At 37.6% G+C, this 144,179-nt stretch overlaps 1 protein-coding gene across 2 annotated transcripts; it reads left to right on the top strand.

Moving 5' to 3' along the window:
• Positions 1-27,762: 27,762 nt before the first annotated feature.
• On the top strand, positions 27,763-84,121 carry KITLG (KIT ligand). Of its 2 annotated transcripts, none has more exons than XM_027666924.1 (10): positions 27,763-28,039; positions 53,082-53,195; positions 61,849-61,911; positions 66,418-66,597; positions 68,500-68,662; positions 69,546-69,641; positions 76,356-76,465; positions 77,077-77,153; positions 78,662-78,746; positions 79,897-84,121. In XM_027666924.1, the coding sequence occupies exons 1-9, from the start codon at positions 28,025-28,027 to the stop codon at positions 78,699-78,701; spliced, it is 858 nt and encodes a 285-aa protein (XP_027522725.1). In that variant the 5' UTR covers positions 27,763-28,024; the 3' UTR covers positions 78,702-78,746; positions 79,897-84,121. The 2 variants fall into 2 exon arrangements, with proteins under 2 accessions (XP_027522725.1, XP_027522736.1); XM_027666935.1 differs by having other exon boundaries at positions 79,900-84,121.
• Positions 84,122-144,179: the final 60,058 nt, after the last annotated feature.

Raw genomic sequence — 144,179 nt, forward strand, 5'->3', positions numbered from 1 at the left:
AGAAAATGTAGAAATTGGCAAAAATGACAGTTTTATTAAGTAGGTGAGAAAAATCATAACTGAAGGCAAGGTAGTTTCGAATTCTCACTTAGTCTTCTCTTCTTTTTGTAAAAAAATATAGCTCTTTACCCTTCAAAATATAATTTTCTACCAGTCACTACGAAAAATCAGGGGTTTTTTGTAGTTTCAGGTTCTCTTTCTTTGTAGTGGCTGCCATTAAGGATGGGGAGATGGTGTCTTGGAATATGACAGTAAACAATTTCAAATGTTCTACTAATGTCCCTAATGTCATAAAGATCTAGTTAACAGAGAAGTCAAAGTCTTTATATGTTGGATATATAGCTTCAGAAACTTCTTTTGCTGTTTCCTCCTCTGACCTTACTACCAGTTCCCATTATTTTCTATCTCCATGGTGATCTGGGAGCCAACTCAGCATAAAATTAATTGCTCTAAATTAAAAAAAAAAAAAAAAAAAGAGTTTTTGAACTAACTTTCATCTTTTTTTTTCTATAGAGTCAGATGACTGTAAGGGCTGACATGAAATGTGTTCAGTATGGCGAGGACAAATTAACTTAAAAATTATCTTGCTGCCTTATACTCCTGCTTGAAGTCCTCTGAATGAAATGTTTAAAACAGTAACTTAGACTAAACCCTCTATCATTTGTCGATTCCTGGGGCTATACAGGGTTATCTAAGCAAGGACTCCAACTGGGCTGAAGAAGACTCGCTAAAAATATGCAGTCATAGTTCAGTTAGCTGAAGAAGAAACTTCTTGTAGCAATAGGACTAGGAAAGTACTAACATACCTACATGGATTTATTTTGCTGTGTTATGCACTTGGAACATATTTGGGGAAAAAATGAAGCTGTGCAGTTTATTTTTTAAATAAAAATAATAGAGGTTATTAATGCTGTAAGAAACAACAAGCAAAATAAGCTGATGTATGTTCAATCACCAGTGAATCACATCCCATACTAATAAAAATAGCCAGAGGTGACCAGCACTACTAACGCAATTGATTTTGGGTTAATTAAAGATAATGGTGAAAATTGCTATTATGGGGGATATCACAGTGCTTACTAGAGTAAATTCAACTGGTTATTTCACCAAATCAATTATTGGAGATAAGAGAAGATTTAAAAAGAGAGAGTAAAGGTAGATATAGTCAATCCATTCGAAAAATGTTCATTCTATTTTACATACTCTGAATATATGTTGCTAATTATATTAAAATAATATTATTGAGATTGAATTCAGTGAGAGCAAAGGCCTGTAACTGTGTTTTAAAGAGTCTTATGAAAATTGTTCCAGGTTTGGTGAATCCCTAGGGTCTGAGCAGCCTGTTTTATTCTGCTCTTCTGACATTTATTAGTATATGACTGTGCCAAGACAGGCAGGATGCTTCAGCAATAGAGTCTAACCAGATATACTAAAATATTTTAAAAATAATTGCCTTATGCTCTTAAACAGATAGACACTGATGCAGTAGATTGCACTACACAAAATTGCTTAGCCTGTTTCCAGCCTGTATTTTAAAGGGAGGTTTGAGTCCAAAATGAAGAATTCTAGGAAAACTTTCAGGAGAAATAACTGTACTTAAGAAACCAGACAAAAATTTGGTGTGTTTTTACCTTCAAAAGATATGTTCTGTTTCAATTCAACTCAGCTCTATTCATGATTTACTGACAAAGAACAACTCTATGAAAGTGACCACAATATGCTTAAAACATTGGCAACAGCAACAAAACAAAACAAAATAAAAAGTAATAATTGCAGTCAACTCCAAAAAGAATTATCTAAGAATATCGAAGCCTGTTAAAAATATGCTAAAGAGGGTAGCTAAAAGATGATAAAAAGCTGACTAAATGAGTTAAATCCCTGACAGCAGCAGGAGCACAGTTTAGAGACTACACTGAAGGTGAAAAGGATATGCATGCTTCCTGTCATGAAAGATTTGAGAAAAGCTAAAGGAAACCAGCATGGCTAAACAGTACAAGAAAGATTAGCAAATACAAGAAGGTAAGTTTAAAAATGTTGCAGTAGTGTCCAAATATGGAAACTAGAGAGGATGAAAATTTGGCAGATTAAACATAAAAACAGAGTAAGACAAACCAGAAGACCACTTAAAGAAAGTTTGCAAAAAAACAACAATAAATATTTTTTCAAATATATCAGGCAAAGGAAGTCAGTCAGGGAGTCCAAAGACCCAGTCGATATTCAGAAGATAAAAGAAGCACTCGGGGAAGACAGGGTCATAAAAAAAAGAAACAAAATTAAACTTGTGTTTTTTGTTCCCTGCGGATGCAAATGAAAAGGCTTTCCGGCCAGAAACCTTCTTTACTTAAAACTCATTACAGGAGCTGACTCAAATTTAAGTTACGGAAGAAATAGACAAAAAGAATGATAACAGCCAGGACCAGATGTCATTCACCAAGGAACTCAAGGATAAAATAGCTTAGCCAGTAAGCGTGACGTACAACCTTTGAATTAGAAGTGCCTGAGTGCCCATGGACTGGAAGGGGACAGATGTGATGCCATTTTTTAAAATGGGTTCCAGCCCAGCCAACGAGCTAAGGACTAGTAAGCTTATTGTCTGCACTGGACAAATTGGACTAGTGTGGTTGACACACCTGAAGGATGGGATGCCATCCAGAGGGACATGGACAAGCTCGAGAAGTAGGTCCATGGGAATCTCATGAGGCTTAACAAAACCAAGAGCAAGGTGCTGCACCTGGGTTGGGGCAAACCCTGGTACCAGTACAGGCTGGGAGATGAATACATGGAGATTTGGGGGTGCTGGTGGATGAGAGGCTGGACGTGAACCAGCAATGTGCACTTGCAGCCAGGAAAGCCAATTGTGTCCTGGGCTGCATAAAAAGCAGTGTGGCCAGCAGGGTGAGGGAGGTGATTTTGTTCCTCTGCTCTGCTCTGGTGAGATCCCACCTGGAGTGCTGCATTCTGGAATGCTGGGGTCTCCAGCACAGGAAGGACATTGAACTGTCAGAATAAGTCCAGAGGAGGGCCAACAAGTTGATTAGAGGGATGGAGCACCTCTCCTACAAAGAAAGGCTGAGAGAATTATAACTGTTCAGCCTGGAAAAGAGAAGGTTTCTGAGTGACCTAACTACGGCCTTTCAGGACCTGAAAGGAGCCTACAAGAAAGGTGGAGAGAGACTGTTTACAAGGGCATGTAGTGACAAGACAAGGGGAATGGCTTAAAATTGAAAGAGAGTAGGTTTAGATTAGATATTAGGAAGAAATTCTTTGCTGTGTGGATGGTGAGACACTGGAACATGTTGCATAGAGAAGCTGTGGATGCACCATCCCTGGAAGTATCAAGGCCAGGTTGGATGGGGCTCTGAGAACCCTGGTCTAGTGAAAGGTGTCCCTGCCTATGGTAGGGAAGTTGGAAATAGCTGATCTTTGCGGTTCTTTTCAACCTAAGCCGTTCTATGAAACTGGTGGTAAATACAGCAGTGAACCCACCAGCAAGGAGGCTGGAGGGATTGCAAGGCAGGGGCTACACAGCTGAGACAATGGGCCACATCGACCAGAGGGATATTCCATACCATATTGCATCATGCTCAGCATATAGAACTGAGGGAAGGCTGGTCAAGAGGCTCCTGCTCAGGGAATGAATGGGTATTGGTTGTTTGGTGGTGAGCAATTGTTTTCATTTGTATCTCTTGTGTGTCTTGGGGTTTACTTCTCTCTGTTATTTTCCTATCGTTGCTGTTATTATTATTATTATTATTATTATTTTCTTATCCTGACCCATGAGTTTTCTTACTTTTACCCTTCCAGTTCTCTTCCCCCCCATCCTGCTGGGGGTGGGGAGTGAGTGAGTGGTTTCATGGTGCTTAACTGCCAGTTGGGGTTAAATCACGACACAGCTGCTGCAGTCTACCTGAATTTCCAAAAAGCATTGAATAAGGTGCTTCATTTAAAGTTTTTGTAGGGACTTAGAATAAGAGAGAACATTTACCCATGAATTAAAGATATAATAAGGATAGACAACACAGTGTGGGATTAATTTGATCCCTGGGAGAAGGTCTGCACACATGCATACTGAGTGCTGCTGAAAATTTTGGAAAATAGCCAGAGTACAGTGTTTCCTATGACTACTACATTATTGAAGGATAGTGAAGATAAGCATTATCAATGAAGTGTAGAAGGAAAGCATGAGACATAGTGACTGGATGTTAAAATGGCAGATAAAATTCAGTGAAGCACTGCACAAGAGAAAACAAAAAGTGCTAATGGATCAGTGCCCCATAGGAATGAGTTCAAGGATAGTAGATGTTTCTGTGCTCAGTACTCACTAACTGTCAGGGAAAACAAACAATGTCTAAAAGTATTAAGAAGAAAACAGAGAACATTAAAATGTCACTGAATAGACTGTACCCTTCTTCTTTCGATTAAAGGAGTCAACAAATACAACTAGTAATTGGTTGGATCAGAAACAAGATAATGAATCTGAGCCGAGAAGCTTTATGCCAAAAAATTTCAAAGAGCTAATAAAGACAAAATAATCAAGGGCAATTAAAAAATATCCTCCCTGACACAAAAAAATTTAGTCACCAAGCTACAAATTCTTGAAAGTCCAGGGAGTGTTCCAGGGAAGTAATACCGTAGGCTCTCTTTACTTTTGTATTTGTTGTCCTGGAGACAAGAAGACTTAGGACAGACCTAGTAACAGTCTTCCAATACCTAAGAAAAGGCTACTGAGAAGACAGAGGTTGGACTAGAGGTCTCCTGATGTTCTCTTCAATCAAAATGATTTTGTATTTCTATGATGTATTAAGTTTCAGCAATGCTGGAAATATGCTAGTAGGCTATCTGGACTTTGGTCCAACCCGGTGTACCAAATTTCATACACATGTATGCGTCAGACACACTGTTAAAAACCCATGGTCACACTCAAGCTCAGTAGCAGCTCATAATCTCTGCAAGCTGAATGCATCACTTATATTTTCAGCTTCAAGAAATAAGACTCACCATCTGGGTTTTACCTTTATGCTTTTAAGAAGAAATAATATTTAAGTCCTCACAAATAACATAGATTGAAATATCCTATTTGAGTCCTTTGAGAAAATCAGTGTTAGAGATAAACTCATCAACTGAATATTTACCATTTTTTTGGTAAATAGTGAAGATAGAGGTTTAATTGGCAATTTAAAAGCCAGTCACAGGATTGACATATTGCTGCCAAAAATGTGACATGTTCAGGAAGACCAAGCAAGGAAATGTGGCAGAAGGCACTCTACTGTAAATTTAGACTGCTATATGTTTTGTAGAAATACAACATGTATAGATGTATAAAATACATTACCTGGTATACAGGAAGAGCTGAAAAGCTGAATAAAAGAATGTGCACAAATGAAAATAAAAGAGAAAAAAGAATATGTGTATTATCAGTTCATGAAACTCCTATAGCTACTTTTATTTGAAAGAAGGTTTTTTCTCCAGACTCTTCAACAAGATATTGAAAAACACTCTGGCTCACTTTTTTATCTTGGAGGTAGAGGAAACTATTAGGGGGCTACTACCTTAGAGAAGACTATTAGATAAATGAAATAGTTGAGAATATGAAAATGGACAATAATTTGCATGCAACTGAACAGAAAATACTGCAGTACCGCTCTAAAAAGAGCAAGGAAGGGAAGGACTGAAAGCAACAAAATAAGGACAACAAAACAGATGTTATAAAATCTAACTCAGGAATGTGTGGGCTTGATCTCCTGGGAAGGTACAGGAAGGGGAAAGCAAAGCATAGAAGCAAGTAGTTACTGAAAAAAACCTTATCAAACACACAATTAATCTGATACACAAAGAAGAGAGGAGGAATGGCTTTTGCTTCATTAGGCTCAACTGAAGCAGAAATGAATCATACTGGAGGTAAAACACAACAAAATGCACATCAGAAAGAATCGGTATAAAGGAACAGCAAGAAGTGCATGGAGTAAATCAAGTGCTATTGTTAAGTCATTGAGAAGTAGCAGATGAAGAGAACTGGATAAGAACAGAAAGAAATTAGCAGGGGTGCTAAAAGACAAAGCAGCATGGTGTTAGGAAGGCCAACAGAGGAACACCCTAGCTCACATTTCTTAGCACCCAATCCTTCAGAAAATTGACTAAGCAGATATATGAGCTGGAATGGGAAATACTGAGGAGCTGTGTAGAAACTGCAGTCCTGGACCATATTAAAGATATGCCATTTTTCTACCATTTCAGGATTTCTGATATTTTGTGCAGTAAACTAAATAATCTGGTCCAAGTTTTCCTGACTCTGCTGAAAGTAGCTTGGGTTGGTGAATGCCTAGAGTTCGTCATGGAAATTACAGCGCTGATGAGCCTTTTGGGCCTTTCCTGACTGAAAGTTGGAGCCACCAGGAATTACAATAGCATAGGTCGGTACTCTGTGGATAGGGGTGATGATGTGATTTGCACTCATATCTTGAGGAACGTACATACTGTCACATCACAGCAGAAAGCAGACATTTCTGTGCACATATATACCTTCTACAGGAAGGCCACGCAACAGATTTACACGGCAGTATTTCATCCAGAGTTACTTCAGCCCAATGCAAGACTGACTCATCAAAATCAAACAGTTTTTATTTCGTTTTTACTTTCAGTACTCTTAATTATGAGACTTTTTTTGTAGACTGTTAGTCATATCCATGAATATGATTTAGTGATATGTGGTTTATTTCATGGGCATATAGAAGTCTTTCATTCACACTTGTTTTATGGAAGTTGAGGATTTTCTGAATACCTCCTTGACACATACGAAACTTGCTATTAAGATGTGTCATAGTGCAAAATCATAACATATTCTGGAAAGTCATTACTCTACCTTACAGGTCTCATTCAAATATAAAATATGTAGTACTGTAAACAGCAGTATTGTATACACTTGTTTAGGAAAAGAAAGGCTTCTGGACTTGTTAGCGTCAGGCAAAACCAGCACTCTTACTCCTTGTTCTTTCTAAGCTCTTTAATGATATTTTAAAAAGCAAGAATCAGTGCCTTGTCAAAAATTTAGGTCAACATTTATGTCCCAAGTTTGTAGATATTTCTCCTTTTTCTCTATGCTAATTATGAGTAACTATCTCGGTTGAATGTTTTTCTAAAAGGATGAAGTTTTTGCAAAATCTATCAAATCTGAAGTTATGTAACAAACAATCCTATACAAAAGAACATTAAAGTATTAAGCTGTTCTACTTAGAATTTAGAAGTAAAGTTATATAGTTTTTTTCCTATAATGTAATTTCTCTGTAGTTTTTCTATTAGTTTACTAATAATTTTTAAATTTACTAGAATTCTATTGAGAATTAAATTCTACAAGTAGGACACCAGCAGTTTCACTCAGCTTCCTAACATAGCCCTCATGACTCTGTATCCTGTTCTGGCAGATACTGGTACCACTCTTGCTAAAATAGGCATGCCATCAACACTTTATACACAAGGAGTTTATATGGAGATTCACGCTTGCACTGAGTGGACAAGTGATGAAGAATGTTACCAGTAAATTCATCAGCTTCTTTATAAACTCAGAAATTACATTATTTTAAATAAATCTGCACAGTTTAGGCTCAGAGAGCAAAAGAATTCATCTCTCTTGTTTCCAGTGAGTTAGATGTTCATAGATAGCATTCATATTCTCTTATTAATTTTACAAAAAACACAGGATGCTAAGATCAAACGCTATGAAGAATTTGGAAGAGAAATATCCCTTTTCCCCAAATGACTAACTGTTCTAGTGACAAATTATGATTTTTCCATTACCAAATAGATTGCCAAAGGCTTGTGATTCTTTGATTGTCAAATCACTATGAAGTTGTCATCAAAAAGATCCATTTAGAAGAAACACAAGTTGCTGGGCTATAGTAATGTTACCAGTTAAAATTTTATGCTACATGTGATATATGATATTACAGCATGTGATTCTCTTATCTGTGTGTAGACTGCAATGACGAAACTTAAATAAAATATTATATCTATAGAATGTATATGTGCATCTGGATCCCTTTCCCCACCCACGACGTGGGGCGGCCCAGTTCTAGTTCCATCTCCATCTGAGGAACCATTCCGACACCTTGAAGGAAGGGGAAAGGGAACTCCAGGGGTTTCTTCAGGGGTCTCTTCTGGCCCTGAGCCTGTAGGGGAGAGGTGCTCCCCCCTCCCTCCCCGCACGTGGCCCCATGACCGGCACGGAGACAGGACACTGGGTGTGGAGAGGAGGCAAGAGAGCGTTTATTGTTGGGGATGTTACATTTATAGGGTTCAGAAGGATTCACAGAGTAACCAATTAGAAGTCTCAAGAGGCTTACAGGAACACCCAATCACAGGAAGGGGTTAACGAGGACCAACGAAAAACACCTCAGGACACCTTCCCAGGACATTCCTGAGATAACACTACCGTGGGGGGTGTTGGGAAGAAGCATGTGCTTGCAAAGAGACCACAAAAAGCCATTTTAAGACATGTTTAAACAACAGTTTTCCCATATAATGCAGGTTTAGTGCCACATATCCCCCTTTTTTATTCCTTAAAGATGAATATGTCTTTATTGATATATGGATTTTTAAATTTACCCCATTCTCATAGTGTTTGAGGGTGTCCCTATAAAACAAAATTTAAAAAGGTTTTTATTGATGTAATTATAAACAGGTGCAGGTAGTTTGTTGTTTCTGATCTTACATGTTTTACACAACTCTTTTGACACACTTTATTTATAATTTTTCTTTCCCTTGTTTCCAACCATGCTTCACTACTTATGAACTATTTCATTTGTACCACCTTTAGTGCTCAGCACCAAGTTTTTCACTTACACAGACTCTCAATTTACTGCTGAAACAAACAAACAAACTATTTACTGCTGTTAATTTAGTTTTATTTGAGTCCAAATTGTTCTTTTCTTCTGTTTCTCGGAGGCAGTCCTGGCGTCCGGAGGGTGGAGCGGCGGCGGCTGTCCTGGGCCGCATGGTGGGACGGGGGGGGGGGAAGTGTGTGCTATGTGCGGCAGGAGCAGGGCAGAGGAGAGATCGGCCGGGGTGCCACATGTGCATATATAGCATATAATATGTAATATTTAAAATGCAATTTAATATATATTAATATAATCATATGAATTCTATAAAACAGATTCAAAAGGGAAAAACTTTCAAACACAGCAAACAATGTCTAATTAAATACATAGTATAGCATGAGAAATAAATGGAAAGACTATGAAACATCTGGAATTCACTCTCTGGATAGAATAGAAAATCAAAACAAACAAGCAAAAAAAAAGGAATGTAAGAGTAAGTTTGTTCTTCCCCATCTGAGTTTCTTCTTTTTTTTTTTTTTAATTTTTTTTTAATATGGGTTATGCAATAAGAATTTTATTAAGCAATTATAACAGAAATAATGTAAGCAAAAATTATATTTGTTCTGATACATTTAAACATTGGTATGGTACTAAATATAATTACTTTCTAGATAAGAATAAAAAAATGGCATTATTCATATAGCTATTCAGGAGTGAAGCATCACAGCCAATCAGGAACCAAGCAGAAGTCAATAAAAATATTGTCTTAGAACTTATTGTATTTTATATTCTTTTATATAACTTTTATATCACTTTCGAAAAACGAGATTCCAAAGGTATGTACAGTCTATGCCTCTGAGCTTTTTTTTGCCCACTGGAAAGTTCAAGAACTGATCAAAGTTAGAGCTTCCAATGTGGAATGAAAGAAGGGCATCTAAAAAGGCATCTATTTTGCTTCCCAGGAAATGAAGGCACAAAGTATGAATTCCCACCAAACAACTCTATAAAACATAAGCCTCTAAGTGTTCCCATAGACATCATCTACCACAGGCTATTTAGCCCTTTCTCCTTCTAGCTCTGGGCTGGTTCCATAGAAAATCTGAAGAGCCCACAAATCTCTCCTCAGGCATCTAAGCCTACATCTACATTAACTTGTAATTTAGCAAACAAAAGCAGATTGGCAGACTGAAGCTACTGATGCCCCTACATCCACACTATGTGTGTTTCAGGGCTTGTCCTTCAGACTAGATCTGGTCTTGATGCCTTGAACTGAACATCTCCATCATGTGTATGATTCATAGCTGCTGCAAGGACGGGTCAATGGTTCGGACCTACACTAGGGGTTAGAGCACATCTGTAAGTTCCTGGAGAAAATCTTCCAGTTTAATTTTGCACAGATAAAAACTAGTGCGATGCGCAAAAGCTGCTCTATAAATCAAGTCAATATGCATTAAGTGGGGATGACTGAGAGTTAATTTCAAAACTACACTACTGCACTGAATCAACACATTCAGGCACATGAAGCCTATATGCAATATTGGAGTGTTGACAGTCTGTGGATTTGACTGCACATGAAGTAAAATTTATACTGGTAAAAAACTAGCTCCAAACTTCATCTGTGCAAGTGAAACCAAGTTCTAACTCCATCTTCAGAGCAGCAAAATTTACCTCCATTTGAGAAATGGACATACTCCATTGACACCGTCCTTCTGGAGGGTGTAGGCAAAACCCTGTTGGAAGGGCTGGTGTGGCTGCAATGCAGACATCTGCAGGGAAGAATCAGAGAGGGTTTATGGCCAGCAAACACCTGATTTTCCATGCTTCGTGTTCCTCCACCCACTGCTTGAGCTCTCTACTATTTGCACAGCCTCCCCTCCAGCATAGATGGGACAGGGTAAAAGTGAGTGATCAGACAAGTGAAGGATCACCCCTGCAAGCAGCAGGGTTATGGCTGACTGTTCCTGGAACAAGAAAAACCACTTGGTCCTGTCTAAGGAGGACAAAGTCTGGAGAATCACCCCACTGTAGCAAGACATGATACTTCCACTTCTCTTAGCTTCAGGTACCTAGCGCTAAAACAACTGTAAGGGTGTTGCCTGTTATCCTTAACTTACTGTGTGATATAACTGTGCACTTTTTTTGTCACCCTGTATAGAGATGACTGTGCTGTGAAAAGAAGGCATAGGTAGAATTAATCTGGGTTACTACTGATGCTGGCCAAACAGGGCTGATCTAGAAACTAAGAGGACAATTTAAATGCTGTACAAGTTAATGAAGTGAAAGCACCAAACCTCCAAGTCAGGCAACTCAGTTTGTGTTAATGGGCAATAAAAATTGTCAGACATGTACCACTGCCACTGTCAAGGAAGAATGGTGGGTACTAAAGGCCAGATATATGATAAAATGATTGTAACTGGAAAAACTGATGGAATGAAAGCTAGGGAAAGACAGCATGTTTATTGAGCAGTTTTGTTTCTCAGACTGAGCACCATGATTAGAAAAACTTACAATTTATCTGTGAATTTTTTTCTGGGTCAACTACTCTAATCTTTTATTCACTCACTGCCTTATTTAGAGACAAACAGCAAAATGCCTTCCTTGGTATATGACTTCCTCTACTCCCCAGAGCAAAGTTAGCTTAGCACTTGCAGGTCTAATCTTGGCTAAAATGAAATTGGAGGTGTCAGAAAACAAAAAGAGAAAAAATGAGAATGTTGTTAGCCCCACTAATGTGCTTAACGTTGGCCTTGACTATTTTTAAAGCACTTGTTTAAATTTTAAAGCAGTAAGGGATTAAGAACAAACACGTGTTTCTCTTGTCTTGCTAGTGTGTGAGTAATTGTAAAGACTGAGCACAGTTCTTTTGGTCCCTGAAAGAACCCTCTGCATTTTGAAAGTTAAAAAACATAGGCCAGATTATCAGCAAATGTAAATTAGCAGCGTTCATCATAGTCAATACAGCTGGCCAATTTACACTGGTTGATATTCTGGCTGCTGTTTTGTAACATTCCAGGAGAAAAAGACTACAGTGTTTTTAAAGAAATATGACCTGAAAGAGGAGAAGCAGATTTCCATGTTTGAGTCTCTGCCAGGGGGAATGAACTCATAAGTAACATAAATCAAGACAATGAAAACAGGCAGTTAAAGTCCAGTTCTGGTGATGACAGCTATATTGTTTCTTTAGGTTTTCAGTAGAAAGATGGTTTGTGCATGCAGGAGCTTTCTACTGAGGTAAAAGGAGCACCATAGCTTGAGGATTCCATTCCAATAATTCCAGTAAGCGTATTGACTTAACAGTCATTAGAAAAGAATCACACATGCCTCTAACATAGTAGTTTTCTTAAAATATTTTACAAGCCTTATTGGGGTCCCTGGGACAGAAAAAACAAGTCAGCAGCCTGGAGCTCCCAATAACTAAATCAGGTGTTTCCGAAAGCTGACTTTAGTATGTGGCACTAATTACACTATTTTCATCATAACGTATACAAGGTGTTTCTTCCGAGATATCAGAGAGGAGCTTTGTCAGTTTTTTTAAAAAACCATCATAATTAATTTCTGAGGTGCTTTTTTGCTGATTCCTCCTGTGATGATGAAAAAAAAGCAGAGTGGTATCCCAGAGTTCTCCTTCCAAATATGGCACTAATGCAGATCTGAAAGATGCTTAGAACCTAATCCAAAAGCCAATCAAATCAATGATCAATAGAGCAAACAAAATCAATATTACTAACCTTATACTGCTTCCATGGAAGTCAAGGAAGTAAATTTTCGATGGTAACAACATCAAATAGTACTATTAAATTTAAAGTTCTGCATGAATAAAGCACAGAATCATAGACTCCCAGAATCATAGAATCATTGAATGGTTTGGATTGGAACAGACCTTGAAGATCATGAAGTTCCAACCCCCTGCCATGGGCAGGGATGCCTTCCACTAGATCAGATTGCTCAAAGCCCCATCCGACCTAGCATCTTGAAAGATTGTATGAAAAAAATAAGTAGCTCCTTATTAAAAAATTTTGCTAATAAAATCAGGCTTTTAATCATTTTCCCAGTGCTTCACAAGGAGACATTTGCAGCTCTAGGAGAAGGATTTTTGAATCTATCTTTTCTTCTCTGGTCCTATGCTGTAATCACTGCAGAATTTAAAGAGTATATTCATGTAAGAATACTTTGTTTTCTAAATATGGACAACTGGTATGTTCAGGTGATTATTTTTCTGAGTGAATTTCTGAAAAGACTTGATCCTTCTCAGAAGGTATTATAGACTTAGGTCAAAAGAAATGTTTTCTTTCACTGTTTGTTTCCTATTTCAATGTATGTAAATAATAGCTAGGTTGCAGTAAGTTTTGAACTTATTTCTACACCAGAACTGACTTGTAATCACAATTCAAGGATCTAATACAATAAACAATTATGTGATTACTCTTAACAGAAGCTTAATAGTAATAGAATAGTTAGGTAAGGATTGCTCCCAATTAATAAAAATTGAAAATTATAGAGAAAACTACCCATTGTAGTTGTAGCCTGGTTGTTTGAGAGGTTTCTAATGCCAAATTTAACAGCAAGCGGGGCCAAATATTAAGCTGGTCTTTACTCCACCTATAACAACTCTTTCCTAGTATAAGCATGCGGTTGAGTACTGGGATTTAGGCCACCTGAATATAAACACTCAATAGAATTCTTTAAAATGTCAAGTTTTAGTATTTTGAATTTTAAAAGTTGACAGAATTTCTACATGAGGATCAAAGTGTAGGATTCAAAACCAAATATATGAATATCAATATACAAGCAAGACTTAAAATACATTGATTGAATAATCTTTTGCAAAAGATCCATGCTCAGGAACCATTTCAAACTTCATTTGGCACACAAGGAAATGAATTCCCTTTGGTGCCTTTATGTTATCATATTTTGCTCTTTGACATCCAGCATGGTATAAATTCTACTTGTGTAAAAATTTGTAAAATGATGGGGTCTAGCTTTGCTTCCGGGGGATATTTATTCTAAGGTGACTCTTTTCCCATTCTCCTCTGTTTTAACTCTGTTCAAAATCACTAATATATTTCTGTGATAACTAATACACTTTAATCTTTTCATTTGTAGAGAGTGATACATACTTAGAGACTGGATTAAATATTATAAATACACACATACGGAGTGAAACTATGTTCTGGATGAAGCATCTTTGTTACCTCTGCTCTCTCAAGAAATAGAATTCTAAAGTGTCACTATATACGGAACCTCCAGAATCACAAAGCTTGAGTTATCTTTTTAAACCATATGCAGAGATTACAGCTGTTCTGGCATGCATTTTCCAGCCTATGAAATACTAAAACCAATGCCATCCTGCTCATATTAAAATATTTTTAGAAAGCAAAAGGACTAAGAATCTGAGGAAATGCCAAATCAATATTTAGTTTTGCATTGGTTAGTCAGGACATTTTATTTCTTTATGCATCTGTCCCACACATTAAATGAAAGGAAAGCAGAAGGTAGACACATAATTAGACATTTAGCGCAAATAATTTGCCAAAGACACATAAGTATGGTTTCGACAGACACAGTATATGTACAATTTATTAAATTAAATTCTGGAACATTCATAACATATGGTCTAATAGTTACACTTTCTGTAAAGAGTTTCTTATCTTTTATTTAAAAGGTGGGAGTGGGTGAGGAATTTTCTGATTTGCAAATTCAGTGATGTGACCAGGGAAAACCCCTAAACTCAATGCTTCAGCATGCAAGCAGACCTGAGCTTGAGTTACCAGTCTCATTTGAATATCTAACAGCCAAGGCAGCTTCTACTCCACAGCAGAAAACGAGCCGCCATCACCACCACCATTCCAGAAAGCCAAGTCCATCCTGTTGCCTTTTCTTTCCCATCATTAGAACCTTGTGATTTGTTGAGTCTGGAAAGCACAGACAGTATACCCATCTTTCTCCTTCACCTTTCACTTCTATTATCATGGCCCTGAAAGCTTTAGGGCAATTGCAGTTTTCATGTACCTCTACAGAGCAGAACAGGTTCACTCTCAAGTTGCTCATGTTCAGCTAGCATTTTGGCAGATTGCTAAAGTTTTCCTGGGGAATACCAGTCCCAACTGCATTTTTTGCAGTTTCTAATATAAACAAACTTAAAGAGAGTTTCATGAGACAAAGGAAAACATATTTTTCTGGGCTAAATTTCTGATTTGCAGCAGCCTTAGAGGAGGTATTAGAACATTTAACAGATACAAGAAAAATGTAAAATGAAAATGGAACATATTAGGCAACGACACTGTTTCCAGCTCCCTGTATAATTATTATAAACCTGTTTCCACTCATCCTGTAGAAGTTCTGTATGTGTGGAGACAGAGTGGAGCCTCCTTCCAATACGAAAGTTCCCCTTGTATATAATTCCTTTTCTGTCAAGTAAGAAACCTAAAGACCGAAAGTGGTTACTGCATGCTCCTGCGGGCCCAGAATTCCAGAACTGAATGCTGTCATTTGTCTTTTCCTAATTACCATAAATTCTTCCTTTGTGCATTTAATGAAGATTGGATTAACACAGCTATTCTGCTTAAAAATCAAACCTCGGAATCATCACTTGCAGTGTTCTAGTAGCTAAATTTATAGTATCTTATCTTGTTGAGGAATCTTTGCTGTGTTCCAGGATCATTTATTAATGTCAGTGCAGCCACTGAAACGGCGCAAGTTCATTATATTGTTATTATACACACAGCGTAACAAAAAACTAAACAGCAGGTCAAATTCTGATCATGTGACTATATATATAAATCAAGACTATTTCCACTGAGTAAAATGAAATTGTTGGAATAGCTGGTCAAAGATCTAATTTGTTATTATGGCTCTCACAGAAATAGCAATTAGAAATAAATACATGAGCACACATAAAGTGACTAGGATATATAACACTATTTCACTGTACGATTAGATTTCTCTGAAAAAGTAAATGGGAAAAGATAAAGAATAAGAAGGAATTTTCCATTAGTTTACAAGAAAATCCAATATGGAGCCTATATTGCTCGAAATAAAAACTTTGTTTGGCTAAAGGAACTTTTCGACAGGATGAATATATTTTGCTGTAAACCACTTAGTTTAATTTTTCAGTCTTTTTTAACTACTCCTGTCAACCCAGGAAAACTGTCAATTATGAAAACAGATTTTTTTAGAATTGAGTGTCGTCCTTTATAATCCTGTGTTTTGGCCAGTGATTAGTGCAGGCTTTGTAAAATTAGCAGAGGTAAGATTCACTGTTAAATCTGTCAATAACATTTCCCTTGGGTCAGAGATAGAATCAGTTTCCAACACCATTCTTAGTTCTTCAGTTTCGAGTACCCTTCCACCCCCGCAGAGTATTGAAATAGGTGGGACTATTTGAGGATACCTGAACGTGTCTGAAACATCCAAAGCTGACATGTCATATCTCCCCTACACAAATGGAAAGCACAGAGAGAAGGGGTTTAGATTGCTGAGGATCTAGCTTATGTCACAGCACTGGCAAACGATCAGTCTCTCTTACTATAAATTATGGACACATTCGTATATTTTTTGGAAGATCACTTCTAGTCACCATTACTGTCTTGTAAAAGACAAGTTTAAGATATTTGCAGCTCCTTCCAACATAATTTGTTTCGCTTCTAGTTTACCTTTACTGTGTAATTAGGTATTTTTCCTGATTCACAGCATAGCAACATATGACTTATGAAGAATTTAGAACACATACTGATCCCTACAGTAACCAAGATATATGCTGTTACCTCATGCAGGCTAGGAAAAATTCTCTTAGACCTTATATTCTTGTATCACTCACTGCATCCCACATAAAATCACATCAGGTGGTTCTATTTCTGGAAGAACAAACACAAGATTATAAAGGACATTGGTGACAACGCTTGACAGGGAAATGCTTTTTGTTGTAGAGAGGCATCACATACCTGTCTACAGGGGTATACTTGGCTATTAATTTTTTTTGAAAACTGGATATTAAAGAATTCAATGCACTAACATTTACCAGAAAGTTATGATTACTATCCCCCTTCTGACAGGACAGCAAGAGATGGCACTGGTTTCCAGCTTTGTGCAACCTGCAATTCTTTCCTACAAACACAACGTATCATCCCCTTCGTAGAATCATAGAATAATTTAGGTTAGAAAAGACCTTTGAGATCATCAAGTCCAACCATTGCTCCAGCAGCATCATGTTCGCCACTAAACCATGACCCTAAGTGCCACATCTATGTGTCTTTCAAGTACCTCCAGGGATGCTTACTCAACTACTTTCCTGGAGAGCCTGCTCCAGTGCTTGAAAACCCTTTTGCTGAAGAAATTTTTTCTAATATCCAATCTAAACCTCCCCTGGCACAGCATGAGGATGTTTTCTCTTGTTCTATCACTTGTTACATGGGAGAAGAGACTAATCTCAACCCGGTTTCAACCTCCTTTCAGGTAGTAGTAGAGACCAATAAGGTTGCCCCAAGCCCCCTTTACTCCACGCTAAAAAGTCCCAGATCCCTCAGATGCTCCTCAAAAGTCTTGTTCTCTACTGCCTTCACCAGCTTCACTGCCCTTCTCTGGACATGGTCCAGCCCACAATGTCTTTTTGTAGTGAGAGGCCCAGAACTGGACACAGCACTCGAGGTGTGGCCGCACCAGTGCTAAGTACAGAGGGACATTCACCTGGTCCTGCTGGCCACACTTTTCCTGATACAAGCCAGGATACCACTGGCCTTCTTGGCCACCTGGGCACACTGCAGGCTCATGTTCAGATGGTGGTTGACCAGCATCCCCAGGTCCTTTTCTACTGGGAAACTTTCCAGTCCTTATTCCACCTGCCTGTAGATCTGCATGGGGTTGTTGTGGCCTAAGTGCAGGACCTGGCACATGGCCTTGTTGAACTACATGCAGTTGGCCTCAGCCCATTGATCCAGCCTGTCCAGATCCTTCTGTAGAACCTTCTGAGCTTCATACGCTGATTAAACTACATGTAGGTATGATTTCTTCCATCTGCTCATTTTGGAAGACCAATCCAGAATATCAGTCCTGTGTGGTTTATGTGTTTCCAGGTTAAGTTGGCTATTAGATAATTTATATTACACATCCTTTTGTGAATATTACCAAGTTACTGTTGCTACTTTACTTCTATTTCCTTTACTTCCACAGAAAAGTATGTCTTAGCTTTTGACCAAGGAAACCAAGGTCTTCTTATACTTTTCCACAAAACAGACTCTCCACTCTCCAAAATAAACCTTCTTTACAGGTGTCCAAGATTAATAATCTTTTCTTAAGGTGGTTTTAACAGAATTCTTCCTCTATTATTAAAGGTGAGAACTTAAGAGAGCCTCATGTCTCAACAGTACTGTATTGCTGCAGGGTGTATGGTGGACCAACTAACATCTACATTTTCTACAGCTACAAGTGTCTCTGAAATATCAAAAAGCACAGCTGATCTTACTTTTTTTCCTTTACAAGAGGGTTTTTCCACTGAAAAACTTTATTTCAAAAACTAAAGAAAACCTCTGCTTTCCAGATTTGTGATTTTTGTCTTTTAGGACTAGACTAAATATTTCATTTTATGTAGAAAATGAATGTGTTGAAAAAATAAACATCTTAGAGAAGACGAAGCTCAAAGCTATTTGTCACTAGCTGCAATACACAGCTGTAGAGCTCCAGGATCACACACTGCCAAGGGAACAGCAACCAATTTCAGGGCCAGGGCTAGGAGACAAGAAGCTGGTAAACATACACTCCTTCTTCTCCTATACAGACAAATGGATATGCAGGGAAGGGGGGCAGCTAGGGCTCAGTCTGAGGATGAGGAATGGCCATTCAAGCACAGAAAGCCAGAGCTACTGAGGAAAGGCTGACATTAGGGGCAGCAGAATTTGTTGATGGCAATTTTTAGCAGCTGGATCTGGTCAGATTTAACTACATCATTTCCAGTACCAACCTGAAGTGTGCTGTCTGCATCACTACATAACCTCATCTCCTGTCTGACAGAACAACCTTCTTATGAACACACCTTCTTTCTTCTTTCATCCTCTTTTTAACAGAGTAAGCTATGATAAAAGGAATTTATCTGTCATTGTATGGTTTTTCTGTAAAAAGGCACTAAAAAGGTTAAATTAATAGTCTAGAGAAAACATAAGCAGATATGTGTTAGATATGTAACAAATAATGATGCATCAAAAGTATACTAAGTGCTCTTCTGTAAATTCGACAATAATTAAAGTACACAACTGAAAGGCAGTTTGTTTAAAATAAATCACTTATATTTTACAAGATGAATAGTCAGCTTATGAAACTGATACCAATACAATAATTGAGGAATAATTTCTGAAATTTTAAGACTAAAATTAAGTGAATAACAAAAATATTTGCATTACATGTCCTCTCTCTCTCTCTTACTTGCTTTTCTAATGCTTTCTGAAATATACATTCACTAAACCTAGGACTGTGGGAGAAAATATGACAAATTATCCCTCTGAAAACAGCTGAGGATGATAACTGTTAGACACTATTGCATGCGGAGAGAAAGAAAGAAAATGAAAATCATTTTGCACGTCTTCCAGAGATGGAAACTCTGGGGAAAGAGTTGTGACATGATTCTGTCCTTCTAAAAACAATACTTTGAATTCAAAATACTACGTAAGTGAAAGCTGACTGAATTACATATCCTTGTTTTTAGCCACTCTTCAAAATTAATGAAAGATTTAACAGATTGAATTTATTAAATAAAAATTACCACTATTAAAAAAATTAAGAAAATTAAACAGGAAAATGCATCACCATTTCACCACAGATGTGTTACTTTTTTATGTCCAGTGGAAGAGCAATATAGTGGTTAACCCCACATGAAATTCATCTGAGGAAGGACTCGGGCTTACGTATCACAGCTCTCCATTTTACATTAATTGCAAAACTGAGAGGTGGGAGAAAATCTCATCTTCACATTTCTTGAGGATGTATCCTGTCAGATCACGTGCATGGATTAGCATTGCCATCTCAATGAAAATCGAAGTAGGATAGCTTAGTTCTGTATTTTCTTATGCAAATAAACACAAAGTAAAACAAACTGAACTGTCAGTTTGGGGATTTAAACTATCACTCAAAACCAATTTCAAACATTTCTTACCATTCCTGAACAGAGTCTCTCTCCACAGCAGCATAGAAGACATGCTAGTGACACTGAGTCCTTGTAAATGAAAAAAAATCATTAACTTTCTACCTTTTCTCTCTCTTTATCCTACAAAAGGTCTGGATTCATCACCTGCTCTCCCCATCCTCCCTTCTTCAGAAGTTTAGAAGCTTTAGCTGAGTGTTTCCCAGCAGTAATACATAAGGATAATAGTTTCTCAGTGCACCATAACCTCTTGTTGGCACAGCAAGATCTCACTCACTTGGAGAGCTCCAGGAGCAGAGGACCTTAGACAGCAAGAGAATACTTCAGCATAAGATCATTTCTGCATTCTCCCCTTTGTTCATGTTAATATAATGCTTTGATTGCATTTCCAAACCTCAAAAGGGATGAAATTTCAGAATTAAGGTTGTCTTTTACTGTACAGGTGCTGTGGTCGGGCATTTCCTGAACACCTGTTTTACCAAACTTTTTTTTCTCAATATAATTTGCAAATACTATTTTTAGTCTGTACACTAGAAGAGGCAGTCCAAACCACAGCTTTAGGCCTGGACTCATTCTCTGGCCCCAGGGTAAGCGGTAGAGGATGGTTTTCGTTCACCCAGCAAAACTCTCTTCCTTCTCCAGAACATGGAGAAATTGCCTGCTAGAAACAGGTCCTGGCTTGTACTCTTCCTCTGGTTAGGTTCGGGCGTGGACATCATCAGCTGGCTGGACCAGAATCGTGCCAAACTGAGTACTAAAAGTTAAGCTCCAGAGATCATTACATGCCAGTACTTGAGCTCAGGGTTTGTTTCTGTTTCGTTTGTTAATGTATTGTCAGTAGGCTGGGCAGGAGGATCAAAAAGCAGTAGGGAAAGGAAAAAGCTATTTGTCGTAAAGGATAACTTCAACTCAAGAACAAATGTATAAATTACCAATGAATATATCAGGCTTCAAATTAAAATATGGATTCCAACTACGAGGTGAGTCAAATTCTAAAACAACATTCCCATAGAAGAGCAGGAGCAAGAAACTTAACTCATTTTATGCTGGAAATGGATAAACTTTCAAAAGAAAGACTGAATGATACAGTTTGTCTTTGTGGCCAGGGGCCTCAGTCTAGAAAGTCCTTCTACTCCTACATACATTTCAGTTCTTGCAACACTCGTAACACAATCAGACTTCATAAAATAAAGAAAGGATGACATAATATGGCTATGAAGTCACCGTCCCTGATGTTCTACCTCTCCCTTTATTCCGAATAAATGTTTTATAAAAAAAAATAATCAGTTTTTCATTGAAGAGGAAGTACCTCAGTTTTTCCTGTAAACAGTGAATATTTATATCCAATACCACTTACACAGGATTTTGTTTTCAAATGAACCCATTTTATTTTGAAATTCCCTAGGGTTGTGACTAGGATGACAAATACTAATGGAGATCAAGATGCATAGGCAACAAATCCAGGAACAGAGATATTTATCTCTCATACATTTATCATCTCCAAATTACTGGAATCAAAATATGAATATAACAAAGGGCTAGTTAAGTATGGTACAAATTATAAACTGTTATTTTCTTTGGAAATAGAATTGTACAAGCAAAGTAACACTTTTTTTTTTTTAGTTTGTATAACTATAATTAACACATTAGGCATGACCTCATGGAAGGCAGAAAAAATGAATTTGTGACATAATAAGCAGGTTGCCTTGTCCTGTAATAAGCATTTAGTTGCATTGTATTTGTTCAAGGGGATGTATCAGCTCTAACCTGCTTACCTCCAACTCTGCCTGGCTTGGTGACCATAGTGTATATCTGTCTTCTTTTCTCCCAAAGCGGAAAATGGGTAAAATAAGAGAAAAGTTAAAAATCATATGAATGTTGGGAAATAATGATTATTTAATACAGTTAGTATAATTCCTTGCAATTGCTGTAAGCAGTGTGTTTTACTCTCTCCTTGGATATGCTCCTTGGAATCACGAGCTCCAGTACTTTTGATTAGTCATGCTTGTGCTTCTGGTATTCCTATTTAAGCAGTAATGACAAACCTCCCTGTTCCTTCATGACCGGAAGCCTGGGGATACTGAAATACCCCCTAGTATAAATGTGAGGATAAATTTCATCCTTAGAAGTCATACCAACTACAGCACCTTGAAAAAATCAATATCTGATAACTGCTCTTTTTTCATTCAAATCTCAGGTGACACTCAACAGATGGCTCGTGGACTTCAGCAAGAGAATATTTTTCAGAGTTAGGACTAATAACTGCATCTGCTGATGAGAGACTTGAGCACTGCTCTCCAATCCTTCAACCAAGCCAAATACAGAAACCTGTGCAAGTAAGAGTAAATTGTCCTTGTGGGTTGGGTATTCCATCATTTCAGAAACAAAACAAAGGTTTGTACTCTGGTAAATTAAGTCGTGCTGAACACTGTTGAACATAACCAGTAGCAACTACCACAGCATGGTGTACACAAACTTGAGGCTTGGAAAACAGCCGATCTGTCCATTCCCATGTATACTCAGGTCTCTTTCTGACTGAATGCCAAGATCAGAGTCGGATGGGCACCATTCATCCCTGCAACCTCCCTCACCATAGAAGGAAACAGAAGCATGCAATCAGAGTAATCACAGCGCAGTCCAGCAGGTCTTCCTGATCCTTCAAAATCACAGCATTTAAGTAATTCCTCAGAAGAAAACATAGTGGTTTTGAGTGTAATCCCAGATGAATCATCACAGACATGAAAAAGAACTGTGAGTTAAGATAAAAAAAATCTTTGAAATGCTGCTGTCCTCTGATCTTCTTGGAATCTTAGTGGCTGAACAATTTTATGAGAGTTTCAAGGAGCCTCACATTTCTACTAACGTCCATTAACATTTGGAGAGTCATCATAAGACAAAGGGGCATCGCTAAGGATCACAAAACTCCATCAGTATCAGCTTTTCCCAGGTTGTGTTCTCCATGAACTACTTCTTTTCTATCTGAGAATTCTCCCATGCCAGTGAGATCTTCAGAGGTTCATTTTAGACCAGCTTAAAACTATAGTATATGGAAAGAACAGTAGAAATAAGCTTTCATGGAAGTCAAATAATGGTCACTGCAGCTGTATTTTTACAGGCTCCGATTGAGTTTTAACAGCATCAGTGCAACTTCCTATTTTTGGCTTCTCCTCCTTGCCAAAATGTTTTCTTAGTAAAATAGAGTATCCTTTGCAGGTTAAATAAATTGGCATTTTACAGCAAAGTAAACCACTAAAGACAGAACAACTTTTAGGCTTTTGGTAAAAATCTATCATTCCTTCACTCCATCAGTATTTCAGATCAGGATGGTACTCAAATGAAATCCATCTTCCCTCTAGAGACACCAAGACTACATTCTAGGTTTTTCTACCTGCTTGTCTCCATAGCTCCTTCTGGACAAATAAAAACTCTAGCCTCCTTCACTGGCACTTCTTGAACAGATTTCTAATAGTTTGAAGCCACCTGGCTCCACTCTTAAGCTGCACTTCTTAGTTCTTCTACTATTGGTTAAATGATTCCCTCACTTCTAATGCTAATTAGTTTGCATGCTCAGTCTTTTCTCTTGAGTTGGTAGGTTTCTTGGCTCAGTGGACCGTGAGTCGGTGATCATGATCTCCTCCTGCTAGAATTACATTTTACTCAATCTGAGCTGATTTCAGCACAGTTGCTGAGTTGGCTTTCTTCATGGCCCATAAATTCTGCATTCTTTTTGTCCATTATCTGTGCTACATTTTTCTTCCTAAGCTTTTTAACCTCCCCCCAGGTCCAAGATAACACACAGGCAATAGTACCACCTTTATCTTATCTCAGGTTCCCACTGTGGTGGCTTAACTTACAGTCCAAGTTCCAGGTATCTATGGAGGCGTATTCAGGGGGGCTTCGGTGGTTTTTGGTGGTCACAGGTGGCGTCTGTGCAATAACTTTGGATGACCTTTGTTTGACCGGTGATATGTGCACGAGCAGTTACTTATTTACACAATTTACCACAGTGGGAATTTTTGTCTGGATGTGTTAACCAGGATGTACTAACCAGATCTTGTCTCTGTCAGGCTTGGAATTAGCATGATCCCATTGCTCCATTCTGTGCCTATCTCATGGTAAAGTCCTTCTGTGGCCCTAACAGTGTTTGAGAGAGACAACTGTGTTCTTTAGGTCCTTAGAGCTGGTCTGCCAATTAGTCTGCCAAATGAACCGGCCAGCTAGTGATTTTATCATATAATAACATCATTATCCCTAAAATGCCAGTCTGTACTAATATATTATGAAGAATCAGTTATGTAGAAACTCCTTTTGCAAATCAAGCTTTAAAGCCAGGTCATGTGAATGAAAAAAATGCACCTGAATCCTGTGCTCTTATGGCAGTCAAATAAATAAAAGTGATACATAGTGGTGTATCATTTACTGATTAGTGATATTGAATAACTGCAGAAGTTCTGTTGTTTGTATAAAGCATAAAGGATGTATGATGCTCAAAAGAAACCAATAGTCACTTTGGTAACCATTAAGCATAAGAAGGCTCAATTAGAAATTCAAAATATGTTCTTTGATTCAATATTAAAGTATTAACACTCAGTTACGGTTGTGCTCTGAGATTAGAATAAAGGAGTTCTCAATCACAGAATAACACTAGAACATTTTATGGTATCAAAGATAGAGAAGATCTCTTAAGGAGATAGTTATCCTTATGTACTTCTTCAACGTCAAATTAACTCATATAATTTTCTGTAGATCTTGCAAATTTGCAAGATTTTTCTTTTCCATGGAGAAGTTATTCCTCTATAATTAAGTACTTTTGTAAATAAAACCTAAAGAAGTTTGAGGGCAACTTTTGAGTTTCTTGGCTCTACATAACTCAATTTTAATGCTTATTTTTTATTTCTATGTGCCTCATGTAGGTTAAGAAAGCTGGTACTTAGTACTCCATGTCCTTAAAAGAGACCAGGGACGGGGAAAATAACTGAGCTAATGCTACAGACTGGGCCTCTGTGACAGCAAAGCCTCCACATGCTCAGAATCTGTAACCACATAGATTGGATTAGTGTGCTATCTTTCTAGTACACACACACTGGTGTTTACCTTCACAGTTTAAATAGTTTCATAGAAGAAATTTTTCAGTTTTCCAAGCTGACACAGAACACTTTTTAATCCAGCAATTTCAGTGGCCGAGGCTGGATGTGATTCTGCATATTCCCATATTCCCAAATTCCAGCTGTTCCAGCCAGCAGCCAAGCTATCAACAGACTGAGCGGGGTCACTCTTTTCAGAGCTAGAGCTATAGAAAGCACTGCAGATATTCCATAAAATTTCAGAATAAACAGCATTTAACAGCCATTTCTTAGCTGGAGAAGATGGTGAGGGTCTTCCATTCATGTTAGACTGGATAGGCTTAATTTTCAGTTGCTGGTATTTCCATATATGCTGAAGAGTATTCCTGGTGAGGACAATCCTGCTGAATGGGTGAAACTAAATCCTATGAAGAGCTGGAATGACAAGATTGTTTTCTGTGAAGGAACAGGTTTTCAGAAAACTATGACATGGGCCTGTACTCACTCTCAAGCATTTAGAAATACAAATGAGGTAGGCCATAAAAGACTGAATGAAGTTTGCAATTGTGCTTTGGAAACCTACCACTCAATGCACTAATGGTCTATGGTTAATCAGTTCTCATATGTTAAGTTAAAAGTTGGTACTATGTTGGAAATGGGTAAGACTAATAAAATTGTGCTTTCTTATGGGTTGTGGGCATAAGTTATTAATGAGTTTAAACTATTAAATTCTGAACTTCATAGAAAAGACTTCCCAAACGAAACCGAGGACAATGTCAGCAGTAATACACTGGCAAATTGCCAGTACAAAGAACAAATGAAAAGAGCGTTATTCCACTATAGCTGGGCTTGGTAAAATGTAAAGGCAGGTTCAAGAAGTTGGATCAGGATAGAGAGAAAAGGTGCATGATGTCAGGGTAGTAAAGAAACTTAATTAGGCCCATTCTCTCAAGGCAGAGAAAGACCAGAACTGTTTTCCATAAGGTAGGTATCTGCTATGACAGACTGCTCTTTCACACTTTCCAGGGCTTCTCCCCAGGAGATTAAACTGGTCATCTGTTCTTAGGAGGAATTATGCCATAACACTTGAATTTCCTGACCCTATTTGCTAAATGTGTAGACTGCGGAAGCTGCTTTGATTGACCACAACTAGGTGATATACAAACTGTCCTTTCAGTGAATGAAGTCCTTGATGTTTTTTGTTGTTACAGGCTTCCTCCCTTTCACTGCTTGTGTATTGCTTTAGAAAAGGAGACTGTTACTATATATGTATAAAACAGTCTGGCAAAGCTCAGAGAGCAACACTAGAACTCCAAGGTGATTCATTACAGTAATAATCAAGAAATGAAAAAAAAAAGAATTATTTAATCAGTACTGTCATACTCTAAAGAAAATTATCGACCTATTTTTCCAGATTGGATGTAAAAGCAAAAAAGAGATTAGTTGTTTATCTGCTCTACTATGAAACCCAAATATATAGTAGAGTTGCGGATGGGTTTAAAATCTTTCTGTACCTGAACCGCTCACCTTTACTTTGGCAGAAATGTAGCCTTTTAAAAATTTATCATTAATTCTAGGTGAAAATTAGACAAACTTTTCTAATGAAATCTCTTACTGTGTACTCCGAGCATACATAATCTCCCTTAGGAAATTGACTTGGACAGACTATTCTTTTTATGAATGTTCTTTTAAATTTTCAGCAAGTATCACTGCCTCAGGAAATACTAGCTCCATAAACTGCTCTACTTTCCATTTAGTGCACGCTTAAGATTTAATCCATGTTAACCTCGGAACCGTTTTCTCTAAAGAGGACTCAAATTCTGTGGCTACTGCTGTGATGGATTTGCCAGAAGACCCGACGTAGTAAAAGTTGTGCGTGTAAAAGTTGTGCGTTGCTTTTCCACACCAACACTAATACATTATTTACACAGGATGCAAACTGTAATAGCATGAGAAAAAAATTGCAAGATCACCTTTAACAGAAGCGTTAGGAGGCACTGCTCAACAATTTTTTCTGTGGCTGGAGCAAGTAAAAGGAGCTTCTAAGCTCCAGCTGAAATGCTCATCCCAGTACCTAACTGCATTCACCGATTATGGGAAGGCAGCGTTGGAATGGCCATGGCAAAGCCGGGGCTGCCTCCCGGCTCTGCGCGCCGCTCCAGTGGCTGCTGCGCTGAAGCACCGGGCAGTGCTGGAAGCTCCGCCAGCCTCCGAGCCCGCTGCCCTCCCGCCCCGGGCCGAGGCGGCACTCGGCGGCGGGTCCTGCCGGGGGCACCCCTCTTCTTACCAGCGTGAGTGGGGGGGACCCAGTCCAAGGGCTCGGCGCCGCCAGCCTGGCTGATCTCGAGTGCCGCGGTGGCTCCTCTGCGAGCTGCCACAGCCAGAGATCCCCGCCCTGCTTCGTCGCGGTCGGCTGCGGTCACCTCTCGCGGGCACCGCCGAGCCCCCAGGGCACCGGGCGGGAGAAGCCCTCTGCACCCATCCCCACGGGGCCCGTACCCGGTGCTCCCCGCCCTGCACCCTCCCCGCCCTCCCCGCATCCCCGCCCGCCGCTACCCGTGGCGGCCCGCCCGCGACCCCACTCCCCTCGGGCGCTGGCAAGGGGCAGGCTCGGCTTGTTCCTGCCTCCAACTTCGCCCAAGTTAACTCGGGTTTCCCCCGCCCCGCAGGGTCTGCCTGGCCTCCCGGCCCTCCGGTAGGGAGAGAGGGAGGGAGGGTGGGGAAAGGCGTGTCCTGCCTGGGCTGCCGCCGCCGCCGCCACCGCTGCTGGAGGCAGATCGGAGATATAAAAGACCTGGCCGGGGTCCGGCTGTGCTTTCAGTCAGCGCAGACGCTCAGGTCGTGGGGAGGGGGCGCAGCGGGGCGCGGAGAGCTGCTTCGGGACAGGCGGAGGCAGCGCGGGGCTCGCAGTGGGCAACCCCAATGCGTGGACTATCGGCTGCTGCATTATGCTGGAGCTACAGTTCCGCTGAAGGGAGTTTGCACACGGCCGGCTGGGCTGGACTGCAGCGCTGCCATTCCTTATGAAGAAGGCACAAGTGAGTGCGGGGCCAGGCTTCGGCGGAGGGGGGAGGCTGGGGACACCCACCTGCCCCGCGGCGGAGAGGGGCCGGGGGCGGCTGGGGCGGAGGGGCTGCGCGACCCGGGACAGCCGACCCGTAGAGAGTGCGCGTCCGCGGGGGTCGGTGGGGGCTGTGGCTCCCGGGCTGCCCGAGAGGTGAGGGGCGCCGAGGTGGGAACCGCTGCAGTGGGTGAGCGGTTTGGGGGAGCGAGCTGGGGGGAAGAAAAGAATTATCACTCGGTCTTGCCCTCGGCGCCCGCAGCCTGTGGAAAAGTTGTAGCAAGCGGCCGAACCGTCTGCCGAGACTTAAAAGACCTCGGAAGGCAGTGGGGAAATTGCCATAATAAATCAGTTGTCTGTGTTACCCGGGCGAGTGCGAGAACACGAAATCGGAGGCAGCAGCGCCGTGGCTGCGGTGTTCGGTGTCTGTCTCCCCGCACGCTGCCCCAGCGTGCGGCCCCGGGTGGGTGTCGTGGGAACCCTGGCATTCCGCCCCTCGCCCTCCCGCATCCCGCCGGAAAGTGCCGCTCAGTGCCTCGGCGTCGGCCCCTGCCATTATTTCTCCAGGTTCTGTATAGATTTCATTTGCTATGCTGTGCGTTTTTTAGAAAGAAGGATAGAGACAGACACGAGTGGAAAATTGTAACAAGAAGCAACTCAGGGAAACTAAAGGGAGAAAGTTTAAGGCTGGTCTTTGCAAGGTGCTGATACCCTCAATCCTGGTAAATTCCAGCGAGAGCCAGGACTGCTCCGGGAGAGAACAATGCATGGACACGCACACCGCTGCCTCCGCGCTGGGGGTTTCTGCCTCCCCCTTTTCTTCTTGGTTAGAAGCAAGATACTTTTTGCTTCCGTCTGTTTCTTGACAACTGCTGGGTCGCCTACACACCAGTAGCCTGAAGACACCTCAGCATGCAGCCATTGGAAAAGACATAAAACATATTTTAAAAGAAAGTGAAAGACCTTACTGAAGTATTTTGGGCAGTTAAATAATTTATCAAGAGGTGACAGGAATTAGAAATAGTCACTTTCTGAAATATTTAAATCTCAGCTGGCCAAAGCACTGGAGAATGTACCCATGTTTAAAGGAGTTATAACCTGAAGACTTAATTTTTGTGATGCTGAAGTACAGTGGGGTTTTATCTTAAATTATCAGCTCTGATTTTTAGCAGTGTATATCCATTGCTATTATTCCCACTAGATTACTAAAGATACCTTGTACCTCAAAACTGTTGTTTCAGACCCTATATACAAGTGTATTTAAATATACTGAATAGATTATTAATTGTGAAGGGCCTCTTAAAGTCTGAGAGCCATGTTTATGTGTGTTTAGTTATGTGCATTCATTTAATATTGGAATAGATAGCAATAAAGTCAGAAGATTGTTATCCTAGCCCATGGAAGCGTAGAAGTAGGGTTATTTCTATCATGAAGAAAAAATATTCAGCAAATGAATGAAGATTTATGAGTGCAAGTGTTTTATTATATGCAAACTGTAAACTTTTAAAAATTAATGGAGTACTTCTGCAAATTTAGAGCAAAGCAGGAACAATCCCTCTCTCCCAATAAACTGAGAAAGAGAGGCACTCTTGGCATTCAGGACCATATGGCTTGACTCAGGGGCTCACAAATCGTAGCCTATGGAACAGTTTCTCATCATGGTGGTGAAGCATCTGTCAGCCTTCAAGCAGTTACACTTCCTGCTTTTTGGATGCAGTGACAGACTCCTACTTCTCCAAAGGGTTATTTCCTATATTTTAAGGATTAGCAAACAAATGTGATACCAAACCACTAATCATTCCTAGAGGATCAGAGCAGGACATACTTCAAGAAGACTTTCCATTAAAATTATGAAGACCCTGTGCAAAGAGAGAGAGCAAGTGAAGCAGGTACAAGAAGGTAGACTTAAGCACATGGGGGCACTCGACACATTAAAGTAAATCTTAATCTATATACTGTCCTGTGGCTACTTGGGTCATTGCCTAGACTCGTAACTGGCATAGTGAAAAGAACAGGACTGGAAAGCCAGGAAAGAAGTTAATATTTCTTATAGTACAATATTCTGCAATAGACATAGTACAGAAAGCAAAAACCACAACATCACTGAGTCTTGAAAAGACTTGGTAATGACTGGATAGTGCTTAAAATAACTCAGAGATTCTGATGTTTAAGGTAATGTTGCACAGGGACAATATATAACTAGTGCAACTGAAGGAGGAGCTGAGTCACACATCAGCGCAATGAAAGTGCTGAAAGAACAGTTGTGCTGAATGCTAGACTCAAAGTGAGCGGGTTGGTCCCTTTGTTTAAATCAGTCTTAACCTGAGAAACCACTGGAAGTGCAGAAGCATGTTCTCCAAGTGTCAGTTCTAGAAGTGATGTTTTTGAAATGACGTAATTTGATAGACATATAACCCCCCTGTTTTAAATATACCAACACCTGGATTTTTTTTTTAAAGTCGTAATGACTTTAAAAATGTGATTAAGCATTTAGGGTCTAGTCATACAAATCCTTTTTCAATGGGGCTATTTCCATGAATTAATCTTATTGAAGGATTACTTGGATGAAAGGATTTGCAGGCTTATATACTTAGTAATTAAAACTATTGTCAGAAGTGAGTTTATGTCCTTTTACATGTTAATATTAAAAAAAATAAAATGTCACTGATGTCTGTACAGCCTTTTACATTTTGTATAAAACAGGATGAGTGATGCTAGTGTGATATGATCTTGCAAAAAGGTGTAGCAGTTTTCTGATTTGCTTGTTCATTGTTTGATTTGAAGAAAATCTAAATAGGATTAAGTTACTAAGAAATATGCTGCAAAGAGGGGTCACCTACGGGGTGGCTCTGAAGGCTGCTTATGTTAAGGTATCACAGATACATGGTTCAGGCACTTGATCTGCAGTGACTTAGATGCACATCCTCTTAGAAACATCAGTATTAAAAACGTCTTTGATCTCAGCTCAACTTTTTACCTCTGAATGTGCACATTATTGCTAGTTGTTCTTAGGCTGTCTTGTCTGTAGTATGCTTGTGTCACTGAGGTGGAAGCCTGTGTAGAAATTATTTTGGACCAGTACCTGGAAAAAGAATTAGACACAAATTGCCCATTCCAGTTTCATATGAACAGGCTAAATCAGAAACGCAAAGTAGATACCTGATACCTTGGTGCGAGCTTGCTTTTAGGGGAAATAGTGTGCTCTGATCACCAATCTTACTCATTATGCAAAAAAACCCTGAACATTAGGCACAGGAAGACATTTGGAGCTCATGATGGGTATAGATCTGCTGCTCATTAGATAGAAAAAGAGAATTTGCTGGAGCCAGAAAGATGTTGTGCTATTCACATTGAGCAATGGGCTATGTGTCCTCTGATCCCTTTATTTTGACTCTGCTTAAGGGATGCCAGTTTGTGAGTACTGCAGCTGGAAGGAACATCCTGGAATAGAGTCATATGGGGAATAAACAGCAGCTGACCTGGAAGACTCAAGTGGGGGGGGGGCATTTTGTAAGGCATGTTTGGTGATCTTCTTATTTATTTTTTTTCTTCACCTGCTTGTATTGTGGGCCTGCAAGTTCTTATCTTTGTGAACTATTTGGCACTTGGCTTTGTAATCTAAACTGAGGCCACTGACCCAGTTCTGCCATTGCACTGAAATCTAGTTTCTCCTTTTATGCACTGAACGTTAGTCCTTAGGTACAGTTCTGTAAGCTGACAGTGTCATTCTCCAAGCTTTGTTGTGTGATTTAATGGTATGCTGGCTCATGTAATTGCCATATTGTACGAAAGTTAAGAGTTGGCAAGATGCAGCCCTTGGCTTTGGACTGGCAATGCTCAGTATGCAGTATATAAACACAACACCCATTTATTTGAAGCAAGGCAGAAAAAATCTCTCTGCGGAATTCCATTTGAGTGTTGTGGTAGCTGACATGAAAACGAAAGTGCTTGTTTTCGCCCAAACCTGAGGTTAGTCAGCCTTTTAAACACTGTAAATCTGCTTGGTTTTTTTTCTCCTGGTTGGTTGTTTTTTTCTTCATGTGTTTGTGGGAAAAGGAGATGGACAAATGTAAGGTAAGTGGAGAAGGGTAACACTTCTCTTTAATTTTGTTGTTTGTCCTGTGCTTGTATTGCCTACCCAGTCACATGTAAACCTGCAAAACCAACTTTTGTAAATATCACCAATGTTGAAATAACTGGCTGCAGGGAGCACATGAAATACAAACTTCTTTGCTGGATGGTTTTTCTTATTGACAAATGTAAATAGTATCAGACATCTATTAGTATGTAAAGGAAAAGATGAGAAAACAAAAATAGTGTTAAGTATTTTGTTCGATTCAAGCTAGTAGCATCCATAATATCAAGAGGTCGATGACAGCAGATATGCTAATGAAGACATTAGTTCTACTGTATGTCTAAATACAAGCCATTTTAGGAATTCAGATTAATGAACACTTTGGATCACATTAATATAGGAAATAAATTGTCATCTAATTTCCTGCTGTTATCTGATAACGACTGAGTGAACAATTGGTTGCTGTTTCAGTTTAAACCATGTTTAAATCATACAAGGTAGGTGGATGTGGTAATGATTTTAAATCTGATTAGGAATTTTCTGCTCTATATGCATTTTGCCATTATTGTTGCTGTGTGGAGCAGACCTAATGTTGAGTGCAAGGTGAAAAGAGCATCAGGTCCAAGATGTCACTGCGGGTATTGCCTGAAGAAGGCCCTTGTGGTTCTCACAGCTTTGCAGCCGTGCTTTGGAGCACACTGTTTTGAGAAGTGGGTAAATCCTGGGCTTCCAACTATTTCATCACCACTTGAAGTGACATTAAAAGTAAGACCAGCTGGTGCAGGCTTGGGGGATCAAATGCAGGCTCCTCCCTTGTAGGTGCAATAGCTGATCACTAGTTCGCTGTGGCCGGTGCTCCTGGAAGGATCTCTCAAGCAGGTCTTCTGTAGACCCAGCTTTTACTTATCTCCTAGCACTAAACTTTGCTGCTAAAGAACACTTGTAAGCATACAGGGACTGCAGTATTTGGTTACTTTTCTCCATTTTTTGCTGTAAAACCTACTGGATGGAGAAGATCAGGTTTAGGACCCTCAAGATCATATTTAGCCCAAACCACAAAAACTACCCATTCTCCTACCTGTATAACAGTAATTCACACTGTATTTCTTAATGTTCCAGTGAAGCATTTCTAGGAGTCCAGCTGGGTATCTCAGTACTGTTCCATCTTTACTGGCTTTTCACTGATTTTGGGCAGCAGAGCTAGAAAGTCAGAGAGGGGGGAGTGCTAGCAGTCTTGGAGTTGGGGCAGGGATGGGCTACACGTTTTAGCTTAGACATGCTCTGCAAAGCCTGTAGGTTTAGGCTGCATTGTCACAATAGGATGAGTGTACAGAGGTCACCTTTGGGTTTGCGAACAACCTTGATTCAATATGGACAGAAAAAAGCTAATCTAGAAGAATTTACATGAGCATATTCACTGAAGTGAGACAGGTTCACATCTTTTCTTGAGTATCCTCTTAGGTCTCTGGGAAGGTTCTACTATCTAGTTTGTCTTGTTGAAGCTGTTATGTTGAAGGTTTATTTGTTCAGTCTTGAGGGTGGCTTACATATGAGCTAGGAATGTGGGGGGGACTGTATTTCAGACAAGTCCAAATTCACAGATTGTGAATCATGCCACCCTCTGAACCTCCATTCAGAAAGATTTAAGCATTTTCAAGTCAGAGTCTGAAAATATCAGTCTGTTTATTCATGTAGCTTTGACAGTCCTATGTGACTGAACCTGGCTTCAATGCAATCACCTTAACTGTCTCAGTGACAGTAAACCTTCATCCAGTGCCTTATTTAGTGGACGCTCTTGCTTTTCATTTTTTCTGTTAACATCAGATCCAGGGATATCAGTTCACTGACAGTTAAGGCCAGGGATAAGTTTAGTCCAATTACCTTTATCATCTCTTCTTTAGATATACTTTAAGAAGCACTGTAAGTATGGCTTTAGAAGCACCCTAAGTATAGCTTTAGAAATATGTTCAGAATATGAGTGTATTTATTGTGGACCTACATTCTGCATTTGCTGTGTCTGGAATCTCTCTACTCGGTGTAGTCAGGATTAGTTGTGCTGATAATCTTCCAGTGTCTTTCCTCCTAAATGAATGACACTATTTTGTAATTTTTCTCACAATCTTGTGCTTCCTTGATAGGAGCAGACCAAGGTATGTCTTCCATTTGTGTTTGCAGCATGATACATCATTGCTGGATGGATTCTTTGGTCTGTTTAGGAACACATGACTTCTAATTACTTCTGGGAAAAAGTTATTCAGGCAGTATAAGTCAGACTGTGAAACTAAGTAGTGCATGTCCTGACAATCTATCTCTGTTTAAAACAGAAAATGAACTCTGCAAACCATGCAGCAACTTTTTTTGTTAGAGTTACTTCTGGAAAAAAGAATGAACTTAATGATGTGTATACAGCACATACCAAAAATATGGAGTAATACCATGATATAAAAAGTTTGTTTAAAAAAAAGTTAATATGATATATAAAAAAACTGTAGTATATTAATATATAATATTAATATAAAACAATAAATATTATAATGTTTATTGTTGTACAGTGCTTGTAAATGTAGAAGTTTTAAAGTGTGTAGGGAAGTTTATTCCTCCATTTCATGTTGATCCAAAAAAATTCCTGTCTCTTTATGGAGATTTCATAATGGTGTATAAAATGGGAGTAAGATATCAAGGTGCTGACTTTTGTGGTCTAACTGAAGTATGACACTAAGGAGTCAGGCATGATACATTTAAATTAATAATATGCTGTATATATGCAAAATAATTCACTAAATGAAAAGAAGTACTTAGAAATTTAGGGAGATTGAAATTTAAACATGCTAATAGTCTATTGTAAAGAAGTCCTAAGTTCCAACCCTCTAATTTCCAGCCTCCATTTGCTTGTTATTAAGTGAACTCAGCAAAATTTGTCTTTTGCATTAAATGGTAAGCAGACAATATTATGCATTATGTCTTTAAACTGATATAGATCTGAATGTCAGTTCTTCCTGAGATTTGTTTTTCTTTTACTACTTTGAAGCATGCAGGAATAGGAACATTAGTCAGCCAAATGAAATTAGGAAGCTTGTATAACACTGCTTGGCACCATATTTCATTTGGATTAAAAAATATGTTCCTGAATAAACAGAACTTTTTGATGGTTATTTTAAAAAGGAGGAAAAAAATATATCCAGTATTCATAATTGCTGTCTTTTTCAAGTTACTGTGGTTCAGCAATGTATGGATTGCATTTGCATTCTAACAACAGTAACTATCGGCACTGTAACTGGCACTAGTTTAAATGGTTCTGAGGGGTATTGCTTCATTTTCCAGGAAACACAAACCTGTCTTATAAACCGTAAGCTTAAATACTGTCACTGAAACCGTTTGATCTTCTGTATTATACTCCCTGGTAAAGAATGTGTGCTAGATTTGCCGTGCAGTCTCTAAAAATTCTGACCATAACTGTAGTCTGTTCTAAACTTTAGATATATTTCTTTGGTATTTGTTCCACTAATAGCATAACACTGCACAGTGAAAGCCCTTGTTTCAGGCTACTGAACAGGATACTTGGTTATCCTGCAAACTTCTCTCCTCTCCCCGTTAGGATAAAAAACTAACTTTGTTTCTTTGTGCACCTTTCCTGGCCTCCACTGTGTTTAAGTCAGCATTCTCACTTCTTATAAACTTCAACACTCCTAACATCTAAAATACCGAAGGTGTGTATATCAGCATCTTTTCTCCCATGCAGTTTAAGCTTCATCTCCAGTGAATGTTCTCTACGTATTTTCATAGGAGTCTATCCAGTGGTCATTTTTATTTCCCATTACCTTTTTGAGGCCCACTTCAAATATTAGTCCTCTGAATAACCTGTTGTTATTGTATTTTGTCTCATCTTTAAAAACAAAGTGTCTCAGGATTAGAATGAATCCACTGTTCTGTGGGATGTGTTGCATTTTTACATTATGACACTCACCAGCTATTACTACAGGAGAAGCCCTCTGAAATATTGGTCTGCCGTTTCTAGAAGTGACAATACCTTTTGCTCTGTAAAGTCAGTAATTTTCTTAATATATTAAGAAAATTCTTGCCCCCCCCCCCTTTTTTTTTTTTAAGAAGTCAGATACTTATTGAGACCAAAGGAAACCCTTTTAGAAGTAATTGTTATTGCTTTCCGCTGTATCTTGCAGCTTTGTTACCTAACCAAGTCAGAAATACCTGATTCTGTGATTTCATTTGACCTTTAAAAAATTCTAACCTAAAAAGTTCTTTCAATCAACTGAAATGAATTTCCTGTCTTTCTTCTTTTTCTCTTCTCACACACGGGTTTTAGGGATCAACTAGGCATTTGCCAGTAATAGTCAGTTTGTCTACAATACTCTTGGTCATTTTCCACTTTAATGTGATGTTATTGACATTTACGAATGGTGACATATGTGAAGTTAATCTATTTTATCCTACTACAATCTAGTTTATTTCTGTTGAAACAAGTCCATTGCATCCAAGAACATTATTTCAGTTACTGTCAAACTAGTATCTGTTTAAAGTGCTAATTATCAAACAATTATATTCTTTTTGGCTTTATTTACTATGATAGTCGTCTTCTCAGAATGCATACTCCATTACTTATTTCAAAGTAAATGGCACAATTCCTACAAAATTGGGAAGAATTTTTTTTCTGTACAAGTTGACGAATATCACTCAAGTAATCTTGCTAAGAAATGGCATCAGTTATGAAAATACAAGTCTTACTGGAATTTTAGAGTGTATACATTAAAAAGTATATGTCCTGTGGAAATTTACATCAATCTTTTTGATGATGGGTTATATTTTCTGTGACTTTGATATTTTCTTTTCCTAATTAAGGAAGCAAAAAAATTTTATAATAGGCCAGGCAACTTAATGTGTGTTCTTTAATAAGAGTGATCCTAGGAAACATTTGAGAACTAGGTGTAAAAAGAATCTAAGAAAATCATGTGATATTGTGTCGATATTTGTATGAGTTTCTCTATCAGTGCATCTGTAACAAGGATGCTGTTGAAATGTACCAGAATAATTTCGCTACTGACAACTGCATGTTCTAATTCACGTGAATACTTTTGACGAATGTAAAGCTCTATAGGGTGTAATCACACTACACATGATTTGCAACCCTATTTTTTTAATAAGTAACCCCTATGAAAATTATCAGTAAAATTAAAGTAAAATAGCAGTTTTTTCAAGATGTTGCATTCTGTTTTATTGTTGCAGATGCTGTGAGGATACCTAACATTTTGATTGAGTATATTTAACTGTGTTACTGGTTTAATGGAATTATATTTTATAGGCATGTGTATCTAATAGGCATTTATATTTCTTCATAACTGTACAGACTTGGGGAGCTTTTTTTTCTCAGATTATTTTTTTTCCAGTTACAGCTGCATCTTCATAGTCATACCAAGCTGCAAACTGAGTGATTCAACTTCTTTCAGAATGTTTATCCCACAATTTCTGTGTTTTTTAAGGAAAACCACAGGTGGAGATTCAGGTTTAAGATTAGATATTTACAGTTCTCTCTAGTTAGCATAACTCAAGCAAAAACATCCAGACAGCATTTGAATTACCTTAATATTAATTCTGTGGCCACAATTCCACGATGACAAAGATAGCTGGGATACATCCTATGTCTCTTCGCTGTAAGCTGAAAGCACTTGCATGTTGGTATATATCATGGAATGTACCTGTTCTTCCTGGAAACGTAGGAGAATTATGGGGAAACACAAATACCAGAAACGCTTTGATGGAGTTTGTAGTTGTCAGCCTATACAAATCCCAATCAAAACCAAAAACAAACTAAAAACCAACCAAAGAAACACCCTAAACCCACTCACAAACCCCCAGATGTTAAAAATACAATTTGTGTGAACAGGTCTAAAGTTTGGGGGAGGATATAAATTATAATTCGGGATTATACATCGGGTTAAATTTAGAGTAAAGGCAAGGTGTTTCTAACTTCATAAAAATAGGTGATCCTGGTGTTTTTATATTTTTTAAATTTTCTTATGTATATAGTAACTCTTAACACATTAACTCTTAGTTCTTGTCTTTAGAGTCAATGAATATGTTTAAAAGATTTTTCTTACCAGCTTGCCTCTACTGTTGTGTTGTCAGCAGATCTTGCTGTATTTAAATCATCAACCTTGGTAGAAAGATGATGGTAAGCTCTATATTAACAGAGTTCAATGAAAGGAGTAGAAAAGCCCAGATCCTGTAAAAGAAACGTTTTCAATACACTGAAAGTCTTTGTATATCAAAATGGATGCATAAGAAGAAAGAATTGAAATTACTTATTTAGATTTTTTTTTTTTAATAAAGATCTATGAAGAAAATCCTAAGTAGCCCCATACTGTATCTCTCTTATCATAACAGTTTGAGGAAAAAACTACTTAGGACAGAAAGCAAAGTGTAGGAATAAGTCATTAATTTGTAAAATGGCAAAAACCTAAGAGGTAATATTCTCTAATTGTCACTAACCTCATATAGTTCAATCTGGTAAGAGGGTTCACAGATTGATGACAATATGTGCAAGCTACATAAGTTACTCAGGTTAATTGAAACTAAAAGAGATTCTGAGGAACTTTGTTAAGGTTTAGAGAAGATAGGAGAACAGATGGCATGATGGCAAATGGAGTTCGTTGTGTTGAAGAGCAAGGGGATGCATTTTGGAAGAAATGTTTTGAATTAATTGTAACTACATTAATAATGGCAGTTTCAAATAGTTATAAAAGCTACTTACAAGCTCTTTTCTAATGTTCCTGTAGCAATGCTTGGTCAGGTAAAATGAGTGAAAAATCCCTGTGTTGTACCCATAGTAGAACAAATCAGCCAACACAATTGGATGCAGTAGGAACAGGAAGAAATTTGCAAGGGGAATGCTTTTATGACGGTGATTGTCAACCACCCTGGAAGAAGTTCTGTTTTCCCCATTGGAAAAAAAGGGCATAACAGAAATAGGGGTCCAAAAATAAGCAAAAGTATTATATGGGAAAAATTTGCACATGAAGGGGACTGAAAGTTGATGGCAGGAAACTACTGAATGATATGCAAGAAGTAGAGAGAATGATGGCTGGATATTACTTAGTACAAGAACAAATAAATATTTAACGCAGATGAAAATCAGAAGATGCTGAAAAGGGCAACCTTCACCCACAATTACTACTCTGGAAAGGTTTTTGACACTAGATATAATAAGACTTGAAACGAAGCTTCATATATGTTAGACTGAGCCTGAGGGTCACTTCCAGCAAAAAGGGTAGTCCTAGTATTCTCATCGTTGCACATCTCATTTCCTTCTCCCCTCATTCCTCAGGGATTACTTTTTGTCTCTGAGCTGAATTGGATAGTCACTGTCTTTGAATTTACTGACTTGATTTGGGGTTGGGAAGGAGGGAGGGAAGGAAGCTGTGGAGAATGAGATGCTGAGATCCCTCTCTCAGCAGCAGGAAGATGTTAGGTTGCTTCAGACCATCTCATTAACCTCAAGTGAAGAAAAAGGGATTATACACTTAAGTAGGTAAAAAGCCATGGTTACTTGAGTTTACACTCTGAGCTTGAAAGGTTGTTTATCTTCTAATTCATGTGATTAGGAAGAAATTTTCGTATGGGCAATATATTCTGTAAACGTCAATGATCAACTTTCTTCAGATTTTGTTGGCCACCAGACCGATCCTGTACTGATCTGACACTTCTTATTTTCCAAATCGTCGTTGTAATTGTACAAGTCAGATTTGGCCTAATTATAAACTCAGTTTTATATACAACCATCTGCCAAAATTACCATCTGTAACAATTCAGCCCTTAGCTTTGAGAAAAGGAAAACACTTTAAGATGTATTGTAGCTGAACTCAAATTACATGTGAAAATAATGACAACTGAGACATTTATACTGAAAGATCGTTCTTTTAGCATGTGACTATGAATGGTGAGAACTCAAAATTTTCTGCAAAATTGTCATGTTGCATAGCTCCGATCATCGAAAACCAGTGGAGTTTCCACATACTATCCCTGAAAGATACTCTTGAATAGCACTTCAGTATCAACAGGAAAAAAGCACTTAAAAGTGTGTTGTCCCCTTTTAGGGGTGCATAGGAATCAAAAATATACTTGAGTTTCTGATGCAGTAATGCAGTCATTGGCTTTTTGTGTTACAGGAAGCATTTTGATGAGTCCCATCCCATTTTTTTGCCATCTTCAACTTACATTGTCCTGGAAAAAAAGAACATTACACGTGGATTGAAATTCCTAAAATGACCATTCTTACAATTGGCTTTCTTTAAAAAAAAAAAAAAAAAGGCAAAAAAATAAAGGCAAAAAAACCATAATACTCAGGAAAATAATTTCAGAAAGAACTTTTAAAATTAACAATGGCATGATACATTTTAGTAAATACTGAAAAACAAGGACATTTTTACCATATAAAAATATTTTCAGTTTAGATTAAAAACTTGAAAAAAATATAGTAGATTTTTTTTCTTACTCATATACGAGCGTAATTAAGACAAGGCAAAATGTGTTTGTAATTCCAGCTTGCTGAGGTAAATAGCTTATTGGCTACACAGTGCTTCCATTGTCTTGCAAGCATACTTAAATGTTTTGAAGATTAGTTTCTAATTTGATGTGTCACTTACCTGATTTGTCAGCAGTCCCACAAGCTTCAAGGCATTTGACATTAATCTCATCCATTGGTCCATCACTTTGGATAAATATTCTTTTCACAAAGAAATGTAGATCCGTTCTTAATGTACTATTTTCTAATAACAATGTAAATGTGAAATTGTGCTATCCTTTTACAGATTATTACCTTAAAGCTAAATCATTCACTTTGGTTTTGAGTATGTGTAGAAAAACATACAATTCAAATTATGTAGAAAATGAGATGCTGTCTGAGAGCTTAGAGCATTTTTGGAAGTAAAATTATTTACTGAGTAGCCTTCATAAAAAAATATGAGAGAATTGAGTTGAAATCAGGATCTTGAAAAAGTTGTGGTCTTTTTTGTTTGGGTTTTTTTTTCTCCAATCAGAAAATGTTTCAAATCTGATTTTCTTTTGCTCTGTGTTATTTGGAAATAGATGAGATAAATTTGCATGATTCTCACAAACATCTCTTGGAGCACTACTAGTATGTCTAACTCAGCTGACCAGGTACAGTGATAAGAAGTACAAAATAAGTATCTAGTGAAACCTCAAAAATATATCATTTAAAATAGGTTTAGGGAGAGTCTAAGCCTAGCAATGTTGTTTCTGAAGGGCTCATTGAAACTTTATTTGATTGTTGACAAATATGGAATCATGGGCTCCAAGTTTTTGAGTGGTAAGGTTTAAATTTACACATTTCTTAGAGAAATAACCTAACAGATGTTATGCTAGCTATTAATTAGCTAACTACTGTACTAAGAAATGCTGTGTACAAAGAAGAACAAAATTTTTGTTGCGACACATGAATTCAACATGTTGAAAGTCTTCAGTGATTTTCCTGTATCTCCTGATGAAAGAAGATGAAAACTTAGCACCAAAGTCAGGAGACGCAGGTTTCATTTTTCACTTTTGTTAGTTTTCAGTATGCTGGCTTTTAAGCAGGTTTCCTGTAGGTGCTTGTAATCTTTTCTGCTGACAAATTGTCTTCCTGAAACTTTTTGCAGTTTTTGTAAAAATTGACTATAGATTATTGTTAAAATGTCTGCAGTGACTGTTTATGCGGCCAGAAGCTGACTTCATTGCCTAACAACACATGTTGGAAACAGAACATGGTGTGGAAAGGGTTATGTTTTTATCTTAAAACTTAAACTGATTCTAATGAATGAGGCACTGTTATGTTGAGTTTTCCTCATTCATTCTCTTTTGGCGCATACTAGGTCTTCTGTCTTCTATTGACTTAGCATTTACAAGATACTTGTAAAACATTGCATTAAATCTGTAAAGCCATGTTTCTAAATCATGAATAGTACATCATTATTAGACATTATGTGGAATATAGTAAATTTCTCAGTGAAATGAAAATTAGTGAGAAGGAGCAGAAATTCAGGCTTCACTATGGAATACCATAACCTGGCCCCATTTTTGCAGTTGAGTTATGTAATGGTATTCCCTTTTCCTAGAGTAGATCAGTGTGTGTGAAATACTTTTCATCCCTGTTACATACCCCAAGGTAATCGTTTATGTTTGGAGTAGTGCTTGTAAAAGTATGTTTTGAATTCTAAAAGAACTACTAACAGCTTTTATTACTTATGTTCAAAATTTTAGGTGTTACTATTGATGATAGAAGGAAACCTGAAATATCTTTTAAGTATTTTCCGAAAGATCCAAGATTTAAAGCAGTGGAAAAGCAGAATGACCTTCTTTCATGGATGTTATAGTTGGTGTTGAAAACTTTTTGACCACAAGCCTGGCTAACGATCTATTTGGTTTTGGGGGGGGTTTTTACACCTCTTTGTCCTGGTTTCATCTAGGATATAGTTAATTTTCTTCCCAGTAGCTGGTATAGTGTTGCGTTTTGGATTTAGTATGGGAATAGTGTTGACAACATGCTGATGATTTTAGTTGTTGCTAAGTAGTGCTTACCCTAAGTCAAGGACTTTTCAGCTTCTCATGCCCTGCCAGCAAGAAATCTGGAAGGGTACAAGAAACTGGGAGGGCATATGGCCAGAACAGTTGACCCATACTAGTCAAAGGGATTTTCCGTGCCACATGGTAAGCTACCATATAAATTGGGGGGGAAAGCTGGCTAAGGGCAACTGCTGCTTGGTAACTGACTGGTCAGTAGGTGGTGAGCAATTGCATTGTGTATCACTTGTTTTGTATACTCTAATTACTTTATTACTATTGTTACCATTATTGTTTTCTACTTTTTCTGTCCCATTAAACTATTTATATCTGAACCAATGAGTTTTCTCACTTTTCCAATTCTCTCCCTGATCCTGCTGGAGAGGAGGAGTGAATGAGCAGCTGTGTATTGGTTAGTTGCCATCTGGGGTTAGACCATGACACTCTTCACAATACAAAATCACTTCCCTCACCAACATACATGTTACATCAGAATTTGAAATTTATCAGCTGAGGTTTTGGGGGATCAGAGTGAAAACTTCTCATTTCCTGTTTTGAACCTTTTTAAATGGATGCAGGAATATATCCAAAGAAGCCAGCTTTTGTGAAAGTAAATTTGGAATACCTTTTATGTCAGCAGTTACTTATCAATGGGAGAAACTACTCTGAATAAAGAGGAGGGATCCCATATAAAGGTTACTGACTTACTGTTGATTTGCTCATCTTCACTTTAGAAAGCAACCACCTGACTGGATACTGCATCCATTGTGACAATTGCAACAATATTCAGTAAAGGTTTAGGGTAATCCTCTATTTTCATTTGCTGAAGCGGAGAGAGGAGAGCCTGTGAAACTAAGGTATCACAGAGAATAAATAAGTACAATTTGTAATCTGAGAAGAGGTAAGAGAAAGAGAATGTTTTGTTTATTTTCCATGAGTTTTTTTTTTTGGGGGGGAAGGTGTTTATGCTGCTTTTGTGTCATGAAGCAACGAAAGTTAAATAGACTTTTTAATTATGCTTAAGAAAGACTTAGTAGGCTTGATCTTCACAAGTGCATGAAGAGAAAAAAACAGAAAGATGGAAGTAAAAATATATAAGCGAAAGAGCAGTGTTGCTGCAAGAACACATTGATATAAACCACTGCCATACTCTTAGACTGGATAGCACAAAGCTTTTAACCATCAGAACAGTGAAGATCTGGGACAGTTTCCAAAGATTCACCTCGAACCCTGTGTTCAGTTCTAGGCCCCTTACTACAAGGAAGACATTTGGATGCTGGATGGTGTCCAGAGAAGGGCAATGGAGCTGGTGGAGGGTCTAGTGCACAAGTCTTGTGAAGATCAGCTGAGGGAGCTGGGATTGTTTAGCCTGGGGAAAAGGAGGCTTGGGGACACCTTATCACTTGCTACAACTACCTGAAAGAAGGTTGTAGCCAGGTGAGAGTCAATCTCTTCTCGTAAGTAACAAGCAATAGAAAAGAGGAAATGACCTCAAGTTGTACCATGGGAGGTTTAGATTGGACATTGGGAAAAATTTCTTCACCAAAAGGATGGTCAAATACTGGAACAGGCTGCACAGGGAAGTGGAGTCTTCAACCCTGGAGGTATTTAAAAAACATATAGATGTGGTGCTTAGAGACATGGTTTAGTGGTGAACTTGGCAGTGCTGGGTTAACAGTTGGACTCGATGATCTTAGAGGTCTTTTCCAACCTAAATGATTCTGCGATTATTACTTCCACTCCCACTTTACTCCTCCCCTCTATTTGGTTTTATCCAGTCCTATTAAAAATGTACGCTACCTTATCAAAGGAGTGGGATATAACGGAATTGTTATTGGCAGCCTACCTATTTCAGGAATTACCTGAAGCCCACAGTGACTCTGAAAGCTGATATCTGCTGTGGAGTGGTGGCAGATAAAGTCAGTGAAGAGATTTATGCTCCAAGAATACCAGTCTTCTGAATACCTGTTGAGGAGAACTGCCCTGTATTCTGATATCATTCTGATATTACTGATATCATTTGCCTTAGTAGCAGATGATGCCAGAGCTTTTCTGGACGGACTACAGAGTACCACATTTGCCTGATGTTGGTCATAAGATCTTCACAATGACAGAGGGACTGAGGAGAATGGCTGGTGCTGAATCCCATGATCTTCATCATGATGCTAACTATATCATTAGTGTACCCTCTGTTTCTCACCTTACCCTGAGTGCCCTGGTAGACCACCAATGTAGACAGCAGCTGTAAAAAGTCAGTATATTAATAGTCTCACAATGTAGAGTGTAGTACTGATGTGAAAAATTATCACCCATCAGCACTGTCAAAGCTTATGCTGGTGTTGGCATATCCAAGAGATTCAAATAGTATTCTTTAATCGCATCTAAGCTTGTAATTGTAAGGATGTAATACAATTAAGGTAGGCGGATGAAACACACAGTCTCAACTATACTGGAATCTAGTTTTAATCCGTGTTCAGAAATTATCCTCTTGTAGTGAGGTGTCATATCAAACAGGTCAGAGAAATTAGTTCTGAATTTATATCCCTATAAAGATACAGCACCAATTGGGGGTGTTGTCAAAAAAAATCAGTGTTCAGAAACAGAATAGAATGAAGTACCAGGGAGGACATTTTCATTATGTACATGAGTTTTAGTGTATGCCCAGTATCAAAATGGCTGTTGTTTTCGTTCTTCCTGATAATTATATTTTTTTTCATTTATTTTGTCAGTGTAATAATTCTTCCAACCTGAATTCCATGTAGTTTGTAGCAGATGGAAAAGATCCAGTACAGAATTTCTGAAACAAGTTTTACTCCGTTTCCTTTACTGGTGCTTGAAGGTCTAAGATTAAAAAAGGTTACTTTGTATATATTTTCATTATAATTCAAAAGAATATTCCACATAGTGGACTTTTTTTGCATGAACTTGGCAAAGATGCAAGACCTCTGAAATAAATCTTTAGAAACAGTCTTTAATTAGTTACCTTATTTAAGAGAATGTCTTTTCATTCCCTGAGGAAGTCAGATCATCCATCTCTATACAGTGTGAGAAGCTTGTCCTCCCTGCAAAGATAATCTTGTACCTTACGTTGCCTTCTCCTTTCAATTACTTAAAAATGCCTTTGGATCTATGCTAGAAAACTCTTCAATAAGTTCCCAGGAGGGGAAAAAAAAAGACAATTTCCTCTTTGGAGTTTATTAAAGGTTTTGTTGAGTCAACTGAAGTCTGATCTTCTGCTTATTTCTATTTTCACTGTGCATGTATTTTGAATCTCAGTGTTTTTGTTAACAGAACAAGTAAGTATAGGCCTTTATCACTCTAAAATTGGATAGAAAAATTAAGAATTTCAGTAGCAATCCTGGATGATTGTTATGGAATTTTACAACTGAAACACTTTTGTCCTTTAAAACTCCTGGTTCTTTTACAGAACTAGAATACCACCTGATTGATTATTATTATCAGTAAATACTTATATGGACACCATTAACACAAGTTCCAAAGGCAACATTCATATATAACTACCTGTCTCTTGGTAACTTCACTTGCCAGTATTTGAGAACTAAACTAACTGGCTGTCATCCAGGATAGATCTAGGATGCATGGAAGCTGCCTCATTGTCAAGCGAGACTAAAGAATGGACAGAATTTATTGTGGATCAGATAACATTTTTAAAGAGCCAAAACCTACATTTTTAGAACAGCCAAATATTTTGCAATGGTATCCTTGCAGGGATTGAAAATAAATATGTTAATTTACACATTAAGGAGACGGTTTTGTAGTTTACTGGATGTAATTACAAAATACCTGGATTGCATTGATTTGCAAGGCAAACTCTATATCAATTTGCACTTCTTGCTTATCATGTTCATCTTGGCTTCAGCTGAAACGCACAAACCAAACTCAGCAGGAGTTTGGGTGCACTTCACCAAGTACAACAGTAGCACACTGGCTGGAACAGCTGGCTGCTTCTGCATCTGTGGATAAGAGCTGCAAGGGGTAGAGGATGGTAGCAGTTGGCCTGAGGTTCAATGAAATGAAGTTGGCACATAGTCTAAGCAGCTTCCTAATTTTCCCAAGATCTGGATGGTGGGAAAGAATGGTGTGATTCATGACTTTCTCAGCACTGTAAGACTATATGTCTTAAATTTGTCTGTCTCGGGAAATAGATGTGCATAACTTGGCAGAACTAGAGAATTGTTTCTCCTTCCAGCTGAAAAAAAGAAAATAATTGAAAAAGTAGTTCTGTAGTAATCCCAAGAACAGCTTTGGGACTATCTTTTATCCATTGACCTGAATAGAATTATTTCCAATTCACTAACAGTGTACTTTATAAGGAAGATGGTCTACAAGGATCTGAATACAATTGGGTTTGCTTTTGCACATGTGGCTGGCAGAGTCTAGCAAGTGCCACTTTAGCATTCTGCAACCAAATGAGCAATTAGATGAAAAGTCCTGTTCTTGTCAGTTATCATTAGGCATTTTAGGAGTTCCATATGGGTAAGCAAGTTAGTGAAAAGGTGTGGGAAAAGAGGTTCTGTGGTTGGGAAAATCATGTAAAGGCAAATACAGAATTGTCACAAAAAGATCAAACAACTGTGAAAGCAGGTTGCCTGTCAAACTCATTTGAATGTAGGGAGCAATGGCACCTTTCCCTGCTTATATTTCTAAAAAGAGCTTGCTAATTTCCTTCCCCTTTACCCCTTGAAGTACCCTAGTATTATGTGTTTGAGATATTATATAATGAATTGGGTAGAAAAGTATTATATGTTTTGTAAATAACTGAATATATGTTCAAGTATATCTCATCTAAACCACTCCAAAACTTACCATGAGAAAGAGTGACTAGCATTTCTATAGGCTGTGTTTAAATTAGAACCTAAATAAATTGCTCTTATACTACACTGCTTACTTTTATCATCATACTCTCTACTATATATCATCGTTAAGAAAAACGGAGTTGTGTCAGTCACCAGAAAAGTATGCAACTGTATTTTGTAATCATAATAAAGCATGTAGGGTGTGATCCAGAGATTTTTAGGTGTCTCACCCCAGCAGAGTGAGTCACTGAAATGGAGCTAGCCAACGTTTTGTTCAATGTACTGCTAAAATGTTGTTCAAGAAAACTCACATGATGACTGGGGAGCTTTCCAGAAGTTAAGGTGCCCAATGGGAGCGCATGTGTGGGACAAGGATACACATAAACCTTCTAATACCTGTTCAGTAAACATGTATTTTTTTCTGTGTTTTGTCTTGATGGTATAAAATGCATAAATGTTCTAAAAAATAAGGAATGGGAATACCAATGTACACCTAGTTTACCCCTTTTATCCAGAAAGCCATCATAGATAGGAAAGTAACTTCAGTGGTAGATGTGTAGATGTGGTGCTTAGAGATATGGTTTAGCAGTGAACTTGGCAGTGCTGGGGTTATGGTGGGACTTGATGATCTTAGAGGTCTTTTCTGACCTAAATGATTCTATGGTAATAAGAAGGTATATACCAGAGGAAAAGAGTCCAACTCCCATGAGTTGGAATTACCTTAGTTATAGGAATCTTAACCCGGGCCTGACACTTGTTAGTGAGCACCCTAGCTGATAGGCTATTATATTTGGTGAAACCAGTGCCAGTCTTTTGATGGGCAGTGGATGTACACTAGACTTAATGCTTCAACTGTGTGTAACTCCGTGTTAACACAGTGATTCCTTCAGCTACTCTTCTGGGTACTTGAGAGTGTGTAGGGACACTGCCAGTTCCAAATGTGGTTGTCAAAATACTTCACGGTTTCCAGTGGTCATGGGTGGGTGACTTCTTTTTCCAAACTTAACTCACTTCTTGGGGGACTTGAGCAATGTCTAGCATTTAAGTAGTATTTAGGCACAGCCTAAATGTATTAGGTTACCACTGTCATTTGCAGGTGTGAAGGTATCACTGTACACCATGAAAATGGGAATTGGATTACATTCTGTATAAATACTTTTCTTTCATTTTAAGATTTTTCATGCTGACAGTTAATTTCTTAATTGGTTAAAGACAGTTCTTCCATGACTTTTATTATTTAGTCTCTATCACAGCTAAATAAGTAAATAGATTAGTAGACGTAGGAAAGAATTACTGTGCTTTAAGCATTGCAGTGCTGTGTGGTTTTAAAAAAGAAGATGAGAAATATCTTTCTTGCTATTTTCATTTTCTCTGAACCTCCTTACAAAAGGCTTTTTGAAGCATAAGCATGAACATTGTTAGCTATCCATGACTGACCAACCGATGTTGTCCGTGGCAGAAGTTCACAAGCTGTGCCTCAGCAAAGCAGCTTGCAAACACTTTCTGATGAGCCAATATTAAGAGATTTTGCTACTCCAGCATTAACAAAATTGAAAAACAAATTTGGAAGCCTGGCCCAGGCTAAATGTTTTTCCACATTGTCAGCTAACCCTACTGCAGCCGTGGCTTGGTTGTGGTTAATTGGGTGATTTGCTCAGAAAACTAGGCTGAAAAATTCTATGGCTAATATGACTTAAATGCAAGAAATTTTATAATGGAGAACCCATTAATCTGTGTAGTTATTACCTTTCCCTATGTTTAGTGCTCTTTGCAGTTTATTATTTCCCTTTTTATATGATTTCTCCCTAGTTGTGATTAGAATCATTATCAGAACAAACTAGATATTTGGCAATGTCCAAACTTTCCAATATTTATTTTATTTAGTAATGTGGTATTCCCCTTGTTACTTCCCACTTAAGGAATTAGCTGAACATTAACCAGTTGATTATCTTTGATACTCTATGAAAGAGATGCTAAACCACTCATTCAGCAGTGTTTGTCAACACTTCAGACGGTAAATGAAGAATATAAATGAAAAGGATGTTGGTTTACATCTGAAAGGATAGCCTTCAACATATTGAATAGCTAGCTAAGCTTCTAAAATGCTATTTCCTGAAATTCTACATTGTGGCTTACAAGCAATAGTGCAAATCATTTTCAGAATTATCAAATGTGTATATTGGAAGTCTTCAGTTTTAATTATCCTTTTCAATCTAATCATGATTTTTTCCCTTTCACAAACTTAAATATTCAGTATTTAAGAGATTGCAGAATCTAAGAAAAATTAAATAATTTTTGAGCCAAAAATAGGAAGAGACCCTTTGATATATGGGTCTGCCTCCTGTCTGCCATAGTTCTTCAATTTAATGCTAATATATGATGTGTGATTAAATCCTGAGGGCAGCTTTGAAAAATCCTATGTTAACTTAGAGGTAATTATATATGGAAATCCGTTGTGAGTGCTGTGTGGGTAACTTTTATTTATGCTTAGTAACGTATGAAACTGGCATCTCTATTTATAAAGCTATTGTTTAAGGTTCCCTTTTGTTCTGTCCTTGATTTAATTCAGTCTATTCAAGTTTTGCTCAAACAGCAGGTTTGGTCATTAGTAAATACAGCAAAAATAGCTTAGCTCTTTGATCTGTACCATCTTTACGTACAACATGCCTGAAGGCATGTGTAATATAAATATTTTGTAAGTGCAAATAAATAAAGGATTTTGGATAATAGGCATGTTGAAACTAGCAGTATTTTGAAGATTTTCAGTTCCTGTTGGATGACACAGGGAGCAAATAAGCAAGAAAAACCTCAAATCTCAAAATTTACAAATCATTTGGTTTTAATAGCAGTTATAAAATTCCTGTGTTTTTAAATCCTATTATTTACATGGGGGGAAATGTATTCTTATTGATTTGCATAATTATAAAATGTGTAGTGATTTTAAGCTTCATGTGTGGACTGTCTTTAGATTCAGAAGTATGAAAATTTACAATGCATATCAAAGTTCTGGCTTTATTTGGAGTGTGCTACTGCATTTATTAATATTACTCAGTTGATCTGGTGAAAAAGTATTTCTAGTTAAAGAGTTTTGTTACTTTTTGATTATTTGATTATTAAGTTAAACATCATCCCATGACTGTGACACAAGTCAGAGAGCAAATCCCATCTTTGCTTACTAGTCAATATTGAGGAACCCAATAAAGAAATTACCAGTTTCTGGTGTGAACTCTATTTCCAAGGAACACACCAGGGCAACTGAGTGTAACTGCTAGTGTACTGTTTAACTCTGAAAGTAGAACTACAGGGGGTTTTATTATTGAAAGCAGTGTAGTTAATTTTGGAACTGGTTGTCATTAACTTCTTGCCTTTTTCCAACAATTTAGTTCCAAAAATTGTGAATGAAGAGATAGTCTGTCAACATGAGGTCCCTTTTGGTTTCCTCTGTGATTCTGGATCTTGTATGAGGAGAGGGACGTGTTTCTCTGACCACTTCAAGGTAGTTCTTAAACAGCTTTGACCTCTTATACACTTCAAGGAGCTCTCAAAGATCCTTTCAGAGACTAGCAGCATCTTTGTTGAATCTCCCCAGAGCTCAGATTGTTCATATATGCAGAAATGCAAAGCTTTGCATAGCATAAGATATACAGAGATTTTGTGAGAAAGACTGTAAATTATTCTCAATTCTTCACACAGGGAATTATGCTCAGTAATTATTTGTACAAATATTAAAATAGAAGTATTTCTAAATGCTAGTTTTGTTGAAGCAAGAGACATTCTCAAAAAACATGTTGCATATCGAATGTGCACTTTGCTCGGAATATTTTTGATTTCTTTCTGTGAATGTCCTGTGTATGTCTGCAGGTAGTTTAGGAAAAGCCGAATGCAGGCTCCACTGTAATGGCCAGTCCTGGCTTGTCCCATCCTTAACAGAGCATTTTGGCTGTCTCAGTTACCTGGATCAGAAAGCTGGTCTGTCTGAAAAATACTACAGGAAGACAAAAATGGAAGTTGTCCGCCTGCTATAACTGACTAAACCACCTCACCAGTGCCAGGGAAAGAAGTAGGGAGAGGAGGCTGGATTGTCTTTTCCACCAACAGCCCACAGTGATTTTAACTAAATGAGTCAGGAACCTGTATCCTAGGAAAGCAAATGACCAGTTTTACTTGTAGAATAGATACAAGATTTAAGAGATACAAGAGAGATTACTCTTGAAGCTCTTTTAGGTAAAGTGCCTGGCACTGTTCTGTGAAGTTTATATAGTTCCTGGCTGATCTTTATTATCATACTTTCTAAGGCCCTCTAGGTTACTATAATGATACTTAATCTTTTTAATCTGTGATTTTTTTCTTGTTTTCCTAGAAAGTTTGTCTATGTTGTTTCATTTGTTTTGGTCTTAAATTGAAAGGTTGGATAGTGTATGAAGGTAAGGCTAGAGACTTGGTGTTTTTTACCTGTCACAGGAACAGAAGGGGCTGAGATGTATCTTGGTTTGTGTAAAAGCAAAGTCTGATCTCAGTCCTTCCCTCATGGAGGCTGAGGAGCCTGCACAGGCAAATTCCATACTTGCCATAAATGTACACCATCATCCGCTTTTGCTGACAGCTTCAGTCAGCTGGCACAAAAAGCTTCACAACCTGAGGCAACTTTTGATTATCCATAGCTTAAATGCTTTAACATTCTGGAAATAAAGATCTGCAGCTTAAACTTGGCACAGGACTCTGTGGGAAACCAGTGAAGCACAAGGAACAACAGAAGGCAAGGAAGTTCAGGCAGTGTAGCCAAGGAGACACCCAGGTGGATCACAGCTAGTTATCTGGTACTTTTCTGGCTGAGTCTCGCAAGCCTGTGTGAGTACATTGCATTGCTGTTTCTAATTGGATTTAGGAGGGGAATGTAGTGCCAAAGCCAAACTGGCACTTCTGAGACGCCAGGGCATGTCACTTGGAGAAAATGTACTGCAGTGCTGCTTGAGATCTCAGTATTTGGGCAGAGTCCAGTAGTGGGTTTCCTTGCAGTTTAAGTACTCAAATGAAATGGCTATGATTATGAACTTTCTCCTTTTATCTTGCTGTGGTCTGGTATAATTTTGTTCCTTATCAACCATTATCACATTAGAGATGTAGATTTATTGAATACATTGTCAAGTGAATGACAAGCATTTAGTCAACTTTATTTTGTTGATAAAGACTATTGCAAAGTTTATATCTTTCTCTTCTTTGGTATCTGAAAATTTTACAAAAACTCAAACTAAGCAGGATCCTGTGCAAGTAATCTGATGGCTCGATACCAAGTTTTCCATTATTCCTTCAAAGATTCTAAAGACAGTTACTTCCAGAAAAGATCAGTTAAGTGCATTTCCATGGATTCATGCCATGAAGATTATATTATAGAGTTATGAGTATGTCCTTGTGAAAGATAAAGAGTATTGTTGCATCTAGATTTCATATATGAAAAACCTTACTACAATCTCTAGTTACTTCACATTTGGCAATTGCTTACTTGGGGTTTCTTGTCTCCTTTCTTTTTTTTTTTTTTTTTTGTTTTTTTTTTTACTAAATAGACTTGGATTATCACTTGCTTTTGTCTTCAACTACTCCTACTTAATCCTCTTGTCAAAGCCCAGAGTTCCTGCGGGAATCCAGTCACAGATGATGTGAATGACATTGCAAAATTGGTAAGTTGATTTTATTTTAAATTATTCTTTGTGTTAAACAATCAGTGTCTAATGACACATATTTCTAAGTGAAGTTAGTAAATCTATATTAGAACCAGTGGCATATTAAAAGAAAAACTAATCCATCAACATCTGTCACTTGAACAAAACCTTTTTTGCAAAGATTGGAGAGTAATTTCAGTGTTCATTGAGGAGATGACCTTGACCAAGATGGAGTGTATGTACATATGTGGTTTCCTGACTCCAAACTTCAATAAAAATTGTCAAACATTCATCAGACATTCTTTCAGATCAGATTGTTTCCCAGGTAGATGAAAGATGATTGTCTGTGTGCTACTGATTTGTGTGGAGCAGACTGGTGGCAAATTAGCTGAATTGAACCAAAAGTCTTTACTTCATGTGTATGAGACTAGTGCCATATGTAAAACTAGTGTGATGTTAGACAACATTGTAGCAATCAAGACAATAACGATTGAACAGCTTTTGCAGCCTTTAGGTGTGAGTGGGTTACACTCGTTAAATGTTTCTCTACTTACTGTACCCAGAAGTTTAAGTCTGAAGGACTTGCAGCTTCATATAAGAACTGAATTCATCTAAGTAGATTTTAACTACTTAACTGACTGCTATATTGACCTGAAAAACTACATTTTCGTTTGATGTCAGTTGGTATTTAACTCCACTGAAGTCAGCAATTATGCTAACTTGCAGTAGTGTGGGATATAATACCAAAGTTTTTAAGAAATAACACACACTGAACACTTAAAAAGCCTATCTTCATCTACGTATGGAATCTAGCTGAAAATTTTTGTTTCATTGTGGGAAAAGAGTTGCAACACCAGTGTTATTATTATCAAACACTTAAATTGGAGTCCCTAGCATTTGTTGCCAACGCAGTGTTCTTAACTCTTCTTCTTTGAGCATTTTTATACATATTGGCACATAGCGTAAACCTCTAGGGATACTCTATAGTCTTACTCAAATGCTTACTTAGTGCTTCAAATTAGTCTCTTTAGGCAGAATTTTGAAGTATTGGCATATTTATTCCAGATAATATTTCATCTGTTGGAAGAGTATTAAGCTTTGTAAATCTGTTGAAAGCATGCAAGAACAAAAGAATTCCTATGAGAGCTGGTGAAATTGTGCAGTGCAGGGTTATCAATAACTTTTTGTCACTTAAGTGTCCTCAGAACAAGTGTTCTAACTTTCCCTTTAGTACAATTTAAACTTAAGAATGTATAAATACAGGTTACAAAAAATTTGCACGTAGCTTGGACAATCTTTGCTTTTGAACAAGCTTTACTCTTGAGATAAATTCTAAAGGAAACCTAATCTTGTAAAAATTAGGTTAGTCTTTAATTTGACTGTGTTTGACGTGTATCTTCAAAATTAGATATTGCACCCATATGTGGTTGGGTTCTTTATTAGAATCCTAGAATCATTAAAGTTGGAAAAGACCTCTTAAGACAAGTCCAACCTTCAAACGAACACCACCAAGCCAACTAAACCGTAGCACTAAGTGTGGCGTCCAGATGTTTCTTGAACACTTCCAGGAATGGGGACTCCACCACGTCACTGGGCAGCCCGTTCAATGCCTAACCACCCTTTCAGTGAAATATTTCTTCCTTATGTCCAACCTGAACCTCCCCTTGCCCAGCTTGAGGCCATTTCCTCTTGTTCTGGGAGTTGTCTGGGGGAAGAGTCTGACCCCCATCTTGCTACAACCTCTTTTCAAATAATTGTAGAGAGCCATAAGGTTTCTCCTGAGCCTCCTTTTCTCCAGGCTAAACAACCTCACAGACACCTCTCATATGACTTACTCTCTAGAGCCTTCACAAGCTTCACTGCCCTCTTCTGGACACACTCCAGCACATCAATGTCTTCCTTGAAGTGAGGAGCCCAGAACTGGATGCAACACTCAAGGTGTGGCCTCACCAATGCCAAATACATGGGGACAATCACTGCTGGCGACACTATTGCTGATACAAGCCAGGATGCCATTGGCCTTCTTGGCCACCTAGGCACACTGGTGTCTCATGTTCAGCTGGCTCTCAGCTAGCACCATCAGGTCCTTTTTCTCCAGGCAACTTTCCAGCCACTCTTCCCCCAGCCTGTAACTCTACATGGGGTTGTTGTGACCCAAGTGCAGGACCTGGAAATTTACTTTATTGAACCTCATACAGTTGGTATTGGCCCATTAATCCAACCTGTCCAGATCGCTCTGCAGAGCCTTTCTACCCTCCAGCAGATCAATCCTGCCGACCCGACCACATAGTGTTGTCTGTGAACTGACTGAGAATGTCTTTGATCCCCTTGACCAAATCATCAATAAAGATACTAAACAGGGCTGATCCCTGGAGGACACTACTAGTGACTGGCTGCCAACTGGATGTGACACCATTCACCACCACTCTCTGGTCCTGGTCATCCAGCCAGTTTTCACCGCAACAAAGAGTGCCATGACCTGCCAGCTTCCCCAGAATAATGCTGTGGGAGACAGTATCAAAGGCTTTACTGAAGTCCATGTAGACTAGATTCACAGACTTTCCCTCTGACTGGAGATCTTATTGGCCTTTGAAAGTCTTATTTCTTTGCTGATCCAAAGAACCTGTGCTAGTAGAACATAGTGTCTTTAAAAAATATCCTCCTCTTTCACACTGAGAACAAGTTGTAGCGCAGAGGATTTCAGAGAAGGTAATGTTATGTGTAAAATTATTGCCCATAATTTATTGTGATGTTATCCACAAGCTCCATCACACTTGCCAACAGTGATACAGTAGTTGTTTCTAAATGCTTTATTCTCAGACAGACTGTCATGTTCTTTAAACCTTTTTGTCCACAGTCATGAGTACAGTCCCATATCTGTGTGCAATGAACTATCTGCTTGGCAGCAGTGTGCAAATTGCATCATTTAGTTTAGGATATTGGCCTCTCTTCCTCCTGTCTCATCACAAATTCTTAGATATCAGCCTAGATTCAGTTTGGTCTGAATTCTCCACTAAGGTAGATTATGATTTCTTTGTGTCTTCAGAATATTAGTGTTCCCTGGGCCTTTTCTCTTGTTGCTTCATAGACCCTTCTGAGTTCACTTTTTAAACCTTCATTGTTTTTCCTGTCACAATAGGAAAAATGTGGGGGTTTTTGTAGCTCTCTGTCCATATAAGTACATTTTTCTTCCAAATTCTTGGTGGACAAAAATCCAGTCCATGAAAAGTCTTTTCTATCTTCGACTTCCGTAATTTTGCCCTCCTATCTGTTAACGTGCTGCTCTGACCCTTTATCTTCTTATTTCCTTCAAGTTGTTCCTCCCTTTTTTTTTTCACTCTCAGTGGGAAGCTTCTTGGGTTTATCTTCAAAGGTACTATTAACACTGCCTCTGTTGTAACACATGTTCAGTTCGCCCTCTCGTACCAGCTTCTCATCATATCCATGGTATCTGTTACACTGTGGCCGTAGGAAAGATGCTCCTTGATGTACTCCAGGCAGATTCTTGTGCTTTTCCTATCTTTTGCTAAAATTCTTTGCAGCATGAATCCATGTCCCTCATTCTCTCATTCATGCTATGTTTTTCCCTATTTCTACTGCAGCGTACCTGCAGTTTTCAAAACAGTGCCACAATTCTCTACAACCTGGCCTTCCTTTATTTGGTACTGGGCTTCTTCCAAGTACTGTAAACCCCCGTCATTGCTTTTAGAAAACTCCTCAGCATGGTTGTGACTGTGTTCTGCTCAACTCTATTGTATTATAGGGATATGAGAAGTACATGCCTCAGTCAAGATGCGCTGTGAATATAGACCAGGGATGTCTACTAAGCCTAAGCTATCAGAGAATAAATAAGGTGTGCTGTGAAGTGCCTGAAAATGTGGGTCATTTGCCTAATCAACTTTGTGTTGAGTAATAAATTGAGGACAGATGTGTGGCGTAACTTGTTTTCAGTGGTCTTAATCTGGATTTTCACTAGCATCATGCTAGACTTACATCAGAAGATAGAATCATAAAGAAGGAGCAAATTCAATAACAATAAGGTTTGCCAAACCAAACTGGTATCTGTTCTTAAAAAAGTGACTTGTATTTTCTGTAAGATTAAATTTATTAACATCTATGTAATATAATTCTGTCATATGAAGAATATACCCTAAGTAAAATGATTTTAAGAAGCAAAGAACAACTAAACAATCATTTTTGTTTTTTAATAATGAGAACTTTTAAAGAGCACAATTTCATACCTATACAGAATGAAAGTATTTAGAGACTATTCATTCTGCACTACTAATCACTTGAACTCCTGCTTCTTTTTTAATGAAGTTGTCTGGAGGGAAACACATTACTTGATGAACAAATGTTCCATATTATAAAACTGTAATTGCAGCACCTGTCAATAAAGCTTGTCCCCATTGTTCTTTTCAGCACAGTAAGTCAGCAGAAAGCTGCATTGCTGTAATTGTGACTTAGATTTTGCATAAGAATTAGGAATCTGTTGTATATATATTTGTTAAATATGAATATCAAACCTACATATAAATAGAATTGTCACTGAGCTCTGCAGTATGTATAGAATATATCTATATATTTTGATTTTGTCCATCAACTAAATCTAAGATACCTCTTCTTTCATGATTTACTTCTCTAAAGCAATTTTCTACTTTTGAATGTTGGAAGCCCAAATAACAGTCAGCATTTACTGACCAGGTTGCTTGTTTGAGACATGCTGTTTCAAATACATTGCTTTCACATTACATCTTTGCTGTAAATATGTACTTTACACTCTCTGCAACATTTTATATTTATTTTAAAATGGATCTAACTCTCATACATGAAGGGGTTATAAAAAATTATCCAGTGTTGTTATCTTGCAAATAACCTGCCAGTGTGACTGCAAGAAGTGTGAACGGAAATCGTTAGCATGTTGTCTTAAGCCAAATGATGAAGATTTTATTAACTGTTTCATTAACAGATGAGATGGAGTAGATTGCAGAGATGATAGAAGCAGAGAGAGTGGAAGCTACTGCAGGAAAAGAAAAGCCTGGGATGCAGTAAGGAAGACAGAGAAGTGCAAAGAGCTGGAGAGGCACTTTTGACAAGGGCATTTAGGGATAGAACAAGGGGGAGTGGCTCTAAAAACAAAAAGGGACAGGTTAGATTAGATATAAGGAAGAAATTCTTTATTGTGAGGGACATGAGGCACAGGAACTGGTTACCTGGAGTAGTTATGGATGTTCCATCTCTGGAAGTGTCAAGGCCAGGTTGGATGGGGCTCTGAGCAACCTAGTCTAATGAAATTGTCCTTGTCCATGGCAGAGGGGTTGGAACTAAATGATCTTTAAAGTCTCTTCCAACCCGACCCATTCTCAGATTCCATGAAAAGAATAGGAAATGGGAGAGAGAAATGGGAGGTAGAAATGGGAGGTAGACTCAGACTAAAAAAAGAAAACACTGGCAATGGGAAATGGTAACTTTTATTTTATTTACTTCCTTTATCTTTGAAATATGTATAAAAAAATAATGACATATATGCTTGTCTATTTATAATTTTCAGAACAGTCACAATAAAGAGAAGTTGCAAGAACAGTAGCCCTCATTTCAAAGCATGTGACTGCAGAGATAGGTCATCTCAATTCTGCTGTTGCGATGAAAGAGTAGTTTATGGTACCCAAATCACTTTTGTATCCTTTTTTCTTTTCCCCATCTATGTGTTTGTGAGCATATTTTTAAATCATATTTGAGTTATGCAATGTTAACAGTGCTGTATTAAATATTCAGATGTCTCTATGTCGAAAGTAATCTTACATTCCTGAGTTTGAGAATTCGTTACAGCTGGGAATATAGCACTTAGTGTTGGTTTTATATGTATTTGAAGACATAAGTGTGGATTCTCTGCTCTTCACCTTTTCTCAGAGCCTAATAGGATTTCTACAATCACACGCACACACTAAATCAGATAAAGATATTGTGACATTTTAACTGCAATGCAGAATTCCTTTAGTTCTATGCATTCCTTTCCAAGGTTATCTGTTGATGTTCTCTATAATCATCAAAACTGTTACTTCTGTTTAAACCTAGGTAAGTCATGCAGGCAGGTGTTTTATGGCCCTCAGAATTAGTCACTGTACTTAAGGAGTTGAGTAGAGAAACTAGTAGAAAAGCCATTCAAGGATGCAGGGAGTTTCAAGGGACAGTCATTTTCCAACCACCCTTGCTCCAGTAGGTCAGAACCCCCTCATCATCTGCTCCTTGTGGAAGCCTCAGCAGTCAGGCACCTTGCACTGAGTGGCTATGCAGACCACTTTCATTCCTTTCAGGATTATTTCAGCAGCTCGCTAATGATGGCTAGCGTTCAACGAAATGTCAAGATTCATTTCAGGAAAGCAAGAGAGTACAAAATACGCAGATTTAGTACAGAGATATCCTTCACTCTTGCATCAGGGGCTTTATCCTATTTTCTGCGTATGAGTTAGGGAGTCCAAGAGAGACACAAGTATAACTTTCTCACTTTGACTGAGATCCATCATTTACCAGCAGAGCACCTGATGTGGAGTTTAGTTGATAAAACTAACAAGTTCTGTCTTGAGGCAGGGCATATATTTTGTCTTTGGCATGCTCTCCCCAGTGATCTTTGTTTTTAGTAGTAAATTTAAAAATATCTTTTCTGATTCACAGTCTGTCAAGGAAAAAAATATCTGAGTCTGAGCTGTATTCTCCAGCTTTGATTGAGAAGTTGAGCTCTTGGGCAGTTAAATTTTTTTAACTATGCATGGAAAATGTTTTGCAAGCTCTCATGCCACGAAAGTAGATTGTATACATAATGCATATCAATTCTTGTAGTGTTCATTGATATGGAACAAATTTAATCTTCCAGTGACCTTTCTTACAGAGCAGTGGTTTTGCTGATATTGCTAAGTATGGAATCCCTCTAGAGTGAGTATGGGAAACTTCACACGTAGAGTAACATCTTCACTGTCTATGCTGCTTGAAGCGCTGCTAATCCTATCTCTCTAGGCACGCAAAGGAAGCTAGAAAAAAAACTGGATTACCCATTAGTATGTCATGATGCCATATTTTTAGAAAAAGGAAAAATAGACAAAAAATTTGGATGAGGATTTAGAATAAATCAGATGGTCTAAAGAGAGAACAAATTTATTGCAATATTTTTCAGTATTTATAGCATTTTGAATGAACTCCTCAAAATTCCAGGTAAATAGAAATACAGAGAATTTAATGACACTTCTGGAATTGCTGCTTTGGGAATCTGTAGGTATAAAAAAAAAAAAAAAAAGAAAAAATTTATCTCTGGAAAGAATTTTACCAGGATCATTTGTAGAACAACTGCTTTTTTTAAAGCTGTAGGAGAAAGATAAATGAGACTGAACTGAAAGGTTGTGACTTAGCCCAGATAAATAATAAAAAAAAAATGTTTGGAATTCACTTGTGTTTGACTGTGCATAAGTATTGTCCTTGATCATTTCTGGAACCATAATAGTTTGAAATAGCTGTTTTAATTTTTATTTATTTGAAACTAAATTTTAATTAACAAATAAGACATTATATTTTGTCAAAAAAAAATATTACCTAAAAACTGCACAGGGGAAAAAAGAGATCCCTGTGTTGGTTGCTATAGCAGCAAAATCAAAACCATCACCATAACAGAATGATCTTTAACTTGAAGTAAAAATGCTTTTACACCAAAGGATCTATGTCTGTGCATATTGTTTTTGAGTAAATGGATTTCAAACAAGGATGAACATTAATTGAATCTTTCACTGATACAAAAGAAAATAGATTTACTCTATCATTAAGCATCACATTATTGGTAAGCCTTTTGAAAAAATGCTTCAGAAGACTGTGGCAGTCCAGTGACTGTTGGATTGTTCATTTCCCAGCTCTTCACGTTCCCCAGATGTTCAACCATGTCTCACAGTAGTGTTGGATCCCATCTGTGGCAGATTGGTTTGTATAATTCAACAAGAACCCTTCTTCCACTCCTTGTCTTCACTGCACCACACTCCATGCTCTCCCACATCTGCAAAGCCACACTCAGCTAACGTGTGAAAGTTCTCCTTTGCCCCAGGACATTGCTATGACATAATTATTTTGCTCATCACTAGTAGGAGGAACAACTTCAAAGTTAAAGTTATGAACAAGTGTTTTTCTGACCTAGTGTATAACTAAGGCAAGTAAGTATTTCTTTAGGTTCGGATGCATGTTGAAGTTGGAAATTATTTGAAGGAAAAAGGGTTAGATACCTCTGTGTCCTCTACTGTCTACAGCAGTTGAGATCATGTAGAAATTGTCAGGTAAACGCTTCAAGACATACCATTAAAAGATGAAAATGCAGGGGAGTTTCTCTGGTAATGAATAACTTCACTACTCCTCAATACATTGTTGACCTCAATTCTACTGGGAAGTGGTAGCACTGAACATGATCAGATCAGAGCTGGGTATATTACGGTGGAGAGTGGTTCACTTGTGAACAAATAAGGGCAAATAGCGGTTCCACAGGACACCCAGTATGAAAGTAACCTTTTTTACCTTCACCTTTACCGGAGGCAAACCTTTAACTTTTTTGTTGAATATTTTATAGCTTTTGTTGAATACAGTAGTGGAAATTGTGTTGTTTTGTATAGTCAGTAATAACATTTTTATTATCTTTTTATTGTAGGTTGGAAATCTCCCAAATGATTATATGATAACCCTTAAATATGTCCCAAAGATGGATAGTCTGGTATGTACAACCACTTCAAGTTAATTCCAACAAAATAGCCCACTGGAAGCAGTGATGGCTGTAACATTTTGTGCCTAGTCCTATGGCTTAGTAAGTTACAGTTAAATGTTGGCTATTTAATTTTTCATATACTTCCCAAGTATTTATTTAAAAAAAATGTAGAGAGATTCCCACAGTCCCTTAAAATCTTTTAAATTACTGGAATCTTAGAAAAATGTTTCTTCATATTAAATTTTTTAACCTTTTTTTCTGGAAAAAGTCAAACTAGAGTATTATTTCATTGTGTCAGTTGAAAATTAATATTTCTTACCAATAATTTCCTGCATAGGTTCTCTCTAATTGTACTTTGCAACTACTGCACAATGGCCTTCTTGTTTCAGCCAGTGGAAGTGCCATTAAAGCACAACAAATAGTGAGTAGCCAGTAAGGAGAACTTTAAGTTCAGCAAAAGGTAGCGTCAGTAAATAAACAACACATTAGGGTTTCAAACCTGCTTTGTATTATTCTTTCTGTATAATCCCATATTTAATACATAGTGATACTTTTAAATAAGCATCATCTATATACTTCAAAATTCTATAACATTTTCTACTAAAATCATATCATCTTATTGTTTAATCTACTAAGTATTTTTTGGTTTTCCTCAATTTAACAAAAAAGTCATTTTAGAATGCTGTATTGTAAATACTCACTTGGTTGTTGCATACACTGCAAGAAAAAGGAGAAAAAGAAACAAGGTGAAAGTACAAGTTGTACTGAGTGCTATATTGTTTTAAGGAAAGGAAAAAAGTAAGAAAAGGATGATTTTGTCAGTTAAACTTAACAATATTGTACCTGTCTTAAGAATGAATCATTGTACATACATCAGTACCTGCAAATCATTTGCTAGATATAAGAAGCTGGTTTTGTGTCCTTACAAGGTTTTCATTAGGAAAGTCCAGTTCCTGTGTGATAAACTTCTAGAAATGCATCCTATCCTACAACGTTATAGCAAATCTAGCAATATTCCATACTGACAGTGGAGAATGATGCCAGAAGCAATATTCAGTCCTGAATAACAAGAATATGGGAGGAGGAAAAGGAGGATGAGGGATAGTGAAGGGCCCTGAGTTGTGAGGTTATGAAGGGTTATGCCAGATGTAGAAGTGTTAAGAGTTTTGTTGGAAGCTTGAGGCTTTTACTAAAACTTAGAGTTTAAAGAATAAAGTTTAAACTTTAGAGAGAAAAACTCTTTAAAACAAAAGCTATGGAAGTCAGGTACTAGATCCTATATAAATAAAACTAATGGAAAAATTTCCATTTCTTATAATGGCCCATATTCAGAGAAAAAGGAAGTAAGACTGGCTGCCACCATCCCCTGGCTGCTGTGCTTTTCGAAATTCAGTGATTTTGGTGCCTGATGTGATGAGATTCACTTCTGTGGAGGGCAGCCATAGCCTGAGTGCTGTTCCCCCAGCTTCCAGATGAGCACAGTAGCTGTTGGGCTGGATTGAGGCTGCTCCCTCCGCTGCACTCCTGGAGAGGTTGTCACTGAAGAAGGCCAGGCAGCCTGCTTGAGCGATGAGTCCTGGCTGTTCTCACTGTCTAATTCTTGCCTCTCTCTGTTGTTCAGTTTTGACTGCCAATATGCAGATTCTTTTCTGTAGTTTAAATGCCATGTCATCTTGATGCGTCATATCCAGAAACTTAGATCCAGTTTACATTTATGACGAGCAGCCAAGAAATAAATAGGAAGAAGTTCAGAACTGAGATTTCCATGTTCCCTTGACTGGTATGCCACTTTCAGTCATCTTAATGGGAGATACGGCTCTTGGGCTCTTGGCCACATGCCTTTGCAGGAGTATTCACGTCCCACTTTGCCAGATTTCTCTCTGGGAATTTCAGGTTGTGTTATGCATACCACAGCAAAGGCTGGCTGAATAAGTAGGCTTTGCTTTGGGTTCTGCAAGGTTCCTGCAAGCTGGGAAACCCACAGCTTTGCCTTAAATAAATGCCCTTCTTTTTGTCTCTGAAGGGATTGAAATGGTACTCTGCAATTTTTTTTCAATAGATTTCAATCTTCTGTGCATGCATAAAGTGGGTAGTGTACCCGAAGTAGCAAGTCTCAAATGTAGATGACTAGAGGTAGAAAGACAGGGTAAATGCAAAGCAGACGGGAAGCCAGTGTAGTGCATGTAACAGGAACAGACTGACCAATCCATTAATGAGAAAGGTTGTTGCATTATGCATGAGCTCAAGGCAACTGAGCGGCTTTAAATGTGATCTTCCATAGAGTGAACTGTGTAGTCTAGCCTGCAGGTTAAAAGGCAAAGACGACAGCAGCAGAGGCTGAATTCAGAAGATGATATAAACTTCAAACTGTTACACAGGTGAAGAAAGTAAAAGCTAACTGAGAGCTACCTGGAAGTAAAGGAGAAGTCAGGTTTGCAATTGCCCTAAAATGTAAATCTTGGTCAAAGTTTACACAAAAAACTGAGAGTTAAACCTCCATTTCTCCTAGCAAACAACACCAAATTTTTCAATTTGAGCAGTTTCCTACTTGTTATGGTAGGTATTGAGGTAGCAAGTGATTGTACAGCTTGATATTAGTGAAAAGAAAACTTAGAGCTCTCATGAAATACAGCTTTGTAGGTGAGAACAGTTCAGAGGAGACACCCACACACGTGCTAAACTGCAGGAGCAACAAAATAGACTCCCTGCTGGAATTGCCAAATGCTCACTAGGAGAAGCGACAAGCTTCTAGTTTCTGCCAGAGGAGAATGCACACCCTCAAAACCTCAGAGGAAAAGGGTTTCCAGTTCAGAGAAGCACAGTTCTGTGTCAGTGTTCCTACACCAAAGCAGAAGAAAAAAAATAGTCTCTCTTGTTGGCAGTGGGACGTGGCACAACATATGCTGCTTGAACGGAGTATGTTTCAACAAGCTTTCTCTGATTTATTTGCTTCTATCTCTCCCCTCACCTTGTGCTTGAAGGAAAAAAGGGAAGCTGAATCAGGCCAGATACCATCCATTCCACTTTTTGTTTCATTCTTAAAGAAAAAGTAATTGTTGACATAATTACAGAAGGTGGTATCACTGATTTTCCACTTGTTATCATTGTGTGAGAGAGTCATACACAGAAGTGGAAAGTCAAATGGAGCTGAACAATGTATTTACATTTAGTTCTCTAAGCCTGAAAGCCTAACAGTCTGATTATTCTTCAAAAACGTGAAGTGTATTTTTTCTTGTCAAAACATTTACACATCAAAGCAGAACAACACCTGTGGATAATTTTTTTTTTTAATAAAGATTCTTTATGAGGGTTTATTAAAGAAATTGAGTAAAATGAGATTAAACCTAGAAGTGCATACATCAAACATTTGCTATGCATTGCAGGAGGTGGATTCAGCGGATGATGCCCATGCACTGGGCAGCAGTTGGAAACTGGTTTAGTGATACTGAGAGTACGTAGGTTTTGTTGGGCCAAGATTTTTGTATCTAGAAGGCTTTAATGATCCTGAGACATTTTCAACAATGGAAAAAATAACTTCACACATGGAATAAATTCCCATAACATTTACCAGTAAAAATTCAGCATTTATTGGGAAGGGATTTCCAGATAAGAGTTGCAGTGTGACTAGTCCATTACCTGTATTTTTGCTGATCATATTGACCTAGGGTTTTTCCAGGGCTGGGCCACTGTTTTATCTATTTGCCTACTGTTATATAAATCTAAGTAAAAGAAGTTAATGACTCCCTCTCAGACAGCAAGATGAATTACAAGGTTTCAGTCATGTGAACAACTGTACAAACTTTTTCTGCAAACTAATTGCATAGGTGTCAGTGAAAGGATTTGAACTCTATTCCAGTGGCACATACAGCAACAGGCTGCACAGAACGCTTTTGTCATTGAAAACCTTTTGTCAGGGAAAAAAAGATCTAGAAACTGTTTAGATCTAGTGGCATTTAGTGAAAAAGCTGAAGAGAAGAAATTAACTAATCTAACTAGTTTAAAGGTGCATGAAAGCACACAAGGATTTCATGCAAAGTATTTAAGGAAACCTTCCTGAGAAGAAATTTAAATCAAGGATCTTTGGGGTTAACTGAGTCATGTAAGGTAACAATAATAAAATGAAAACTGATGTTGGTTTAAAGAATTGTTAAAACAGTAGGTGTTTGAATAAAATAAATAGGTTAATGAAACCATGGATTAGGGTTCATAGTAACATGTCCCAAGGCTCAAATTCTTAACAGACTGATACTCGGTATTCATTAAAAATTTTAATGAAGAGATGTCATTTAACAGACAACCATAAATATGTCAGTATCAGTGAGAATAGAAATTTGACCAAAATGACTGAAGAGAAAGTTGGCCACACTAAAGAAGAATAATTTTAATTTAGACTCTTGAGATAATTTAAATTGGAAAGAACAGTCTAATCTACTTTTGCACATTTTGCTGCTTAACCAGTTTTTACAAAAGTCTGATATTTAATCTACCTCTGTTTCTCTTTTTTTCCCCTGACAGCCTGATCACTGTTGGTTGCATTTGATGGTGCCTGAATTTTCAAGGAGTCTACATAATCTTCTCCAGAAATTTTCAGACATTTCAGATATGTCAGATGTTTTAAGCAACTATTCAATCATCAATAATCTCACAAGGATAATTAATGATCTTATGGCATGCCTTGCTTTTGATAAAAACAAGGTAATCTTACACAGAGTTTCTACTTTTATACTGGATATTTTTATTCTTACTTTCTGTTATGCAGTACTCAGTAGTAGTTTAAAAATGTCCAAAGCTTCCTTAGATTTGTTCTCATTTCTATTCCTGTACCTCTGAAACCCTACTTTGTTTAGAAACAGATTACACTGTTCTAACATTGGCTAGATGTTATCTCTTGCTTCAGACAAAAATGGCTTACAGGGAATTACAGTGTATAAAATGACCTGTGTACAGTTATTTAAATAGTCAAAAATGTGACCATCATATTTAGGATAATTCATTCATCCTGGACTGTTTGAAATGAGCAGATATCTTCCTTGTGCACCCAGCTTGGATGATTCATTTTGCTAGTGATCTTAAAGTAAATTTAAAGATGATATGGTTGAAGCTATTAATATATTCTTAGTATGTGAAGCTCTGTAAGCTTTGCCATGGTTTAATGAACTTTTTTATACAAAGGCACAGAAAAGACCATAGCATATCGGCCCATTCCATGTGTTTCTGGATTCCTACAGCAGCTGGAAGGATTCCAGGTGTCTCACTCAAGAGACAGCTGATTCTCTTGTGTGAAGGGGGGGGGGGAAAAATTAATTTTCTAGTCCCCTATGTATCTGTAACCAGTAATTAAAAGTAAGTTCAGTAGTTGAAGTTTTTTTCCACCGAATAAAACAGGCAAAATCTATCATGTTCTTTAGAGCAAGGATTTCATCTTCCATATACGTTTACTTTTGTCAACTAAATTCTTAGCTGTTGTAATTGTACCTTTTCAACACTCAGAATGAATCAAATGAATTAAAACACTCAGGTGCATTTAGAGAGCAAAAACTGTGTAACCTTCTCATGTATTTACATTACATTGGTGAGAGTATTTAGACATTCCCTACTTTCCATTTCAAACTGAATTCTGTCAAATCTTCAATGTATATATAATTTTTTTTTTATTTTTTATTTTTGTCCTGTTGATTCAAAGCACTCAGCTGGGATGTGGTTGGGGAAAAGGAATTTTATTTTGTAGAATGGAGAAGTAAATGTCCTGTAATTCAGAGAAACAACTAGCTATTGATTTCCTCAGAGAAAAATGATCTTTAGTCTAGTACTTTCAACATTAAATATAAAATAATTTTGGAACCAAACCCAGGAAGTTTTCCTTAGGACATATTTAAACAACATTCTTACCTCTGTCTTCCTTCTTGGGAGTACAGATTAATCCCAGGCCAAATTTGACCTCCTGGCATAAGAAACAACTGTTATGAAAGCCAGAATCAGGTAAAAAGAAAAAAAAAAAAAGGGTAACTCTCAATCATCTTAACATAGATCTCAATCTTATTGTTTAGTGTGGCATAACACACTTGTCTGTTAGGTCTCAGAGTGATTGGGCTTCCTTGTTTATAGTCCTGCTCTTGTTTTTAGGTACATTATCAGGGATCTCAGCCTGCTTCTGTGCAGTGTTGTATTTCAGCTATTGTATTCTGTTCCCTGTACTCTTAATGGCAATACCAATGATTGTGTTGTTTTCATGTGTTCAGATTAAAAGAATCATGTGAAACATTGCAAAGTAATGTGAAATCAAGGTATTTTTTAAATGAGTGGAATTAAAAAAACATCTCTTCATTTTCAATGTAGGATGGGAGACTGACTTTCATTCCTTAACAATTTTACAACGCTACATTAATAATTAATTTCTATTTGCAAAGCTAATTTGAAATCCTCAGATCAGAAGACTTGTATGTTTTATGAAGATTGTACACAGCCAATATGGTCTTCTGCAGGTTAAAAATTTAAACTGTTTTGTGTCATCATGGGATATTTTTGTCATCTGTTGAGGTGTTGAAATGAGCATCTCTCTTGACCTTCTTTCAAGCTGAATTCTGTATTTTATGCTAGGATTTTGTAAAAGAAAACGGTCACCTTTATGAAGAAGGTCACTTCATTCCTGAGGATTTTTTTAGGCACTTTAATAGTACCATTGAGGTCTACAAGGAGTTTGCAGACACACTGGATAAGAATGACTGCATTCTGCCTTCAACAGTAGAAACACCAGAGAATGGTAAGATGGCTCTTGTTTTGGGGAAAAGAATTTAAGTAGATATAAATGGGTGATTTTCCTTGAATTTCAGAGATACTAAGGTTCTGATACTGTACCTCCATGTCACCTTTTTTAGTGCAAGTTAGAATTACTACTGACACTGAAGGTTGTATTTCTGTTTGAAGGTAAATTATATGTGACAGAAAAACTAGTGTCATCATTCCTAGAGACATCATTCCTTGATATAATCCAAATAACCTCACAGTGCATTACTCTGCTTCTTTTCATTCCAAATATATCCTGGATTGTCTTTTTACATTGCTCTTATCTCTTTTAATGCTCTATTTAGTTTTTATAAGGCAGCAAAGGAGCCTAAGATTGCACTACTGAAAGGGCAGGAAGACAGGACAAGCTGCAAATTGCAGCAGCCTCAAGTCGTCTTCATATTCATCTCCCCTCTACTGAAAAGGGCCATGTTTACTTCATTCAAAAATTTTAACAAGCTCAAGTTAGGCTCCTGCAGTTTTTTCTCATCCTTCCAGTAAACGGAAGGTTTTTATTATCTTTTCTTTTACTGTCTCTAGTGACAGCTATTAGCTTTTTAATTAAGGCAACGTATCCAGTTGCACAGTTACACCACTAGTAGAACAGTGCCATAACCTAAGAGCTTGTTTGCAGCAATTGCTTTTCCAGATTAGCTATTCAGCAGCATCTCAGAGTGTAGACACTACTACTTCTTAATGAAACTGCCTTTTTTTGCTTAATCCACTATATAAACAGCCCTACATCCAATTTTGAAAAACAGCCCTATAGCCACATCAGAGTAGCCCTATAGCCCATCATCTTATATAGAAGGAACTGTATTTTAAGTTTCGTAATGCTGACGCACTCATTTTCTATTTAGATTCCAGAGTCGCTGTCACAAACACATTTTTGTTTCCTCCTGTTGCTGCCAGCTCCCTTAGGAATGACAGCATTGGCAGTAGCACAAGCAGTAACAGTAAGTACAAGTGATTGAATATATGTGTCTCCATTTTGTTCTAGTAGCTGATTTTTATGAGAGCTCAGAGGAAAAGAATGTCATTAATTGTGCAAATTAATGGGAAGTTACATGATCCTAATTGTGTACCATGTGTTTCTCAGCTGTCATATTGAAATGCAATGAACTTATCTAACCAAAATGTATAGATGCTATCAAGTTACAATGATGTGACAGCTCTCTACAACTTGGAGAGGCCAGGCCTCTTTGTTTTGGCTGTCGTGAGGTCTCACTAGTCATGTGGCCTCAGCAAATTTGCCTGTCCCAGACACTTCATTTTAACTCTCTGAAAAGGAAGTTGCTCCAAGTGAACAGAATAGCTATTATAAATCAGCTGAGGATACTCACATGGACAAAGAGATTGCCTGTACATTGCATTTTGGAAGTACTGTCAATCTGGTTTTACACCAGACCTGAAGACAGTTCCCATGTTTGCTAGCCGTAGTTGCAGTAGGGCTGCCTCCACAGTCTGTGTGCTTTCAGTTGGGGTCAATGACAAAACCACTACACTTTTGGCAGGCTGTAGTTTTCTCTCTTGCATAATCATCTCCACGTTTCTCATCTGTCTTAGTCACTGTATTATATGTCTTATCTGTCACTGACAGATAAGAGAGCCCTTAAATATTGATAAGAGAGCTCTTAAATATTGATTTAAGAGCTTCAACGTTTCCCATCGTGAGGTCAGAAGAGGTGTAGGAATCTGAGGTGGGAGGAAACAGTGAAATTTCAGGGGCTTTTAGTGACATCGTACAACAAGGTGAATAATCTCTGGAGCTTCCCATGTGAACAAAAGAAGGGGATTTTCCTTAGAGGTTTCTGAAATGGTGATCGAAGCTCAATCATGCTATTGTTTCCTTGTTCCTGTTTCCCAGACGTGTGAGGATAATAATGTGTGTCTGTCTCTCTTTACAATTTCCAGTTTTCACTTCACGAACATCTATGTTATCATAATGTACGATGGTGAAGCGTATGGCTGGTAATCCCTGTGTATAAGAAATCATGTGCAAGGAGGCAGCCTAATGTACCCTGTTGGACACAGCCTGTTGGTAGCCTAATCTGTCCTGTTGGTGGGACAGATACTATTAAGCCTGAGTTTCTGCTCATGCTGCTTCTCTTGGGAATGTGCAATCTACTCTCTAGGCTTTTGGCACCATGCATGCTATCTCAGCTAGCTCACAGAGGCCATCAGATTTGAAGCCCTTCCTGATTTCTTTCTAATTAAGAGAAGGTCTTAAGTCATCATATCCCAGAACTCTTAGAGTAGAAGTCTGGAATAAAAAGCCACCCTCAACTCCTGGCTGCTAGCCTACCTCTCTGGAAAAGAGAAGCCTCCCTGCCATAGATTCCCTGCCAAGAGGTCGCAGAGCTGTGACCTCAGCAAGCAACTTACTGAGCTCAGGGCCAACTGTGAGGCACCAGGAGGGGGTTAAAGAATGCATACCTATTTCTCTCTCGGGTCTGAACATGTGATAATTTTTGCTGTCACTGCTAGAGGAAAAATATTCAGCCACAGCCTGAAGCAATGGGAATGAATCAAGGAGCCAAAAGACAGACAGAGATTACAGGAGTAGTTCAGATAAAAGGATTTGGACCCAGTACAATATCAGGAGGGATGCCGGGCAGTGCAGTGAAGTGTGGCACCTGTGTCTGTACTGTGGAGGAGAGCACAGAAGCAGGATTATTAATCTTGTTTTATAATTGGAACTGATAATCAAGTAGGAAAAAATCCTAATTAAAATAATGCAGTAAGTCAAAGAAATTGCTTGGCTGCCATATGCTGTACAGGTGTGTTTTAACTGATTATCATTCTCTTAAGCAATTTATTGGAAAATTGGATATCAGTTAACAGCCTTATGTAGAAATGACATGAGGACTGTGTGTCTGGGGCTGGGGACAGTTTGAACTCATAATCAGATTAAATTACATTAACTTGAATACCGACTGATTAGACTACAGTTATTTGTTTGGAGTTTTTTGCAGGGAGAGAGCTGTGAAATCTTTATTGGCATCTCCGTTTTACTCCCTGAAATGGCCTTCAGTACTGATTTTAGTTTTGTCTTGACTTTATTGCTGAGGAAGTTTTGGTTTTAGTTAATCCTTATCTTCTTGGAAGGAACAACAATGTATAAACCTTATTATTTCCCATGTGAAGACTCCCTAGTCTGTTTTCAGGACAGCACAACTAGATTCAAATTTCGAAAAGGAAAACATTTAGAGAAGAGGGGAGGCCTGAAAAAAACATCTTCAGACATGAACTGCAGTAATTTTTTTAAAAAATAACTCTCTTTAATTTTAAATAGTTTTAAATTGAGCTATTTTTTAGTTTAATAGTTTCAAGAGCATTTAGAAGCATTCAGTGTTTGCAAAAGAACCCCTCCAGATTAATAATAAATTTTGAATTTATTAATAAAATCTGTGTAGTCAGATGACTTGGCCTGCTCCTCATTCTAAATTCAACTTAGACAAATCTGAAATGCATCATCTAATAAAATAATTTGTGAAATAATGATCATATAAATTGTATATAAATAAGATAAATTATGTGTTTTAATGTTGTTCCTGCTTTTGTTGAAAGAGCCATGTTTCACGACTCCGTTGTTTTTACACGACAATAAAACTAAAGGATGATAATATAGTAGAATCTTAACTAAATCTACACCAAAAATCTTAGCCCAACTAAATGTAAAATAGAACAATTATGCTATTCTATTTTTTTTTTAATGGCAGTAGTGTTGTTTTCATTCCTGTAATATTGAATGTAGATTTGTGGCATGTTCCCACTCCATCTTTTCCTCCATAGAATTCTCAAGACACCACCACCAGCATTCCCAATTTATTTAAAGAGGTTTGGTTTTTTTCTCTTTGTGTTCCATGACTGTACTGTTTAAGTCCCAGTCTTGCTGGTATTTCTCTGGATCATTATACCTCACATAGTCTAAAGAATTCAGATGAGTTCAGATGGTTCCTGTGTGAAGAACAAGTGTTAGGATAGGAAGACTTGAATCCTGATCTCTTCTTTCAGTGGTTGAACAAAACACTAAATAGTAGTCTTTTATTTTTTTTCCCCATAAGATTAATCTCATATTGCTCTGATCAAAGCTTGAATTTAGTAGCTGTTACAAACATTTATTCCTCAATTTATTGCCATGATGTTCTTTATATTTTCAAGAAAAGTTCAGTAGTTCCTTCTTCCATTTTTGCCTATAATTTTCTCATAATAATTTAGCTTTGTTATTCAGTACCAAGAAGCTCAAAGAATGTGTAAACACAGAGATCTCTATGATTGCTTTTAGGAATAAGGTCTCCTTTTTTAATTAAGCAAAAAATACCATCGTTTAATTCAGTAATTGCACTACAATTTGAAAATGTTCACCCGTGGCTTAATGCAATTGGTGTTGCCTTCTGTGCCTTTGTTCCTTTGTTCCAACTTCATAGTTAATGGAAAACCCTAATGAACAGGTGAGAGCTGCTCTGCATTTTTACAGATAAGATCTTGTGGTAATTGTGTTGGAACTGAGCAGAGGTAAACTTCAAATTCCTTTGAGACATATATGGCAAAAAAAAAATCAAGTCAGTGCTTTGAATCATAATCACATACGGCTCAAGTAGGAAGCAGCTCAGTAACTTAGTTGTGTAGCTGAGTGGCTTTTGATGTAAATATATTTTGTGCACGGCTTGAACATCCCAATGTCCATGAAGACTATACATAAATCAGCATGAATTGAGCTCGACTCCTTAGGGTATCTTCCATGAGATGCAGAGTGAGAGCTCTGAGAGGTGGTGGCCTGCATCCACTCCCCTTTTGTACTTCGCTGGATAGAGTCTGTTAAAGTAGATAATATACTAACTGCAAAGCCAGCACCTTCTCTAGTATTGCCCAAAGAGTTCACAGAGTTCCTGTTATACCTGGTTTCCTACTCTGTCTTTACAACTGATGGGAGTCAGAGTCTTTCTGTGTAGAGCTCTTAAGTTTCTAACAGAGGAAACAGTCCCTATGAAAGGAACAAAACCTTAATGGTAGCCAGTTTGCTTTCCTTATCTCCCTTTTCTTCATTAGGACACAAGTCTCCGTGAGGTTCTCCAGACACATAATTCTCCAACCTGTTCTGTTTTAGATATTAATATAAATAAAAGACAATGAAGGAACCTCTCATGACTCATTTCATTCTCCCCAGATCTTTCACGAGACTTTTTTCAGGACTTCAGTGTAAAATTAAATAATCTGTTGTTGTTTGCTTTTTAAGGTAGTTAAGGGTTACTTAATTTTCAAATTAATTCATGCATGATATATCAAGTCATGAAAAAAGTAAATCTATTGTCATTTTTAGAAGGTGGACTGGGAAGGATGTCACAATGAGACTGTATTTAGGCTCTGTTTCTGGGTTACAGGTCCCCACATGGAAAAAGCTTATTATGAATTCCTTTCAGTTTTCCATAGATGATGCAGAAATCATCTACATTGGAGATAACTTCTCAAAAATCAGATTTTTTTTTTCAGTTTTAGATACCTCATTTTAAAGGGTCTCTTCTGTAGTGTAGTATTCCATTAAGTTTGTGAAAAATGCTGTTAAAAACAAGGGTGCTAAACTATCACTGGTTGCCCTGCATACAGAACGTTTCTCTAGAAGTTCATTTAGAAAACAGCATACTTGCCATGACATGCTGCCCAGCATTGCAGGTAGGCAGAGGGTTTTTGAGGTTGTACACTCTACCATAATGTTATCAAATACATTATTTTCTAAATGACCTGAAGAGTCTTTCCTTTGATTTTTATTTCACTTTTTAATTTTTTTCTGAAGTTTGCAGGTTAGAATCTGGAAAACATGACCATCTCCATACGATTTACATAATTTAATTGTGTAACTCAGCAGTCTCTCACTGGGAGGAATGGCATTAGGCAAATGAAGGTTACACTTTTCTTGCCTAGAGCACAAGAACAGTGTAGGAATTTTCTTCTGAGAATACAGTTCAGATAAAGTAATGACAGGAAGGCTTTTTTGAGTTGTTCAGGCTAGCTCTACCCCACTTGGATTTACCCAGTTTTTCTGAAGATCAGTTCTGCAAGCAAACATTCTCTGTGCCTAATCTGAGAGAAAAAGTTAGAAAAGATATGTCCCCCCAGTTATTTTCTGACCTTGGCTTTAATTTCTGAGCACGTAGAGACAGATTAATCAATAACCTCTCTTTTTCAGTTGATGTTCACCTCTGTAGAACTTTATCTGCTATCTTTCCCTTCTCCTCTGTAGACAGATTTCTTTCACGGTAAACTAGCATTGGTTCTGCTTGACTAATACTTCCTTTTAGTGTACCGAGTCTTACCAGATTTAAGTGAAATTCAAGCCACTACAGTCAGAACCTATACTTTGTAAACAGTATACTTTGTAAAGAGAGCTATGTATTATATGAATATATAAGATACAGACTTTATACTGTCTTACTTTTTAGTTCTGTCTGCATTGAGCCTAGAAAACACAGCTGAATTTCAGGGATTAAAAGGATATTTGTCTAAAATTTACTAATCAACCAGAAAATCTCAGAAAGTTGAAAATGAATTGTTAGATAATTGTAAGAATGCTCCTTTCTAAACTGAAGTGTTTTTTGGAAGCTGTTTAGTAATGTACTAAACACATTGTTTGACCCAGTATATCATACTGTATGTGCTTAGACATTTGTCTTTGCATCAGTTGCACAAATTTGGAGTGCTGTCAGTTCATTTTCCTTTCTGTGTATCCAATCAGCTATACTTTTCCAGCACTTACAGTTTGGTTCTTTTCTTGTAATCTGACAATATGTCCACCATTGGAACTGCAGACTCACAATCTTAAAATGAAACAAAATGGGGTGGATGATGCCTAAACTAACAGTCTGCTATGGCTCACTTTGCATTTCAGAAGGAGAATCCCCAGGTGACTCTCTAGGACTTTTCACATCCTGCTCTTCATTAAATAACTGCAGGGCCAAATTTTAGTCTCAGCATGTGTGCAGCTTCCTGTGAGGGGAATGGAAAGACTAGGATTGCTGCTCTTCTGTTTAAAATGTTAAAAGCTATCAAGAAATGGTTATAACCAAATAGCACACAGCTAGACCTCAAGGTACCAAAGGTTTGATATTGCAGAAGTCAGTGGCACCTTTCCAAGAAGATGTTAGAAATGGTCAGGCTTTTGTTAAATTAACCACCCTCAAGTGGCCTCATGTTGGTCATTCATTAGTGGCAAGGAAAAGTGTCTGTCTGCAGTCATTGGGAGGTCTCTGATGGAACTTAGGAAAATGCACAAATTAACATATATTGTTTTCCAAATAATTACTTTGTGTTTCAAAATAAGACCTCCAAGAATTAATAAATCCAAAACTTTGAAGTGTGGGAAAGAGAGAATTCTCTACAAGTGACAGAAAGAGAATTAGTGTTGGTACTTTTAAACACAGTTATTTCAGAATTGGATGAAGCATCCTCATGGTCAAAAACTTCCTGTAAGATTTTGTATGAAGTACTCTTCATGTACATAGCACTGTACATATGTACATGCTCTTCATGTACATAGCGCAGAAGTATCTGTTCTGCTATTTAAGATGCTGTTATGTAGGTGGTGCTTGAAAGTGCTCTTGCTAGCAGTGTTGCCCTGAAGATAGTTTTCTTCTATAAATCTACCTTCACTAACAGAGTATCTTTAATTACAGACGAAGCACTTGGCTTCATTAGCAGCTCCAGCCTGCAAGGGATCAGCATAGCATTGACATCATTGCTGTCTCTTCTTATTGGCTTTATTTTGGGAGCCATATACTGGAAGGTAAGAAATACTACATTTAATTGTTTACCTAGTGATACTACATTTCTTAGCTAGGGGGAGGTGGAAAGAACAGAACCATTCTGCATTTGAAAACAAGAGACACCTCTTCTGATTTTCACTGAACTGTGGAATGCAGATGTAAATGAAATGCAGATGTCAAATTCTTGAATTCCACTGTCAAAGTGCAAATCCTGTCTTATCAGCATGATCGCTGCCTAATTGGAAACTCATCATGGCTGGGCTTCCCGAATGAAGATTTGGGGAAGGCTCTACCCACGTTTGTTACAAGCACTTTGGTGGCTAAAAAGGCCAGTATGAGATAGGCATATCCAGTTGCAAAAGGCACAGCAGAAAGGCTCCTTAGGTGGTATATTCTGCAAGGCACGATGTGGGATTCACCCAATTCTCCATTTCTCCTATTGTATATTGAGAATAGATTTTTTTTTTGCTTTTGCCCCTACAATACAAAGACTTCAATAGTAAAATTATATCAGTAGCAGATTTGACCTGCATTGTGCAAGCTGACTTTGATACTGAAAATATGAAGCAAATTGAAACATACTGCAATTGTTTACGGAGCTTTAGAAATATTTAATGCATTTTCTTCCTAGAAAACACATCCCGAATCCAGACCAGAAAGTGTTGAAACTACACAGTGTCATGACTGTCAAGAGGAAAATGAGATAAGGTATAGTATTTCACTTGATATTTACATTTGAAAATGTGATTTTATCTTTGAGAGCCACTTCCTGTTACTCTCTAGCTCTATGACAAACACAAAAAACCTGCAAACATGGGGTCTTGCTGCAGAGGTTAAATGTGTGTTTAGGGTGTGCCCTTTAAAGGACCCTTTGGTGTAAATATAGAAATTGATATGGAGAATATTTCTGCTTACAAAATTTTATAAAGAAGACATTACCTTTACTTTGTCTGTCCTTACTCCCACTGTGAGAAAGGATTGCTGAGACCTATAGGGGAAGCAACAAAATAAAATGAATGTTGTCATTTGCTGTGTGGTGTAAAGCTAGGCTGACACTACAGTGTAAAGCTAGGATTTGGAAATAAATAGAAAGCAGTGTCTTCCTGGTTGTGTTTCTAAATCCTTTTAAATACTTTTACATTAACATTACACTTAACATTTTTTGTGTTCTTTTACTTTTTTGTATTCCCCGGGATATTGTGTTTTCCAGGGGGTTTTTTTTATGCTTGTAGAAAGTTGACGAGGACTCATTTAAATCCTAATCACTTCCTACGGTCATCCTGAAACAATTCAAGGCTCTGTTCATAGTTAAACTCATACTTAAACGTGGCTTTGTCAGACTTTTAAACAGAAGAAGTTCTGTGTAACTCAGCCAATCAAATATACCTTAGAAATAACAATTAAAGAGTTTGAAGTTCCTTGGATATGACTTGGGCAAAGAATTCTGTGGAATTCAGAAAAGGTCTTAGGGATATTCATGCTATAGCATTTTGAGAGTACTGTTTAACTTCATATTTCATGACTTTTTGTCAGATTTTAACTATGAGGTACTTACGAAAAGATCTGATGCGGTTGGTAGAAGGACACATACTGTAGTCCTCTCACACTGTGTGAAATGTCCGGTGCTGCCTGCTATTGAATACAGAAACAGGCAAAGTTCTGATCTAGCAGTTTGGTCACAGGAGCTGAAGTTTTCAGTGTTTAGGCTTGCTAAAATAATAAATCCTTAAAACAAATTTACTTCATGTATAGTATATAGAATGAAAGACTGTATATTCACCAAATATATTAGTAGCTATGAGTAACTCATTCTACACCTCATCCTCACAGATATTGAAACCTGTGAAATGGAACATACATCTTCCTTTAAACTTCACAGGAAATATAAAACACTGTTTTATATGAAGAAAAGAGGGAAAAATTAGTTAAATGCAGGAGAGGACCTTAGCAGGAAATTTAGACAGACTACATTCTCCATCAGATGTCTTCTTAAATATGTGGCATATGTGTTGGCATATATGGCACAGATGAGTAATAGAAATTTCTCCTTCCTGAGAAATTTGGAATATTCATCTACAAATAGAAAGAACTAATAGCAAACATAAATTGAAATACTTTGGGTTCCCTTTTATTTTAACTAACTTACAGATCCTTCTATTCTATTGGAATTAAAAAACTAGTATTATAGTAATAAAGTACCTTTTTTTTTCCCCCAGTATGTTGCAGCAAAAAGAAAAGAAACATCTACAAGTGTAGCTGTTACTTTTTTTCCCCTCAACACTGTTACTGTTTCATGTACTGGTAAGTTTTTCTGGTAACAATCTTACCATAGACTTAATTACTCTCAGTTTCTGCAGTTCAGCAGTCCATTTTGGGAAAAAAAATATATCTTGCTATCAGTAGGCTTGATTTGTGCATAAGATCTTTAACAACTACTTTAATTAATCCTGTACCATTAATTTATACACTTGACTTTTAACTTGAATGCTTCAAAATGAAATGTGCAAGAATTCCAAAGTGAAGTACAGATACTGCTACTCCTTTTTAGCTCAAGAGGTGATGGAGAAGCCTTCAGTTGTTGTCCTACAGCAGTTTGAAAGCAATATGAACTAAAAACACAATCTGCTAAAAGTAGCAGGTGAGTGTAGGAGAACAGGTCAAGCAGAGCTGAGCTTTTATTAATTGTTGCTTGTTCAGCACAGTTTGCAGTCTCTGTAGCCTCATCAGATGCATCATTCTTGCTTTAGTATGCAAGAGTGAACAGCAAAGGCAAGTGAGGTTTCTCAGTCACAGCTGTCCTCTGCAAAATGGTGTGCTTCTCTGGCAAGAGGCTTCTTACCACAGGAACTGTGCTGTTCTTAGCCCATGTATGAAAGAGTCTGGAAGATTCAGGTAGCACTGAATGGTTCATTTTATATCACGGGTGGAAAGAGCAATGTAAAAGTAAACAGGCAATCCAGGTTTGCAGTTCGTCCTGTAGCGGTTACTCTCAAGTGTTTGATGTGATCATGCTAGCTACAACTTGAGTGAGTTTCAGACTCCTTAGCTGCTTTGTTCTAATATCTGCTCAGTGAGAAGGTAAACTGTCACTGCATTGGACAAGTCATTCAATTTTTCCAAACATGTAAACTCAGTTTGGTATTGACTTGTCCAAGATGACTTCAAAGGGAAGTTTACTGCCAGAGGTTGCCGATACCAAAATGCACAAACAACACTTCTGTAAAATCATCACCTTAGATGACTTCAATGAGCTTTTGCAGGCAAAGGTGTTCTTGACCAGGAAAGTATATCTTATAATATTTTTCTTTCTGAGTAAAGAAATGTCTATACAAGTGTCATTAAATTTATCTAGTTCCAAAATTATAAGGAAAAAATGTCTCTGTTATATATCTGTGAGTTATATAGGGAGGAAGACTAATTAGCAAAATCAGTTTCTGTTTTTCTCTTCAAGCAGGTAACAGTTCCATGTTCGCTTCATAAATGAAGCAGCTTTAAGCACATTCGTATTCCTTCTGGAGTGACAGACTGAGTCTGCATCTGTTGTTGCTGCCCATGACTTCGTAGACATGATATAGAAACGAGGACAATTTGTGTTTGTTACTGTGAAACCAACAGTGAATTGAACAATTAAAGAAGAGTGTGCACTTAGCAGGACTGTCTCTTATATAAATATCTACCTTGTGTGACATTTGAGGATTTCTAATTGCATTAATACTTTCATCTGACTCTGGCAAACAAAGTATGTCCTGAACAAAAAGCATCTTTCAAATGCCTCCAACTATGTATAATCATTGCAAGTCATAAATACCTTTCCACCTTTATTTAAATTTTGTGTTCTCTACCTTACATTGATGTCTTCAGATGGAGATCTCTGAACTGACAGAAAATGCAGAAATGGATACAGATAACATACTGTTTGATATTGTATATAAAACTTGAAAGTAAGGTCATGCCATGAACTAGAGTTCTAGACTTTTACTTATAAGGAACTGTCTTTATGCCCGGCAAAGGTCGTGTGTACAGCAACATGTGGTCTCTGTCGGGTTCCAGGTGGCTGGTTGCCCACCCCAGAAAGCCTCAAGAATTTATCAGCGTTGATGGTCTCTGTTCAGGAGAAGCAAATACTGGATGAAGACAAAGTAAACAAGAGGTGAATGTAACTCACAGAGCTTCGAAGCATTCAGAGTAACTGCTGGGGATGTGAACACTGGTGAAATTTCCAGCCATGCTAAGGGAAAGTAAAGAGTCTGAATTGCATTCAAACATCAGAATAAAGACAAATCCGTGAAATGTGTTTTAAATTCTGATGATGTATGCCATTGATACTTTGTCTTTAAATGTCTAGAGTAGGAAATCTGAAAGATACTGAGAGCGTATTTAGCTTTTACTTACATCAGTTATAATTAATGTTTGCATTGTGTTTTAAGTGATAAGTAAGCTTTAATATCCTGGCATTCTCCACTCTTGAAGGTTAATTCTTTTGAAACAAAAGAGAAAGGCTTTGTTTCTCACTTGTCTTCTGCTGTTATAGCATCAATGGAATATGTACAGGACTGATGTACAGACATGTATTTTCAAGTAAATCCTAAAAATACCATGGTAAAAGTTACAAGTGTAGTAGTGCATCTTTTCATCTTGGCTCTTTCCGAATAATGGTTGTGATTATTTATCGGTATTAGGGGGGTTTACTCCCAAAAGGGTCAAGGCTCACTTCAGATGACAAACTGTCATATGTCATCAAATTGACCAGGTCAGCAAGAGTTCTAGTTTAAGCTACTTAAGAAATTAAAAAAAAAAAAAAAAAAATCCCTTTTAATGTTTTGCATAAAGTTTGAGTTCTCTTTAAAATGTACAGTCACTAAAGTTTTTAAGAGTTCTGTGGAATTTTTTTCTTCTACTGAATTTTCTGAGAACCATGCATAAAAAGAATATATCATACATATAATATATACGTATGTGTGCATGTATGTGTGTGTGCGTGAGTGTGTGTGTATTATTGTAAAACTGTCTTACATACTTATTAAAAAGACAAAACCTCAGAACCTTACCATGTTTGATGACAGAGCTGATGTGTGCATGTAGCCACTCTGCGTGGAATTCTTACTCTATGAGATCATTTTTAAAACTTCTCATGAATTTACTGATGCAAGGATTTGATCATGTGGAATTTTTATTTATACTCGAGCCCTTTTTGCATTTCCTGGATGTCAGAAAAGGGTCTTCAAGTCCTACTCAACTGGTATAAATTAACATAATTCCGTTAAGTATAACAGAACTTTGCATCATCTGAGGAAATTCTCTTAGACAAGATCGAAAGAAGCTTAGTGTGAGAAGCTTCATGTTTATTCAGAAAGATGCTCCTGTAGAACTCATCCAATTAATAATCAAGATTGTTCATCACATCTAAAAAGCAAGTGCATTCCTCAAATAACAGAATTCCCCACGGAATTCATGGAAACGGTTAAGTTTCCTTTGACATTTTGTCATTCTTTACTCACAAGGCCCTCAGACTCTGAGTTTCAAACCTATTTAAGAGTTACCCTAAAAAAAATGTCAGTATGACCTATTTGATGGAAATTTGCACTTTATCGGTAATGTAGAGAATAACCGTGTTTTAGTTTTGACTGAATGGAAAAGTGTCCAGAAGCAGTTATCCTTACACATTGTACAAAAACCTTAAATACTTCATACAATATGATATTAAGGCAAGCTTATGCATTTGAAGTTTTAAAAAAAATTTCTTAGATTCAGTCAAACAATAACCGTGTATTTATTAATGTTCTTGTTCCTAAATGCATTCTGTCCAGAAAATCAAATACACAATGATGTTGCATATTGGTGTGCCCCAAATTATACTTCGATATTCAAAATGTGCAATATTTTAGGCTTCTTAGTCTACTGTTCAATACTACAGAAAATATCAACTATGAATTGAATCATGCATTAAACACAGATTCGACAAAAAATTCACCTTCCAAGAGCAATATCTCAAAAAAGTAGCTAAATCACTTTCAAATAATGTCAGATGCTTTAATCTTTCTGTGGAGCAAGGGAAATTTAAGGCTATATGAGAACAGAAAGAAAATTTATATACAAACTTTCCACCTTCACATCACAAACTTTGTTCTTTGAATACGCACCAAAGTCGTATGACACATGAAGTAGCAGAACTGTTGTTCAACTTCATTGTTTTCCCATTCTCTGCCTTTTGAGAGATCTGAACATAACATCAGGTGTTCTCGGTCCTCTTGCAAAGAAGGACACTTCTAGACATTCTATAGATGCAGTAGATAGCATGGCATTGGAAATGGGATTGTGAATTTATTGGAAACTTTCTGTGGCCACTGAGGAGATCTTTACTTTGGACATAGTGACATTTTGAAAGACAACTGACTTGTGAGACATCTTTGAAATAAATGGAAATAGAAAAAGTTACTGCTCAGTGGGAGTTGGGGTGGCGGAAATAGACTTTTAACTGTCTCTATATTCCATTGTAAGCTGTTTAACTTCTGGAGAGTGATCAGTTTTTCAGTCTTCTTTTTGGGTAGACAGAGCCTATGCATTAACACAGTTGGAAAACTAACACCTTTCCTCTTAAAATGAAATTGGGGGAAAATGGGTGTTGTATTTTTTATACAAAAGTCAGCCAAATTTGGCTTTTGGATATCTGTGGTGAGAAACTTAACATTTTTAAGTTTTTTTTGAAATAGTTCACTTTTGCATGCAATTATTAAGGGCTTTGTGAGAAAAAAAAAACAGATAGTGGTATGCTGAGTAACTCTGTTTAGGTTTGTGTTTACTTGAATGAATTAATGGTACTTATTTCATCACAAGGTCATTTTATAAGCTTTCTTATAAAATGTGCTTGACTATAAATGTGCTTGACTATGGAGTATGTGTACAACCTGCACATTTTTTTGGGTTCTCATCCTCACCAGCTCTGTTTTCTCTATTACTCTCTCTTTGTAATATGCTGAAACTGTTCAGTACACACAGTACAACTACTAAATTGAAAATCTAACTGTATGTATAAAATACTGATATTTTGAGTTAGATTTACATTTAAAAATTATCCAACATTCTTCAATTCAGGAATCTGATTCAACTGCCTTAAATGCAGATCTACAGTAATGGTGACATGTTGCTATTATGTTATCAAATTGATGGAACATGGAAACTTCAGGCTCTTTAGTGACAGACACAGACATTTGCTGGTTGCATCATGGGCAAATTCATTTATTTAAATGTAACTGTCAGCACAGTTTTACATAGTTACATTCTGACTGAAGGTAATCAACAAAGTTTTTAAAATGTGATGTGTGTACATATGTGTCCTCTTGAAGATAGATGTTTTCCCACATCCTTTTTTATATCAGTTCAAATTTGGAATTTACATTATATACATATACTTTATTGTTCTAAATAAAGATATTATGCACTGCCAAATAATTACCATATTGCTTTGTGTCAGTCCCATTTAAGACCTTTCTTTAAGTCCTGCATCACCTGGAAGAATTCTGTCAGAACGTATGCTACTAGATGCAGACTCCTTCATAATGCATTTCCTGAATGTTGCTGGTGCACTTCTTGTGCAGTAAGTAGCATTCACCAGGGTTTTTCAGTAGAAACCAGAGCTTATTCTGTGAGAATGGCATCCTTTCTTTCAGGTTTCAACAGTTTATTGTGACTTTTCTGTAAGAAGTCCAGGATAGGATGAGTTTGGGAGGAAAAAACTGAGCTGCTCAGGGAGCTTTGGTACATCTTCATTCCTGAGAGAGAATGAAAGGATGCTGGCCTAAGAGGAAGAGATAAACCTACTGAGACTTTCAACCTTCCTTGGAGAGCATTAAGGAACCTTGGAAGAAAGAGAGGTGAAGCTACAGTAGTCAGATACAGATGAAAAAAAGAGTGAGGTAAAGACAGGACTGGTGAGGAAGGGTAGAGAGTACGATTAGTGGACTGGGACACAGGGCAGCAGGATTTGGGGATAGCAGAATTTAGGGTATGGACAAAAATGAGAGCTGTGGCTGTTGGTCTGGACACAGCCAGAAAGGCAGAGCAGATGGACTTGAAGGAGGCCATGGAGCAGTGGAGTAGCACTGATGCTGTAGCAGGAGTTGTGCCCTGAGGAGCAGCACTGGTGGCTCAGGTGGGTCAACAGTATGATGGATACTCAGTTCAGCTAGGGCTACGTGAGTACCGTGTAGTTGCAGAGTTGGAAATGAGCAAACTTCATGTGGAAGCTGCAAACTTCATGCAACATAAAGGAGGCAGATTTGACTTGGTATTTCAAGATGGCAAAAATGACAGCTAGGTACCTGGAAATGAGATGTAAGAATTCTTAGCTAACAAAACAACTCTCACTGGAGTCAGGAGCTGGTAAATGATAATCTGCTTCAATGTCCAGATTGACTGTGGTGTGGGGATTGTTGGTGAGGGGTGACCCTCAGAGGAGGGAACAGTAGTGTTTAATATCAATGTCATAAACAGTGGGATCTAGTGCTCTCTCAGCAAGTTTGCAGACAACACCAATCTGAGTGGTGTCAAATACATCCTGGGCTGCATAAAAAGGGACTGTGGTGAGCAGGTTGAGGGAGATGACTCTGCTCTGCCCTGAGACCCTACCTGAAATACTGCATCCAGCTCTGGGGTCCTCAACATAGCAAAGGTATGGACCTGTTAGAAAGGGTCCAGAGGAGGGACACAAAAATGGTTAGAGGGATGAAATATGTTCCTATAAAGAAAGACTGAGAGAGCTGGAGCTGTTTAGCTTGGAGAAGAGAAGGTTCTGGGGAGACCTTATTACAACCTTCTAGTACTTAGAGTTAGTTTATAAGAAAGATGGGGACAGACTTTTTAGTAGGGCCTGTTGCAAAAGGACAAAGGTTAATGGTTTTAAACCTAAAGAGGGCACATTCAGACTAGATATAAGGAAGGAATATTTTACAGTGAGGAAGGTGAAACACTGGAAGAAATTGTCCAGAGAGGTGTTAGATGCCTTGGAAATATTCAGGGCTGGGTTGGATGTAGCTCTGAGCAACCTCATCTAGTTGAAGATGTCCCTGCTCATTGCAGGGAGGATGAACTAGGTGGTATTTAAAGGCCTTTTCCAATCCAAACTAATCTATGACTCTATGACTCTATGAATTGTAACGTATGTAGATAAAGTGCAAGAGGGAAAATCCAGGAAAACATGTAAATCTTCAGCCAAAAGAGACACAACCATAACATTTTGATGCCTTACGTAATGCTGACTAACTACATACCACCACCACCACCACCTAATTTGAACCCTGAAGACTTAAATGTGCTAAAGGATTGAGAGAAATATTTACCTCCAGTTTTCCAATTTTAGTTTCTCCAAAACAATGAATATAAACATTTCATTTAGTAGACAAAAACAAAGGCTATCTTTGTCTGAGGCATGGACAGCATTAATAATGGTGTTTTCCTACTTCTGTCATGCAGAAAAACAACATTTATTATAATAAACAACTTTTTCTTGATAGCAATACATTTTAAAAGCTTAATGCTTCCATGAAATGACTGTATTTTAGATGAGCTGGATATATACCCACTCCGCATACACTCCATGTTACAGTGTAATTTTATTCCATGTTAACACATGTGTGTTACTAAACATATTTTTTGCCCAAAGTTTCTGAATGGTCATAAATAAGATGTTTTTAGTCTTAACAAAATGGATTGTTTCAGTATTTCACACTATATTAACAGCTTATAGAATCACTTCCTTACTACTCTTCACGTAGCTGTTGATGATAATTTTTTTTCTGAAGTTCAAACATTTCTAAAATGGATTAAGTTTTCCCAATATCTACAAAGTAGCATGTGCTAACACAGCCAAGTCTTGTATTATTATTATATACTTAAAAGGAATTACTATGTACTGGTGTGTAATAGAAAATAAGGTTAAATTAAAGCAGACTGCAAGAGGGAGGGAATGGAAGTTTTGCCTCTTTTTCCTCTGCCATATCCCAAGGTAAGGTATTGCAACATGTATCAGGAAAAATCCCAATGTGATTATAGTTCCTCTGACTTCTGACCCTTTCTGCAAGACCTCATGATGAGCAAGCAGGAACTAAAAATATAGATGAGACATTTTGCAGACAGACATGAGCCTTGGGCTTCTGGCCAGTCACAAAATGCAGGGACAATTTTCATTCTTTTTTGGCAAGATATTTCTTGAGCTCATGAAAAAATGTTCTACTGAGATCACAAAAGCTTCTTTGTTTGTCACCAGTTCTACTCTGCAGGATAATAGCATGATAGTAAAATTGTCCCAATTAGAGTAAGAAGCTGCAGAGCAGAATGTATAGCTTTTGTCAGTTTAAGTGACTACCACAAGTGACAAAATGTCATCTTCGAAATTTCACCTTGTCATCTCCTACAATGTGAATGATGCTTATTAGGACCCCCCAGGTTATTTAATCTGTCATGTTCTTAAAGTTAAATATTTTAGACCTTCCTTTTTCTCAGCAGCCCTGTCATCATTAACAAAACACAGAACAGCCTTCACCTTTAGAAGTGACAAAATGAGGATGTGTCTCAAAACCAATTAATAGCATCAGTGAAAGCAGAGACATAGCATCTAAATCTTTTGTATCTCATCCCCGGGAATAAAGCAAAGAGTTCTTTGTGGCAATTATTCCTCCTTTACCAGAAGTTGGGAAGAAAGTAACCCATTGACATGGTGATACCACTCAGCAGTTTGTTGTTAAATCTTGTTTCATATTGTTCCAGAGGAATCCAATTGCCTCAGTCCATAAGCACTGTGTTTCCTTGATTTTATTTTAAATGCTCTAACCTTTGGATCAAAAAAAGAGTTGTGCGAATGAAGGATGCTGTTACAGGCTACAATTGGGTGCTCATTACATTTCAAATAGAATCACTGATACACAGCAAAATTTTAAACAGGCATACTAATGTACATGTAATGTAGTGTGGGATGGCAGGTGCTGATGGGGGTGGAGCAGGAGACAGTGGTTGAATTTAGCAAATTTTACAGGTAACGGCTGTGAACTTCAATCATATACCCCGAAGGAATGGCTGCACGTTACAGAATCTCTTCACAAATCCAACCCTTGGCAAGAATGAGCCTCAAGATTGCCAAGTCCCATGCGCTGATCAAAAGGGTTGCTGGGCATCCCACACTGCACTGTATTCCCCAACCACTGGCTGCTCAGTACCGTTGCTCTTCCTGCTCAGTGGCTGCAAGTGCCAGAACCGCATGCACCTACTATGTCCCTGGGGGTTCCTGAGATGAATCCATCTATATTTCCATATAGGCCACCAACGTTATTTCACTGAGAGCCAAAAATCTGGCTCCACGTTGCATGACTCAAACAGGTCTTCTGCATTTCAACCTGGACCAAAACTAGAAACTCAGCAAAGCCGCAGGTTTTTTCTCTTGCATACACGCACCTTTATGTTCTGTCATTACCCAGTACCTCCTTCAGCCCCCATCCAGACTCCCTGTACTCTCCTCTTGAGTCATACTCTGCAATTAAAACCTCATGTATCCCACTTGCACTTAGCAGCCTTACCATTAGCAGTTTTATGTAGACAGTAAACATTTGAGTTAGCATTTAGGAAGAAAACACTTCAAATTGTTTAGCAAAAGATTAGACTTCTGGGGTCAGCTATAACTGGAATACTGCTAGTCTCACTGTAAATTGCACTGCACAGCAGTACACATGCTGGCTGCAAGCAGAGAAATTCCCACAGAGTTTTTCCTCAGAGGAACAAACAAAGTCTATGCAGCATAAATATGTTAACCCTATTTTCCCCTAAAAGTATTTGCCTGTCGGATTTAAGACAGCAAGAGCTGGTCAAATTAATCAGATACGTCTTTGAGTGGTCCTTGCTCACAGGGTTCCTGTCAATAAAACTTGTGAACTGACTGAAGTCTAACCTTTGTCTCTGATGACTCTTTTGTTGGTCTTGCCCAGACTGATTATAACTTGAGCTCATTTTGCTGTGTTTCATCTTGCAGCATCACCACCCTCTGTGGCCCTTGCCTATCCAACCACGAGTTGACTCAAGCCCCATGCTCTTCCCACCTCTAACTCTGTGTCCATTACAAAACCTTGCCATATTGACCAAGGCTGGGGAGCAGCATGTGTTTTCAGAGTCAAGACATACAACACACCCATCCAAACACTTCCTTCACCTTCTTATAGTAATCTGGGCCAGGCTTGCATGCTCTGATGGGTCAGACACCAAGGCATATGCCTTTGGATACAAAGAGTGTCCACTGCCTCTTCACCCCACAACAGTAGTGCTGCTCCAATGCTGCTCCACAGGCTGTGGGAAGCCACACAGTGCCAGCCTTTAGCTTCCATCTGACCTGGTTCCAGGAGTACTGTGTTATACTTTGCACAGCAATGCAGATTCAAAGGGAGAGAGAAGCATGGTCTTGCACCCAGTCTGGTGAGCAGGGGATTGAGAAACCCTTTATTTAATTTTCCCTCCTTCACAGGCAAACATTAAAGGATTAAGTTATTTAGTAATAGGAGGAATATATATGGTTTTCCTTGTGTGCTCTGATGGGGTGAAGGAATCCCCAATATTAAAAATAAAAGCAGCAAAATAAAAGCACCATTTCTAAAGAAAATGTAAAGGTAAGCAATAATGCAGGAAGTTAGTATGACTGTGTGCAGTCAGAGATTGTTGTCAAATTCTCTGATGGTTTTGTAAATATCATGTCTACATATCATTCCAGTGGCTTAAAAATAAACTGGAAATCTTTTTTATCAGCAAAAAAGATAAATAGCCTTCACAAAAATGGTAATGTTTTAAATTCTACTAAGTCTGCCTGACTGTATATAGTGACAGTAAGCAACCCAAAACCAAGAAAGCAATGCCCAATAAACAAGTTCATGTACAGCAGCTCTGCACTCAAGAGATTAGGTTTTAGAAGTTTGTAGGTAATTTATTTTTTTAGGAAAAAAATTATTGCCAAGTTCTGAAATTCTATGACTTCTCTGCAGAGTAGAATAAGCATTAAAAAAAAGGAGATCATAGCAAATTATTAATTCAAATTAACCAGATAATTATATGAAACTCTCGCGCATAAACCATGGAATTCCACACAGGGATTCCTGAATTTAATCTGCCAATTTATAATGGATATTTTACGTTGCAAATAACCATTTAATCTGAATTGAAAGGGATATGAAAGCAAAGTTACTATGCGGAAAACTATTAACTATCATTATGTAAAAAAAATAATTTAATTTCCACTTCAAACTTTTCTCTGTGGTTCTATAAAGTGGCAACAGTGCTCTGGTAAGGGCAAAGTTCAACTGCAGGACACAGAAGGAAGCATCATATGATTTTGGCAATTAAATAAAGTATCTGAAATATCAGAAGGTGCCATCTACTTGATAAGATGTTACTTTTCATGGAAATGTAAAAATCTGTTTCAGGAGTAAGCAGCAAAAGAAGAAAATACAAGTGTGTATTTCTTTGAAAAGTGTAGGATATCCTTTCTCTTCACAACCATTTTTATGACCTTAAATACTTCTCTGCTCTATTAGTAAGGTAAGCAACTTGCTTTCAAGGCCGCCAAAAACATTTTTGAACTGAGCTCCATTTACGGGATTTTTCATGAATTGTTTCCAGTCTCATTACAAGATTCTTTCCGTTTCAACATGTTTTGGATCTTAGCGCTTCTGGAAATCAACCAAATCCACAGCTCTAGTGAAAGCTTATCTGCAGAAAAGTCTCTAGATGTAGTGTGTGTTACAGTTTCCCACCATTTATCACAGCTTCTCTGCCTGAGGTTAATGTTTTCAGAGCAAAGCTGGCAGAACAGCTTAGGTAAGACATCCTCACCTGTTTCAGTACCAAATCAATTGGGCAAACTTGAAACACTTTAAAACCTGCTGTTATTTAATAAATGAAGGGGAAATTGGTGATAGAGCACTACAAGGGTTGAGGACCTCTCTCATCACACATTCTGCCAGCTCTGGAGGAAGAGGCAATGTTCAGCAAAGACAACTGCTAATGGACACCTGAAAATGTGAAAAAAATCACATCACAGTCAGTGACAATAATTTGTCTGCAGTCTGCTACTAAAAATTAACACACAATTATGCTGACAGAGTTGGCTGGCAAATGACCCATCCTGAGAACAAATCGAGCACAGCAATACAAAAGCTGATACTTGGTCATACTACAAGATCTTCAGAAACATCAAAGGACAAGCTTCAGTTTTGAAGTTATTCTCTAGAAACTAGATTTACAACAATCAAGAAGATTAAACCCTCCCTTCTTGCCTGGTTTTCCATTACATGAGGCACACTTTGCTCATTCCAGACGGTTTCCCAATAACAGCCAGGACCTCAGAGCACCAGTGGGGCAAAAATGACCAAATCCACTGGCTGTTGTAGCTGGAAAAAGATATGGAAGGGAAATGGTTTTTAAGAACTTTTGCTAAAACATTGCATTTAAAAAAAACCCTTGTGTGTCACCCAGTTTGTTTGCTGCAAGCACTGATATGCATCATTTATTTCTGCTGTAACCTTGAGGACAAAGACTCAGTTTTTGCCCTAGAAAATAACACCAGTTACATTTTATCCATCTATTGGGAATATTTACTTTACCATGTACAAAACTGATTAATGTCTACAAAAATTTTCCATTTAGAATTCAGCCAAGCATAGTATATGCATTGCTTATTCCGAGGAGTATTGCACCATTTTTTTTCTTTTTTTTCTTCTTCACAATCTTTTGCTCTTAAGCTTAATCCACTTCTTGTTGTTCCTCTCTTCAACTCTTTTTTGACCTTTTCTACTTACCTCTAGGAATAAAAAACTAGAATATTTCATCAAATGTAAACATTAAAAAAATATTAAAGCATTTTCATTCAAAAATCCTAACTAATTTTTTGAAGGACATAGTATTAAATCTTATGTGAATCTAACTCAGGTTTGTCATGATAAGGTGGTCTAGATAAACCTCATTATATAAGTAGGTAGTATAGCAAAGATACAAAATATTACTAAGCCTCACAGTAATAAAAGGCATATTTCAGGTTTTTAGACATTATCTTTCTTTCCCCTACTTAAAACTATCTGTAAGCTCTCCTCTCCCATGTATCTAGAAATACAAAATTAAATGTTTTATCAAAAGCTCCTACTATATTGTAAAGCTTTAAAATTGATCAGTTTCTTATTTGGTATTTTAGGAAAATGGCCTGGAAGAATAATCCATCCTCTTTCCAGTACACAGTCAGTGTTATCTTCGTCACTTCTGAAGTAAGTGGTTTTTACCTGCTGGTACTAAAGAGTCCATAATGGAGAACAGATTATTACCTTTCTCACTTCAGAAGCTTTCTACATATTTTTTCTACACATTGGGTCTTTTCAGCCTTTTCCAGATTAAACAAACCTGATGACTTCAGAGCTTCTTCACAGGCCATGCTTCCAGCAAACTCCACTTGCTGCTGTCCTACCAGCTTATTAAAATATATCCAAAAGGTGTTGTCTATAAATTAGAGGTACATTCTTGAGGTGGTTGTTGTTTGAAATAGGATGAAAATATTTATTACTTCTCCAAACTTGATCAGTAGATGCCAAAACACTCAGACTCCTGCAAAGACTTTATTTTCCTCTGTTGCAACATAGATATGAATTAACTTCTGCTACTTGTGTGTTTTATGTGTCAGAGTGCTTTCTGTGAACTCTATCACCTTTTGAAGAACACAGCACTAGATGTTCCAGTTTATTTTTTATTATTTAAAGTTCCATTATCCAGAATAATGGAATTTTTTTTCTTAAAACTAGCAGTGGTCCAGAAAAAAAACAAGTTGGAAACCTTGCAAATGAAAAAATACAAAACTAAATCAACAGTCAACAAGTAAGATCAGCTATATAGTGTCTGAATAAACAAAATTATGCTGTATATTGAAAGGCTTTCTATTTTGAGTGTTTATGATGAAACTAGACATAGCGATTTCAGGTTTGTTTTTCGGCTAGGAAGTCACTATGAGCCTGAGCAGCCGTATTGCATCTTCTCCAAAAGCTGAATAGTTGATTCTGCTGAAAGAAGTTTTCTGTTAAGAATCCGTCATACATATTAAACAGAAATGTTAAGAAGTTTTCCACAGACATGCTGAAAAATGGTAATTGTACATCACTTTAAAACATGAGCATTTTTCACATAGTACAGTATTTCCCTAAAGAATGAAAGGAAGGAAGATAAAAGTTTGTCTATATGAAAAGTATTCCAGAGTAGCTATTTCTGATTAAATACAGGAGCGGGCCTTCTAAAACTGAGCTAATGTTGCCTGCTTCCAAATAAGTAAACTTATGCTGAAAAGGGATTAAGTTTATTTGGTACAAACAGTTTAATTTTCAGTCAAGATGTCCAACATCATATACAAATTATTTGCATATTGTGAATAAAGAGGAAAAGGGTTTTTTTGCTTTAATTTAAACTGTACTTTGATAGAAATTAATTTTGCATCTAAGTCATAGTTCCATCCACATTTCTGGTGCAACATAAATGCCAGCAATGGAAAAGTGTCAAAACCCTGTAGATCAATGGGTTGCACAAAGCAGGGTAAAATACATTATCTGGGAACTAATTATTCAAGTTTTCAATAGATATAATTATTAATGGAATTTTTCAAAATATTAGTATATATTATTTAACTGCCTTCAATAAGTGCACATTATTTAAGTTATATAGTAATTTGATCTCTAAATATGCTTTCAATTTAGCAAAAATGCTATGAAGTTTTGGGCCTCAGTCATTAAAGACATCCTAAGTAATCAAGTTTTATATTTTTGGGCAAATTAATGAAAATAATAAAGAGCTCTCTGAGTCATTAGAATAAGATCAGTAGGTGCTGGTGTTTCAGCAGCAAACTGCAGTGAAAACCGTATGTTTTTAGACAGGGTTTACACTCAGATTCTCTCTTGGTTGGATGAAGAGTCACTCACTATCAAATGATAGCATCAGTCTAGCACTCTTTGGAGCTCTAAATTATTCAAAGTATGTTAGAACTGCCTGTAAATCCCTGACTTGTATTACCAATGGACATACATACAAGGTTTGTTCTTCAGAGAAAATATCTTTATCTCTGCAGCCAATTCTGTGTTACAAGCAAAAAGCACAAAAGAAGCTCCTTTTGAGTAGAATTTAAATCACACTGAAGTATCATTATGTATTTGAATTGTCTCCTTTTTTTCTGGGAAGCCTTAAGTTCAAGGGAAGGATGTAATATTTCAGAATTATTTGTATTTGCTTATCTACCATGTGGCACTTGAAGCTGATTCAAGACATGGGTGGGAGTAATGTGGCAACACAAGGCTTGGCAGATGTGCTGGTGACCTCTCAAGCTGTAGGAAGATCTTCAATGACAGTCACAAGGGTTAGACACCATGCTTTTCCATCAGAGATTGTGGAAAAGTGCTACCCAGCTCAGATACTAAGCAGGTCTGCAATTTCTTCTTTCCTATGACTTCTCCTCAAGAATCTTGATGTTGTCTTTTCTTTCCCTTAGACCCACCCCCTTTTGCCAGAGAAGGTTGGGAAACAAACACCAAGTGTGAGAGATGTAGTGAAGCACAGACTACCTCATCACAGATCATCACCTTCACTGCGAAGACCTATCTGTGAAGGTTTCATGTAGGGGAATTCCCAGTGGTGATGTATTTGTTCTTATGCATGGTGGGAACATTATGGGGGGAATATTTCATCCTTCCTACCACCACATTAAACTCAGCTTTCTCTGAATTCATTTGCAACCTGCTCTATCCATTTCTTTTTCATCTCATCTAGCGAGATGCAGCTATCTAGCTGCCAGCAGTGACATGAGAAAGATACTTTATGTAAATAACTTGAAAGTGGAAGTTGTCAATAGTGCAGATAATTCTGAAAGCAAGTGAAATAGCATTTTACAGTAAGAACCATTAATGAGACTGTTACTTAGGACTGTAGTCTGATTCAGAATATGCCTTTTCGGCTTTCTTATTTTTCACTGCTTTTCCAGGAATACAACTCCCCAAATGGTAATGCTTTCTCCTATTGCAGCAAAAAGTATTTGGGAAGCTGTTCATCTCCTCCTGCCTGAGCAGGACAGACACTCGAGCATAGCAGAACACATTAGAGCATATTTCATCTGAACATGCACAGCCCCATGAAACATTCTTGTGCAAATGCCAGCTTCCAATGGCTGAACACAGCAAATTGGTCTCAACTGAAGATGAAGAAAGGAAGAGTTAGCTTTTTCGTGTAAACCATAGATAGGAACATAGGTTAGAAGGGCTGTGTGGAGATTGTCTGGTCCAACACCTGTCAACATTTAGCAGCTCAATCAACAATGTGATAGAGGGTATTCTAACATTCCAGAGAAAGTTAGAATACTTTTTGGTGTGGAAAGCGGGATTTCTAAATGTAGCACCTGAGTCAGATGTACAGGATAACTACAAGGAGAAGGCACCTAAATGATGTGAAGAAAAACACAAGGGAGAAAGGAAGTTGGAAATGGAATGAGATGTAGCAAAAAATACAGAAAAATAGTCATACTTCCAGAAGGATACCATACCCACACTGTGTGTTTCTTTTAGGACCTGTTGCTCTCTGCCTCATATTGTGTACCCCTGTACCCTTCATTAAATGTGTTGTAATGAAATACAGTCAGTGATTACATTTCTCCAGTTTAATAGAAAAGTTGTTGGAATATGAATCACTACCTAAATACTTTCACTTCACCCTTTTGAAGAATAGCTGTTAGACTGAGACCAAATGTACAATCTGCTTTACCCTGAAGTAAGTTTTATGGGTTTTTGTTTTCGCGTAGGGATCAAGACACAAAATAATTTTCTGTAATTTCCTAGGGAGACTGAGAAGAGAAAGAGCTTTCAGCCTTTTAAAGGAGTGAGTTAACATGACGTTGTGACAAAGTGTTATACTGTGTGTATGACAAGTGAAAGGACTTGTAATGAATCAGAAACACGAGTTCTGTATTTTTTCCAGATATTGCCTCCATTTTCCCAAGGAGAAAGCATTCCTTTCTGGTCGATCACAGTGTAGAATGTATAGAAAAGTTTAATTCTGTATCCTTACAACAAAAATATGTGTTCTACCTTACTTCAAAACTACTCATATACTATGCTTTCAAATGTATGAGTTTAATCTCTGTGGAACTCAGTTTCCATTTCTTACTAGTTACTGGACAGTGAAAAAAAATCTGCAAACCACAAGCCCACATGACAATTGTAAACAAACACTATGACAGATGATGTGGAAGAGAAAGGAAGAGCTAAGTGAAATTATTTATTGATTTCAAGTAATAAGAAAGACTAAAATTACTAGATTGAATGAACTTTAAAGAAAAAAAAGATGGAAAAATGTGTAGCATGTGAGATGTGAAATTTTCCTAGAATAATCACTGTAAAATTATTTTTTCTATACCAGAAATTCCATATATTTCATACAAAAGCGTGTGTTCTGCCTCTACACTGGAAACTATTGGAGTTTCCAATATTCAAAAAGAGTGTCTGTATAGAAAGACACTCTAGAACAACCACCATAGAAGACCTCTTACCAAAGTTTATATAATGGTCAATTTTACTATCTTACACAAGATTCAGGGTAGTATTTCTAAGTCTATGTTTATTTAGAACATTGTTTTTCAGAAGGGGGCTAACAGCTGCAATATGATATGAGTCTTGAACCAAAAGGAACAACTCGCACAGCCAGTGACTTTCCCAGCCACACATCATCAGGCTTGACAAAAGAACAATTAAGGGCTTTTGAATATTAAAACAACAACTAATTTGGAAGGAAATTCCAAAGAACTTAGATCTTAGACACTGACAGTCAATGAGGATTTTCATAAGTCTCCATTTAGTTTGGTATTCCATCATGTCTGCAAAACAAGTCCATAATAAATTAAGCTGCAGATGAAAGGGGCTACTGTTCAAGTATTTAATCATGAGCTTTTTCCAAATCTAATCTACGATCCAGTGTAGGGTTGACAGTATCAACACCAACTGTGGGTTTCTGAGAGGACAAAGGTAGATGGAGTTAAAACATGATGCTAGGAAGAAAGAAAGAAGGCAAAGTTTTCTCAGCAGTAAGGTTACTCAGGTGACATATCTGAGTATTTCTGAGCAAGAAAAATACTGGATTGTTGGTATTTTTATTTCTCTAGTTATGCAAGTAAAACACTGTGATCATATTGTGAATAAAAATTTTACTAAAACCACAGCTGTTTCATATACTGAACTTTTCATCCTAATTTTAAAAAAAAGTAACAGGTGCCTATTTTGGCCTTTAATAATGTAAATATACTTTAAAAACATTAACTTGTTATTAGTTTCAAAGTTTGAGCAAAATTTTCAGGCACAATATTATTTCACAAAAGATTGAATTAATCTATTTTATTTTGTACTGAAGTGAACTAGAAGCACATTTATAGATACAATTTATCTATACACACACAAGAAATTATAATATCTGGGTAAAAAGGTGTTTGTCATATCATAACTGCCAAATTTTATTACAAGACCCATTCTTGGAACCTCACTTAGCTACTGAGTATCAAAAACAACCATGGAAGACCATAGGTAGCATTCTCCATAACTTTTGAAAAGCAGACCCTGATATAAAGCCCAGGTTAGAGGCTTGTAGCTGTGTACCTTAACTGTTTCTATTCACATTTTAATGTGTTTATAAGCATGCTGGTAATTTGTCACTTAAAGTTTGAAACTTCTCAGGCAAGAAGTTTTATTTTTTTTAAAATAAAAATGTGTACAGATCAATTATTGCTAGAAGTTACTACATGCATTGAGGTGGGGTAAACTCTGAAACGGCAGTACATTTATGGGTGAGATAGGTTGTAGACCAGGGAATCTACAAATTGGCAGTCTACTTAGGTAACACCAAAGTATCAAGAGAAAACCAAGACCTTTCTATAATCTGCCCTATCTTCTACCTTCACTAAGCTTACAGGATCAAAAGTACATTTCAGGGCAGCTTAACAGTCAGCAGACTTAAAACAGAGAGAAATATCCATTCAGCTGATGTTCAGGCTCTCATCGATCTCAGTGAAAGCTGGGAGAAAATAAAAACCTTGCACAGCAAGCAGATTATAGCGGTGGGTAGAAGAGAGCCAGTACAGCTCTTGGGTGGTAGGGACAACAGGTAGCATCAGTGTACCCTAGGCTCCCAGCATTGCTCCTTTCACAAACAATTCCTAAAGAGTCTCAGAGAGTTTCTGACCGGCTTTCCACAACTATCTTCTGTCCTATCCTTGATGTGGTGTGCCCAGCTCTCACCCCTATTCTCCTACTGCCCCTAAACCCACATCCTGCACAGGTCCATTTCTCCCCCTGTTCTCCTCTCCTCTGTTCATCCCCACCAAACTGTTCAACAAAGAATGTCTCTGTTATGTCCTTCCTTCCACTTAACTCTTTCTAGCTCCCAGAAAGCTTTTCCTCCTCTCATGGAGGAGCAACTGGGTCAGCAAATGCAAGGGTATGAGGAGGACCCAGCAAAAGGGCCCTTCCCAGGCAAGACTGGGTGTGAAGAGCTGGGAATGAGGAGGAGGGCTGGATGAGGAAGGAGCTGACTTCCATCTGCTCTGGAAGGCTGTAAGAACAACTCAGCTGCTCGCAGGCATACAGCATCAGCCTAGGGGGATGCAGATATAAGATCTGAGTATAAGATTTTACAAGACTTATTATAGACAACAAGAGGTATGTGACATAAACATGTCAGTGAGGAAAAAAATAAAGAAAAAGAGTCTTAATAGCCTAGGTGGAATAGGAATGCCAAGAGCCATTAACTAAGACTGTGACACATAGCCTTCCACTTAAAATCAAACCAAACTGATTCACAATGGAATTTAAGTTTAATTAAGATATGGTATTAATGCAATAATGACAATTGTCTGCAGGAGACAGTTTACATACGGAATTACTTCTTTATTTACAAACTCCATATATAAATGTTAAACCTATATCATCTCATTGGAGAAGTACTACAAAATAATTTTAGGAAAACAACCAGAAATGTTACAAAGGCAAAAAGATCTCTACCCCCACAATAGTATTTATTCTTCAAAAATTTTAGAGGCAAAGACTGATTTCATATTTTTTATTTTTCTGATTCTCATATCTGAGACTGATAATATTACTGTCATCTCTCTTTTCTCTCTAGCATTCCTTCTTAGGAAACTTATTTTTTCTCTTGGCAAACTTGTCAAACCTGAGGGACCAAATGCTTCTAATCATGACAGAAGATTCTATGTCTTTTTTCATCCTCTTATTTTTTGGTTCCCTCCTGAAGAAACTTATCAAATCTGCTTCCTTCCATATGGAACATTTCTGAAATACTGTGAGGAACAGCCAACAGTAGCCACTTCAGATATGTTTAGCTTGTTAACTCTTTTTTCCCTTGCTCAACTCAAGGATTGGGTATGTCAACACAATAAAAGTATTTTGATTTATAAGACTGCATTTTCCAGATTTCGTAATTGGATCCTTTTTAAGTGAACAAAATTGTCATGTGAATCCATAATGTGTTAAACTGGTCACTACAGATAGAGAGTAAAATATCTTAGTCAGAAAGGAAGCGCACAAATAACTAAGGAGTTACTACTACACTGTTCCCACCCTCCCATTCCTATCCGCCTTCGGAAAAACCTTTAAGAACTTCTCTTGAGTGAATGAAGCAGTATAAACTTAGAGTGAAACCAGACTAAAAATAACTAGATCTCAAACAGAAGTAGTTTTTTTATTTAAGCATTACTTGCTAATAAGGTGGATCAGATAATTTTCATCAGGAGGAGTATAAGAGTTGTGTTGAAGCTCTTAAATTTTGCAGAGTCTTACCTGATTAAAAAAAAAATCACCACATCACAGTAATCAAACATGATATCATCTTTCACTAAATGAAGCAGCATTGAAATGTACAAAAGCACCATTTGATACAAAATCAGCCTATGAAATTAACAGTGTTTCAGTCATTGCTTGAATAATTCTGCATTTGAAATGCAAAATGTACTTCCTGTTAAAGTATGTTGGCTATTATTTTGAAGATGCCAGATGGAAATAATTCCCTCTTAATCTTGTGAAAACTCAGAACTCTCATCAAGTATTCACATACACATTGAGCTAAACCTAAGAATTTTATATCCCTAGAAGTTTTATAAGATTCAATGTCACATCAATGGTACTGAAAATGAGAGAGAAAGAGAGAGAACATCCTGGCCCAAATCCATTTCATTAATGCCTGGGGAAGGAAGCATTAAATGCAGCTATTCACCTTAGCTTACTTGATGTTTTTCACTGAACAAAATTGCCTCTCTCATGCCTTTATTTACTAAAATACAAACCAAATTCTCCTTTCTGTCTGTCTGTACGTCTGTCCGTCCTTCATGTGAGAGCAAGAGATTAATAAATTTTATAGAAAAAACATGTGATTTTTTGCAGAATTTTCTACTTTATTTCAGTTAATCCAGACATGCTTATTACAAGGTTTATGTTTACAAGAGTTTAGGTGGTCATAAAAACTAGTAATTTTAGGTTCAGTCTTTAAAAATCTACACTTTTTGCAAGGTATAAGTCTTGCTTTCCAATGCAACAACTGGCTTCTGTAACCTGTGACTTTCACATTCTGAGCTGTGCTACAGCCCCAACCCATATCAACCAGAACTCTGAAGCTGCCCATTAAACAGCACCCAACTTTTTAAGCAGTAGTTTTCACTGAAAGCACACATTACTAGATTGTAACTTTGTCTATGCTGCCAATGACAATGTCCCCTGGGAGCATTCCCTGAAGTCCAGGCCAAGTTGCTCAGCATGGGTCACATTCTCACTGCAGATGGTGATGCACTTTGAAGCACACAAGCTGTATGCATGCTGAGTAATACTCAGCTCAAAGCTGTCCTCTGATTGTCCTCTGAATCTCATGCAGTATGCTGCTGAAAGCTGTATAATTTTATTGTGATTTTTCTGTTGAAAGCATCTAAACTGAGATTGGTGCAGAGCCCAACAGGGTGTTAGGAGCGTAGTAGTAGACATTCCATACACTGGGATATATAGTAAAGGTGAGAAGAGTTAGCTGAGGACTCCAAAACTCCTGGGACAGTGTCAAAGGCAGGGTAGAATAGGGAGAAACTTTGTGCAGAGAAATCATTACTGAAGCAAAGCACTTCCTGAGCTACATCACAGAGGGAGAACCGACGATTTTGTTCTAAACAAGAATTTGGGAATTAACACGTTTATTATGTGCTAAAGAAGATGGGACCTGAGGAAAACCAGAATGAAGTCACTGTCAGCTTGTCTTCCCTGTCTGCTTGCTCTGAGCTGGAGCCATACTTGTTTTTTCCAAATTCCAAAGAGGATTTGTGAACCTGTCTCTTACCTACCAAAACCTCACATTGTGTAACACAGTCTGCATCACCTATCACAATTCCTGTTTGTGTTTCTACTTTTAGCATTATATCTATACAACAAGAACAAAGTTTGCAGAAAGGCTTCTACTGTCTATTGGTTTACTTTGCTTGAGGGAACTTTTCATAATGAATGGTCTTCTGATATTGCCCAAAGATAATATGAAAAAGGGTTTTCCCTTTATATAGGTAAAGTCTTTTTAATGAATAATTATTGGGCAGATTTGGTTGATGAAAAAGGTGGGGTTTTTTTAAACTCAATTTTGTCTTATTTAGCTATCATTTTTACTCCTTAGTAAGGGAGTAAAAAGTATCCAAGAGGATTTGGTCAAAAAGGGTATGATACCACAGACTGCCTCAGTACCTCCAGAAAGCTGAGTGAGAGTCAAGGGCTCCCAAGCCAGCTGTTTTTCAGGAGAGCAGTGGTTTTGTTTATGGCTTGGGTTTCTAAATCATATTCCTGGACTAGATTTCTTATTTCAATTCTTGCATAAAGCAAGGGTGATGCTGTGCCCAGGCCACTGAAATCCTCTAAATACCCTGTTCTTGCCTTCTCCACAAGAATAAAATGGCATTGGGGCTAAGGGGATCAACCTTGTCTCTCTTCGAGCCATGTTTTCTGTTGTTGTCTTCATCAACATAGATTATGGGTTTGATCCCTTTTTAATAATCTGGTATTTCTCCCCATGTAGGCAATCCTTTTCAGGAACTAACTTAAAGTGTTTCCAGGTTTCATAGGTGTATGGACTCTGGTTGTGGTGGTTTTATGCATTCCTTTAAATATACGAATAAAAAAGATATAAGGATTGTGTTCTGTGGGAAAAATGCAGTGTTTTTTCTATTTCTTCAGCATGATTTTCTAGTAAATGAGACAATATGTCACTAGCTTTGAATGATGTGCTATTGAGTGGGCATCTTGAATTAGAACTGTTTTATTAAAGAAGACTGATAGTAAAAGAAGTACTAGAAGGGCACTGAAGAAGGTTTTTAAAGGGATTGATATTGCTGACCTCTTCAAAGTGAATTAGGACAGTGTTGTACCATTCCTCTTTGGAGAGAGCAGTCTCATTTTTGGTGATCCTGTAACTGCCTGAGATAAGATTTTAATGTTTTTTTATTTATGTGCATTGGTCTTAACAACAGAGAGATTAGACAGCAGAATTACAAAGATACATGTTTCTTTAAAAAAAAAGGAAAGCATGTATTTGTTTACTTTTTTGGCCTACTGGACAATACAATGGTGGGAGGCAGTTTATTACAACTTTTCCCACAGGCCTGCCCTTGGGAATAGCCCTCAATAAAATCCCGCTCTTGTGACTGTACAGAAATAGAACATAGTGCCTTTTTTAACTTGATAATTACCACACCAGGCACCCTACAGCAAATGAGCTAGAACAAAGCTGTGTCCTGTAGCCTGATATGTATTTCTCTGAATACATCCATGTGCTTTCATAATGGAATATTTAGGGAAAGTGGCACAGCCACAAAGTGCATAAACAAAGAAAATGTGGCATTCTCAGCATTTTTTTAGTGTCCTAAATGGAAGTGAATTTTTAAATGGAAGTAATCATTTTAACTTGGCCTTTCTGATAAGGTCTGTCACAGTCAGCCTAGCTAAGACATGAAATACCTACTCTCCACCTGTAATGTTTAATATAATGCAAAAAGTAAGAAAATATTTATGTAGCATCACAAAACATCCATCAGCACACTGGCACTAAGTGTATACAATCCCCAGAGAAGTCTGCAAGGAACACAAAACCTAGCCAAACCCCAGAGATGGTAATGTAGATTCCTTGGGATTATCCAGATCATCTCCCAAAGCTGCAGAAATGTTAGTGGTTTTAGATATTATAAAGAACTTGCAAGAATTTAGCAGGACAATTGGAGAGAAAAACCTTTTTTCACACAGTAAGGTTAAATGATATATTCAAAGTGACTTTTATCAGGGTAACTGTTTTTACAGTCTCCTAAGACATTCTGAGTAATCCCCTTGGGTCACTGATTTTCTTAGATTTTAACTAAGAGAGATAATCAAATTGAGCTCTTTCACTCTCCATTGTCATTCTGTTTGCATTTGCACATGCAAATTGCTTTCTGCCTGAAGTTCTGCAGAATCTGCTAGGACCCTGTAAGGAAGGGAAAAACACAAAATAGAAGAAAAGCAGATGGAAAAGTAGATGCAAGTTCTGCATAGGTTGTCACTTCTCATTTCTGTGGAACATATTTATGCATAAGCTGCTAAACTCAGGGTTGTAGCCAAGTATTCAGATATACTGTGATGGATGTGGAGATCAACTTTTTGCAAAGGTAGAAAGGGTTCTAACCCAAACTGATACTTTTAAGTTAAACAAATTATGTTTTGGTTTTTTTACATAACCAAAATATTTACAAATATTACCTGTTTATATTATATGGTCTTTTCTTTTTCATGTAGGCATGTCTAAACTAGGTTAATGCTGTTTACTATAAAAATCTAGGCCTGTAATCAACACACATTATTTGCAACAATGTTGTGAAAACGCTATTTCTAGAAAATAACAGCGTCAATGTGAAGGGATACCAATCATTGACTTAGGAAGTAGGAAAATACAATGCATGACTTAACTACCTGCTCAGCTCACCTTGAAAATAATCTTTCATTTACTGTATAGGAAAATAAGGTTAGCTCTGGATCATACCCAAGAAGCATTAACTTTTCCAGGTTAGATAAAGCAGACAGATTTCTGGTGCCAGAAACATTGAAACTTTGCCCAAAATTCCTGCATCTTGCAGAGGGAATTTTAATTCTGCTAAACCTCATCAGGAGAATTATGGTATTTCTGAAGCAAAAACAGCAAATCCAGGATTTTCTTCCACTAATGTAGTCGGACAAAATTGGGTTGTTTGCAAAACAGACTTCAGACAGGAAGGCTCTGAAGCATCTTTCAGCTTCCTAGCTGACCTCTGCAGGATGGATGGATCTTGAAAGCTAAAATGCTATGTGGATATATGTTACTTCCTTTTGTTCTGAATGTTTTCGAAACACTGTCATGTATTTATATTTGGTAAATAAATACTTCTTCTGTTTGTTCTTACATTGACCAGTTTGAGAAAAAAACTGATTTAAGTGTGTTGCATGACCCCACAGCATTCCATTCTTACTGACACAGAGGGCTTAAAAGCCCTCCTGGCCCAGGCTGACAACATTCAGTTTCCCAGTGCCTCTTATTAAAGGATCGAAGAGCAGTAGTAAGATCATGCTTCCATGTAAGCTGAACAAGCTGATTTTAAGGGTGTTAATGCAGATGTCTGAGAACAAAAGAGATTTTTCTGGTGAGGAGCTAATATAATTTGATTTCTAACAAAAGATAATTTCTTTCATGAATTACATGTCAGCTTTATTGTGATGAATACAAATATTATTTAGTGCAGGTTAGTTTAGCAATGCAAGTTAGTCCATCAATGTAATATAATAAAGGTACCATTAATGATACTTGTATTACATTTAATTTCAATTTCCCTTTAGCACTTTCACATTTTACTATCCCATAGTTTTATTGCTATAAATAGAATTAATTAAAAAACCTCATATATTTTACTTCCACTATACATGGCTGAAGAAGCCCCAGCTGGTATTACTGAAATCATCATAATCTTAAATAACCTATTACTTCTCATTTTGCAGGTATATGGACAAGATAATATAGTAATTTTCAGAAGTTGTTTTCTGAAGCACTCTGGGAATGATCCTCAATGACCAATAGTCTTAGGTTATCATCCCTGTTGCCCAACAAATATACTTTGATTCTGAGTTAAACACAGTGCTTTAGAAATTTCTTTTAAGGGTTTGTATAAATAGGACACACATGACACCTGCATGTATGGGTTTGGGATTTTTTTTAAAAAAGTTGGTTTTGATCAAAAAGGAAAGACGACCAAAGACTGGCACAGAACAGCTGTCCAGCAATGAAATAATCACATTCCAAAGACCACCATACTTAATCTGAAGATGTTTGTCCAAAATATAACTTTTTTAAAAGGCTTACAAAGTATTGTGGCTGAAAAAACATGCCACAAGTGTCACAAAAGTAAAATACTTAATTTTGAGTTAATGCAATAAATAAATTTAAATAAATATGTGCAAAAATAACATCTTCTAATTTAATACTTTGTTAAAAAGTTAATGTAAAATTTTTATATTATCCTTACTGTTAATCCCAGGAGATGTAAAAAGATGCTAGATACAGCTCTGAAGCAAGTATCTACCCTCCTTCACTTTAAAGTGCTTTCAATGTTAACATGAGATAGTGTTTGTAATCATGACATAACATAGTGTTCAGGAGCCATATTTAGTTACCTTCTCCAGAGCAACTAAAAACATATCAAGAAAAAGAAATAAGGTTTTGAACTTAACCTACAGCAGAGTTACATGTGTGCCTCCCCAAACATGCCCACAGCTGAGCTGCTCTGTTTGACCACTACCATCTACTGCTGCTCCTTCCTTACAATTCGGAAGACCTGCAAGCTCCCTCCAGCCTTTTCTGGGCTTGCTCACACCAGGCCCTTCTTGGGGCTACCATGAATATTGTAGCAGCCAGCACCCATCCCAGAGCCTCCTGTTTGCATGTACATCATTATAATCCTCCATAATCCTCCACACTCCTCCCAAACAACTCTGATTTCTCAGTCTGACACAGTTTTTCCTTTCCTCTCTCTACCTCATTTGCATATGGAGGCTTTCCCTCTGTTGCTATCACAATTTTTTAAGGGTGCTCAGCCCACGCAGGTCTTCCCTGCTCTCTTCTATTAAAAAAAAAAAACCTCTTGTTTGTAAGTAAGTGACTAAAATATAGCATCCCACCTACTTTCCTCTGAATTTTTCACTATCTGGTTGCTATGGTACTGAAGGCTTGTGGGGGTTGGTTTACCTTCTGTCTCTTGGTGCTCACTGCCCAGACTCACATATCTCTGCACTGTCCTTCTTCTCCTGTGTACATGACTTGAGGGCCATACGGAATGCTCCCCAGGCGGAGCAGAGATCCTCCTTGCCTAAATCAAGGCAGGTCAGTGACTCTTGCACTCCACTGACAGTGGGGAGGGGAGGTGGAAGGCAAACAGCTAAAAGTTCTCTGAAGTCAAGAGAACAGACACTCTGTTTTAAAGTGCAGAAATATTTTCTTATTGTCAAATAAAAAACATTTTTCTTTTGGCAAGTGCAAACTGTGTCGACCTTGAAAACCAGTCCATACTTGACTTCAAGAACTGACTAGCCTTTTGGAAAACTAATAGAAAACAACAGAGAGAATATTCACATCTTGGCCATGCCTTCTTACTGTCCAGCATACATTAGTCACAATGCAATGAGAATACATCAGTGAAAACCATCCTTTCCTACTGGAGTCATCTGGACTCTGTCAAAACCTTTGAGATTTATGTTCCTAAAGGCTCTTTTCAGGCCACAGTGTGGGGGCGTCGCTCAGAGGAAGTTGTGGAACACAAATAGCGGCAATGCCATTGCTTGGCCTTTCAAGGTAGCTAAGGAATAAAGTCGCAGTACAGCAGTAACTTGTGGCCAAACAGCAATTAATAAAAATAAGGGTTGCTTCTCCTCTGATGGAATTGGGATGTCTACGACAGCCAACAATAAAAGTTGTCAATGGAAGAGGACAGAAAAACCTATTGAACTTTTATGTTCTATGAACACATCTTGTCAGGCACGATTCCTGAACACTCCCTTTTTTCTTCCTGTCTGTCACAAAAGCCATTTCTTTAGTTCGGGGACCCTCTGGCAGCATGACTGCCATTCTGACTGGACACCAAGACCCACATGGGCATGCACATCTAGGGAGTTACCCATTTAGTGGATCTGTAAGAATGCCCCCTGTATGTTACGAGGAGGGAGAAGAATTTCTCTGACCTGACTGGATTGCCAAATATTTGGAACCCATGGAATCCTAAAGACCTCTAAATCCAAGCCCTAGTCACTTTGACAATGTGAGACAAGACCATCACTCTTTCAACAAGTCTGTGGCATGCTTTTGTCTTGCCCTGGTCATAAAAAGTGCTGCTCAGACAATGCCAAGTTATATGTCTTGGGAAAGAGGCATCTTGCTGTTATCAGGTGATGGTCCTACTCAGGTTAGTGGATGTTCCAATTGTTTTGGCGTCACAAAAATATAGGACTATACATATTGCCCTTTTTCACATCAGGGTCAGAACTTTTATGTTCTCCTATTGTCTCCTCTCTTCTTCTTTGCAATGGAATGGATTTTCTTTTATCTTCCCAAATTTCTGAGGAGTAAAATGCATTGCCACAAAATCCCTTCTATGGACTTTTACCCTCAGGACTCCTGCTGCAGATATACTTGACCTTGTCCTGTTTGAGGCAGAAGAGTTTCTTCTCTGTTCTTCCTCTCTCTCTGCTCCCTCTCACCTATAAGCAGTTCTTCCCATCTTTGATCTTGCTGCAAAAGTGCTTTCACCTTCATTCACTGCTGATGTCCTACCCTCATACAACACAGATCACCATCTGATCAGAGATGTAAACAGCTGTAAAAACCCTTTCAGCCATTTATGTACTTCCTCTTCCATGGAAAGGAGCATATGTGCTTCCTTGAAGATTCGAAACAATAAATGAGATGGATGCTGTTAAATTTAAGAGGGGTCATTCAAAACTGTGTATCCATCTTCCAAACTGTTTCTAAAAATACTGTGGAGGGCACAATAGGCAAGAGTCCTAATATTTTACCCTTAGTGTTGTTTTAGCCTTCAGCATATTATGGAAGGCATTCTAAGAGCTGGGAAATGAGAACTGTCAAGGCATTTAGCATGACCATGCTGCCACTGTACAAATCAGCATAGCACAAGCCACTTGTGTCTGGTTGATTTTGTAAAATGGAATATATAAATATGATGTTAATGTCAAGAGTTTAGAAGTCTGCTGCCTTCCCACTTGTGTTACTTATTAATCTGACAACCTTCATGTTGTGGCACCAATCTCAGTCTAATAACGTGTATCTCTCTCACATTCACAGTTACTCTGTCATTTATATGAGCCAGACGGTTTGATCTGCAGGTCTGTGATACACAGGAGAAATCAAGGCCTTACACTTCAACTGAGGAGCCTATCACATAGTTAATTTCTGAGTTTGTAAGAGCCCTGCTAGAAGAGACCTGAACATCTGGCTTGTTGCCAGATCCTTCGTTCATTTTATAAACTGATCCAGCATATACTCCTGATCACAGAGTGAAGTGGTAGTTCCCTGTTTATGTTGCAACAGCAGTTGGTACTGCAATATATAAAGTGCCTAATGGCAGACTTCTTGAATAATACATTACAAAAAGCTGCATGTAGATTCTGCATGCAATCCAGTGCTTTATGTCTAATAATTGAAGTCAAAGGAGGTAAAAAGGATGATTGTGTAGTTTTAATTTGAAGATTAAATAAATTATTTATAGCTTAGGTCAATCCATATACTTTTAACAGAGTAAGACATTGTGAAGAGAAGCCAAAAGACCTACATGCCTTTCAGTGCATCAGTATGTTTAAACAAGAGCACTGTTTACACTGAAGGGTTATGTCTATGTTGCTGTTAGATGAATAGAAGCCAGGATTTAAAAGATTGACTTAGTAATAAGCTTAGCTCCAAATGAATATGGCTAATCTTCTAAAATGCCATTTAAGTATGTTCTTTTCCAAAATGTGTTATAGAAAAAATCATCTACTTTGCTTCTGTATAGAGCAGCTGAGTCATTAAAATATCATGTAGTGTTTTATTCCCCAATAGACTGGTATGCAAATAATCATATGGATAACTGTCTTGGGTTTGTCAGATCATATCCAGAACAATACAAAATGCAACTATAAAATGTCCTGTTGAGAAAGACTGGTTATAATGGGAAGTAGCAGTTACGTAGCTAATATTTACAAAAGTTATCCAAAAGAATAAAATGCTCACACTATACAGTAAAATGTCATCTTTCGAGATTTTACAGTATGTCATTAGCTGAGCAAGAAGACAAAAGATTTACCTACCTTTCCAATGATATTAGATACCAACCAAAGAGTTATCAATGGTAATTATGGAGTACATACCAGCCTACATGTGAAATTCACAGTAGGTTGCTCGGAAGAGTTAAAAATAATTTCCAGTGATTTCAAATCAAAACTGAAGTAAAAGCTGAGAGAAATTTTGGGTCAAAGGTGTTTAACTGAGAATGGTAATGCTAGTACTTCATTTTTTTAATGGGCTTCTTAGAGTAAAGAAGATAACTGTAGGACTTTTAATCAGATTAGAGTGAATATCTGGTTAATAATCTTGTCTGATTATTCTGTAGTTAGAAATTTAAGAGTTAAATCTCTGACTAGAAATGTTGATAAGATTATCTCCTTCTAGTACACACTATTAATCTAGAAAGAAAACTCTGTGGAAAACCACAAATACTTACTTAAATTCCCTGGCAAAAGCGTTTTCTTTCTAAACACAGAACTGTGACTAAACCTAATAATGAACTCATGCTCACATAGTAGAGGAAGAGGATTCTCCTGGAAACAGAGAACTGACCTTTCTCAAGTAGAAGAGATAATTAAATCTTAACTTCTCACTTTGTCTGTAAGTATTTTAATCACATCAGAAACAAACTATTTCCTACAATTATATCTGTCTGTGTGTCTTTGTGTGTGTGTATGTGTAATCAACAAACTCACTTTGAGAAGAATCAAATTTTAGCAAAGCACATAAGCTACACACACTACTATGCACACACTACAGCTCCTGGTATTCCCTCTAACCAGTTTTTGAAAACCCATTCCAGGAATTATCCACTCAGTTGCTTCTGTTAAATATACGCAGACAATTGTCAAGTCAAAATGTGAGAGTATCTATTTAGCTACTTTCGTGTTTGGATTGTTGCTCAGTATTTCAGATGATAGTTTGGGATCTGGGATTTGGACATCTATGGCCCTTAGTAGGTCTGCCTCAAGATTTTGATACTTCCCAAAACACAATAGTCTTGAAATGGTGTGTACACTGGGTAATTTTAAAATATAATAGTAAAGGTATACATTTTACAACATGGGAAATAAATGTGAGAAGAAGCAGGAAGGAGGAACACACCTTTATCAGTGAGAGAAAAGCCAAACAGACTTATGTTTGGATATTCCTTTGGCACACTCTCTTAACTGGGTTGTGAATCAGACTAATACCAGACAAGCTAATTTGTTATATTTCTGCCAAATCTGGCAGGGAATTCTCAGAATGCTAAGGTGCTTGTTTTTAACACATTAATTTCGTGAATGTATTTACAAAGGGATGGGCCTGAATCTTTGTAGGTATTACTTGGCACAGTTCCACTGATTGCAAAAGCATATAGTTGATATACACCAGACAAGAGTGTGGACCAATGAACAATGCCACAAATTTTATCCAAATAGGCTTGCGTCCCCACAACCAGGAAAACCATTATCCTCATTATCTCTCCGAACTGTCTGCACTCAGGGTTTCCATAGTATTTTGAAAGACTTCAAAACGCCTGAAGCCTTCTTGTTGTTTTGAGTCCTGATAAGGGTAGTTCCCAAAACTCACGAAGTAGAAGACAAATGAAACCAAGACTGCTGAAATTGGGAAAGTCTGTATTTTAGGCTTAGCCTAGCACTGGAGGCTAGTGCAGATAAGGGAAGGCTGTGTCAATAGTCCAATTGATGCAAGAGGTCAACGAGTTTAAAGTTACAGCAACCTATTTATGGCCTAGACTACCTAAATACTGTATTTGTAAATGGGATGTGCTGCTGGGCTTCAGTCTTAAGCAGCTGCATGAGATTTGTCTACTAGATTGTGTTCTGTGGGAATAAAACTTAGTCTTCTCAGATGCTGCTACCTAAATAAACCAGGCTTCCAAATAAGTATTCTTCCTGAGCTGAGAGGAGGAGACAATAGCAGTGTATCAATGATACCCACTTATCCCTGTAACATGACAAAGAATAGATCTTATGTTTTGTGATGCTGCCAGGGATGTTATATTTCTATGGGTGGGGGTTTTTCGTATCTATAAATCTAAATTTGCTTTTGCTGGCTCAACAGGCGAAAATATTAAACCAAGGCATCCATATCTTCACTTCATCAGCCATGAACCAATACCAGAAGAAAAACTATTGCCAGAGGGAGACATTTATCTACCAGCTTCCCACATCTGCCCACTCACTTCAGGTCAGTTGGTCCTACCAAGCTCTTACAGAAAGGCTGCAAAACTGTGCATGGTTTCCAAATGGGATTCTATAGAAGGCTGGGACTGCACTTGCAGCTTTGGCAATCTGTAGGCAAAAAACTGATTGTATTTTGGAAGGGCAGTATTCTTTGTCAAAGAGTCTAATATTTGTGTAGAATAGTTTTGGGTTTTTTTCTGATCTTTTTGGCCTAGAAAGTGAATATGAAGTAAATCTCCTCCTTTTCCTATGAAAACTTGGATCATTTTGAATGTATGATGGGTTCTAGAAGTCAGAGAGACTGCGTGCAATGTATGCATTACTGCATTGCACAGCAATCCTGAGCGAGTCTTCAGGGAGGTTAGTTTCATAGAAGTCCTGCTACATTCTTTCTCTAGTTAATGAAAGAGGTGAGCTACCCTAGAAGGGCAATTCAGAACATCTGAGAGTTTCTGAATTGTCATCTGAAATAACCTCTTCCTATTAACCTCCTTCTATCTCCCTTTCTAGGAGTCTCCTGTTTTCTTGTAGGGACAATCTACAAAAACATCATTAGTCTTCAGGCCTGTCCCCTTGCTCCCTTGAAATAAAAAAAAAAAAAAAAAAAACAAAAAAACAGCCCGCCCTCCCTTTCTCTGTCTCTCCCTTCCTCCCTTCCTTTCTTGTCTTGACCTGCCGCGTAACTTTGCCCAAACTTGCATACACATCCTATAACTTATTATCCTACAGATAATCAGAGGCAGAATTTGAAACTCTACCAGACGTATTGACTTATTTCACTTAGTCAACCAAACAAGTATTACACCTTAGCAGATTTAATCTATCATAATTAAATTGATCCAGGAATTTTCTGTGAAATCACTTTTGTTGAAAGATGCTGATTCACTGAAGCCAAAATTTTTATGAAGCTAATCAGTTCTGGGATGAGATAGCTGATGACAACTAGTCCAACTAGAAGGGATCATCCCCTATAGGGACTGCTGCAGCTCAGCACACAGCTATGAAATTGTTTGGACTCTAGCAACTCCTACATTTTGTTCTATCTATTATCTTGTTCTATTTTCTACAAATTAAAACTGCTCCACTTTCATAACTGGTTGTTTTATACACACAAAAGAAAAGTTTCATTAACTAGTGGCAAGGCCACTCCTTCAGTCTGTGGGAGACTAGGCTTCAAGTTCTACCTCTAAATTAGAGAGGCCATAAAACAGTTTGTATGAATGGTTTTGTTATTCAGTGGTTTCCCTTCTTGCGGAGGTGTGAGAAATTTCAGAAACATCAGTTTCAGCGATACAGAATAAATCAAATTCCCTTAAGCCACATTTAAACATGACGCAGCCTGACTTCCACCAAGCAACTTAAAATTGTAGGTTCTGGTGTTCCAAAACCTCTACTGCTTTTTCTTTTATGCAAAACAAGATTAAATATGCTTTCAGTCCTTACTGGCCCTTTTCCCAAAGCAGGTCGTGAGAGGCAGGCCTAGAAGGAAAGAGAGATTTGGGCAAATTATTTCACATTATTTCTATTTCTAATTTGTGAATTAGTCTTACTTCTAGTAAGTGAAAATTTTTGCCAAGGAAACCTCAAGTTAACAAGAAACTTTTATATTGCTTTCACTTTATAACAGAAGCCTCTGGGGGATGGGAGGAAAGCAATTTCTTTATGGAGTAATGCTGTCTGCCTTATCAAAGCTATGCAAAATATTATGGTTGCTAATGATATTCAGTATGATCAGCACATGTCAGAACACAACTGTGTCAAAGCAAGTGATATGTCCCTTTTTGGTATAACAACAATATTTTTTGAAAGATTTTTTGAAAGATATTTATATTTACCATGTAAATATATTAAGAAAATATTTATATAACAAGCCAGATACATTTCTTGTTTTTATCATACTTTTGCCTTAAAAATGGTTTAATTTGATGCCACTTACCAACTCATGAGTGGGGCATTTCAAAGCAGTTCATATTTGGTGCGTCTCTTGAAAATATTTTACAGGCATACTGACAGAGCTCCCATGAACTGAAGCCAAGGAAAACATACTCCTAGTGTAGCCCCAAGATCATATCCACAAAAGGTGTAAATGGCAAAAGTTGGAAGTAAACACCCAGGTCAAAATACTCTAGATCACTTTTCAATTATTGCCCAATTCAGTTATTGCCCACTGAAATACTGAGGACACTCAGAATTTGCAAATAAGAAACATGAAGTTCTACCTCTGCCTCTGGATATGCCCAGGAATGGGGTATCTCATGTCCTTCTAGACATTTGTTTTATGCCTAAGACTAGTCAGAATTCAGACAGGACATATGTTTTCTTCCTTGTGCTTCCTACATGCAGCCTCACTGTTACCCCAATAGGTCCAAGGGCAGAAAGCACATCCAGTAACTTCAGGATTTCTTGGGATACAGGAGAATAAAAGTCTGCTGCTTTCACTGTTACATGTCACTCACTATATTCCAGAGAGATCTCCAAACAAGCAATTCTCAAGCCTTTTGTAGCCAAGAATCACATGAGAAAACTGGTGCTCTATGATCCATCCACTATCATCCCAGAGTGACCATCTCTGCTTTTTACTCTCCTGTACCATGTTCAGGGATGCTTTTTACTCATTTCCTTTGCTGCTCTGTAGATTAAGCTATTAGAATTTACATTTTCATGTTCTGTGCTTTCAGAATACCCCTTTCTAAGAGAAATCATTTGATTGGGTTGTATCTACCATCTTGTGTGAAAATCATGGCTATTATATGTTCAGGAATTAGATTGCTCATTATCACCCATTTAAAGTGCTACACTTTGGATAGTAGAATTAAATATTCATGAAACAAGAAAATGTAAGAAAGGGTGAGATCCTGAGGGAATTCACCTGGGAAGGAGAAGAACTGAACTCTAAAGTCTACTCCAATTAAAATTTTTTTTTTCTTTATTAATTTTTCTCTGGTTCAATGAATGCTTCATTGTAAAGCCAAACAGCTCTCTTGAGAAAATCACTACCAAGAGTACTTCCTCACAAAGATGAGAAACCATTCAGACAAGGTTTCCCATGTCACTTCTTTTGTAGGAAATGGATATTTTTTTCTGAGTATACACAACCAGAGAGGTTGTGGAGTCTCCCTCACTGGGGATATTCAAGAACCATCTGGGCACAATCCTGTGCAGTGTGCTCTAGGATGACATTGTTTGAGCAGGTTGCTTGGACCAGATGACCACAGTGGTGGTCCCTTTCAACCTTACCCATTCTGTGATTCTGTGTTCCTCTGATTCCATTGCCCTACCCTTCTTCCCTTCTGTGACTGTGACTGCACATGCTACAAGGCCAAAATCCACATAACAGTAAAGGAGACTGTACATACTTCCAGGTGCTAAGGGACTAGACAGTAAGTTAGAAGAATTTGTACCTCATCTTTGGTTTTCAAGTTATCCTTATTTAATGATATCCTAGTTTTTACCAACATTAAATCAAATAAAATATCAAACTAGTTTTATTTTCAAGAAAGAGAACATAGGGATTGATCAAAAATATTAGTATGTAAATCAAGGTAAAGAGATAGAGCAGAACAGAAAAGTAAGGTATGACATGTTATAAAGCTGTTTGTATTACTCCTTTTGACTACTGTCACTGCAGCAATCAGGAAATCTTTGCTTCCCAATCAATGACTGTAGTGTCATGCCAAAACTACTCATACTCTTCCTGACTCCTGCTGCAAACTGAATTATTAAAAAATTTTATCAGACATGGGATAAAACTAAAGCGTAAGACTTATCAAGACAAAGAATAATTTGCTTTCTGATGGAAACAAGAGGATAATTGTCCCTATCGAGAATCCAGTACTATGAAAACCTAATAACATATTATTATTTAACAATCCCCATGTGTGCTTTTAAGTAGAAGAATGGTATATAGATTGCTTCATAAGCAATGTTCTTTTATTTTTTCCCTGAAGTTACAAGAAACTGTTCTCTAAAATTTATGCTAAATATCACTTTTTCAGTTCTTATTGCACCCTAGAGAACTTAGTTTAATCATGAATACGTGAGGGAATTTTTAAAATGAAACTGAATATTTTTAGGAAAGGAGATCAAAAGATATTCACTAGAGACATGTATGATAGAATTAGCAGTAAAACAAAGATACTTACACAGTAAAACAAAGATGCTTATGCGCTACTGGCTTAATTAATGATATTCTCCAGTAAAATTATTTACAAAAGTAAATATTAATAACAAATTAATGGACTGTGAAGGGCTTTAATATCAGATTATAAAATGGAAAATTTGCTGAAATATGAGTCACTGTTCAAGAGAAAAAAATTTTATTACAAAGAAATTTATTAAAAAGTCTAAAACTCATAAATAGAAGACAGTAAAAGCAGGCCTGAATGTATGACCAATAACAATACATCCCTGATTCCCCCTATGATGTTAAACCCTTTTTTTCCCAAGTACAATCTTTTTCATGTACATTCATTATTTTTCCCCTGTAAAATGTTACATCCTTTTCGTTGTTAAATATTTTTTGTTCAGTTTACAGTACATGAGATTTTGAATCAAATCCAAAATGGTTGCATTTTTTGGTTGACCATTTCCAGCTGACCTAACAGTTATCTGCTTATCAATTTAATTAGTTAACTGCACCTAATTTATGTTAAAGGAAACTGGGATTATATCAGCTAAAAAAAATTAGATATGAAAAAACTATACTGAAGTAAAAAACTGCCTGCTTGTTCACCATCACTCTTTCCTAGAGTGGTTAGCCAGAGCCCACTTACTTCAAGAAATCTTTGACACTGGCTTCCCATTAATTCCCATTTATTCCATGTTTATCTGAAATGTCCTTTAAGTGGTCAAATCAGAGCTCTGAGAGCAAGTATCAACTATCATAAATTTGTAATTAGACATTACAGTCTACGTATATATAAATCCTTACTGATAGTAGGTTGCACTCTGTACTTAGAGAACTGCTTCCCCTTTCAATCTTCAAGTTAAGTTTGCAGACTATTTCAAAATAAACTCAGGGGTGGGTGGAGTGGAAAAGACCTGCAATGTTATTGCACAAAATAGATTCAGTCAGTGAGAAGCCACTATATTTACAAACAATTTTTTCTAACCCAACTTTTCATTGATGGAGTGGGTGGAAAAAGAAAGCAGTGCAGTTCTCTAATTATTCCTCACCTTCATGTAAGTTTTTTCCACAGCCAAAGATAAAACCAGCAATGACAAACATTTGCCTAACATTTTTTTAATGTCTTGCCGCCATGAAAAATGAGCAACCTGAGGTGAACTTTTCTGCACCTCACTCTAGAGACTAATTTTTGGTGTCTACTCTTGTTGTAGTTTATATTAAAAGAAATCCTTTTGATTTTTTTTTACTGCTTCTTTCTACGTTTTTTCCCCTGAAATAAATATATCATGTTCTTTCAAGAATTCAATTCAGATCTTTTCTATAAACTTTGACCACACAGCACCAGATAGCACAGATCTACTTCATTCATTTCACAGGAAATACTTTTATTTATTTATTAAAGTGTGACTTTTGTCTTTTTAAATTACAATATGAGAGATTTACTTCATTTTCAGCATCTGATTTACTATAACTGCTCATTCTACTTCGAAGTATTTGTGCATCCTCCTCCAAGCTATATTTGTTCAGCCAAATATTTCTCTGTAAAGATGGATTTTTGCATTTATCCTACTGAATGGCTGCATGTTTTTAACAGACTGATTCTCTGATTTGTCAACATGATCTAAAATTCTAAATTTGCCTCAAAAAATACATGCAACCATTAATTCAAGTCACTAACAGAAGCGTTGTACACTTATAGGTGCAGAAGAGATTCTCATAGAAACCTATTTTATTTAGCTGCTAGTCTGACACTGGAACATGGATTACTCTTCCTTTGGATATATATTTCCAGTGAGTTGTGCAACTGCTTCATCCAGTTGCCATTCTCCTACCTTCCTCATGAGATTGCCTTTTAAGGATAACTGAAAAAGATAGCTAAAATCTGCCAGTTCCCCTCTTGCTGATTTTAATACGTAGCCAAATAGAGGATTAATTTTTTTTTTAAAGTAGTATATTTGGAGAAGTCCCTGATTGTTACTTATCTCCTTGTTATGTTCTATTTGCTTAGAAAATAAGTGTCTTTTTTGTTTCAGCACATTGCTTGTTTGTTTTGGAAATGAAATTAGTTTCTTGCTTTTATTAGATACGTTTGGATGACTCTCTATGGTCTTCAAAGTATTTGTAACTCATCCAGCTATTCATTCTTCCCTTACTGAAGCAGTGTAAACACTTTTTTTCTCTGCTACACCTGTACTACAGCTGACTTTTTAACTTTTTAACTGAAAAAAAAAAAAAAAAGAACGTGAAGCACATGGTCAAATCAAGATAATAGCTCTCTGTTCTGCCTCAGGACAAAGCTTCTTCTCTGAGTCAATACTAATCCTCATGGCTCTTGCTCATTTTGCACCTTGGACTTTTTGACTGTCTTCCTTTATGTCTGTGTAACCATTTTAAATTAATCTTTTGCAATATCAGATCTACTTTCTGTGCTTACAACAATGTTTGGGTCTGTGTGTGACAACTGACATAACCCTACATCACATAAATACAAACTGTGTGTTTTGCAACAAAACTCTCACTGAGCAACAGAGATAAAGGCTCCCAGACCTGGCTGCTGTGCTTTTGGTGTCACCTCTTCTAGTGTCACCTCTTCTAGGAAGGAAGAGGGAAGTGGAGTTTGTTCTTCTCCTGAGATCAGCTGAGCATATCATAGGTGTAGAGAAGCATTTGGAAGTGCTTGGAAGTATAGAGTAAGCAATCAAGGACAGAGAGCTGAATGGGAGCGTGAAGCATGGAGATAAACAGACATTTTGCTGCTGAAAGGAGCAAGGGACCTTATGAGGAAAAGGTATGTCTAAAGTTAAGGCTGAGAAGCAAAATAAAGCCAGAGAACCAGAAGGAACTGTGTGGAGTCTGTGGAAACCCAGAAAGCTACACGAAGTTGCTGAAAAGAACAGTAAAGCTGAAGAAACTGATGTGTCCTTGCAAGACCACAACTGGAAAAGTACTGGTTTGTTTTAAACTTTTAATTTAGGTCTCCTTTCCCCAGGAGATTTGAGGTTTTCTGTGAAGGAGCAAGATTCAGGATGGGAACAGCTCCAGGCATGGAGGAAGATATACAGCAATTGACAGGACTTTATTATATGGATTTTGCAGGTTTTATGTGTTTATATACACATTGTATGTTGCCCCTATATTTATATTTCCCGGGTGTACCCAGGTATACCTACTTCCCTGCTCCCTGCTTCCCTGCTCCCCTCTCTGATAGGTTGAAGAAGCTTCAGAGAGGAGAAAGTTACCATTCACCCTTTCCTTCCCCAGTTCCTCCCATGTTCCTCCCCCTTTTGCCTGTGTCCCTATCTGATTTCTTCCCCTGTTTGTCTGTCTCATGCTCCACCCCGTGTTCTGGCCCTTTCCTCGCCTGAACTGATAAAAAAACTGGTGCATGCCTCAATAAAGCATTCCATCTGCACCCTACCTTGTCTCCGGACCCATCCATGCTGTGTCACAGCCCCACCTCCCCTCGGACCGTGGCAGTTTTCCTTTGTAAAAAACTACCTTGTGGATATTTCATATTTTGTGTTGTAGTAGCACCAAACTTAAGACACTTATATTATTTCCTGTCCTTGTGTAAGGGAAGGGGCTAGACAATTCCACTTCAAGTTTTTGACAAATTTAGGATGTATAAGCATTCATTGTCTGAATTCTTGAAGACTCCTAGAGCTGATTAAAGACACAAGACAGTAAGTTCTCCTAAGCAAGCAGCAAAGAGGAAAGGAAAGGGGAGAATCATCAAAGACTTGAGACATGTTGTGGTGCTCTTTTTGCACTAAAAGGCAACCATAAACCCTTCAGGTACAACTTAGGATTCAGAGAGCCACAAAACAACATTGTAGTTGAAGTGCTGCTGAGTTAGGTCCTTAGTTCCCACAGATGACCTACAATTACAAGAGTTGCTAAACCAATGAACCATCAAACACTCTCTAGAGCAATGGAACAAAGAACTACAATGAAAAGAACTGGGTATCCAGAAAGTTCCTGTGTTTCTTGTCTGTGACTCTGCATTAGGTGTTGTATATAGATTTACTTTGCAATTTAAATTGTCTTGAAGGAAAATTAAACAAGTTGTGAATTCTTTAGAGGTAGTTTGGGAGAAAACTAACCCAGAGTTTATGTGATATCAGTAATTTAACAGGATATGACAATGCAGATTTGGAATTATAGTAATTCTATACTGCCCTCTAATTCCTGCAAGTCTGTCAGTACACTTTCAAGGAAAATATGTCTTTATCATGCAACCATCATAACATAAATAAAGTGTATTTTACATCTAGATATGTATACTTATTGAGGTACTGAGGTACTCTTTCTAGCTTTAGATGTTGAAACATCTCCAGATCCTCTTGGAAACTATGTTAAGGCACTTAGATAATAATGAGGTGATTGGTAGCCAACATGGTTTCACTAGGGGGAAATTGTGCCTGACAAATTTTATGTCTTTCTACAATGGATTACAGTAGTGGTGGACAAGGGAAGAGCAACTGACATTATCTGCCTGGAGTTGTACAAAATATTTGACACTGTCCTACACTGTCCTTGTCTCTAAATTGAAAAGACGTGGATTTTATGGATGGATCACTTTATGGTAAGGAATTGGCTAGATGGCTGCACTCAAAGAGTTGTGGTCAACAGATCAATGTCAAAGTGGAGACCAGCGGAGAGTGGCATTCCTCAGGGATTGGTATTGGGACATTAACATCTTTATCAGTGGCATGGCCAGTGGGATCAAGTGCACCCTCAGCAAGTTTGCTGATGACACCAAGCTATGTGGTGCAGTTGACATGCTGGATGGAAGACATGCCATCCAGAGGAACCTTGACAGGCACCCCCATATGGGCCCATGCAAACCTTACGAAGTCCAACAAGGCCAAATGCAATGCCCTGCACCTGGGTAAGGGCAATTCCCCCACACACATACAGGATGAATGGAGAAAGTATTGAGAATAGCCTGAGGAGAAGGATTTGGAGATGTTGCTTGACAAGAAGTTCAGCATAACCTAGCAATGTGCACTTGCAGCCCAGAAAGCCAAATCATACTCTGGGCTGCATCAAAAGAAATGTGACCAGCAGGTCAAGGGAGATGATTCTTCCCCTCTACTCCAGTCTTCTGAGACCCCTCCCAGAGTACTGTGTCCAGATCTGGGGTCTGCACTACAAGAAACACATGGATCTAATTGAGTAGCTCCAGAGAAGGGCCACAAAAATAACCAAAGTGCTGGAGCACCTCTCCTATGAAGACAGGTAGAGAGAATTGGGGCTATTCTGACTGGAGAAGAGAAGGCTCCATGGAGACCTTGTAGTAGCCTTTAATCAATTAAAGGGGGCCTACAGGAAATCTGAAGAGGGACTTTTTAAAAGGGCATGAAGTGGCAGGACAAGAGGGAATGTCTTCAAAATGAAAGAGTGCAGGTTTAGATCAGTTATTAAGAAGAAATACTTTATTTCCAGGGTGATTAGACAGTGGAAGAAGTTGCAGAGAGATGCTGTGATTGCCCCTTCTCTGGAAGTATTCAAGGCTAGGTTGGATAGGACTTTGAGTAACCTGGTCTAGCAGAGGGGAATTTTGAAGTAGATGATTTTTAAGGTCCCTTACAACCCAAACCATTTTGTGGTTCTATGATTTTGTGATCTTTTTCAGAGAAGATGCAGACATGAAAACAATCCAAATACTGAAAAAAGAATAATGGGAAGCATAATAAAAAGCTCAGTTTGTTCAGGTTTTCAAAAGAGGATTGAGATTACTTAGAGAGAGGAAACAACTAGTAAAATGGTTTTGGTTTTAGTGAAGATATAACAAAAACCAGTATTTAAAAGCTCATTAGAAATTCAAATGATTAACAAGATATGTTTCCAGCAGCTTGAGTAAGACTTATCCAAGAGGTATCTTCAAATCAACATTGCATGATTTTCTCAAAAGCAAATTTTACTGTACACTGATATGACTTAGCGAAATGCAAATTACTGCATCAAAAGGGGGATAGCTAAGTAAAATGTAACTGCGTGTGACTCTCAAGTTAGATTATAAATGCTTTCCTTTCAGTCTTTAATTCTGTGAACTATAAATAAATTGTTTGCTGAAATATATATAGCTGAGTATCTTCTCTATGTTTTACATGTTCTTACAGAAATGTATGAAAATAGATGATGATAACAAAAGACACATTTGAAAACTTCTACCCAAATGTTGATTAAAGGGACTTCATCTACTATTTACCCATCAAGGTAAGTGTCTCATAAACCAGTGATTCATATTGTGATATTTTAACTGTCATTTTTGCATGGTTTGCATCTCTTCTGTAGTAACAGCCTAGACTGTCCTGTTTCATAGCATTCTACCAAGGGAGAAATTTATAATGGTATTAGTACACTAAAGTTATTTGTAGAGCACAGGTGTTATTACTCCTATGAAGAATGCATATTAGATTTTTTGGTCCCTGGTAGAGACAACTTTTGATTATTTCATAGTGGCATTACTGTTGGTTTGCTGTCATTGATTGTAAGATTTGATAATTGATAATTAATGACAAATTTCTTTGTGTACACCAAACAAAAAATTTTGCTAATGGTACTATTTGTTTATATAGTAATCTTATATGATTTCCAACAGTAATGAGTTATTCACTTGTTGGTATCATGGAAGTATTTCTTAAATCATAAACTAACCTTTCAAGTACTGCTATGATCATATATTCCTCTGTATCTTATTTTCATTTTTTATTGGTTAAAATAGTTATATTTCAGCTGTCTCAGTGGTTCTTTTAAACAAAAATATGAACTTCTGCTCATCACTAGCCTAGATGTAACTTTCTGTTGTGCTGCAAATATAACCTTAAATATTTATAGGCATTAAAATACAAATCATATTGTTTCTTATTTTTTGTTATGAAGCATACACATAGGAACAGATAGAAAGGTACATACACAAATATTAATAGTCTTCATTTTCAACCCTATACTTGAATTCACCATACATCCAGATAACAAGATCTTCCATGGTATGAATCAATACTGTATGTATTCAAAATATTTCTAGTACAGATTAAACAACTTCTTCAGGCAAAACAAGAAACCATAAGCAACTTTAGATAAAGGTATGTCTCTATCCTTAGTGTTTAAAACTTATGCATTTAGTCCTAATGTATATATTTTAACCACTTTTTCTAGTATTCCTATATGCATATCAGAGTCAAAGGAAATCTTAGTAAATTTCTGCAATCAAAATACACTAAATTACATTTTTTTTTCCCTCAGAAGCTGGAAATTATAGAGAAAGGAAAAAATGAACAAAATACTCATCAGTATAAACAAGCAAGTGAAGGATGCTACCAGAGCATTTTTCCTGTTTTAAACTTCCTCCCACACCAGTCATAATGCCAGAAGACACTTCTCAAAGAATTTGAAAAAATATCGAAAGTAAAGTGTAAGATGGATCAACATGCAGAATCAGTGAATCACCGAATGGTCGATATTGGAAAGGACTTCTGGAGATCATCTTGTTCAATTCCTCTCCCCCAGCAGGGTCAGCTAAAGCAGGTTTCCCCAGACCATGTCCAGTCCAGTTTTGAGTACTTCCAAGGATGAAGGCTCCATAACCTCTCTGGGCCACAGGGTCCACTGATTGACCACCTGCACAGTAAAAAAATTGTTATCTTTTCTTTGGACAGAATGTAATATATATTAACCTCTGCCAATTTTCCTGTCAGTGGGCACCACTGTGAGAAGTCAGCAACTGCCAGTGGCTCCCAGAAATCTCAGCTGTCAGGTACTCCGATTCCTTAATCATCTTCCTGGCCATGTATCAGACTCACTCTAGTAAGTCCACATATTTCTTGTACTGGGAAAACTGGTGATGGACCCAGATCTCCAGTCATGGCCTTACCAATGCTGAGTAGAAGGATCACCTCCCTTGAACTGATGACAACACTTATCCAAATGCAGTCCAGGACACTTTTGACATTGTTTTCTGTAAGGGCATATTCCTGACTCATAGTTTGCTTGTTGTCCACAAGGACACCAAATACCTTCTCTGTAGAGATGCCTTCTAACTTGCTTGCCCCGGTTTGTACTGGTATCTAGGGTTATTCTTCCTTCCTCCCAAGTCACAGGACTTTGCACTTGCCCTTACCGAATGGCATGGGAGCCCCGTCACCAATTTCTCCGGTCTGTCCAAGTCCATCTGGATGTCAGCATGATCCACTGGTGTATTAGCCACTGCTCCCAGATTTATACCATCTGCAAATCTGCTGAGGCTACACTCTTCCATCATCTAGGTCATGAATGAAGGTGTTAATATGTGACAGTATTCATCCCTGAGGCACGCCATAAGTGACTGCCTTCTCACTGGACTTGGTATTGTTGATAATGATTCTGTGATCCCAGCGGTTCAGTTAGATTTCAGCCCACACCAACCATTTGCCTAACCTGTATGTTATCTGTTTTTCTACAAAGATATTAATGAACAGAGTGTAAAAAGCCTTGCTAAAGTTGTGATAAACAACATACACTGCTCTCCCTTCATCTATCAAGCCAGTCATCTCATCACAGAAGTCAATTATATTGGTCAGACATGATTTCTCCTTTATAATTGTATGACTGTGGGCTGGAATTTGGTTAAATTTGGCTATTTTTATCCTGAGTTCTACAAGATCACACTTTCATTCTGGTCAATTTAGCCAAAAATTGAATGACAGAGTCTATACAAAGTAAACCTTGACTAACTGTTGATTAAGTGATTTCTAAAGCCATCTAGGTATTACACAGAATCACACAGAATCACAGAATACTGTTTTCAACCGAAAAGCAAGATAAGGGAAAACTCAAGTATCAGGGAAAAGTACTTAAATTTGGTCATTGTGGCAGCTAACAGTGCTAAATGAAGCTCTGATTTAAGATACTCGCTTCTGAGAGTTTTTGGCTTCAGGGGTGTGTGGAAATATGTGCAAAAAAGTTTTCATTCTCATAACAATATACAGGAAAATATGTGAACTGAAATTTATGCAAGGACTTCAACTAAATTATTATCCTTACCAACATTTTCATAGTCAGTCTTCATAGTACTTTGTAGAGTTAAATTTCTGTCAGCATTCAAGCTCTGATAAAATAGGGATTATAAAACAAATACGTTTCTTTAATTAATCTGTCATATGAGCCTCATTAACAGTCTCATCATAGTAATTGCTTAAGAACTAGGTGTTAGAATATTTAACATTTTTAAAAGAGTTCACTATATTCAAGCATTGCATGAGTGTCTTTGAATATCATTTTTATCTCCCTATTTATTTTTGACAGGGTAGAATAGTAAAACATAGTGTAGAATAAAAGAACAACAAGAAACTAGTGGAAACATAAAATTAACAAATAAGATTTCTACCATTTAATTATCTTTTTATGCAGCATATTCTAATACCAAATGTACATCACCTGATTGTTAGATTTTGTTCTTTTGAAATGCTTCAAGAAATTATAATTATGGGGACCGGACTGATGAATATCTCTTGTGATATCCCTATGGTGATATTTCATAATAAAATGCCTTTGATCTTGTACTTGTCATATGCATACACTTGTTACAGTAGGTCTGCATAAGTTGTGCCAGAAATTTTCCCTTTTCAAAAAATGAAAGAATCAAATAGACAATGAGTTGGAAACATATCAAAGCTATTTTACAGCCTGCAACTCCATTGATGCCAGAAGAGGCTGCAAGTATTTCAAAATATCTAAACCAAGTCTAGGGGAAAACCAGACACGCTGATCAGATTAAACAGTGGACTTTCTAGCATCTAGAAAATACAATGTAAATTTTCTTGTGAATAAAACTAGTTAGTTCCAACATTGAAAACAGAACTGAATTGATGAAATGTGAGATTTATTACTTAAAGCTATCATCAGTACTGGCTCCCGAGATCAAGAGGTAGTATATGTCAATACAAACCACTCTTCAGATGAAATACTGTATATAAGGGTTTCTTAATAGTAATTCCTATCATTACTGTGTTTGTGCCATTAGTCACTCTTGTCCTGTAGTAAAAATTGGAAGTGTGATATTGAGTTTTCTTTTACTTCTTTTCCAAAGTAGAGCCGGAAGTAAGTTACAGGATGCATCTCAATGAAAAAGTAACTGTTCTTTCTTCTTCAATGATTGTGGGAAGGTGGTTTTTCAGAAACACCAATCAAATGGAAACCAAAGTGGTTTTTTTGCCAGTCTCAGCATTTGAAATACCTACCTACTGTTTGCGTAAATTTGATGAATTATTTGAAGTCACACAGAGCACATGTCTGGAGGAAAAGCAAAATATTGCTTCAGTCTATAAGATCCTGCTACTGTCTGGGAAGTTAGTCAGTGAGATATAGGCTATAGTGAATTTCAATATAATATAACTACAAAAGCATTGACTTCTTCCAACAACAACAGAAGGCTTTGTTAGGAAGATGGGAATGTTGAGTACAGAAAAAGTGAAATTAGAATCTGAGGAGTTACCTCTAATAATTGATGACAAAATAAAATATTTGACATACAAAATAAAATGTTTGGTATGCAAAATAAGTTGTCTATCTCAAAGAGGAGTTGGAAGCTAAGAATGCGGCCACAAAGACCCTGTTGTCAAAGCCACCGGAATGTAAGCTCATAGATAGAAGTGGAAGATCCTACTTAAGAAGTCTCATACTATGTATGAAATATTGTTTTCAGGGTAGCTTGACTAATGCATGTTCAGTATTGTCTAGAAAACTGAGATATGAAAGCACATTTTATCTTTATTTTCATATCTACAGAAAAAGAGAAAGAGAGAAAGAGAGAATATTATTGTATGGGCTGCCTAAAGTAAGAAGATACATTTAAATTATTTAAAACTCTATCAGTTTCCTTTTACATTCATATGCCTTTATAGAGTTGGTCACATGATAGGATAGTCTACTTAAGAAGAGGTCTAGAAGAACTATGATTAAGCTAATTCTGACCTAGAAAGACCTTTTTTTGAGAACAAGTATCAGATAGAGTATTTCCAGAGACAGTAAGAACTTCGCAAAGAACCCCAGGGAATTCAGGGATACACACCCAGAGGATACAGTTGCATGAAGAATAACTTTTTAAATCATGTCAATGGCCTTTCTTTATCCATGACAAACAGTCTTGTGTTGCTCAAAATGAAAGAAGAAAAATGCTAATTCAAAGGTAATTTCCATAATCTGTTTTTCTGTTCTTTTCACATCTCTGTATCCTTCCATCTCCCTCTCCTTTTTCTCATGAGAAAGAGCTATTTATATAAACAATATAAAAACTTCCATCAAGACCAGGATTGCCCTTACCTCCTCTTGTCTTCTCTCCTTTATTCTTACAAGATCAGTTCTTTCAGCACAGTAAAGCCAGCTTGGGATCTCTGTAATGCCACTGATGCCTGCATCACCACACATTTGTCAGTGTTGATCTCACATTTCTACTCCCCTGTTTATAGGCACTACCTTCAGAAGTGCCAATATTTTTTTCTGTATTTATTCAGTATTTAAACAGTCAGTACTGCTCTGTCAGCAGTGTTCATCAGCCATATGCTATGAAAGTAATCAGTAATAACTTTGATAGTCTAGTTCCAGAGGTTTGAAGAAAGGTCAGTACTTGACAGGACTTGAGGATTTGAGCCAGGTAGATGATGCACAGCTGAACATAATATGTTATAATATCCAGTGAAGGGAACGGGAGATACGGCAGAAGAGGTTGGTGGCAATTAGAAATTGCTACAAGAAAGTTATTTCCTTCTAACCTGTTATGTCTGTAGTTTATGAGACTCGTTATCTAAGACAATAAGGGGCAGCCCCTACCAAGATTTATACCCCAAAGTAAAGTTGCATACAAGCAGTCCCATCAACATCAAATACCTTAGTTACCTAGACTTAAATATACCAAAAAAGGAAAATTATGTTCATGCAATCAAAATGTCCCTTTTCATATACACTTAGAAATGTTTTATTCCTCAAATATTAGAAAACAAAACTAAATGGAAAGAAACAACAGCAACTTATTTATGGAGTCATTTGTGATCCAATGGTTGCTGGGAACAACCTCATGTTACTTTCCAGGTGGGTTTTGTCCTAAGTGACAATTCAGAAGCTAAACACACATAAGTACACTTAACACAAAGAGTATTTAGCTCTGGTTGCATGTATGACCCAACAGCATTTGCCATACCAGGTAGTGAATCAGATTCTAATAAAGCTCTTTTCCATATCTGGTTCACTTGTTAAGACAATCAATATATTCTTTCAAATACAAACTCTTTCATCATCATCATCATCATCATTATCATCCCTGCTCTCCATTGCTGGCAAAATCCTGGCAAGAATACTCTTGAACAGACTAATACCCACTGTAGCAGAAGGAATTCTACCTGAAAGCCAACGTGGCTTCAGAGCCAACAGGAGTACCATAGACATGGTGTTTGTTCTCAGACAACTGCAAGAGAAGTGTAGGGAACAGAACAAAGGTCTCTATGTAACCTTTGTCAATCTCACCAAGGCTTTCGATACTGTGAGCAGAAAAGGTCTATGGCAGATTTTGGAACGTTTAGGTTGTCCCCCCAAGTTCCTTAAAATGATCATCTCACTCCATGAGGATCAACACAGCCAAGTCAGACATGGCAATGCACTTTCTGAGCCCTTTCTAATAACTAATGCAGTGAAACAAGGCTGCATTCTCACACCAACCCTATTCACAATCTTTTGCAGTATGATGCTCCAAAGGGCCACAGCAGAGTTCGAGGATCAGGACGGTATCTACATTTGATACCGTACTGATGGAAGCCTTTTCAACCTCAGGCGACTGAAGGCCCACACTAAGACCTTAAACCATCTTGTCAAGGAGCTGCTTTATGCTGATGACACCGCCCTTGTTGCCCACACAGAAGCAGCTCTGAAGCATTTAACATCCTGCTTTGCAGATGCTGTTGAGCTCTTTGGGCTGGAAGTCAGTTTAAAGAAGATAAAAGTTCTCTAACAACCTGCACCTCAGGAAGTCTTCCATCATCCCCACATCACCACTGGCCAATCAGAGCTCAAATTAGTCCAGCAGTTTAATTACCTAGGTAGCCTCATCTCCTTGGATGGTAAGATTGATGGAGAGATAGACAACAGGTTAGCAAAGGCATGTAGTGCCTTCGGAAAGCTTCATAAAAGAGTTTGGCGAAATAAACACTTGAAGAAAAGTACAAAGATCAGTGTTTACAGAGCCATTGTGCTGTCTACTCTCTTATATGGATTTGAATCTTGGGTCATCTACCGCCACCACCTGCATCTCCTAGAACGCTTCCATCAACTCTGTCTCCACACAATCCTAAACATTCACTGGTCAGATTATGTGACCAATACATCTGTTCTAGAACAGGCAGCAATCACAAGTATTGAGGCCATGTTGCTGAGAACACAGCTGCGCTGGGCAGGGCACGTCTCAAGGATGAAGACCACCTAAGATCTTGCTTTACGGTGAACTTACCACCAGCTGCCGCAAGAGAGGAGCCCCGAAGAGAAGATACAAGGACTCCCTGAAACAACATCTCAGCCTTGGCCATATTGATCATCATAATTGGTCTGCTCTGGCCTCCAATCGGGAGGTCTGGAGACACATCATCTATAACACTGCTGATGCTTTTGAGAAAGCATGCAGGATCACTCTTGAGGAGAAAAGACAACGCAGAAAGAATCGTGCCTTGCAGAATATACCTCCTAAGGAGTCTTTCTACTGTGCCTTTTGCAACAGGACGTGCCTGTCTCATATTGGCACTTTTAGCCACCAGAGCACTTGTGACAAATGTGGGTAGAGCCCTTCCCAAATCTTAATTCGTGAAGCCCAGCCATGACACTTAACACAAAGAGTATTTAGCTCTGGTTGCATATATGATCCAACAGCATTTGCCATACCAGCTAGTGAAATTTCATGAATCAGATTCTAATAAAGCTCTTTTCCATATCTGGTTCACTTGTTAAGACAATCAATTTATTCTTTCAAATACAAACTCTTTACATAATAACTAAAAACATGTGGCTTTAATAAAATATTGAATTTTTCTCACCACAGCTAATTAGGTTGGGCAGAGTACTGATGTGTCCAAGCAGTTTTGAACTGCATCCCACTGCTGTGGAACATATGTTTGCACTTGACCATGTCAGGTTGCCAGAAGTATGATCAAGTTAGCTGTGGAACTAGGAACCAGTGTCAGAACCTCCAAATTGCTCTAAGCAGTTCATTTTTTTCTAATTGCTAAGAAATGTAGACTACATATGATAGAAATAACCCAAGCTTACATCTTTTGCTGTGGTTCATATTTATTTGAAAAACTGAAAACAAACACAACTTAATACCACCTTCACTTGGCTTTTCCTATGGCTCAGCACTATGCAACTTTACATGTCTTTCATGTGTTATTTGTCTGTGATCAGGTTAACCAAGCACTGAAGACTTTTCTTTCTGAATTAATTCCCTTCCTATTGAAAAAAAATCCTTCCTCTAGGCCTGATATCACTAGCACAGGTGATTATCCACCATTGTAGTCAAGATATTTTGACCAAAGCTCAATTGGAGATGAAGCTGGCCAGTTCTGGGAAGGGACAATAAAAAGAATTTTTTTAAAGTAGGTTAATGGTAAAATGCAGTGCAGAAATAACATTAGCCAGTTACAGAATGAGGATGGTCACCTCACAAAAAGAGACAGAGACAAAGCAGAGGTGTTTAATGCTTTCTTTGCCTCTGTCTTCAACACAGATGACAGACCAAGGGGGTCTCAGTGCCCTGAGCTGGAGGACCATGACTGCAAGAATTAGTAACTCCCACTTGACCCTGAAATTGTGTGGGATCTGCTGTGCCAGTTGGATCCCTATAAATCAATGGGGTCTGATGGGATTCATCCCAGAATCCTCAGAGAGCTAGCTGATGTCATCGCAAGGCCTCTCTCAATGATTTTTGAATGGTCTTGGGAAACTGAAGAGGTCCCAGCTGACTGCAAGCTGGCGAATGTTGTCCCAGTTTTCAAGAGCAAGAAGGATGACCCTGGAAACTAGAGGCCTGTCAGTCTCATTTCAGTGACTACTAAAATAGCATATTGACTATTTACCAATTAACTTTTTACCATTCTTCTAAAAATTACAATCAAATGTTTATTTTTATTAATGAAATAATGTAGTTATAATTAAGTTCAACAACCCAAATTAATCTATCTGTGTTTTCATACAAAAAACTTTCCACACGACTAGCAGGTGATGAGGGTATGTTCAAAACAATGAACAATTGTTTACACTGGGTCTATCAGTACAACAATTATTTCTGATGTGTTATAGAGATTTTCTGGCCAGAACATCTAAGATGACAACTAATAGTAACTAACAATTAGGGACATCTAATTTTCTGTGCTCCTGAAATCTGTTATATAAATAGATTTGCAATAAGTTCTCTTTCATTTAATAGAGTAGGGGTCCTGTAAATCTTATTTCATATCTAATTCTTAAGAATAAAATCCTAACTATATAAATCATAAGTTCCCTTTCAGTGTATTCTCATTTTTATAGAAAAGTTTCATTTTTAAAATGTTCTCTTTGCATATAAATACAGATCTACTTTACTAAATAGGTCCCTTCGGCAGAACCCTGTATTGGAATGTTCTTTTCGTTTACAATAACATATTTAGGTTTACCTTTTTGCATTTAGAAGTTTTGAGCACTCTGTACAGATAAAAATGTGAACTTAGAGGGAGAATCTACTGAACAGCTCACTAGGGTAATTTACAGTTATAGACACCTAATATTTTACCCAAAACCATGCAATATTATTCCTTACCTTCTGAGAAATATAGCCTTGCTTTGGGCAGACCACAGTTTTCATGTCTTAAGATTCAGGCCTTTACTGGGAGCATGGGATTTACTATTCAGTTTTCTGTGATCGCTCTGGTTAATCTCATTCTCTAAACGCAACAGCTTCCCTATATAAACACTGAAATGTGCATCTAATTTATGACTACTTGTAGACTTGGAATTTATCGAATTTATGTATTGAATTTATAACACAGGAGAATAAAGTGTGTTATCATTTGTGTGGATGAAAGCATTTCTTTGTTAGTAGGATGTACACAAAGAGCACTGCTGGTGATGAAATTATATTTTCTGAGCAAGCCTTCTAAAAATTTAAAGCTAAGCACTATTCAGAGGTGAGAGAAAAGGACATGGTAGAATTAAAACCAATAAGATGGTCTTTTATATGTGATCTATACTTTGTAAGTATAGACTACAGTGAAGTAGAAAAAATTCTGTTTTCTTTCATAGTATTTTTACATTGACAACTGTACTTGTTTTCTTGTTTCCTAAATATACAAGTTCCATGTTGCCAAGAGGTCCTATATTTTCAGTGACAGGGTGAATTCAGGGTTCTACTTTTCAGAGGTACTATTAACACTGACAGTACTAAAGGTGCTATTTCCAAATAAATAACTGAAAATCACAAGAATATCAAGAAAACTGTTGCAGGCCTTTTTCTCCTCATGAAAATGTTAGTATAGCATTTTCCCGTATACTTAGACATGCCACAGATGTCTATATTTTATAATACAGAGATATTTTTAGCCAATCAGTTATCCCTGCCTTACTGCATGAAGTAGTTCAACACAGAATATCACCTTCATGAAGATTTGAGAAACCTAACACCTGAATCAGAACAGTTAATATTTACCTTCACAATCTCATTTGCTTTCAGGGTTTTGCAGGTGCTACTGTTAAAATGCAGGATATCAAAAGATGACACATGTTAGTAAACAAAGATAATATTTGTGAAGTTGTTTAATAGAAGACATGGTTAAGTACTGCAAGACAGAACTACATGAAGACATCTAACCTAACTGTAAAAACTTATTGTCACTAAAACAAAGATGCATAGTCATTCTAACATGATATTCTGCCTTGGCTCTAGCATGTCATTTGTCAGCCAAACTAATTTCCTTAGATGTAATTCCATAGACATATGCACAGCCCTCTAACACTGACTGAAAGAGACTGCTCTGTGCTAGCCTGGATATCTCCATGTTCTTCCACTTTGCTGTAAAGACTGACACAAGATAAAACTTGAAGTTTGGTCCACTGTTAGATGTTTCATGGAACATGATAATTCACAGCTCTTACACAGAGTAGTAAAGTCTCTAATTATGCAGCTCTAAATCTAGTACCAGGGAGAAGTTCATTTATCCTATTTAATCAAGTTACTAAAAGAGAAAACATGTTTTATCCTGGGATTCTGTCACGGGGGTGGGAGGAGAAGAGGTTATGTTTTGGGAAATAGTTTTGTCTAGCAGGTAACTTGAAAAAGATAAGGTTCTGTGATTTCCAAAAGGAGTTAAAGATTTTCAGGGGCAAAGAAGGGAAAAGAGTGTGCTCTTTTCAGTTTATTTTCTCTAATATCCAGATTGTGATGGGATCTTTTCAGCTGGCACATACTAGATCCCCCTTTATCCCTTGTGGTGGGTTGACCTTGGCTGGCCACCAAGTGCCCACCAAGCTGTTCTATCACTTCTCTCTCAGCAGGATGGGGGGAGAAAATAATATGAAGAAGAACTTGTGGGTCAAGATAAAGGCAGTTCAATAAAGAAAAGGCAAAGGCCATGCATGGAAGCAAAGGTAAACAAAAGATTTTATTTTGTACGTCTCATCTGCAGGTGATGACCAACCACTTCCTGGGAAGTAGGGTTTCAGTTCTCCAGAAGACAAATGCAGCTTTTACTGCTGAGCAGATGCCATATGGTATGGAATACCCCTTTGCTCAGCTTGGATCAGCTGTTCCAGCAGTGTTCCTTGCCAAACTCTTGCTAACTCCTCAGTCTATGTCCTCTGGAGGGCAGACAGTTTGGAAAGATGGCCTTGGTGCTGCACCAGCACTGTTCAGCAATAGCCAAACACTGGTGTATTATTAACATCTTTCTACCACCAACATATGGTACCATGAGGGTTGCCATGGGGAAAAGTAACTCCATCCCAGCCCAAACCAGAACAGCCCTGGAGAATTTGAAGGGAATTCAAAATTTATTTTCAGAAGATTACTGAACAAAGCAACACTCCACTGGCTTTTATTAGAGGAGGGGGGGGGTGATCCTACCTCTGAGAAATACTGATTTGCATGTTACTTGTCTGAATGCAAACACAGCTCTGACATGGTTCAAATTTATCATGTTTTTCAACAGATCTCAGAATTCTTCAAAGGGCTGTGAAAACTATCTTCTGTACTTGAGAACAAACACGTGTATCTGCAACTGCATTCAAATGTACAGAATGAAAAATGCAGAAGAGTATCACCTCCAGAAAAACATCAGTTCTTTCTTTCCTATATTAGGGAAATTTTTAATTTCAGGTACTATTTTAGCCAAAATTTTTTTAAGGCTGAGAGATATAAAAATTTTCACAGATGCTAATCAATATGTGGCAAGTGCTATTGCCAACTCAGCATCCAGACTTCAAGAGGACTTCATAATCACAAAAATAAAAGCATTCCTTCTAGCCCTGACAGCTGAAATCATTTTCTGAAATCTTCATCCTATTGGAGGATTAGAGAACAGTGAATTAATTCTTTATTAATTCTTTAAAGGGCTAGGATAAAACACAGGTATACTTTCTTTCTGGCAATCCCAATAAAATAATTCCACAAGTTTTTTAAACTGTGAATGCTTATGTGGTGCCTGTTAGTATATAAAGCCCATGTAATCTAATGCATGCCAAGCCTATGGTGTTTAACTGCACGTAGACAAGCTATTAAACGAGTATGAGTACATCCACAAAAGCTGACCATCCTGAAGTTGGACTAGTTACACAGGCAACAGGATAACTAATGTTAGTTTTTCTAATATGACTTGAGGAAAGATCCATCTGCCTAAACAAAAACAAAGGACAGATTTATGATTAAGTTGGTCAGATTTCAAGCTTCTGGAAGAGTCACATAGCCTGCCATAGAAAACAAATGAAAACATTGATGAACACGCAGCATCTCATTACAAAGCAATGTGCATGTGTATATATAAATCATCATATATGTATATACATAACCCAAAACATAGTTACATTGCATTATTTAAAGTGTCTTAAATTACTAAACATTCGCATTGTACTGCAAAAGTACTCTGGAATAGCATGACAATGGATGGTAAATACAAGTCAAGGAAACCTCATGCTGCAAACCTTCCTGTATTTTTAATAGCAATTGACAGGCTGGTAAAATGTCTGCTACCACATCCATCAACCATTATCAAACCACGGTCACTACATGTTTCCTAGCCTCTGGCACATCAGGCATCATTCCCTGCACATCTTCCCTTCACAATCTGCTCCATCTGACTCACAAGTTCTGAAACTCAGGTTTTCTTTGTCTTCTCTGATTTAATGAAGCTTATCTCCTGTTATGGTAAATGTGAGCAATTTTCTTCTCATTAGTCATAGGCAGTACACGAGTAGCAAGTGGTAGTCTCTCACGATATTTCAATGTGAAAACAATGGCTTCTTAATATCTCATTTTTTTCAATATGCAAGTTTCATAAGTGAATGGTAAAACGTTTCACATCAACCTATAACATTAATTTTTTTACATTATTCAGAAGTCTGACTATTGTTAAGTTTTTTTGCTATGATTGCTAAGTTGAGTGCAAATTACTCTTCTCTGTAATATTTTACTCACTGATTTGAATTTTTAGTTGTCTTTTGGGCTCGGACAGAAATGGCAAGAAAATGTTCCAGAATTTTAGATGTCAGAAAAAACTTTTGACATTTTATGGTTTTAGATCTAACTTCTTTGTTTTTCCTGCCATTCTTCAAGTTCTCCACATGTTGTTGCAATAAACCAGAACATTCAACACCTCTAAGTATATACATATATCACTATTTTTTTGTGATATATTTTGGCTCTCCCTATGCAAATTACATCCCATAGGTTTCTACTAGAGTTGGTTCTTGTGAGGTTTCTATCCTACAAATAAAAAGGATTTGGTCATACTATACAATTCTAGATAATCTCTGTCTACAGGTGAAACTAATTAATCTTGTTTTAGGCTTATATGATTTTTGAGTAGCTCTTACACAAGGCATGAATAATAAATACTTGTTTTTATAAACTTTTCTGGATCTTGATGCTACTTCATCAGCCAGAGGTTTTCTGCCTTGGATGCAAGCTTCAGAACACAATCCATAAAAATATTTTGCAAGGGTGCCACTAGTGTGTTTACACAGCAATTTTTACAGGGAACAAAACAACCAACAGGGAATACGGGCATGTATCCTGTCTTTGCTTTTTTTCCAGACTTTCTAGTCACAAAAGAAACTTACGAAATATCTGGATGACTGCTCCCTCATTTTATTTTATTTGTATGTTATTCATTTAGACTTAATATTCAACTATGTCCTCGCTTCATCTTCAGCTATATGCTTTCTCTTATGCTTTCTTTATTAAAAAAAACCAAAAAAACTATTACTAGAACACAACCAGATTTCACTTTCCTTTGTGGATAGCTGAAGGATATTCTGTACCATATCCTTTTATCCCTACTTTGATAGAATAAAAAGAGCAAGTTTTCACAGATGTTTCCACAGTTTGTCTCAGGCTAAATGAATTGACAAAAATAAGTAGGGATTAGCAATGCTGATCTTTGCTGCAAGTAACTTTGTACTCAGATCAAATACAACAGTTTAATTGTACACAACATAACCCAAAAAGCTGTATTTCAGAATATGGGAAAACTTCTAAGTCTTCAAGTTTCCATTTTTCTCTTTCAGCTTGTCTGCATAATGATTTAGGGAAGTCATGTTCAATAGTTCTGAAAAATATTCTGTATTTGACATTATTTATCCATATTGTTAAGTGGGAAAGAAATGTTTGACTGAATAGCACAATAAGTCTGTATCTGAGATGAAAATTCCTCCTTTTGGTCTGTGATAGTTGTCAAAAAGCAGAGATGTCCTTCAGCTCAAGCGTTTTTTACTGGGTTGCACTGTTAGTATATCACTAGACCATAATATCTTGGGCAGATGGAGCTTGTATAGCCCTGTAAGGTCATCCATCTAAGAGAAGGTCACTCTAATTAAACCTACGTCCTGAGGACCTTGTTGCCACCATCCAAGCTCCCTTGGCCCTGGCAGATGAACCTTAGGATTAAAGGGTGGGTTCAGTTCCGTGCATACTGTGTCTCACCTAAAAAATCCACTGAGCAGGCTTGAAGGCCTTACCCACATTTGCAAAGCCGGGCGAGTGTCGAAACGGCCATCTTCTACAAATGCAGTCACACAAAGATCAAAGGTAAAGGCATATACACCTGCCTCTAAAGGTGCACCCAAATTAACTATAGCATGCTGCCCCAAATCTTTGTTCGTGAAGCCTAGCCATGATGATGAGACCATAATACAGTCTTCTCATCAGACAGAGGCCTAAAGGTATGCTGCATGTCGTTTTCTAGTGACAGAAGAAGATCCCACTGGGGGGAAGCTATAGTCAAATGCTTCATTTGGTTATAAATAAAGAATTGAAAAAGCAGTTCTCCATTCTTGACAGATCCATTGATTTCCTGAATTTTTGGCAGGTTTGTTATGGCAGATGTGCTCAGTAGAAGTGCAGGATATGTTTTTAGCTACTTACAGATTTTTGGAAGCTGTTGTTTCTGCTAAGTTATTCAGTTTAGAACTGGAAACCCACATTTTATAATACAACTTGATGACATCTGTCACAGCTTGATGAATTATGTTGAGGTAGTAACTTAAGTCCTTCAGTATGAATAAATAACAGCGTGATAGTTTATGTGTAATGTTACCATCTATCCAAAGGCTGAAATCAGTTTTTTATCCAATTTTGAATGGAAAAAGGCTCCAAATGGGTATAAGGACAAACGTTATCACCACGAGCACAGTCAAGCATTGGAACACGTTTCCCAGAGAAACTTGTACAGCCTCATTCTAGGACATTTTCAACCTAGACTGGGTAAAGCCTTGAACAATGTGGTCTGGCCCTGCTTTGAGGAGCTCTTGAGTCCTTCTGAATTTACCTATGATTTTGTAAAAACTATTCTATTCCTGATTTAGAAAAATTGGTGTATTATTTTTGGTCCATGGAATTTCTTAGCTAACTGCACATCATCTTAATCAGATATTAGTTAATATTGCACACCCAATAAACAACTCTATAATTTTAACTATCCCAGCTCTATTTTTTAGATATAATATCAGAAGACATTTAAAAATTTATATAAAAACTTGAGATGACTTTCCCCCTAATCTGTAATTCTTAAACTTTGGCAACAAAACTTAAATTGCTTGAGATATGATGAGGAAAGAAGTACACTGAAATACCAGACTTTTATTGATAATCTAGTTTCAGTCTAAAATTTTATGGATTTTCTGATGCCAATCCAAAGAAACAATTACTTACAATTCTTTTTATCATAGTTGATAATCCAATGCTCTAAGAAGAAGAATTAATCAGAGAAAGACAAGATCAGAGTGTAAGATCAGCCATGACTACAAAACAACATTCACATGACCTGAGATGTCTCCAGAAATAAGATTGAATTCAGACAGAGCAGAGTAACAGAGAATGGAGAGGAAATTCTGTTTTTCTTGAAGAAAATTTTTGTAGCAACGATGGTAGACAGGCACTACCGAAATTCCAAAATATACTGCATTACTGTGTACTCTAAAGGCAAGGTGATAAAAATATTTCTATAGCAGTCCTTCAGAGACAGAAACAGCAGAGCGCTATATATACCTTAGTTTGTAACAATTCTGCTTTAATCTACCAGCTTCACCTGTAAATTTTCCAAAGCTGTCATCTACCTGAGAATTACATAAAATGTTTTACAGAGCTGATATTGAAAGGCTAGAATTTTCAGGTGTTTGTAGGAGTTTAAATGAGTTTGTAGTGTCATGGAATCATACACTAGTTTAGTATTCATCATATGATGCAAAGTTCTCCCTAGAGAATGAATTTCTCAAATAGTGACGGAGTATATTAAAACTGAAATATGAAGACTCAGGCTTTTGGAAGAAATTACTTTGGTTCACGTGAAAAGTTAACTGGACTTATCCAAGAATTTTGCTTTTGATTAAGACAGAACAAAATGGAAATATATACCAAACGTTCACAATCTGTTTAATTTTTCATACTTTAACTATAAACTAAAGAGGAATGTGACAGTGATCCTCATCATTGGCTAGCTTGAGGCAAATTCTGTTTGTAATCCTAAAATTGGGTAACTTCTAATCATTAATTTAGAACTAAACTTGTTCTGCTAAATTAAAAAATTATATTTTCAATGCCAGTAGTAATTTAGGACCTATTTTGTGGAACTTTTGTCATGTGTCCAATACAGATAACTATCTAGTAGATTTTATAGGAGTCCTCAGGCTCATAATTTTCATTGCAAACTCCGTCAGTGGGTACCTGTTTGTTGTACTTAGCTGCCAAGAGATGCACCTAACATTAGCATCTAACAGTAACTTTCAGAAGTTCCTACACACACCAAAACAAAAAGGGAAACAAACAAAACTCACAAGTAAACAAACAAAAAAAATGGAAAGAAAATTTCCAGTTTATATCAAATTAACCCCATTACTCTGAGTTTGGCAAATGTAATAATTTTTCTGGGTATGCCCACAGGTAGGTTGCATGCAAGCACACTGGTCTTCAGGGTTTCAGTATACCACAACTAAATAAAAATACTGATTCTTGTCCTGAAAAGCAGTTAGCTGAGGTGGAACTGTGAACAAACGCTAAAGCTTTCAACAGCCAAAGTCCTTATTTACCACTTCATGCAACAGACGTTTCTAAAAGTGTAGGTGTGAAAAGTGTATTTCTGGTATCCTTTACAGGAAAGCAGACAGTTTAATGCAAACACTCCATGTAGGAATGATTCAGATCAGAAGTCTTCCTTCTCTCAAAGCCCATAATGATCTTTGGGGCAACAGTCCATAATGCAAAGGACGTCATAAACGTAATTTCTTACAATCACACTGAGACAAATTACAAGATGAGGTGAAGACACCGACTACAGTGTCCAGGTAGACTGATCCATTTGCACTTGGTCACCCAAACTGTATGTTCATGAAGGGTAGGTGATATTTTAAACTATTCTGTCATCTTACATGTTGCTATACACCAACAAGGCAATGACTGTTTGGTGAAGGTAGGTTATTTCCAGAAGTACAAAGGGTGTTCTCAGCCTGTGGGTTTATGAAGACTCGTCTGCACTGTGGGACGCTGTGCTTCATGATGCACACTCAGTGCTGATGCAAGGGGCTCCTCCTAGATCACACTGTAACTCTCACCGTGCCAGGCACAGAGACTAGAACTACCAGGTACACCTCAAACTGCACGACTCTATAAACTCGCCATGAGTTCAGCTGGTACAAAGGCATAAGGAAACTTGTTGGTCCACAGCAAGAACAACAGAATAAAACAACCTGTGAGGGCGTGGCTGGTTAGAAAACCAACTAGCTTCTCAGTAGGGTAGGCCTGTATTTATGAGGTTTTAGGAAAAGTGATGCCTGTCCCCTCATTCTTTTCCTCACTTTCCCCAGCAAGTTGGCTTGCACTTTCTGGTGCAGCAGTGTCCTCCTTTATGCTCAAAAAAACCAGAATGCTGAAATTGCCTTACCTGGACCCTGCACCCACAGCCATGGGCCCAGAAGTTCTATTTAAGCTCAGACCTGGGACTGAGCTGTAGGAGTGCTGGTCTATAGTTTAGACAAGTTATGGCTGGTGGCAGACCGTGTTGATCCAGCAGCAATGTGTAGGTTGACTCCCTTGTCTCATTGCTGTTTGCCTGCCAGGTGATTGATGGACCTGATCCTGACCCACAGATTGACTTCCAGGTTTGACTTCAGACCTACATCCTCACTGTGCTACTGATCTGCACTGTCCTGGCTGCCACTCATGAGTCAGACCTGTTCCCTGCCTACCCTATGTGAACCACTGCTGTTCTCACCCCTCATTCCAGAGGGAATAGCTGGTTTGTGCTGATCCTTGATGTCCCTGATGCATTTTATTTTACAATGTGAATATATATCTGCAGCGCCTGTGCTGACAGGCTGTCAGACACCCAGCTCCAGCACTTGTGCTCACAACAGTTCCTCAGAGAAGCATTCTTCAAGGAGGGACCCTTGGGCACTTCCTTGGTCAGTGCCACCAAAACAGATAGGGGCACCAGTGTTTCCGGCTTCTGGGGCAGCAATAATTTTGGAAAAGTGTTTTTAAAACCAGTTTCAGTGTCTTGGGTTTGGTTTAGTTTGTGTGGGGTTTTTTTTGACACAAAGCTTTTGTAAAGAATTTTGTCAATGTGTTCTGGTTTTAAAAAAGAGCTCATGACATTTCAGATGCATCTGGCCATTGTCAGGGCTTGACATTCAGTCTTCTCCTGAGTAGGCTGGTTTTGTCTCTCAGTGCTGCAAAGGGCTGGTACCTGCTGTATTCCTATGGACATTTAAGAAAATGCTTCCACGGCATAAGCAGAAGAACGGGAGTGGGAAGAAAGACTCTAGTACAGAAGCATCAGCTGGAGCTTGCAGTGCATATGAACATATGTTCTCAGCCACCGCCACTATGACTAAAACTTTTAAAAGGTGATTTTTATGCTCAGTGTTTTTATTACAGGTCTGTAAAACAACATAAGTTTGCTTGCCTGTGAACTGGGTTGAAAAATAAACTTGCAAATCCAAGTGTTGGCATGAACAAGCAGTGCTAATCTATCTCTACTATGTAACCCTATCATGTATCGCTCACTGATCTGCCCAGACAAAACGTTTCTTTGTATGATAGGCATCTGCTTCAAGAGTGGTCCATGACAAGCCCTCTGGGAATTCTTGGTAATTACACTAAAGGTTGCTGCATTAAACACATCCTAAAAGACCAAGCAAGATTTTTTATTATTTAAGGTACTGTCTTCTAGTAGCTACTTTCATAATTCATAAGTGAATAATTTCTTTGATAATTCACCTGTAAATCTTTAGCATAATTGGCTATTTGTGAAGTGATGGATTTTACTGGAGATTGTAATTTGTGGATTTAAGCAGCCTAAGATTGTGTGGTGAGTTATGAGAATTCTGAATTTAATGTCTGGTGCCTGTAAGATGAGCAGTTGTCTCTACAGGAAACTGGAGAACTGCAAATCATCATACTGTGGCTTAGTCTACTTATGTTCTGCTGTCCCTTTCCTCATAAATAAAGTGATGTCTTTTAACCAACTGATTTTAACTTCTGTGCAGGGAATTCAGTGTTTGTTAGGCCACCTCCTTTCTTTTTCCCTGATGACTAGGTAGGACTAGAGATTGTCTCTTAGTGACATTAAAATTTGAAACCAGCCTTCGGTCCTACAAAAAAAAGCCTAGGAGCAGACCTTCCATGGTGAAACTAAAGCTCAGATATTAAGATTACTAGGAAGCCCTTCGTATCTTTGGAAGAGCCACATCTTTGAAAAAGGGCATCTTTCGTCAACATGGGCTTTTATGTGGTAGGCCTGGACACCTCCGCCCTTTGGGTAGTTAATTATCTCCATGTTATTCTCTTAGTTAAGAATGCAGAAAGAGGGTGGCATTCCTCACTAGACATGCCATCTGGTGTGAAAATGTGATTTGTTTTTCTTTTCTATTGTACTCAACCTTTTGAAGTCAAGGAGCGAGTTTAAAATGTTTTCAAATATCTATAAAGGCAATCACAGTTTGATAGCATTGTGTTAACACCAGTGATTTTAGAGAAATATCTTCTAAGTTATTCTCTTTTGTTCCCAGTTCAAGATTGTTGATGAAACCAACTGTAAATATGCATAACCTAAGTGGTTTAGGGGTATTTTAGGAATTCAACTGTGTACTGGCAAGGAAGATGTCAAAACAAACTAAGATTCAAGGATTAAATCTCAGTCTCTTGCTGCAGATGGTGAATGGTATCACCCGAAGCTTTGTGTCCTTTTTTTACCTCTCCTGTCTTCTCCCCACTAGGTTTATTAAGACAATTTGTTGGCTAGGGCTTTAGTATGTACATTACCCATACATCGTATTATTTTCTAGCCAGTGGGTAGCATCACTGAATGACCATGTAAATGTCTGGTTTGAACTTGGGTCAGTATAAAAATACAAGAAAATACCCTTAACAGTTTTCCCAGAAAACAAATTAAAAAGATATTGTAGACATAGCCCTAGGTTTCAAATTCTTCAAATCCAGGATTATGAATTACTTTGTTTTCATAACTCCGACAACCCAATAATTTATCTAAACACTAAGATGATTTGAAAAAGTTGGAAACTAGTACTAAGAGACACCTGCAGAAAGCCATAGTAAACTAAAGAGGGCTATTGTTTAATAACTAAGTAATGACAAAGTCATCTATATTTGTCTATTAAGTAGGTAGTGCTAGTGTAATTTCTATTGAATGTTACAAAAAATATGACAAGCATATTTTCATTTTGTTTTTTAATACTACTCTTGTGGAGGCACAAAATAAAGTGGTCATCTGCTGGAAAATAAACAAAATGCTTTTTCATGAGATGAGATGTAATTACAGAAAATAATATAGAAAAAAATATAGAAAAAATAGAGACACACCTTAGATAAATTCCAATATTAATAATATCGAGGAAAAAAAAAAGAAAAAAATTACTGTTTATTACAACATAAATACTAGTTACAACATGTAAGTATTCAATACTTTGTTTCTGATCCCATTAATACCATGATTTTTAGCTACTCTTGTGTTTGGAGCCATGAAATGCTGTTGCAAATCCTATTAGAATATATTAATGAAACATAAACTCGAAGTGTTGGGTCCAGTTCTGGGCTCCTCAGCACAAGACATATGTGGACTAACTGAAGTGAGTTGAATGAAGATGACTAAGGGATTGAAACATCTGACATATGAGGAGAGCCCAAGATTGCTGGGAGTGGTCAGTCTGGAGAAGAGAAGGCTCAGGAGGGATCTTATCCACCTTTAAAATTATGAGAGGAGTGAATGAAGAAAAAGGAGCCACTGAATTCTCTTTGTAGTGCCCTCTGTCAAGGCAAGAGGCAATTAGCACAGATTAAAACACATTAAATTTCATTTGAAGACAGAAAAACATTTTTTTACTGTGCAGGTGATCAGACACTGGATCAGGTGTCCCAGAGGAGTTATGAAACCTCCATCTTTGGAGGTACTCAAAACTGGATTGGACATAGTTCTGGGTAACCTGCTTTGGCTGACCCTGCTTGAGCAGGAGGGAATTACACTTGATGAACTCCAGAGGTCCTTTCCAAACTCAATCACTGTGTAATTTCCAAAGCTAAATGATCACAGCAAAGGTGATCATACCTCATCATTAAGTAATGTCGTACCAGTCTTTTGTAACAATTCCCACCAGAGTCTCCCTTAAGCCACCAAAGTGCTCACCACACTCTAGCAGAACTCTGTAACCTCTGAACATTGTTTCAATGCACAACTACCCTTGCACTGAGAGTTCAGTTTCTGGTACCATAACAATAAGAATAAAGAAAATTTAAATTTAAGTTTCATCCATGTGACTCTTCCTCATCTTTGTGCCTCTCCCTTACATTCACATGCACACAGGCACACGTGCACATCCTTGCATCCTGTTTCCTAACTGTTCTGGCTGCCTAAGTCCTTATTTCCACATGCAGCACAATGAGGAAGGTGCTAGTAGCCACTGCTCCCTCAGTGAGTCAGCAGGAGGCAGCTGGCAGCTCCCCAGAAATCTCCAGTTCCTGAGAACAAGAGACCATATTTTTCATGACCATGGTATGCTATGTGTTACACAACCCCACTGCTGAATACTAAGAAATTAAACCTGGCAGTTGCCTGAACACAACATTGTTTTGGGGAAATTACAGCTTGAGTACAGTGGAAACTCTGATACTCCCCTAAGGCAAATACTCTTGAAAAACTGAGAGGCTGAAAACTGTCCTTGAAAGCATTTAATAGCTGCAGACAGGCTCAGAGCATAATAGCTCTTTGATCTTGTGTATGATGGGAA

The sequence above is a fragment of the Corapipo altera genome, unplaced genomic scaffold (genome assembly GCF_003945725.1).
Source record: "Corapipo altera isolate COAL_440 unplaced genomic scaffold, ASM394572v1 1, whole genome shotgun sequence".
Classification (NCBI taxonomy): Eukaryota; Metazoa; Chordata; class Aves; order Passeriformes; family Pipridae; genus Corapipo; species Corapipo altera.

What these genes read in the sequence shown, in the direction of transcription:
- KITLG (XM_027666924.1), top strand. An exon ending in TTGCTTTTGATAAAAACAAG is followed by an intron (nt 66,598 to 68,499) that starts GTAATCTTACAC and finishes ATTTTATGCTAG; the next exon opens with GATTTTGTAAAAGAAAACGG. An exon ending in AGTAGAAACACCAGAGAATG is followed by an intron (nt 68,663 to 69,545) that starts GTAAGATGGCTC and finishes TTTTCTATTTAG; the next exon opens with ATTCCAGAGTCGCTGTCACA.